This window comes from Acanthochromis polyacanthus, chromosome 7, assembly GCF_021347895.1.
Source record: "Acanthochromis polyacanthus isolate Apoly-LR-REF ecotype Palm Island chromosome 7, KAUST_Apoly_ChrSc, whole genome shotgun sequence".
Taxonomy (NCBI): Eukaryota; Metazoa; Chordata; class Actinopteri; family Pomacentridae; genus Acanthochromis; species Acanthochromis polyacanthus.
Genome location: NC_067119.1, coordinates 22,344,096 through 22,488,274, shown reverse-complemented (window position 1 = coordinate 22,488,274; position 144,179 = coordinate 22,344,096). Strand labels below are relative to the sequence as shown.

The window sequence follows — 144,179 nt, the reverse complement described above, 5'->3', positions numbered from 1 at the left end:
ATTCTGCTACGATGTTCGCTCGGTTCTTGTGAACTTGCGCTTCAAATACTACAACAATATTAGAACACATTTCTATAGAATGACATGCACGCTTCCTGTAGTAAATGTATTCAAACACGGATTTCAACATCATCACTAAACATTGCATGTGGAAAATATTTTGACAGAGTTCAGCAAGAATTTATCAAAGAATCCGGTGACTAAGTGTATACACGTCATTTCTGCATGATGGGTTGTTATTATTAAGTCAAATTCTCTCAACACTAATAAAACTGCACCGCATGTCTTTGGCCTTGAGTTGGCGCACAGCTGAACCAACACGAGCTTTATGGGCTGTAACTGCGTCACCGACACCGCTCACGCGTACTCGGAACATGGATGTGTGATAAAATTGCTAGGCAAATTCATTTTACTGTCAAGAGATGCACAATAGCCTTTTTCTTCTTTATGATTAATGAGCACATGTGGAAACCAACCAACAATCAGTTGGTTCCTGGGAAAAATGTGTCTCAAAAGAGGACATGTCCGGACAAAAGAGGACGTATGGTCACCCTAAACATCCGAACTGACAGGAGGGCAAATGTTAAATTTAGAAACATGAAAGGTTAGAAATTGTCTTCATGCATTCCATCAGTGAGTGTCCTCACAGTGATATATGAATGAGTTTCTGCTGGTGTGCATCAAAAGCACACATGTTAAATACATGCATGACTCACTGGCTCTGTGTCTCAGTTTGCATGTCGGGCTTTTTTCTGTTCAGCCTGTCAGCGCTGTCATGGAGCCTTGCAGAAACTTTCAGTGGGTGTTTTGCCGGCTGCCCCACCTGCAATCCATCTTCTCTTCTCACCCAGCTGCTGATTTGCCATAAGCTACGAGGGGAATTTGCTCAAGGATTTACACTGGGGATTAAACCGGAACTTGACATAAAATACGCCATATATCATTTGAGAAACATTGTGTCCATGTCTGTGGCTGTACAATGCAGTTAATCAACCAGATGTACTGCACATGATGACTTTAAGTACTTTATGTTAAAGTTTGCTAATCGCAAATACATTGGCATGTTGAAAGAAACTTTGCTGAAGTCTACTAACTATCATGCAAGAAGTCAAAATGTGACTAGATTTAGTGGGTTGTGGGACAAAATGTCAAAAATGTACAAAAAAAACCTGAAAAATGTAACTCAGACTACAGAAGAAATTGTCTTTGTTGTAATTTGAGTCAATCCATAAAAGTGGTAACAGAAGCAGCACATCACACAGAAAGACAAAGCTCCGTGTCAGTGGTGGATTTAAAAAGTTATTGGTCAGCGCACTGCCATATATGCTTCACATGCATATAGGAACTCTAAAAATGCCTCCAGAGCAGACTTATCATCATGCAAAGGTAATAAAACTATCGACTCCTTATGACTCAGGATTACATTTTATTTCTTCATGGATCTTCTCACTTGCTCCTGACTGCCAGAATATGTCTTTATTGGACTTCATTATTCATTCACAAAAAGTTTCCAATAGAGGAGCTATCTGTAATTACAGACAGCTATGTGAGTTACAAAGAACACCTAACTGCATGCATATAAGGCCACAGCTCATACTGTGGGACCACTGACCAGGAACAATATGTGCTGTACATTTCATAATTCTATTTATTTGAGTTTCTGTTCCTACACTGGGCCAGCAAGTTTGCACTGATTGCATCATGTTACACCATCGACATTAGCTACTTAAAGTATGCTGTGAAAGTGTGCAGACCGGCGTGGTTCCTCAGCATGACACATGAGTTAGCGCAGGATGTTTGTGTGCCATCAGTCATCATTATTGCATCATACAGTTACTAACTTGCACTCGAAGCAATCAGAGATCTGCGATAAAGGTTTAGAGACTGTGTTAATCATGATATAGTGATAAAGAAATGACACTAATATAGCCAATATACACCAATCAGCCACAGCATTATGACCACTGACAGGGGAAGTGAAAAACATCGATCATCTTGTTATAATGCAGTGTTCTGCTGAGAAGCTTTGAGTTCTGACATTCATCTGGGTGTTTGATATGTATCACCCACCTAAAAATTGCTGGTGAAGCAACCCCCAACCCCCCATTGCGACAGCAGTCTTTGATGCCAGTTGCCACCCTCAGCAGGACAATGCACCCCAACACACCGTAAGGACTGCTCAGGAGTGGCTCGGAAAACACAACAGAGCTAAAGTGTTCGCTTGGGTTCCACACTCCCCAGATCCAAATCTTATTGAGCATCTGTGAGATGTACCAGGATAAGCCTGATCCAGGTAGATCCCACCCTGCAACCCCACAGGACCTACAGAATTCACTGCCACCATCCCGGTGCCACAGGACATCCCCAGAGGTCCTGCGTCCATGCCCCACTGGGTCAGAGGACTGTTAGCAGCATAAAGGGGACCAACACAATATTAGGTAGGTAGTCATTATGTTATGCGTGATCGGCATATATAATATGTATATATATATATAGCTAATATATGCGTATATATGGCTTGCTAAGAGCTGCTCTGTTTGTCGCAGTAGGCAAAATGTTTCACAGTGTTTGGTGCTGTGACACTCAAGTTGACCTGACTGCTTGAGATCATGTGACATTCAGAGAAGTACAGTACATACATTAATGAAACAAAATAAATAATTCACAAGGAAATTACCAGACAGAAGTACTGCAATATGTATGAGAAAACCCCCACGAGAGGCTATTTGAAAGAATTACAAGACATTTTTAAAGGTGTCATTTTGCAGCCCCATTAATGCACATTCAGAGCAGGTTTGCTGAAAGACGAGAGGAGCTGCAGCACAGTATTAACATATGAAATCAAAGTGTTACTGAGCTGAATAATAATATAGACTGGATAAACTGGAGCAGTGCATTTATTTGGTTCAAATGTTTGCAATAATAGTCAAACACCTGAAGAACTGTGGTTTGTGGTGGTTTGTGAGTTGAGTTGAGTTAAATGTAATTCAGAAAACTAACCAGTCATAGTTCAGGGATTTTTACGTATCTTTTATGTACACTACCAGTCAAAGGTTTGGATGCACCTTCTCATTTAATGTTTTTTCTTGATTTTCTAGACAATTTAGATTCTCCCTGAAGACATGAAAACTATGAATAAAAGCATATAGACTTATGTAGTAAACAACAAATTGTGAAATCAATCAAAACATGCTTTATATTTTAGGTTCTTCAAAATAGTCACTCTTTGCTTTGATTACTGCTTTGCATACTCTTGGCATTCTCTTAATGAGCTTCATGAGGTAGTCACCTGAAATGGTCTTCACTTCACATGTGTGCCTTCTTAATGGGGTTGGGACCATCAGCTGTGTTGTGCAGAAGTTATGTTGGTACACAGTTGACGACTGTTAGAATCCATATTATGGCAAGAACCAATCAGCTAAGTAAAGAGAAATGAGAGTCCATCATTACTTTAAGAACTGAAGGTCTGTCAATGACAATGACTCCAAACACACCTAAAGGCTGTTTAAGGACTATTTGACCAAGAAGGAGAGTAATGGAGTGTATTTGGATGACCTGCACTCCACAGTCACCTGACCTAAACCCAGTAGAGGAGGTTTAAGAGGAGATGGACTGCAGAGTGAAGGTAAAAGGACCAACAAGTGCTCAGCATCTCTGGGAACTCTTCAAGAGTGTTAGAAAATCATTTCAGGTGACTACTTCATGAAGCTCACTGAGAGAATGCCAAGAGTGTGCAAAGCTGCCATCAAAGCAAAGCATATATGGTGGTTTAGATTATTTTGAATAATCTAAAATACAAAACATGTATTGACTTATTTCTCACTTTTTTGTTTACTACATAAGTCCATATATGTCCATTCATAGTTTTGATGCCTTCAGTGAGAATCTACAAAATAAATAGTCTAGAAAATCAAGAACAAGCATTAAATGAGAAGGTGTGTCCAAACTTTTGACTGGTATTGTATGTTCAAGATTTGAAAAACAAATCAGGTTCAATACAAATCAAATTTTCACTGTTTCACAGGCCCAATCATTCAGCAGACAGCCAGTCAGTAACATTCATCATAGTCTGTGTCATCGGATGCTATGATACTGCTATTTCCTCTCTGCATGTCACGCATCTTTCTCCTCCCCTTCCACTGTCTGCTTGGAAATGTTTTCCAAATCCGCTTTGCTACAGGAAACAAGAACAACAACGTCTGAGCAGCATGCTGAAAGTTTCAAAGTTTGCCAGATGTCAGTGCAAAAATGCAGTCCTGATTGATTTTATCTCTGAATTATCCATCTGAATGACGGTGCTTGACTTCCTACATGCAAATGTGCCACCAAAACAATTCCTGCATCCCTATTTTTAAGCAGCACCATCACTGATTCCTGAGCTTAGCACGTCCAAAACAACTGTGATTGATTTAAAGAAACAATCCAGGCTGTGCTCCTCCCTATAGCAGAATGATGATGAGGTGCGATCAGACACTGACACAGTGTTGTTGAGATAGACCTGGCTGTGCGAGATACTCCTGCCTTCTCTTTCCAGCTTGGGTTTATATGCAACCAAACTAACCACTTCCTGGAAGCATAGGTCTCTTAAATAGTGTTGAGACTCACATTTGTACTGTGTGACAAAGTGCAGCCTGCTTAAAGTAGTGCATGTTGTGCCTGACTGATTCATGCTTTTACTTGCAGGGCTCGGAGTATGTGTTCACCCGAAGGATCACTCACCACCTGTACAATCCCTAAAGACTTAGCAGATGCTGAAACTAGCACCTCTTATTGATATTAACACATCCCATACATACAACCTTAAGGCCATATCCTTAAACATACAAAACCAACCCTTGGGAGCTTTGACATTCATCAGATTCATTCATGTACCAGACTGCAGATCGTAGAATCAGTGCTTGTTTAATCCTTACCTTCCAATCAAAAAGCTTAGAGACACTACTGCAATGCTACAGTTTCAGTAGGCTCCACAAGTTTCAGTGCCTGTTAGTATTACCAGTTGTTCTTCATTCTTATTTTAATACTTTTAGTTATTCCAGGTCATTTCTGATATCTGTAACTCGGCATTAGACAAGTAAATTAAAACAAAACAAAACTCTATCAGCTTTTTTAGGGCTCCTGTGACAGACTGGCTACCTGTCCAGGGTGTCCCCTGCCCTCACCCCAAGTCAGCTAGGATAGACTCCAGCTCCCCCATGACCTTAATGAGGATTAAGCAGTGTGTAGATAATGGATGGATGGATCTATCAGTTTTTATACATATTGCAATATCAATAGGTATTTTTTAACAGATGTAAAAGTCTAAAAAATTAACCATTTTATTAGAACTTAAAGCAAAAACACTTGTTGATTTCATAATTTTATGAGATTTATCAAATCTTAGGTGAAAACTTCAGATCTTAATTCAATTCAAATTTTGTTCATATATCACAATAATGTCTCGACATGCCAGAAAAACGCTCAGTTTCAGTAATGTTGTCTCAGCTCCCTGTGTTAGTAATGAAGTCATCAAATCAAATCCTAATAGAGTGCAGAATAACTACAAAAAAAAATGTTTTTGCCTGTTTGTCTGCCTGCCTGCTGCTTCTATCAGTTACTTCTGAGTCCTTTTTCTCCACCACTGTAAGCAACTCATTATTTGCTCAATCTGTATTTGTTCATGACAATCTCAAGTTCTGTGAGTTTTATTGTCGGTTTCACTCTACTAATGGATTTCCAATCATCTTCCATCAATCAGTATATGTTTGCTGTAAAGCTTCATATTATGGACTACCAAAAATAAGCTGGGGATCAGAGGAAAATGAATGCAACACGCTGTAGCACTAACAGCCTGTTATTGCTACAGGATTATTAGTGCATATACAATATTTCTAAGACACAATTGAGCTGTGCTAGTGCGGTCAGTGAAACATCAGTCTCACTCAGCTTAATAATGATAATTTATAGAGTTGTCTGATGGTGATGTGATTTTATTGACCAACCTAGTTAGCTCAGCTAATTAAATGTTGTGCACCTATTAGACCAGTAGGGGCCAGAACACATTAATAGTTTCTGCTCGTACTGGGAGAAACATTCTAGGAGATTCAATTAAATTTATGATTATAGGTGTTTATCATCCTGTCATTTACAGTTTAAGTTAGATAGACTGCTTCACCTGACTGTCTTTATTCCACACTCATTTCTTTGGTGCAATTAATCAGAATTTATATTTACTATGCGGCTCTGCATCGGTTGGCACCATCCCTTCACAACAAAACGTCTACAGTTTTAATCCACCATGTGCTTTTTGGATCTCTAATAGAGTTTGCATTTCTATACTTGTCTGCATTTTGTTGCTGCTGGCATTCTGCTTTTCTCCCATAATCCAAAGGCATACAAGTTAGGTGAAATAGAAACTCTAAAATAACAGGTCTGCATGTGAGATTAAATGGGTTTCTGCTTTTTTTCTAGGTTGCATCCCGCCTCTTACCTAATATGAGCTGGGAAACGTGCCAGCACCCATGTGCCCCTTTGTAGGATAAGTGGGCTCAGATGAGAGATAATGTATTTATTATTTTTCCAATCCAGATAAATGAGAAATAGCTGGCGACTTCTGCTAGTCTAACAATTCTGTAACTCTGTGCCTGTTCCAAATCCTGTAGCACACTGTCTGCAGGCAGTCATTAAATGAGCATTATGTGTACCAGTTTCCTGTAAATCAATGAGTCACTAAACAGTAGCTCTCATCAACGTAAATGTGCTGTACCCCTGCTGTAGAGAAGTGAGTCTATTTCGAAAACCACAACTCCTAGTTTCATCACAGTTTCTGGCATGGGTCATGCCAGCTTCTCAGTTTATACGGGAAGTTTTAAAGTGAAAAGAAATGCACAGTATGTGAGTAACCACAACAATTAAAGTAATCTACAGAACAGTCAGTCAATATACAATGAGTCTGTCAGTGAGCAGAGAGAGGCAATGAACTGTTGAATTTTGAGATTACTTTTGCAGGAACATGTTAGTACCATTGAAGAGGGCATGTTTCAGACGTGAGAATTAATTTGTACAAAAGATGTTTTTTTTTTACTTCCCCTCTTTTCTCTGTTCTAGAAGTCTATCAGCTGAATATTCCCTCTGAACATTATCAGAATTAGAATCTCACATGTCCATTTTATCAGCTTTAGATGTTTGAGGAGGCATATGGAACCCCTCAAAAGTAAGTGGAACCAAATGTTTTCTCTGTGATTTTTTTGTAACAGTGGGTCAGTGTTGTACGGTGGCCCAGAAGGCCAAACACAACAGAAAAGTACAACACACGAATGCAAAACTTACAACACAACAGAAAAGTGTGACACACGAATGCAAAACTCACAACTGAAGTGCGCAGCCATAGATATATACAAACACTAGATGGCTCGTGAGCGCTGTCAGCCTATGGGGAGCGACGTCGCCACATGGCGGCCATCTTGGGACAGGGCTGCTCGATCACTCATAACATTAAAGTCAATGGAGCATGGATTTTAAAATCACTGTAGATTGCTCAATTTTCAACCGATTTTACAACAGCTTGGTTTGTTATTAACGTCAGAGATGTACTTGTTTTACTGCTTACATAAGAATAATTAAAACCATTGAATTCATATAATAATGAACACAGATATCAGCTTTTTTCAGCATAAATGGATGTAAATGTAATTTTAATATTTAACATTGCACTTTTTTATTACTATCAGCTTTCTAATGCACAGATAAAAACAAAGCTCAAACAAAATCAATGCACAACAAAAAGAGCTGATGTCTTTTCTTTTCATGAACCTGGTGCCTACATTACCCACAATGCATTTCGACTGCAGGCTAACCAATCCAGGCATAGATGTATACAAACAATAAGTCTAAGGTCTCAATCAAAGTCTCTTAACAAGCAAATAAATACAACCACAACCACAAAGAATGTAATTTCGCCTAAAGATTAGGTTCTCAAAAAATGTTGGTCTCAGGAAAACCTAATAATTGAAAATCAGATTGTGAGTAACACCATCTTCAATGTGAGTAGCCAGGCAGAAAAGACACACAACTATGCCGCATTTTTCAAAACGAAAAGCTGCGATTTCGAAATTGAGCCTGAATCATAGCCACGTTAATAAGGTTTGTAATAAACTAAACCGTTTGTAAATCAATCAAGAATTGAACGAGTTGTGAGTGTTAAAGTGAGGAAATCATCCACCTTACCATTGACGACAGTACAGTGCGCCAGAGCAGTCCCCTGTCCTAAGATGGCCGCCAAGTGACGACGCCGCCGACTCCGTCTCGAGACATCTAGTGTTTGTATATATCTATGTGCGCAGCGGCCAGAAGAACCGGGGGACAATATTTTCTGACGGACTGTTTTGATTGCGAGAGAGTTTAATGAAAGTAGAATGCTGTTGCTCAGTGATTGTTATTAATGTCGTTATGTGTTTTCATAAATCAGCAATGTCCGTCACCATGTTGAAATTGTCATAACGTTCTGTATGTGCTCTGCCGTCCATCGTTTGGTTATTGTGAAACTAGCTCTGCAGTAAGTAGTGCTAACTGCTAGCGTTACGTTGGTAATGCTTGTAATTCAGATGAAGGTAACGTTAAAGCCCGCTGTGTTTAAAGAGGGAAACATTCGTGTGCCGCACTTTTCTGTTGTGTTGTGAGTTTTACATTCGTGTGCTGTTATTATGGTTGATTCCATTCCAAATCTATAAAGGGCTGGAACAATGTCCATAAGGCTTCAGACAGTGGCCCTCTGTCATGATTTTACATTGGAGCAAATATCCAACATATTTATTATGCTGTTACATTTTCAGTTGCCAGCACATGTTGCAGATTATTCTTTAAAGTACTCTTAATACATTTTCATCCATATGTTTCACCTCTTCTCCTAATTTGATACAAGAGATGTACAATAAAGACCCAAGAGTGTAGAAGATGGAGTTGGAAGATGGGAGTTATGCATCCCACTGAGGCCTGTTGAGATCTACTTCTTACAGAAACCATTATGAGGCCTCAGCATGTGTAAAGAATGACTGAGGAGAGACTGACACAGCTCTGACCTCAGTTTCTGCTGAATACTACCATTATGCTACAGACAGGATACCAAGATCCAGGTTCTGTCCCCACCTGCTGAGAAAACACTCCCCTGTTCCCACACCTCAGTCGATGTCAGATCAGTCAAAACTATCCATGTGGTCGACACATAGACTTCCTGCTTGACTAAACCTGAGTTGAGGTGAAGTTTCTTTACAGTTGTGGGGGTCTTTTTGCTATAGAGACATAATTTAAGGTGAGTGAACAGCCAACATTGACTGGCTGTTTTCCATTAAGTGCATATGGAGGTTTTGTTTGAGTGATGAGCTGCAAGCAGAGACTGACAAATACTGGGATCCTGCAGAAATCTATTTTGAAGTATTACAGAACGCTCTGGGGTCAATCCAAAGCAAACTCTAAAATGAATACATGACTGCACATATTTATTAACTGCACAATTTTGCATTAATTCATCAAGCTAAGATGGGAAATTGCACTTGGTGTTCAGTAATTTCATACTTCCATTCCTGTGTGTGACACTTCACTACTGTAATGCTTGTGTGCCTGGTGCCGTGCATTCAAACTTAACCGGGTTCAACATGGATCATATTAAACCCCAACTAGCATAAGGAGGTGCTGAAATGCCTCATTTGGAAAAACTATGACACAAGAAATAAAGAATAAATTAATTAAGCTCAAACTGGGGAAATACAGACTCACTTTTACTGACAGATTTCAAGTATCAGGGTGTATGTTGTTGTACTTGACACACTGAGATATTGATGGCAACCAAAGGCCTATTCAGTGTTTCCAAACTGCGTCAGATGGCTCTGAAAGAAAGATCACCTCTGTGTGGCTACAAACTCTCTGTTACCATAAACCAGACAGATGACAATACCAGGCTCTGGTATCTTGACTTTCCATGTTTCTCTCAGAGGCTTTTTCACCTCTACAGCACCATCAATGATGTATTTAGCACTGAGCCTGTACAGATTTTCCAAGCCTATGTGTTTTTGTTACATTACTGACTGCTGGTGGGAACGGCAGCAAAAAAGATTGGAAACAGCTTGATGTTCAGTAGCAAATGAGTTTTACTGCCCAGTGGGGAATACCGAGCACACGTGGTCCAGTCCAGGGGAGTTATGTTCTGTAAAGAGTAGACCCCACTGAGGAGAATAATCACACTAACATGAAGGCTTTTACTTTCTTTCTGAGGCCAACCTTTACCATTGTGCACGAGGGATAGCTTAATGAATTCCATCAGGCAACTTCTTCCTATAGCCGCCTCAGTTGTCAGTTTGGCGTGCCTCGTTTTCCTCCTGCTACAGCATGCTTTATTATACAAGACAGACAAAAGACTGTTAATATGAACTCTGTGACCACAAAACCGAGCTCCACCCATCTTTCTATACACAAACCACTATGGTTTCACAGTGGTTCTTTGAAGTGAACTGCAGAGGTCTTTGGTACTGTATGTACCAGCAGGATAACTGAAAGAACTTTACTGATCCACACATAGTTGTTCACATTTCTGACTGGTTCCGCAGTGTTTTGTTGTTGTTTTTCTCCATGGGAGCAATAGGTGAGGTTAAATACACAGCTTTGATCTGTGCTGCAGGTAGATATACACACAGGGGTATCCCCAGAATTCCTGTTCATGGTAATCCTATTCTACCCACACATTTGTGTAGAAGCTAAAAGTGTATTGCAAGAGACAAAATGTGATAATGGTGGTACATCAAGAGATCACAGATATTGACAGAAGCCTGACAATTCAAGGCTTTCGAAACAAGCATTGCAATCTTACAAATCAATTCTAAAACTGGCAGATAGCCAGTGAAGGACAACAAGTAGTATTGTAATGTTGTCACTGGTGGCATCATTTTATGTCGTCTACAGTCTTGGGAAGGACTCTGGATGAGGTAAACACCTAGATGACCTTTCCTACGTCTGCAGGGGAAATGACCAACCTGATCCCAGTGGGCTGCCTCAGATGTGTAAAACAGGTTTGTAATACTTCAGTTATCTGAGCATCTAAAGAAAGAATTATGTAAATTTATTGAAAGTGCTCACCTCTCCATATGTGAAAGTTCCACCGAAACAATTCCACCAACACTATTTTGAGGGGGACACAGTTGCTGCACCCTGGGCTTAGCTCTGCTCAATACAGTTGTGATTGGTTTAAAGAAGTACAAACAAGTGAAAAACAGAAAGAGTGCCCCCCCCCACCCCCCACCCCCAGAAGCAGAAGGTCAGAAAAGAAGTGGATTATGCTGCAACAACAGATCAGAAAACGTCTTCTAATAGATAGTTGTCATTGTAGAGATGAAGGGAAACTGTGAGAGAGAGATGGAGGAGACTGCCAGACGGGTAACTTGGAAAAATACAGAGGCACGAAAACATCTAACAACACATGCATGTCTTCTAAATTCTGGGATAGGCACTATTAAAGTATTTGATGGAATAAAAGGATTTCTGTTCAATGTCCTTAATTACAGCTACAGTGTGTTTTAATTTTGGAAACAGTTCCTTCTTTTACCTCCCTTGAGGCATATTGTTCTTTTTTAGCCCCAAAGTTATTATAGCACATGGTCTTTTGTAGTTATTATATTTTACAAGTATAGCATCGATAATCAGCCACCAAATGAAGACTATAGGCCATCTTACTGTGTCTCCCTATTTTTGCCTCTAACTCCCTCTTCATCCTTCCATTCTTCTCATTTCCCTCCTGTCTAGAGGACATGTGGAACTGATTCTCATGTTGCAGTATAGACCCAGAACATGAAGTAGCTAGAGGCAGCTGCACGTCATTGTTAAAATGGCAGCACAGTCATCCAAACTGATTTAGAACAGAGATGCACTAGAACTAGCTGTAAAATGGTTTCAAGGGCAGGACAGGAGTGAATGAAAAGACCGTTGTATTCAAGCCCCTGTGAATCATATGGCCAATTTCCATTTCTCTTTGCACACTTGTATGGGAGGTGAACCTTGTGGCTCATAGTCCTTTTTTTCTTTTTAAATGACACAATTTTATATATTAATATCCAACAAATAGGCACAGGAGGAGGAACAATGAGAGGGAGAGTGTTGTGCTCAGTGGTAGAGAAGAAAGGAGGAGTAAGGTTGGATGGGAAACAGACTGCGAGGAGAAAGAAAGGGAATGGGCATGAACAGAGCAATACACAGTCCTGCAATAAATGAGAGCTGTTACTGTGCCCAGAACATACTAGTATTGTACAGCCATGGCTGAAATCTGAACTTTCTTGGATGGGATTGCAGGAGAAATTCTGGATCATGTTTTTGCTTTATAATTCAATACATTTGGGGAATCTGCTTCCTTCTTGTCAGAAAGAACCCATCTTGAAGTTTGCACAGAGGCCACCATCTGCTTTAAACTGACAACACACACAGTTTAGAACATTTCAGTGGCAGGACATACTTTTTATTTGTTGTATTTTGTAATGAAACAAGGAGGCATTATGCAGTAGATTATGCCACTGCTGTACAACACAGGATAACGGACAAATGCAACCTGTATTGAAGTTTTCATCAAACCCACATGTTGCTTCAGTTCAAATCTATTGGGACTTCAGTGGAAAATGGGAGCAGCTGGGCATCGTTCTACAACACTGTTCCTGAACCCATTTGAGGTTTAGGGGGTGGCTTTTCAGTCAGTTATGGTGCTTTACAAATGTAGGGTGGTCCTAAAACCTCAACCTCCATATCTCACCCTTGCTCCCAGCACTGGGAAAGTTTAAATACACTTTAGGCAGTGTTTACATTCGCCATATGCAGAGAGGGACGGTTTACACATACACCAAAACTGCTAGGGACGTTTACGGGTTGATTTCCAAAACCTGTTCAGTCATTCATTTGGGTGGATGGGTGGGTGGGTGGGGTGTGTTGAGACACCCATGTTGAAGAATTATTCTTTTATTGGATGTTAATACTTCAGAACTGTTTATAAACACTTCATAGTCAGTTATCTTGTGCAACGTACGTCAAAGTCTCGATGAATCATTGACCTTAAGCTATCATACTTAACCTTCGAGTGTGATCACAGTGCAGCAAATACAAGACGGCAGACCATGTGCCTCCTAAGCATTCCCATAAAACCAATAATGAGAGGAAAAGCTATTTGGACTGCTTTTGAAAGTAAGAATGTTTGGTGTTCATTATTTTTTTCCCTCTTCTCGTGATTCTGTTTGTTTTTGGTTTTATGTGATTCAAGACTCTTTTTTTCCCATTCTTTTCTGTCTTTTTTTTGGCTTTATACTTTCTTCTACTTTGTTCCTGAAGTCAGAGAGGTGGTAAATGCTTTTGAGTAATTAGGGCACAGCATGGGAAGCAGGTTGCCTTGAATGGTAGTGTAAGTCAACATGTGGCTCAGAGAGACATTGGGTATGATTAGTCCAACAATTTTGAGGGATTAATAGGGTTCGCAACCGTCACTAGTTCCAAAGGTTGTTTCCTGTCAAACAGGGGTCTGTTCATCTGGATTGAGAATAGAACAAATTCATTCCTCTCCCGTTTCTTCTTTCTTTTCACACTGCTTCCCCTTTACACAAAGGATCCTCTGTGAGAAGAGGTGGTGTGTGGTAGGGGGTTGGTGAAGTGGGCAACGAGCTTGGTTGGGGGAGATGGGAGGAACTGTGCTGCATGGCATTGCACTGTTGGCTAAACATGTACGTAATCCATCCATAACTGCTGCTCCCCAGCAGAGGCATCATTCTGCACAGCCAAGCAGACGGCTAACACAACAGGAAGTCCATTGTGTTTCCTGTGGTTTTACTGAAGCTTTAAAACTCGCAGCATAAAAAAGTAAGGCAAGCTTTCTGTGAGGAAGTAGGTCAGTCACATTATCAGCTATTATTCTCCAATTTTTCCACAGCATACATGGAAGTAGGTTTTTAAGTAAATTACAAACACACACACACACACACACACACACACACAAAAACACAGGTAAGGCACTATACAATAACACTTTAAGCAATTAAAGTGTGACGGCTAAAAGGGACTGTGGGGATATTGGCTGTTTCTGATGAAAAAAAAAACAAAAATAGAGAAACTGCAATTAGTGGAGATTTTTACTTGCCTAATCATTTACAACAGACAGCGATTGGGATCAGAAAACCAGTAATGTCAACATTTACATTGTATGTCAGCATCACTGCCACATGGGACGCCCATCTTTTATTAAAGATCTTAACTGCCAAGTCAACAATGTATCAACTGTCAGATACGCCGCCAAAATGAAGGCAGTTTAAAACAAATGGACCTCAGACTGTGAGTCTTCATGAGAGAATTACTATTATCGTCTTCAAATCTACGTCTACAACACACATTAAATGGTGTCATTTAATCAACAGATTTCATGTTTTTTCTGCACGTGTGCAGTAGTTGCTTCATACTGCATGCTACATAGTAAGTCTAATTTTGCTAGTGGACAAAAGTTAATTGAAGCATGTGAAATTCTGGCTGTTCCTTGACTAAACTGTTTTTAGTAATGGCTTTCTGAGCTACAGTGCCTTGTGAAAGTATTCGGCCCCCTTGAACTTCTCAACCTTTCGCCACATTTCAGGCTTCAAACATAAAGATATAAAATTTTAATTTTTTTGTCAAGAATCAACAACAAGTGGGACACAATCGTGAAGTGGAATGAAATTTATTGAATATTTTAAACTTTTTTAACAAATAAAACCTGAAAAGTGGGGCATGCAATATTATTGGGCCCCCTTGCATTAATACTTTGTAGCGCCACCTTTTGCTGCAATTACAGCTGCAAGTCGCTTGGGGTATGTCTCTATCAGTTTTGCACATCGAGAGACTGAAATTCTTGCCCATTCTTCCTTGCAAAACAGCTCGAGCTCAGTGAGGTTGGATGGAGAGCGTTTGTGAACAGCAGTCTTCAGCTCTGCCCACAGATTCTCCATTGGATTTAGGTCTGGACTTTGACTTGGCCATTCTAACACCTGGATATGTTTATTTGTGAACCATTCCATTGTAGATTTGGCTTTATGTTTTGGATCATTGTCCTGTTGGAAGATAAATCTCCGTCCCAGTCTCAGGTCTTTTACAGACTCCAACAGGTTTTCTTCCAGAATGCTCCTGTATTTGACTCCATTCATCTTCCCATCAATTTTAACCATCTTCCCTGTCCCTGCTGAAGAAAAGCAGGCCCAAACCATGAGGCTGCCACCACCATGTTTGACAGTGGGGATGGTGTGTTCAGGGTGATGAGCCGTGTTGCTTTTACGCCAAACATATCGTTTTGCATTGTGGCCAAAAAGTTGGATTTTGGTTTCATCTGACCAGAGCACCTTCTACCACATGTTTGGTGTGTCTCCCAGGTGGCTTGTGGCAAACTTCAAACGAGACCTTTTATGGATATCTTTGAGAAATGGCTTTCTTCTTGCCACTCTTCCATAAAGGCCAGATTTGTGCAGTGTACGACTGATTGTTGTCCTGTGGACAGACTCTCCCACCTCAGCTGTAGATCTCTGCAGTTCATCCAGAGTGATCATGGGCCTCTTGGCTGCATCTCTGATCAGTCTTCTCCTTGTCCGAGGTGAAAGTTTAGAGGGACGGCCGGGTCTTGGTAGATTTGCAGTGGTCTGATACTTCTTCCATTTCAATATGATTGCTTGCACAGTGCTCCTTGAGATGTTTAAAGCTTGGGAAATCTTTTTGTATCCAAATCCGGCTTTAAACTTCTCCACAACAGTATCTCAGACCTGCCTGGTGTGTTCCTTGGTCTTCATGATGCTCTCTGCACTTTAAACAGAACCCTGAGACTATCACAGAGCAGGTGCATTTATACAGAGACTTGATTACACACAGGTGGATTCTATTTATCATCATCAGTCATTTAGGACAACATTGGATCATTCAGAGATCCTCACTGAACTTCTGGAGTGAGTTTGCTGCACTGAAAGTAAAGGGGCCGAATAATGTTGCACACCCCACTTTTCAGTTTTTTATTTGTTAAAAAAGTATAAAATATCCAATAAATTTCATTCCACTTCACGATTGTGTCCCAATTGTTGTTGATTCTTGACAAAAAATTAAAATTTTATATCTTTATGTTTGAAGCCTGAAATGTGGCGAAAGGTTGAGAAGTTCAAGGGGGCCGAATACTTTCGCAAGGCACTGTACAATGCCCAACAACTTGTGTATTTTTGCAGTTATTTTGTTTGACGTTATTGTTATACACACAATAATAAGTGAGATTTTACTAAACACGAGCAGAGAGTCTTCAACAGAGAACTGCTGGACTGTACTCATCAGCTGTCCCCCTGTGTTTGGTTCACTTTGTAGGTTTTTAATCTCTAATCGAATACAAATGAAGGAACTGTTCGGAGTAATTCCTGGTCTTTGTTAAATACAAAAACAAATCACGCAGTTTTTCTTGAAGCAATTTTTTCCTGCTATGTGTGAGTGTTCTTTAAGTTTGCATTGTTCTTTTTACTTTCCATAAGACCTCACATTAAGCCTCCCACAACATATGGTATCTATAAATTTACTGAACTACCGACTCGGAGGAGAACTATATCATTTTACTTGAAGTCTCACTTACATGTCCAGCTGTGCTGTGAAGTTACTCTCTAAAGTTCAAGATCTACTGGTTAACTGACAGTTTTCTGCTCTTTATATGTTGAGTGTGTGTCCGCGATTCCCTCCTGACATGTTTTAGGCTTATTGTGTTTGGTGCAGTACTTTTAGTTTGGACACCATCTGTTTCCAATCTGCGAATGGCTGGTAAAAGTCCACTTTTTTTCCTGATTGGAAACAGACAGGTCTACAAAACTCCCATGTTGTACTGGTTTATTCACTTTCACAAAGAAGCGTGATAATGGTGCTTAGTTTCAAAGCAAATCTCAACATCATGACAGAGATTTGATTGAAGTTGATTCCTGTCTTTTTTCACAGTGCCAGGTGGCAGGGTGACCCCGCCCGTATCCTTGACCAGAACTCTGGTTGGGACCCTGAAATCTGCATGGATAGTATGACTTTTTATGGCTCATTAGATCAATCATGAATAAAAAGCACATGTGACTGTAATGTTGGCTTCTGAGTTTTTCATTAAACTGCTAAGGATGCAATAATTTGCCATGAATCCACAAAAACTTTTTGTTCCTATACTCCATCCCTTAATATCTGAATTGTCATTTGATGCTAATATTTTCCTTTCAGTTTAAGCTGTTTTCAACCACATTCTGGCATCTCACCTCCATGTGGCTCAATGAGGCATTTTGAAATCCAGTGTCCCTTTTATTTCATCTCCAATTGTAAATCTTTTAAATACAGAAAACTGGGTGATAATGATTGTACAGCAGAAAAAGGAAACTGAGTCAGTACATGTCAAATACCATATTTTCTACAGAAAAGTCTAAGTTTATTCCTTCTTAATCAAATATTTTCTCCTTGAACTGCACATGATTTTTATACGACTCTGAGGCATTTTAACAGGTCTAACATTGAGGAGGAGTAGAATGTACCGGTGAGTAATAATGATGAAAATAACCTGCAGCAGTCAGTAAAGAGGGGGAAATCCAGTAATCATTTCAATGATCACAGGTCACAGGTTTCACTATTAGAGATGCTTTTTTTTTTTTTTTTTGCACTTTTACCGAAAGAAAACTGAAGGCAGATTGGTTTCCCATAAATGATCACTGCTGAATATACTCATTTCTCAGGGCAACTGTATTTTTTTTTACTGTGCCAACATGATCTGTGAACACATCCCAGAAAGCCTGCAGCGAAACATGGAGGTCTTGACAACATATAACCATTGCATCTAGGTTTCCATGGCTTCCTTTTGTTTATCTTTCCATCCATCAGTGTGGATTTTACAGCTCTCCATTCAAAACATTTAAAGTCACATTTTGTGATTGTTTTAAAGGACCATACCAGTGATTTCATAGCTTATGACCCATTTTACCGCACATTTCTGCTAACATGTATTAAAAACATTTCTGGTTCTTACCGAGTTTGATTATTTTGACTACAGCATGAAAAGCTACATTGACAGACTTTGAACTTGCTTGAGATACTCCTTCAAAAGGAAGGCAGAATTTCCCAGTCACACACTATATACTAATTCTTTTGTAAAATATTGTGTGGTTTTGAGTCAGATTTTAATACTCATTGTGATGTAATGTTTGTCTTAAGCAGATTCCAAATCTCCATAAGGTAGAAGTCATTCACTGTCTGGCATGTGAAAAAAACAACATACATACATTTAAAAACCACATTCTAGTAGGAACTATGAGATCAAAGATCTAAGTAAAGAGAGTGTCGTGTATGGTGCAGATTGTAAAACCCTTTCCACTTCTTGAATTCTCTGGACATTATGTACCATCTACTCCCGAAAGAACACTTTGTTCCCAGACTGCAGGGTTACTTATGGTTCCTCGAGTTTCCAAAAGCAGAAAGGGATGCAGAGCTTCAAGTATCAGGCTTCTCTCCTGCGAACTGCCTGTTTGGGCTTCAGGATGCAGACATTCTCTCTACTTGAAAGAATTGACTTAAAACTTTCTTTATAGTTAGGGCTGGCTCAGGTAACCCTGAACCACATCTTAGTTACGCTTCTAAAGCACCTTTCACTCTCCTCTCCTTCTCTCTCTGTACATTTCTCCATACATTTATATGCCAGCATTGCGAGTCACTAACGTTGTGTCTTGTCTATCCACTTCTTTGTGTTTTGTGTGTTCTGTTTTCTCTGCAGGTGTCTGTGGCTCCATGGCTACATGTTTCCGATATGTGACCTGGCTGGCCTCCATAGCATTTATTGTTCCCTTACATGTTGGTTGCCTCATTTTTTAGCTGCCATCCTGTTCTCTCTCCTCTTTACCATCACCACAACTGGTCGAGGCAGATGGCCACCACCCCTGAGCCTGGTTCTGCCGGAGGTTTCTTTCTGTTTAAGGGGAGTTTATTTTCTTTTACTTTTACATTTATTTGCAGCATTTCAAAGGTTTGTTTCACATTTGCTCGACAGTTATATAATTACAAAGCTACTGACAGGGTAGGCAACTCTTATGTACACATTTTCGATGGCAACCTTTTCATAAGATGAGACTGCGTACCTGCATTATTTTTGTGATTGTAAAATGGTATTCTCAGAATTAATAACTGCTTTCAGACCTCTTTTTATAGGTGGGGAAAAAATCCTCAAAGGCAAAACTCAAAAGCTCAAAGCTGCACCAATTAAAAAGTTTATTCAAGCGTTGCACAGACTTTTTGGCTGCCACCCTTCCTTAGTGTGCAAGCTGGCAACAGGTAAGCTGGATAACGTAATCAAACGCCAATATGAGAATTCATATTCCCAAAAAATCCATATCAACAAGGAGCTTGCAACAAAAAATACATCTTACAATCTACATTGATGGCAGCGTGAAGGAAGGGAGGCTACTTGAGACATCAGTGCACTGTAAACAATAAATAGTGTGCTGTCCTCTTTGAGTTTTCAATCACCATGTCTCATTCGCAGTGTTATGACTACCCAGACTCCATTAGCTCACCTCAAACACAGGTCAAAATCCTGCCTCAGCTTCCAATAATACGTCAGAGTGCAGTCAGACCATGGGCCATTTGTGTGGTGAGGCATGACTCACATATATGTATGCTGTCATGAGTCATGTCCTACTGAGGTACTTTAGGTGTGTGTTCTGCATTGGATACAGTATAAATGTCTATGTCTGTGTGTCTGTGCCAACAACTTGTGTAACAGACTCCAGCACACTCTCTCTTGTGAAGTTTTTACAACAGATGACGTTTTAAGAAAAGTTAACACTAATTATTTCCATTACTAGCCACCTTTACCAATCTAGCTGTAGGAGACATGGCTCTAAGAAATGTTTGCAATAAATGTCTCAGCCCATTTCTGCGGCTCCTTAAAGATTCAGATTTTCAGAAGTTAGTCATTTACAAAGGCATGTGTTTTGCATACTGATCCATATTGACAGAGAGAATTTATTTGATCTAGTCTATCAAAAAACTTAATTGTGGTTGCTGACAGTAAAACTAACAGCCATCTTTGAATAGATGATTTTATATTGTGAGCTGACATAACCAGCATGATTGTTCAAGTTGTGTTGCCGTGGAGACTCTCCCACAGCCCTTTGCAGCTGTGGCTAATGTGGAGTCTTACACTCACATGCCCCCCAACCTCCATCCCACCCAACTCCATCCAATCCCCTAGTGAGAGCTTGGCAGCCAAGGGAAGGAACAATGCCAACCATCAGATGGAGACAGGAGAAAAAGGGAACATGAAGTGAAGCAGAGACAAAGGTCTGTTTGTGACGACACCATGCATGTACTCAAACTATTTCCTCATGATGTTCTCTACTGCATATGCATTCATGTATACAATGCAGGTTTTACACGAGGTTACTGAAACTTTGAGGGACTCTCAGGACAGATATAAACTCTGGGAAAGTTTGCGAGGTCTTAACCTGAATCGGTTCACAGGGAGGACTAATTCACAGCCGGAGAGCACTGACAGCAAAATTAAGGAAATTCTCTGGCAATAGAGCAGTTTATAATGCATTAGTGTTCAAGCAACATTTTAATCTAATATTAAATAAACATAGTGGGTGAATAAGTATATTTATTCTGAAATAAAGTGGAGTGCAAGTATAAAGCACTAGAAGCTAAAGTACCTCAAAATTGGACTTCAGTACAGTAAATGCACCCACTTGCATTCCAATATTTGGAAATCCTAAATTAGATTTAAGATAAAAAGAACATCACACTCAGTATATGACACAGCATAAGTCAAGCATAAGTTCTCATCACACTAGAGAGGAAAATTGCAAAGTAATGTTAAAGTCATCCTTTTTGGCAGTCATATGCAAGATATAATAATGTCAAATAACATTTCAGTGGCCTTTGATCTTTCGATCTTCACTTGCTGTGAAGAATCATTTGAATCTTTCGAATTTCCTAAATGCTGCCCTGTGGTTTGTGTGTTTTTGTCCCAAAGCCACCAAAACGGATGACATCTCCCAAACACCTGGACAGAGTTCTACGCTGCTTCTGCCACCCTGGCCACCATTCAGTCATTGCATACAGATGGCACACAGAAGAGCCAGAGAAGCCAAGTGAAGGCTGCCATGTGTGGAGCCGTCTTTAATCATGATGTGTTGACAGAGAATATCCATTACCAAACACGAGATGAAAACTGCTCATTTTGTTCCTCCCTGATCTGATATGGAGGGGATGAGGCTGTGACACACCAGCTGTGTGGCGTCAAAGCTCCTCTGCTCACGTACGTCTCCATTCAGCACAATTGCCTTCCCGTCCCCACCCAGACCTTTAAAAGTCCCAATCACTTCTTTGTTTCATTACCAGGAGCATACAGCGTATTATTCCCACGTCATCTTCAGAAATGCATCCAAGTCTAATCACATGTGGTACTGGTACAGATGATGAGGAACACATGTTTGGCGGTGGTCGATGTGAATGTGTCTAACTTAGGATAACCCGTGCTTGTTCAGCTTTGACCTTTTCCTGTCCAGTGTTATGGGGAGGTTTATAAAAGAGACTCTCGAGGGTCCTGACAGTCACTTTTTGGTTGCTTCACACCATCCTACCCTTCAATGTCTTCAACGGCCGGCACTCAAAGAGCTGCTATACGTTAATATAGCAGAATTGTACCTCCTGGCCAAAGGTTTGGGGCTCAATCTGCAGAGAGCCAGCTGTGAATGTGCTCATGGCCCTGAGACTTGGCTCTGACACAGCAGTCCCACATAGGAGTCTCTGGGCGGGACTCCAAAACCTCTCAGAACTCCCAAAAGTACATACATATACAGATGTATCAGTGTATGCACAATTTTATGCATTTGTATACGTGCAGAAATAGCATTCCTTTTGCATAGCCTTTCTTTTAAATATGTCACATGCTTGGGGTCTGTTTTAGGTGTATGCATTGATAAATGTCAAAAAATTTTTGGCACTGAATTTAAAATGATACAGTTTCTTAGCTACAAAATGTAGAAATTTTAATAATCTATCTATCTATCTATCTTGACAGTACAGTGTGTTTCTGTTCATGTGACTGGTAACGACAGAAATTATGTAACATTTCATCACTCACGTTTCTGAAGAAGAGAACACACAAGTTTTATGCTGAACTGAAATCTCACAATTCCTTCAAATCCTGCAGCTTGTCCAAAACCACAGCTCCATTGTGTTTCTCACATGACCTGCCAAGTTCTTTCAAATGCAATTATGTTGACAACCCAAATATTTACAGTGTTATAACGTGGCTTAGATAGATGCTGATGGAGCCACTACCCATGACAAGCCAAGTAACACTTTTTGTTGAGTGTAGCCAACTGGTTCATTTTACGCCTCTGCCATGCGTACACATTGCAAATGCGGCTGCAGCCTATTCTTGTTTAAATTCTTTTGTCAAGCAAAACTGAATGGGAATACTGTAAGGCAAAAATCATTTCTTTCAAGCACAGTGGCCCCACTACTGTATTCTTACAAATGCCCAGTTGCTGGGAGGTAAGGAAGTGTTCACTTACACAGCTATCTTGCCATCACTAGCACAACGGCTACAGGCAGAATTACCATTAATGTCCTTAGAGTGGTTCCATACACTTCCAAAGTGCAATAGCTGATTGTAGTTCTGTTTTAAGCTCCCTGTCTGTTGTGTATGATTATAATTTCACCCAGTGTACTGGGCCCGTGGCTGTTCTATGTAACAATTGTTTAGAAAGGTCCCTTTTTTCACTCCTACCTTGGATTGGAAGATCCATTCAGGACTGGTGTTACAGTCTAATAGAATATACAACAAAGGCTCAACGTGCACTCCTCTGGCATCTCTGCAGGCCCTGACGGATTGTTACGTGGGACAGAGGGAAGACAGAGACAGAGGAAAAGAACCCAATTTGGGTTACCCCAGCTGTAATAACTGCATTGATGGAGCGGTCCAGAGAAGCATCTGCTGCGTGTTGCTCCATCCGCAGCCTTGCCATATTTCAAAGACCATCGGAACGCCTGAGAAAACAATAAGGCAAGACCACACAAGCCACTCTTTGCCCATGGATGGTTGCAAATCCATGTTCTACTTCCCTCAAGCTGCCTGCTCAGAGCTGCCACTGTCTCTGCTTCCACTACAACATCAGAGAAGACTGAGAGAAAAATGCTCACACAATTTACAGTTACTGAAGGGAGGGTGGGTATTAGCTGATCTGGTCTTTTACTGTCCTAGTTACAGATGTTTATAACAAAAGAAGAAGTGCTAAAGAAAGAAAGAAAGAAAGAAAGAAAGAAAGAAAGAAAGAAAGAAAGAAAGAAAGAAAGAAAGAAAGAAAGAAAGAAAGAAAGAAAGAAAGAAAGAAAGAAAATGTCATAAATAAGGGAGGCAAAGGAGATTTTAAGCAAAGAATGACTTGCAGGCAGACCCACTGTGAGCACTATGCATCATTTTTATAACCCTTTTACATTTAATGGACTTGCATCAAATGTATGTATAAGACAGTTTAATGCAAGTGTGTGTTTGCATCTGTGTGTGAGGACAGAAAAAAATGCTCAGGCCATTCACAGTTCAGAGCTATGCAATAATTACTTTTAACTCTGGAGGCATTCATTTGTTAAAGTTCCTTAATTAAAGCCAAAAAGAGTTTGGAAAACAAGAATAATACGAAATGTGATTTAAAAAATCCCCCAAAAATCAGACAATGTGAAGGTGAACATTTCCATTTTAGGACTGTGTTTTAGTCTTCTACCTCAGATAAATTTGTATCAGATTAGCTGTAATAATATTACCTAAGTTGTTTAATTGTTGCCATATTGCATTCAACACAGGGATCACTGTAGTTCCACTTCTATCTGGTATGCATATCACTGTGGATAATTATCTGCAGGTTACTTGGCTGGAGTTCTGCTGTATCCCTTTTTTTTCCTCAAGGGAGAGGAGGGAGTTTTTTCAGAAATAAAGTGGCAAAGGGGAGCCAGTATGGAGCTAAGCCTGGCTGAGGGCAGGAGGAGTGGTCTCAACCATGCTAGGCTACAATAAAAGGCACTTGTCTGGACCTCTGAGGAGCCCAAACTTTCCAGTAGCACCACAGGCAGCTGCTGCAAAAAGAAACGGAAAGAGGGACAGCTCGATGAATAAAAATTAAAAGAGAAGATAAACCTGCTAGCTAAACTTTCTTTAAATATTTACAGTTTAGATAACTCAGTGCATTTTTATTGTGAAGTTTAATATTTATATTTTTTTATTGAAAAGGGCCCTTTGTGTTAAAAAAAAAAAAAAGAGAAAGAAATAGAGAAAATGATGAGTCTGCTGTGCATCACAATAATCTCCCTGACCCTGGCTGGCAGCACGTACAGCCAAGTGACAAGCCCTCCCTCATCACCACCAGGTAAGATGCAAATGATGGAAAAATGCTTTGAATTTTAAAATTTGTGGCTGATTGTGTGTCAGTGTGCGTGACACTATTATTTTCTATGATTGCATGTGTGTGTATGTACAAGATGAGTAAAGTGGTACCACAGTACAGCCTTGTGTAACGACAGGGTCATTGTAGCAGTAGGTAACAGAGTCGTCTCTGGGGAAACACTCACACAGACACAGTATGACTCACCATAGACTCATTGACCTCGCTGCATACAGACCCCCACAGCATGGACTGACTGGTGAATAAATTACCCTGTCGTTCACAGGGGCACTGCCTGCGCTACTGAATGACAAAAACACTACTAATACCAAATCTAGCAGCTCCAGTTGTGCTCTTAAAATGGGTCACAAGTGTCATATTGGCTGCAACTGGTGTAGTAATTCTTGTCCTTTCAGGGCTTAAATTCTCATCAGAACAGCCAGGAATGCCCCCCTGTGAAATTTAGACCCTTTTTTGTCACATTTTCTTCTGTAATTTTACTCCCTGTCACTTGTAGCAGCAGAAAGAAAATGAAAACTTAGAAAAGGCATCTTATCAGCCAGCACCTGCACTCCTTCAAGAGACTGTTATAATTTCAAATTCACACCTGCCTGCAGGATGACACTATGTGACGGCTGCTGCAACTGCAAGCTATAAAATACTAGAACAGAGCTGCTACTGTGGTGAAAGAAGAAGAGGAAAAGAAGACTAGCCAGAAGCCCTCATGTTATATGTATTGAGTGATATTTAATGTGCTTTCAGCAGCCTTGCAAGCTGACTCAGTAGATGTCAAATTAGGGATGTCTCAGCTCTCTCTCCTTCCAAGAGCAGAGGAAACAGCTCATCTGTGGGGAGCGGGATTTCACTCTGGGAGGATAGTATGCCTTTTGATCCAAACACTGAAATTTCTCTCACAGACCAGTGATGTCACAGGTGTGTGTGTTTGTGTGCGTGCGTGTGAATTTACACTACTTGACTGTTTATAAATGACCTCATTGTCTGCATCACGTGAAAGCATTTGCTCAGCTCCGTCGAGGTCAATCATTGTTCCATACATTGTGCTTTGTTAGCCATATGAGCAGTGTATTCTCTCTGTTCATGGGGCGTTGCCTGTCCTTATACCTACTGACTCACTCTGGTGCTGGGAGCTTTTGGAAATCGGCCATGGTAACAGGCAGCCTGACAAGAGCGAAGTTAAGATTAATGACCCAGAGCCAAATGTATAGAGCCCCATGCTGAACAGCAGCCAAATGACTCTGTCTTTCCCTGTGAGGTAATAGTCTGTTAAGTCTAATGCTTGCTGTGGTTCTTGGTTAGTGAGGCTTGGCCCAGTTGCTAGGGCTGGGTGGGAAAAGGGGCTTGGCTGAAAATGGGCTGAGGCTGGGGGCTGAGTTGAAAACGTGTCTAGGCTGGGAGATGAGATGTTAGTGGGACCGATTTCAATGCCGTTGCATGCGAGTTAATTCAGCCTGAGTGAAGTTTAACAATCGAGTCTGAAGACATGCTGTTGTGCATGTGTGTTGATGTGCAAGCCATGTGAGCGTGCAAACACTAACACTTTGTGTTGTGCTAGTTCTGCATGGAGGAACGCAGGAAAGACTTCACTGGGAATAGTGTGCAGGAGTTGGCCCGCTGTCTTTGTCCCAGCTGCGCTCGTTAATTCTTTCTCCATATTGACACAAGCAGGCCAGCAACAGAAGAGAGCAAAGCTGTGGGATGTTGCAAAGTATCTCATGCCTTGCTGCTCTGTCAGAGGGTGTGGCACACTGTGTATCGGCTGATATAAACATGCACGCCACAGATTTCCATCCTTTCACAGAGGAGGAATTCGAGCCTATTTTTGTTCATTCAGGAACTTAAAGCTCAAATGCTTATGGGGTTTAACAGTATAATTAGACTCTTGTAGTTTGTGATACAGGACACTGAGTAGACTTGGATCGCTGCAATGTTGTTAATTTACAGTTCGGTGTTGCAAAGAAGCAGATGGTTTCAATCATTCTCTAATGCAGCCCTTTACTGAGTGAGAGAGAATTGTGCTTGGTAATAAAATGGCAGTAGGTCCTGGCTGCAGCTGCTGAGCTTTTTTTATTGTCAGACACATGTGTTCATTTACTTCTTTGCTGTGTTTTTATTTCCAACTGCACTTTTCACAAAATTTTCAGATACAAAACACTCAGCATTATTTGACCAACCTTTTTCTTTGTTTTGTTAAATAAGACTCTGCAGCTCCACCTTTGGCCCCAGTGAGTCTGATGTGATTTGAAGTCTGTCAATGACAAGAAAGGTTTCTTTCTATTCCCAAAAAGTACACAAAACAATCTGTTTCTCTATGAGTGCAGTGCATCCCACATGGTCGGGGCCACATTCTCCCATGGGACATGTGTCTGCCGGTAACTGCAGAATCAGGAAGGAGTGTGGAATTACTTTCAGCTCCTACTGTCTCTGAGGCATCATTACCATCAAGGTCGTGCCAGAATGCATATGCCTAGGAGACAGAGTTCTATATGGTATGTTCATGTTCTATAAGGTATTAAGTTAGTATATATACAGTGATTCATTCCAAGCTCATTTCTCAGCATATGCTCCGTGGCATTTACTCAATCCCCTTCTTCCATCTCACATTTCAGGATTAACAAGCCACTTTCAGTGCCTGGTTTTCATCCTTGGACACAACGATGTTTCCACAAGAAAGTATAATGAACTCATTTATTCAATGTACTCCAATTTCCACAGTGAAATTGTAGAAATTTGGAAATCTTTAGCCATGAATATCGGGTGGCATCACATCTGGCGACTTGGTGTTGACGTCACCTCTGCCCCTCACCTTTGCCAGAGCTTTTGATCACCAGTTTAGTCACTCTGGATCTCCCAGGTTTCAATCACACTTCATGCAAGCGCTACCCATGCAGAGAATTTATGAGGCACAGAGAAGCTGTGAGTCATTTCTCACCGACAAAACATTCAAAGTGGAATCTTGTCCAGACTGCACTGCTCTTGAAGACATGAGTAATTAGCTGTGGCAGGAGGGCGTTTCCAAGCTCATAAAATACCTGGCATCTTGCTGACCGCTCAAGAGGCAAGTGAGGCTACTGGGTGCGGTGGTTCGGTAATAGAAGTAGTCATGTGCAGCCGTATAAAAGAGATGAGAAAATAGAATATAAAGTGGCATACGGTGGGACTGAAGGGTAGATTAGGTCTGTCAGCAGTGCGTCTGCTAATTAAATCCTTGTGCAGGAGAGCTCAATACTAATGATCTGAGCGCCACTGAACGAAGTCCAGACATGTGTCTACTGTGAGGTTACATTGGAGGATTAGAACATATCAGGCATGGGTATGATTAGAAGTCAATTTAGTGTCAGTCTTGGGTGTGAATGTGTGTGCGTGGAGGGAAGATTATGGGTTGATCAGAGCAGAAGGCAGCAAGCCAGTACCCCCCTTTATTTCCTGCATTACTCCTGTGGGAAACATTCTCCCTGTTCAAGAGCCAGTGACACAGTATTCCAGTCATGGCTCTGGTGTGGCTGCTCAAAATGAGGCGCCTCAACATGAATGCTGGCATCCGGAGTCAGAAATGAAAGACTGACTGCTCTAGACACAGATCATCCATACTGATTAAAGGGGTAGAAAATAAATCAGACACAGAGCAGCTCCAGACACTCTAAACACTGAACCTGGATTGAGCCAAAAAATGCATGGTTGCTATTATGTCTGAGACTACAGCTAAAACACCAGTTGATTTTTGTCAGTTAAGTAAGAACCATATTATATGACAAGTCTCGTGCATTTCCTCTTACCTCATCATGCTTCCATTTACAAGAACTCCAGTAGCCAGTATGAGGTCTGGACCTTGATAATTATCTCCCTTTCAGACTGACATTTTGAATTAAGCGACATTTTGAACGAAAGCGTTGCTGACATCGTCCCCCAGTGATGTAACTGCAAGACTAATGTTAGAGCAAAGCCTCATTCAACAGCCAATAAATCTGAGGGAATTCTCCGTAGGCAGTGTGGTCAAATCAGTCAAGCAAAATAAGACTTACAATATTTCAGCCAATTACAACTTATTCTTCAGTTACAAGCGGACAATTTTTGTGTCGCGTTGGCTAGGTAAGAGAACCAACAGCCTGCCAGCAGTGACTAGCATTTTAGTGTCAACTAACTAGTGACCAAAATAGTCACCCTCAGCAAACAAATACAATTCTATACCAACTAGCTTACAGATTAGCTAGCTAAGGTGGTCTAGCTAACATGGGTCATTCAGATCAATGTCTTCTTTGATTTGATCAGTCTCCAAAAAACATCTCTGCTTATGAGCAAGGCTAGTCTACCAAGTTAACAGGAAACGCTTGTCAGAACCCTCTGTAAATGACTTTTTAAATACATATTATTCAGATTGTATTATACTTAAATTACAATATGATAACATCTAAAATAATTAGCCCTCCTGCTATTGTTCATACTAGTAATATTTCGCAACCTTTATTACTAATATTTGCAGTTTATGTAATCGACATGCATTTACCAAATACTACAAAAAACTTCATCTCGACACCATTTTGAGGAGAGCTACTTTATTTTTACTTCTACATTTTTCTTACTATATATTACTTTTTTGTTTGTGGTGCCCATCTATTTATTAATGAAGTTTTATTCAACACGTCAAATCCTATGTATTATTGGTCCTGCCCTTATGTATTCATCTTTATCCTCATTTTTTACTTAAACAGTGTCGGAAATCAGAAAATGGCAAAAAGTTAAAGCAAGACCAGTATTAATCAAACTTAACAGCAAGAGGACTTATATTTGGCAGATAATAATGATAACGGTGTGGAAGAATAGTCACAGGCAGTCAGGCTATCTTGTTGTTGCTTACCTTCGTAAACTTATTTATTTTAGAAAATCATTTAGAAAAGTTTTTTACTTTTAGAATAGTTCTGTTAGTCTTAAAGTAGATTTTCTGTTTGTAGGTTATTTTGTTTTTCACAGGCATTTAACAGGTAAACTTATTTTTCTCTAGTAAGCAACCGAAAAAAGTACAATTTATGTTTTATTTATGTTTCTGGACCTCAGTTAAAATGTTGTTCTGACTGCATCCCTGGTTACAAGTTTGTTTAAGGCGTGACATGTGGTGTGTTTATGTGTTGTGTGGGGGGTGGAAGGCAGCAACTGAGGGGTGGAAGTGGATGATGACTGTGTGAGTGGGGTCAGAGGTCCTGTACATCCATTCACATGGTGCTTATTTTTGTCTGGCGCAGGCCACCCCTTGCTGGCTGAGGTCTCCTTAACTAAGCAAGTCTTGTGAGGTCTAAAGATGGAGGTCAGGGAGATGATGGGAACCCACAGTGAGACACCGATGAGCTGCCATTTTAAGTTAAAGGGTGGCCTCGCTTAGACAGGGGAGATGGAAAGGGAGTGCACCGAATAAAAAAGCCAAAGACAAAATGATGATGACAGCAGGATTCTGTATTTTGTTAAGTATATTATCTGCTCACTTTTCGTGTTATTCATTGAGTGCCTGACATACTTAAGTGGAATCAGATGGAGCGGATGAAAGATAAGCACTTCATTTTGAGGGTTAATGCCGAGGAACCAAAGGCTTATAACTGCCAGGCCTGACAACAGCAGGATGGAGACTGAAGAGGACGATTGGCTCCAGGGGTTGAGGACTGGCTGGTGCTATATTTAATAAAGTAAACAGGATACCTCTTGACTCTTCGATAGATTTGTGTCAGAGAATGCTTTGAACTGTAACTGCTTATATGTCTGCACAAATTACAACAATACAAACTGTAGACATGTGCCTAAACATATGATGTGTGCAAAAGTGAGGTAGAGAAATGTTGTTTGGAAATGTTTCCTTTGTTGATGTTTTCTCAAGCAGACCTTTGCTAAATCAGTTTTATGCCAAGCACTATGAAGCAAAGAAAAATCTATCAATGCATAAAAATAGTTCAAAAAAAAAAAAGTTATATGAACATCACATGATGTTTTCCAAGTCCAAGTACCATAAACCTAATCACCATTAAGTCATGGTAAATTATATCATATTTTCTTCTTCTTTTCTAGTCAAGGTTTTTGCTGCCCTTGGCAGCAACATCACGCTGCCCTGCAGGCTCCAGAATTCAGACACCACATCCTTTGGCAACATTGGTATCCGAGTGAGGTGGACCAAAGTGGCTGAAGATGAATCACTGAATGAAGATGTGCTGGTTTCAATGGGATTCCACAAGAAGACCTACGGAAGCTTCGAGGACCGTGTCTTCCTGCAGGAGCTTGACAGTGACGATGCCTCCCTTATAATAACTGAAGTCTCCAAGGAAGACATTGGAAAATACCACTGTGAGATCATCAATGGGGTGGAAGACACAGTGCAGGAGATCATCTTGGAGGTGCAAGGTGGTGTCACTGATGGTAAATCCCATTTTTTTAACGTAATTTCAGCAATGGGCCTCAGAGTGTAAGTTAATATACCAGCTGTGATGGCATTAGTGTATAATCAGCTTCCATTATTTTGTCATTTTCTTGTCCCTGTTAAAGGGGCATAATTACCGATCAACCTCAGCAATGCTATTGTTTCTAGTTATTGAAACCGTCCACATTTCCTTGTCTTGTGGTACAAGGAAAGAAAAAGAACAGACAGCTTGTGATGATTTATCCAAACTGCTGTAATGATTCAGTCATGATCACATTTGAATACTGTTCAGCACCAGTAAGCAGAAACATATTTTCCATCTTTTCCAGTCCATATCCTCAAACATCTGACTTGCATTTGATTTTATAATCACTATATTGTCTTCCTTTTTAAAATGAGGCACACCAAGAGGAAGTCATTTTCATGCAAGCAAGGTTATTCACGTTTATATAAAAACAAAGCAGATTCCTGAAATATTGAAGGGTGACTCACTAAATCAGCACACAGAACACTTTAGTGTCATTTGTCAGTGTTCACTCACCTTTTTGATCATCATGAAATGCATTAGATAATATATTGAGGTAACACTTAGCATAGGGAAGACTTCTAAGGAAGACTTCTCTTCAATTAGGTTGTACTGATGTGCAAATGCACTTTTGAATCATTGTTTTACTACCTCTTGTTAGATACATGCAGTTAAATCATTTTATAGTACTTTGAAGTTTGATGCTGCAGAACATAGCACCTAGTTTCCATAAAATCACTCTTTTTTCTGTGCAGGGCAGCCAAAAAACATAAAATTAATGAGTTAGCAACGTCTGGCCTCTGGAGACCACTGCTAACATGTTGCAAGCCGCTGTACCGAAAAGACTAATAGGCTCACATTCACATACATAACACTAAACATGCTGCACAGCAGCTATACCAGCTTTCTTGGAGAGGCTGCAGTGGACTCCAAGACCACACACACACACACACTCTGGCCTGTACTGCGCTAAATCACCATCATAACTGGAAGAAAAGCAAACTATGCTGGCAAAACTACACAACATGATAACTGTTTTGTTCATGGCCAAAGAAAACATGCAGTAATAAGAGGAAGGATATGAGCCATTTGGAATTACAGATTTTTGGCATAAATAGATCAAAGAATATAAACTGATCTTCATGTAAGACATGAGTAAGCTAACAACAGTTCTTGTAATTTCTGTCTGTGTTAAAAACAGCCATTAAAAATTCACAATGCTCTACTCAGACAAAAGTTAGGTCCATTCTTCCTTGTAGAATTCAGCTCAGCTCTGTGCTTAAGGTGTGTGGTGTGGATAGCTCTCTTGCAGTAATTCCACAGTTGTTAAAGGGGCTAAGCCGATGCTTTAAGCCACTGAGAGCCTCCAACCGGGAATAATAAAAACCGTAATTGATCCGCTTACTAACCGTACTGATGAATGAAAGTCCAACTCATTTTAACTTGCCTGGCAAACAGTGTCATTATTGGTCTCCCCAAAACTCCAAAAGTGCACAAATTCCCATCCACAAGTTTCAGCATTTGGCATTAACAGCGGTCTGCGTTAGCTTTTGCGTTTGTGGTCAAAAACTGATTGGTCCCTTCCTGCTGGAAACCCTGCCTAGACCCAAAGGTTCCTACCTTATATAGGTAAATCGACAAATCAGAGTGTGAAACCCACAGACACCAATATAATTACAGACATTTCAAATCTGCTCCTACAACAGTATATCTATTGGATTAAGGTCTGAGCTTTGACAGGGCCACTACAAAAAGGAGATTTTCTTTCATTCTTAGGCAGGTTTTGTTCAATGTTTAAGGTCATTGTCCTGCTGCATCGCTCAAATTTTATTGAGCTTCTGTTTCTGCCTAGGTAACTTAACAGTTACTGTCAAGACCCAGAAGCAAATCAGCTACAAAACCACTGAACCTCAGTGGTCCTGCCATGGACACTCATGAACCAAGATGGAAACTTGATCCTAGGAGTCCTTTAAATCTTTAGTTGTTATTTGGGGCTTCATTCTGCATTGTACCTACAGAACTATCTTGCTTGGGAGCCTATTATCCAGGTAAAGGAGACACAGTAGCTGCAAGGGGACAATGTAGCCACAAGGGAACAATGTAGCCGCAAGAGGACAATGTAGCCACAAGGGGACAAATGTAGCCGCAAGGGGACACAAGCCAGTGTCTTATTGTGCCGGTCCCAAGCCCGGGTAAATACAGAGGGTTGTGGCAGGAAGCGCAGCCGACGTAAAACTTTGGCCAAATCAAACATGCGAATCAAATGTATGACTTCCATGATGGATCGGTCGAGGCCCGGGTTAACAACGACCGCCATCGGTGCTGTCGACCTACAGGGTGCCGGTGGAAAATGGACAACTGTTGGTCGAAGAAGGAGGGGAGGAAGGTGTGTTCGTAGGAAGAGAGAGAAGAGGAACACCAAGAGTCTAGGACTGAGAGTAGGGACTTTGAATGTTGGAACTATGACAGGAAAAGGTAGAGAGGTTGACATGATGCAGAGGAGGAAGGTGGACATACTGTGTGTCCAGGAGACCAGGTGGAAAGGTAGTAAAGCTAGAAGTTTAGAAGCTGGGTTCAAGTTGTTCTATCATGGTGTAGATAGGAAGAGAAATGGAGTAGGAGTTATCTTGAAAGAGGAGTTTGTTAGGAATGTCCTGGAGGTAAAAAAGAGTGTCAGATCGAGTGATGAGCCTGAAGCTAGAAATCGAAGGTGTGATGTTCAATGTTGTTAGTGGGTATGCTCCACAGGTAGGATGTGAGCTGGAGGAGAAGCAGAAATTCTGGTTGGCCCTTGATGAAGTGATGCAGAGCATCCCGAGAAGTGAGAGAGTTGTCATTGGTGCAGACTTCAATGGACATGTTGGTGCAGGAAACAGAGATGATGAGGAGGTCATGGGCAGGTTTGGTATCCAGGAGAGGAACGCAGAAGGACAGATGGTGGTTGACTTTGCAAAAAGGATGGAAATGGCTGTAGTGAATACTTTTTTCCAGAAGAGGCAGGAACATAGGGTGACCTATAAGAGTGGAGGTAGGAGCACACAGGTAGACTACATCTTGTGTAGACAGTGTAATCTGAATGAGATCAGTGACTGCAAAGTAGTGGTAGGTGAGAGTGTAGCCAGACAGCATAGGATGGTGGTGTGTAGGATGACCCTAGTGGTGAAGAAGATGAAGAGGGCAAAGGCAGAGCAGAGGACCAAATGGTGGAAGCTGAAAAAGGAAGAGTGTTGTAAGACTTTCAGGAAAGAGTTGAGGCAGGCTTTGGATGGTCAGGAGGTGCTTCCAGATGACTGGACAACTACAGCAAATGTGATCAGGGAGACAGGTCAGAGAGTACTTGGTGTGTCATCTGGAAGGAAAGGAGATAAGGAGACTTGGTGGTGGAATGAGGAGGTGCAGGAGTGGATCCAGAGAAAGAGGTTAGCTAAGACGAAGTGGGACACTGAGAGGACTGAAGAGAGTAGACAGGAGTACAGGGAGATGCAGCATAAGGTGAAAGTAGAGGTGGCAAAGGCCAAACAAGGGGCTTACGATGACTTGTATGCTAGGTTGGACAGTAAGGACGGAGAGACTGACCTGTATAGGTTGGCAAGGCAGAGAGAGAGATGGGAAGGACGTGCAGCAGGTTAGGGTGATAAAGGATAAGGATGGAAGTGTGTTGACAGGTGCCAATAGTGTGATGGGAAGATGGAAAGAGTACTTTAAAGAGTTGATGAATGAGGAAAATGAGAGAGAACGAAGAGTAGAAGAGGTGAGTGTTTTGGACCAGGAAGTAGCAAAGATTAGTAAGGATGAAGTGAGGAGGGCATTGAAGAGGATGAAGAGTGGAAAGGCACTTGGTCCTGATGATATACCTGTGGAGGTATGGAAGTGTCTCGGAGAGGTAGCAGTAGAGTTTCTGACTGGGTTGTTCAACAGGATCTTAGATAGTGAGAAGATGCCTGAGGAATGGAGGAGAAGTGTGCTGGTGCCCATCTTTAAGAACAAGGGAGATGTGCAGAGTTGTGGCAACTACAGAGGAATAAAGCTGATGAGCCACACGATGAAGCTATGGGAAAGAGTAGTTGAAGCTAAACTAAGGGCAGAGGTGAACATCTGTGAGCAGCAGTATGGTTTCATGCCAAGAAAGCGTACAACAGATGCAATATTTGCTTTGAGGATGTTGATAGAGAAGTACAGAGAAGGTCAGAAGGAGCTGCATTGGGTCTTTGTAGATCTGGAGAAAGCTTATGACAGGGTGCCCAGAGAGGAACTGTGGTTTTGTATGAGGAAGTCTGGAGTGGCAGAGAAGTATGTTAGAGTGGTGCAGGACATGTATGACAGCCCGATCTCACGAGGATTCGTGAAACTGTCACGTAAATTTTTGTTTCGGTTTCGTGCGCACCAACACGATTTCGTCATGTTTTTCGTGCCGCTCACCACGAAATGCACACCAATGTATTTTAAACGGCGGACTTTTCGTGCCACTCAGAACGTATTTCAAAAGAATGGCTATATTATATTTTTAATGTAAAACCATGGCGAATCCAACGCTATATTTTGCATGACATCGTCCCTAAACATAACCCTAACCATAATCCTAACCATAACCTAACCATAAGCCGGTGCTACACTTACCAATTTGCATAGGAATTTCAAGAATGTCCGGCGGCCGGCGGCCGCAAACGCGATCACACAAGCAGTATACGCCGATGGACAGCTTAGATCGTCATGAATCCGCCGGTATAAACCACTTTCAGATGTGATTACCACAGCGAAAAACATTTCGTGGTGAGCGGCATGAAAAACATGACGAAATCGTGTTGGTGCGCACGAAACCGAAACTAAAACTTACGTGACAGTTTCACGAATCCCCGTGAGACCGGGTTGTGTATGAGGACTGTAAGACAGTGGTGAGGTGTGCTGTAGGAGTAACAGAGGAGTTCAAGGTGGAGGTGGGACTACATCAGGGATCAGCTCTGAGCCCCTTCTTGTTTGCTATGGTGATGGACAGAATGACAGACGAGGTTAGACAGGAGTCTCCATGGACTATGATGTTTGCAGATGACATTGTGATCTGTAGTGAGAGCAGGGAACAGGTGGAGGAGAAGCTAGAGGCATGGAGGTTTGCCCTGGAAAGGAGAGGAATGAAGGTTAGCTGCAGCAAGACGGAGTATCTGTGTGTGAATGAGAGGGACCCAAGTGGAAGAGTGAGGTACAGGGAGAAGACCAATCGCACTTTTTGCACTTTTTGCACTTACTACAGGTTTTTCCTTATGTCTGAATTCTTGCTTGTGTTGTGCGTTGCTTTGGACAAAAGCGTCTGCTAAATGAAATTGTAGAATTGTAGAGAAGAGATCAAGAAGGTGGAGGATTTTAAGTACTTAGGGTCAACAGTCCAGAGCAATGGAGAGTGTGGAAAAGAGGTGAAGAAGCGTGTATAGGCAGGCTGGAACGGCTGGAGAAAAGAGTCAGGTGTGATGCGTGATAGAAGAGTTTCAGCTAAAATGAAAGGAAAGGTTTACAAAACTGTGGTGATACCAGCCATGTTGTTTGGTCTGGAGACAGTGTCCCTGAGGAAAAGACAGGAGGAAGAGCTGGTTCTCTCTGGGAGTGACCAGGATGGATAGGATCAGGAATGAGTACATCAGAGGGACAGCACATGTTAGAGGCTTTGGAGATAAAGTCAGAGAGGCCAGACTGAGATGGTTCAGACATGTCCAGAGGAGAGAGAGTGAATATATTGGTAGAAGGATGCTGAGATTCCCACTGCCAGGCAGGAGGCCTAGAGGAAGACCAAAGAGGAGGTTTATGGATGTGGTTAAAGAGGACATGAAGGTAGTTGGTGTGAGAGAAGAGGATGCAGAAGACAGGGTTAGATGGAGGCAATTGATTCGCTGTGGCGACCCCTGAAGGGAAAAGCCGAAAGGAAAAGAAGAAGAAGAAGAAGGAGACACAGTACTAAATCATGTTAGTTTTAGACAATTTGTGTAACTGTGAATTGATCACTATCTTAACTTTTTGACATTATTTCTTAACCCTTTCCAGCATTGTGTAATAAACAACCCTTCTGTACACAGCAAGCTCAGATGTTTTGTTTTCATTAGCTGAAGTAACTCCAACTTACATCTCCAATTTTTTTTCATTGATTGTACTCCAGGGGTGCAAACTCCTGTTTCCAATTAGCTTTTGCTGATGCTATTAGCCTAGGGGTTGACATGAATTTGTGAGCACACACTGTGAATGATTGCATGGTGTTCATTATAAACAAAAACAATACAATGATTTGAGTATCATTAATTAAAATAAATTGTGCTGTTTCATAATTGTAATGTAGGTGAATATCTAATTATATTTTAAGGTAAATTCAGGGACAAATGAAGACAATATCAAAGGGGTACTTATTTTTTCTTAGCACTGTGTTGAGATGCAAAAGAAAATCATGACCTCTAATGACCCTTCATTATTATCGTTATTGTAATAATTGTATCTCTTTCTTCTCATTCAGGTGTTGTATTCCCGTATTCCCCTCCTGTGGGCCGCTACAACCTGAACTTCCAAGACGCCATGCAGGCCTGTGTAGACCAGGGTGCTGTGGGTGCCACCTTTGACCAGCTGTTTGAGGCCTGGAAGGGTGGTCTGGACTGGTGCAATGCCGGCTGGCTGAGCGATGGCACTGTGCAGTATCCCATCACCAAACCCAGAGCGCCTTGTGGTGGTACCAACAGCAAGCCTGGCCTCAGAAGCTATGGACGTCAAAACAGGATGAGCCGCTACGATGTGTTCTGCTATGCTCCAGCCCTTATGGGTGAGTTTTTAAAAAATGTATGTCATTGCATACATAAAGAGTAACTTCTTCTTTTGACCAACTCTTTTGCTTTATTTCTGCTGTCAGGACGTTTCTATTGGCTGGTCCAGCCCGACAGGCTGACCTTCAACGAGGCTGTGCAGGCATGCTTAAACGACGGTGCAGAGATTGCCAAGGTGGGCCACATGTACTCCGCCTGGAAGGTTGAACGCTACGATCGCTGCGACGCCGGCTGGTTGGCCGATGGAAGTGTCCGCTACCCCATCTCCAGGCCCCGCAACAACTGCAGCCCAACAGAAGCTGCAGTGCGTGTAGTTGGATTCCCTAACAAGAGCCAAAAGTCTTATGGCGTCTACTGCTACAAGGCTGATCAGTGAGGGGAGGCAGATAGAAGCAGGGAAGCCATAACCACCAAAGAGCAGCAACAACCACAACCAGTTAAAACAACAATGAAGCAGATAAGCTTTGGATCTTAACTAGCATGAACTCAATACCTTTCTAAAGCTGTGATAACCCTAAAACAGATACTGTACATCTTATGCCCATATGCAATGAAAAGCAAAATACTTTGTAGCCATTCATTTTTGTTTTTCTCTAGCTGTGCATTCATTGATTTTACACAGGCTGTTGGGTAAAGGGCAACAGTGTTTAAATGACTGATGAGACAGAGACAAGAACTTAATGTTCAACATCATCTAAGTTTAGTTTGTCTTCCACAGAATGTTAAGACGTGTGAGGTTCAAGATTTCGTGCAAAGATGCTCATATGCAGATGATACGTGCTGCTTTAAAATTTCTCTACAAGAAAACAACATGTTATTTTATTTCATCAGTTATCACATCAATTAAAATAATAAATAAATGGATGACAAAAATCATGAACATAACTGTCACTGTTGAGCTACAGATAAATACATATCATACTGCAGTAAGTAATCAGTTGGATCCATCTCTATTACAAGTTGAAGCTCTTTTCTTTAACTTCTGAAAAAGCGGACAGGTTTTTTTTTTTAAGCAGAGGAGTTGTGATCAAATTAACTGCCAAGAAACTGAATGTAAATGCCTTAATCTGTGACCTTTACTGCTGAGAAAGCTCCTATTAGGTCAACTCCCAGTTACAATCTGAAAAAACATTTTTATTATTATAACCTTGAGCAATGTGTTTGTTTGTTCTAACAAAACATTTCATTTTTGAAACCTTTTTCTTTTTAAACTTTATAATAATGGTTTAATGATAGATCTTTATACATCCATGGTGTTTTTATTAAAGCAAAAGTATCAATTTTGTCTAATACTTGCAGCTTTTTTTGTGAAATCTAGTTTTTAGAAAACTTATACTGGCTCATACAAGCAGGATTTCAACTGAATAGTAAATTCCTGAAACAAAACATACCCCTGATGGCAAGAAATATAATATTACAGGAGTCACAGTACAACTATCACATGTTTGGATGCAAATACACCCCGGCAACTGACAGTTTCACACATTTTTCCTGTGGTTATGAGCTGTAATATTTCCACTGGTATTCTTTTTTTTAAAAGAACTGATTAATACTGACGATCACTTAAACTCCTATACCAATTCATTGATAGTCATGCTGTAGCGAGTGCACCTCAATATGTGTCCCTAAATGTTTCCTGTGGACCACAATGGCCATGTTTTTGACATACAGAGCTGGTGATTTAGAAATGTGCCACAACCAGTAGATAGAACAATTTATAGGTATTAGTTACAAAAATATTTTTGAAATTTTGTGTTTTTTCTATGTTATTTTGTGTTTTTTTGTTTTGTTTTTTTACTTTTTCTAACCCTGGGCACTGACATATGGTACTTACTGCAGATTACATGTGGTAATATGGCATCATTTGTAAAAGCAAAACTTAAAAATATCTGTTAAACTCATGTATTTGTTCACATTTGCGCATGAAATACAGATTAAGGTATTTTTGTATCTTATCGCCATGTACCTTTTTCAACAAAGCAGTTTGAAATAAAGAATATGACTTTCAAATGAAGTTTTCAAAGTGTTTCTTCTCACCAACACTTCTATTTCCACTGGAACAAAGTCAGCATGTTTTATGTGGAGATGTGGAAGTTTAAGCAGAGATTAAAACAGTATTGTTCAAGCTGCCAAATCAGGGGCCATGTGCCTGGCATAAACCCATGTCATTGAGAGGACTTAAGATTAGACTCTCCTCACATTTATTTATTCGTTGCCATTTTTTTATTCAGTGCCAGCCTGCCAGCCCACCACTAAGTTAGACAAAGGGAACAGTATCACAGGCTTTAAGAGGCTTGTGGGAATCCATGGGAATGGGGTCAGATTTAGACGGATACAGCAGGGAAATGCCAGACAAATGTAAATGTGTGTGATAGAGAAAAGTCCACTGTTGCATCTGAAAGCAAGAGAATGTAGATCAAGATTGTGAAGAGCACTGTAAGACTTTTTCAGCACAGAGAAAGATAATAATTATGTTCATTATGTACTTAAAGTCTGTACAGAAAACTACACTATTATACAAGTAAAAGTACAAAGTGAGCCTTTCTTTGTCCCTGGTTTGTTTAAGCAGACAATCACTGTCTTTTTCAAGTGTAATTCTGACTATTTCATTTTGTTTGCTTCTGTGGTTTCCACTCAAACGTTGCTCAGACTTTCAACAAGTCATACAATGCTACATACCAAACGCTTGTCAGTCAGATATCTCAATTAAGATATGCATGACGGGAGAATAGCAGGCTAATGAGTGAGTGAAAGGCACTTTTACATCAGACTAGACAAAGTCTGAGGCGCCTATCCAGCCCGACAAGTCAGGAAAAGCCAGGGTGCATTTCCTTTCCAAAATAAACCTTGAAATCCTGTTAAATCCCAGTGAGACCTGGGCTGAGACGTCCTGATTTTCCCAATGATCAGCTTGAGACATCTGCATTTCATGAGGCAAGATTGCAGGTTTTACTCTCGCTGGGACATCCAGGAGCGGCCTTTAATCACAAGTTGAGTCTTCTCTAATGACAGAGTGGGCAGTGACGGTGGAAACCACAACAACCTTAACTTACACAAAGATTACATCGAGCAACTTGATGGTATTACCCAGGTAATGATGCCTTCTGCTATTACACAGTGTCAGTATGAACTTCAAATGACTGCTGCATAAAGAGGCAGACTGGGAATAGTGGTGAAGGGTAATGTGCTCAAAAAGCTTCTGTTTTTGACACCAAGGGAATTCATCTGCTTCCTTTATGCACCAGCATGTAGACGTAAGAAGTGTTTGACATTCAAGAAGAGCACCTTCAGTCATGTTATTGACTAAAAAACTGGAGTGCGGTATACTTATGGAGGTCCACAGTTCTGCAGTATCAGCCATTTCAGCAAAGCCCTCCCCCCCTCTCCCCTCATCCACTTCTTACTCCATATGTTTGCTACAATTCACATTGACACTTCCTATCTGCCCCCCCTAAAAAGAGCGTGTGGAGCATGTCTGATAGGTTTTTCAGAAGAGACTGATGTATGTGCAAGACACAGTAATACTTTGAAAATAGGCCAGTAGTATGACGTTCAGCAGAGTGCAGTTCGCATGAAGCTTAAATTCTTAACTGTACGTTCAGCTTCTGTGGACTGTGTGCTATACGGAGGGAAAAGAAATGCATAAACTCAGGGTTTATGGCTTAGTCTGGTAGCACTACCTGCTGGTGAAACTGCCACACTACTCCCTCCATGCAAGCTTAACTTCACGTAAGAGGATCCAACATTTTGATTCATTCAACAGCCTTACCTGAATTCTCCAAGTTTGGGAAACTTTTCAAATACGCATTCAAAAGCACTGTTAAATTTGCAACTCTTTCAAAGCCCTCAGAGTGCTACAGGAAGCATAAGACGAACTACAGAATATTTAGATCACTTCATCGTATCTGCACATCTTTGAAATCTAAGAGAAGACCACAACATTTGGAGGACAGCATATGAGTCTGAATTAAATGCTTTTAAGTATATAATAACCATATATTTATTTTTATTTCTTTGGTGATTTAAAACAGGAAAAAACAGTTTGATCTTTTTCTAGAAAAAAAATAAATTCACAAACATCCCAGACATTCACATTGTAAAATAAAATTTAAAAAACTGTTATAAATATAAAATGATATTATGTGCACATTAGGGCTAAAAAAACACACACACACAGACATTCACAGGCACAAAAAAAAAACATTTCCCCATTAAAAAAATGTTGGAGAAATATGTTACCATTCACAATGTTTTGTTAATGTTACAGAGCAAAATTATTGCTGACTATTGCTGAAGTGGCCCTCCATGTTCTTTGGTCCACTGTTGTCATTAAAGATGTAAAAAAAATTTAAAAAGTATATTGACGTCTTGCATATTGAGCAATTTTTCGTCCTCAATGCATCCCATTTAGACAGTCTGTGAGTGTGGCTGGTCTCCTGTTGAACATACCATAACAAATATATGAAGAGCACTGCTGAGCCAAGTGACAGCATCATATTTTACCTTTCAGTATGAAACAAGTAAGGAGATCAAGAGCAGCTTGAAAATAAATTATATGCATGTCTGCCTAAACAGCTGTTACGTTCAAGTCTTTTTGAGTGTTTCACAAAATACATTCTCTCAATGTGTGATTTTGATAGACCACAACAACACAAAAGTTCAGTGAAGACGAGCATTAGTTAGAAAACTATCAAAGGCTACAGCACAACGCAGGAGAGCAAGATTCTTTGGTGTGAGATTACAAACAGCATTGCAGTTATTGTAAACACGCTGCAGCAACTACTTGTAAGTTATGCACTGAACATACATGAGCAGAAAATACAGGCTACTTGAGCCACACTTCCCTTCTTTCATTTTAAAATAGTTCGTGGATCAATTTCCATCTGTGGATAAATTCTTTGTCGATAAGTACTTAGAGAGCAATCTTTCATGTTAAATTGTACCATACAAAAGAAATGACATTTTAAAGATTCTCTCTATAGAAATCTCTCTGTAAATATTAAACGCGACATCGATTACTTCCAATGAAAGCAGGAGAGAATGAAAGGTGGTCATTTTGTATTTTGAAAGCTGCCACCACAAAGAAAATCTCCAGCTGATAACTGATTGATTTGCTGAAACTTCAGACTTGGGCAAATTATTCATACGGAATCTGAATTACTACTAAAACCAAAGCTATGAAACCATGTTTCAGTATATGATTGGTGCCTCTGTTGATTAGGATTGAAGACTGGAGAAAGAATCTGTATAAAAGTTTATAGTTCTATGTATGCGATACAATGTTTAAATAGTGTAAACTACAGTATGAGCCCTTTGTGTGATCACCTCCGTTTGTGCTCTGAGAAGCCAAATTTGGATCTCTTGACAAACAATAAACAGTTAAAAGTTTGAGGACTTCATTGTAAATGCATATGCATGCATGCTCACTAAAAGGAAGTCCAGCTTAAAACAGCATGACAACATAAATGAATTCTTTACATAACATAAGCGCTATAATTTCACAACAGTTTTCTTTCTAGGAATAAGGGACACTTGCAGTGATTTTAAATAGCAGAGCTGGTGTACAAAGATTTTAAAGAACAGTAATGAATGTAAAAAATGATGACAGTATTTTTTTCTTTTCCAGTAGCCAGCTGAAAGGTTTCTGAATCCTCATTGGCATTGTTGTGAAACAGTGCCCCTTGATAAGAAAAGTCAACATCTCCATAAAAGGCACTTCATAAGATTCCATCGTTATCCAAAATGCAAGAAAACTGCAGGTTATCCTCTTGGTTTCTTTGATGAGTTTTCTCTTGTGCTTTTTTTCCTGTTCATCTCTCCACACAATCATCAGGCATGCGTTCTTGTCTCTGGGAAGCTCTGCCATGTTTTTTGGTAATCACTGTCTCTTCCGCTTATTTTCAGTTCTGTCTCTCCTTGACCGGTAGCGCTGATGGTGAAAGCGGAAGGCCTCATCTTGCCATTTTTTGAAGTTGTTGATGCTGTAGAGACTATTGTGCTGATGTCTTCTGATAAAGGTCCTTTGATAGCCCGATGCTGTCAGAGAAAAATCATAAATTTGAGTAAAATATGTTCAGACGTCAAGAGCAATAAATATCTGTTGAGAGTAATACTCGACTGTACTTACGGTTCATGCAGGTGATTTTAGGGCTATCCCACTGTCCGTCCCCACGACAGCGGATAGTTGGGACATGCCTCTGAATAAAGCCTGTCCGGCACTGATACCTCACCAGTGAGTTAATCTCATACCTGTCACGCTTTTTACCAAACGTACGAGCATTCTCCACCAAAGGAGGTTCACTACAGGCCACTGAGAAACAGAAGAGAAAGCAGCACTCTCAGATCAGTAACTTTACAGAAACAAAAGATCTCAAATAAATTAAATCATCCTATCCCATAATGAAGACATGGTTTATGCTAACTGAGCAGCCCCTTCATACCTGTGCCCTTTTTGCAGGTGAAGGTGAGGTGATAGTTGCAAGGAACATCATTCCATTGGCCGTCCTCATGCCATATGATCACCACACAGTCCTCACCAGAAGAGAAGAAACTGTCAGGCTGGTTGGGTCTCCAGTTTTCATATTGCTGAAAGAAGAGCAGATGATAAAGAGTGAGACATCATGATTGGTTTCTATGTCTTTTGGAAGATTTTTCTTTAAATGTAAATGTATGTGATTAAACTCAACACTAAATGTCAAATATTTGTATCATTTTAACCCATTTCAAGGGGAGCAATAATGCATTTTGTGTATTTATTCTGCATGTGCTTGTATTTTCCTACCACATCTTCCACAATAGTGATCCCAGAAATAGAGATCAAAAAAGCAGCACTTTTTACCACTGGGATTTTAAATAATGTCCACAAGAGGGGGTAGTTACATCTTTGTACAACTAATACTCAGAAACTGCTCACAGTTCAAGTCTGATGACCTTTCAGACACTGTAAAATTAAAACAGGGCAGAGAAAACAACACGTTTAGAAAACAACGTGTTCAACAACGTGTTCACAAAACAGTCAGTGACATTACAGTGATGGAGATCTCACAGTAATCCACAATATATACAAAATAATAATGGACAAGATTTTTCAAAAATACTTCTAAAACAGAATATGAACATGATCCATGCCTTACATCCCACAATGATATGACCGTATGTATTTGGCATGATTGGTATCCATGACAGTAGTGTGTGTTTAAGGCTGAAGTACTTTGTGATAATGGACAGTTGTGGAAGTTTGTGGTGATATTTCATCACACAGTCTGCATGTCTAGAATTAGCAGGTGTCATATTCTCCACTCAGAGATGGACATTTACACATTTATACAGTATACACACAGCTGTAGCGCTGTGGGGCCATTCAGGCTGGAACTGATGCTACCTGCAGTCTTTCAGCGCATTCTATGTTCAAACAGCTTCTTCAAAGCTATGACCCCCTACTCTTCCAATTATGCCCAGAGGCTCTGCTACTCTGTCATTATGGTTAAGAAACATTCACTGACTTCCTGCACCGCTCACTTCAGGTTTACAAATGGATGACCCATCAACTGCTCAGCAGGCCTGCATCCTCCTCAAAATATTCAAACAACTTTGATCACCCACCTAAACACACGTCCAAAGGCATTTCAGCATGTGTGTTTCAGTGCCCTACTTTAAATATTAATCCATTTTCTTAATGTTTTCCAGTTGTGAATAGTCCACATTCATATTGAAAGAGTCTTGTTTTTTTTATATTTAAATCCACTGGAGGTGACCACCCACCCAGACACCCTGCAGTTTTTTTCCCTCTGCAACTGAACACAGGTGCTGTCCATCTGTGCATCTGCCTGCTTGGTGGCCCTTCCCCCGGGTGGCTGCCTGCTCGCTGGGCCCTCTCATGAGTGTGGGGGACAAAGGGGGATCATGCCTGTCTCCGCTTGCCAAACTCCCCTCTACACAACGTCACTCACACCCTCATCACCCCTCAATCTCTCAGCTGAGCAATGGTCTCCACAGGAGGCCTGTGCTTATCTGTGAACCCCCAGGCTGTCTTTTGCTTCCTCTCTATCTCTAGTCCTGGAGGACTATCTTTGAAGTGAGGACATCAGTCTGTACAACATAGATGCACATAGTAATTAGCTACTTTTCTGTCTTGCGAGAGGGATCTTCAGCAGCAACAACCACTACCGCAAACGTGTACTTGTATGTTGCTTTATAGACACTGCATGTACGAGCAGAACTTTCCTCCCTTGCCTCCTCTCTTACATCTTGCATTGCTGCAGCTATTGGTTTTTGAACACTGGGTTCACAGTCATCTAAAGGATTCACTGGTGCCTTACAACATGTTCTACATCAGATTTATTACCAGAGCAATCACCAGGGTGTAGTGATATGAGGCAGGGGAGAGTACGTCATGTGAAAGTTACCACAGCTCCCTGAGAAGAACGACTCTCCCTAGATGACCTTATCTGTCACCCTGATCACTTCTAAATATTTATACTGTCTGGGTGCCATGTTTGTTGAGACAAAAATAAAGAAAAAGCAAGCTATCTTACCATAGCACTGCCATCAGTCCAGCGGAAGTCACTGTCAAACATCTTATCATTCAGGCCAATCCACTGGTAGTCCTGTCCAAGACCTGCCATGCAGGGTGGAGTGAAACACAGCAGATTGCGTTACTGTTTTGCCTTCTGTCCTTTTAAGGACTGTTCAGTTACAGACAGTGCAAGAGAAAGACAGTTAGCTATAGCCTTTTTAAAGACCTTAATCATTTTCTTGTACAACTACATCAGTGTACTTTATCTGAGAATTTATCCTGTTTCAATACCACCATTTGCGCTACATTTCATAAAGTAGAATTTGAGCATATACCTTTATATATTATTGACTGTAAGTGCAGTCTTTAACTTACGGTTGACAAACTGTTGCTCCTCATGAGACAAGATGCTGGCAAGATGAGCACCCTGTATGCGGCATTCTCTCTCTGCTGTGTCCCAGTTTCTCCTCTGGGGGAAGTACTTGTAACAGTGCCCCTGAAACTTATGCCAGCCATAGTCACAGTTCTCTGTATCTGATGGAAGAGATGGAGTGAGAAGGAATGAGCATACAGGAAACAGAAATATTATCTGCAAAAGATCAATAAACATGAAATGCATTCATATTTTCAAAAACTAAACAAATTTTTAGTGACTGCTTCTGTTTATGAATCTATTTATCTACCTCACCACCTTATCTACAATACAGAATCTACAGTGCTATTACCTCTAACACCTGCTATTATAACTAAATTAGTTGAAAGAGGAACAACATAATGGATTACTTCCTTTAGCCCTCACAACACCGCAATAAGAATGTGAAGGCAAAACAAGAAATGATCCAATTTCGTGCCAGTTTTATTTAGAGGTGTGATTAATATGGTAAAGCAGGTGATTCTGATCAAAGTACTTCATAATTATTTGGAATTATAAAACCAAATTGGAAAATCGGTCAGACATAGGCTAAGGTATGTAGTATGGATCAGTTTCAGGTCAAACCCTGAAAGTTGAGAGGTGAGTATCTTAGTACACTGCTTGGATGTCCCTCCTTCTCCTCCTGAATTCATCCAAAGAGGACACACAAAAATGGAGGTAAAATCCTTCTCTGGGTTGTTCCTCTTCAAATTATTTTTTTTCCCTTTCTCTTGCCAAAAGTTGACAACAGGCAGACAACAGCTGTGTCTGAAAACACAGTCTGGGTGGGATTCAATGAAAAGTGATCCTGACAAAATTTAGGGTGTAGACTCTGGTCAAGAGAAATCAGCCAAGGCATATGATACACTGGATTTAACACACTTTTTTTGAAAGTAGGTTGCAACTGGGAACCTTAAGAAAATAATAGAGCAAAAATTCTTCCACTTTATTCGAGGGATGCATTAAGGATAAGCTTGGTTACCCATCAAGTACTCAGGGACTTCATTATAATTTGTAGTATGATTGTCTTGACCTAGATGTAAATATCAAGAGGGCACTTTAAGTCTAGCATACCTGCAGCAAGTCTGACTTGACAATGTGTCGAGTGTTTGTGTGTTTGGAACTTGTGGTACTAAGCTCTGGGGAGTTCAAAGTATCCCAAGTACTACCAGACATGATAGATCTTCAGGCAACACTAAAAACAGACTGTAAAAAAGGACTGTGGTGACAAGATAAAGGCGGTGTTTATGACTCAGCTTAGCCTGGGAGAAACCTAAGATGATGCACAATGATATACAGATAGGCTGATTATATTTCTGTGACCTGTGCAAAATTTGAGTGACTCATTTCTTCTTGTCAATTACCAGGGACTCCAGAGAACGATTACATTAAGTGTTATAATACAGTACATTATGAAATGAAGGAGTCTTTAATGTTAAAATTGTTAAAGGTATCACATTATGTGAATACAGTTTAAGCTCAGTCGAGATAGTTAAATATATGGTTGAACCAGTTGTGATGCTAACAAATGAAAACTTTATTTCATCTGTAACAGAATACTCACAAAGAAGTTAGGGAGAAAATGAATTAAATTAACTAACTTACCTTCCTCACAGTACAGCCCAGAATAGCTTGGGAGGCACACACATGTGAAGCAAGCCACCCCATCAACACATGTTCCTCCATTGCGGCAGGGGTTTGACTGACACTCATCAATATCTTTATCAGAAACAGACATAATCAAAAAAAGGAAATGAAAAGCAATTTTAGTGTCAATTTAGCCCTTCTTGGGTGGAAGTTATTTCAGTGAAATATGGTAGGAACGTCTTACCTGTTTCACATCTATCACCAGTGTAACCAGGAGCACAGCTACATGCTTGGACACTGCCAGTCTTGAAGCAAGATCCTCCATTCAAACAAATGTTCTCGTTACATGAGTGGATTCCTGTTGAGAAAGCAAAAAAAAAAAAGCAAAAAAAGCACAATTAAGAAATCTATTGATAATTTTAAACATTTAGCTGTACTTCTATATGAGGAAACGTACCAGGAATTTCAACTGTCTCGCCAACAACAGTGTGGCCCAAATCAAGTCCTGTATCAGGAGAGGCAGTTGTTGTGTCCCCTGTTATTGGTGGTTCTCCTTCAAGAGCAGATGAAGGTGCCGTTGAATCATTGTCCAGTTCATCATCTTCTTTCGTAACAGATAATGGTGTGGTGGCTACAGGTGTAACTACCACTAGCTGGCTCTGTGTTTGAACTGGTGATGTTGTGAATTCTGTATCGGTCCTTAGGGGTCTTTCAGTGTGACGAGAAACACCTGTGTTAATTTTGCTCACAACTTCCTCTTCCTCAGTGGTGCTATCAGCACTAGCAGACTCCATCTTTGAAGATGCTGTGGCATTCACCTTGAATACAGTCTGAATTTCATCTGGGGACAGAGCCTGTTGTCCCACACTGTTGATATTTGGTATCTTTGTTGTCATAAACTCACCGGATACACTATCAGAGCTAACAGATACAGTGTCAGAATTGACAGGTCCATTTTCCTCAACCTCATCACCATCCGATTTAGCAATGCTGGCTGTGGTGGTGTATTCTTCTGATCTGCTGGTGCTTTCTGAACCACTCTCAGAGCTAGAGACTGATGCTGTACTGATGGGAGTTAATGCCATGACAGTGATTGCTGCCGCTACAATAGGAGGCTCGGTTGCATTTTCTTCTAAACCACTTTCAGAACTGTTCATGGAATTAAAAGGTGGATTCTCAGATGTTGGAGAAACATCAGGTGGTGTAGTAATGACCACTACATCTCTGCCTGGAATTACATCGGGTTTAGGTTTTGATCCAACTCCATAGGAGTCTGATGATCCATAATCTGGGTAATTATCATAATCGTCAGGTAGAAGGTCAGTGCCCTCGCCGCTCGAGATGTGACTATTGTCCTCTGAAGAATCAGCAGCAGGTACAGTTGAGTCTGTATCTTGGCTTGTTTCATGACTTGGAAGCATGGGGTGAGTTGTGGACAGCAATAGATCCTGAGAAGAAAGATCAGTGTGAGGGCGGTGTGTTAGTGTGATCTCCGACTTGACTTGCTCAAATGACTCCTGGGAGGTTGTTAGGGGTTGTGCAGGAGACACAGTTGTGTCAAATTGGACAGTAACATCAGGCAGTGATGAGGCAGTTTCTGAGAGCACATTTGAAGTGATCTCAGAGGAAATGTGTTCAGCAGGTACTGTGGTGACCAATATTTTTGTCTCTGAGCTTGTAGAGATTTCTGCAGGCCCTATAACGCCAGTGGGCTGATGGGTGCTTGGAAAGTCTGCATCTTGTGTCTCCTCATTTTTAGGATCTGTTGGTCCCGACTCAACAGAAGTTGACGCCTTTGGTGATTCAACCGAGCTGGTCATATCAGTTGATTGTGCTGCATAAGCTTGAGTGATGAAGGTCTCAAGTGACTTCTGACCTGCGGTTTGATCAAGTGTAGATGATTGTGGCTTCTTGGTTTGGGTGCTTGCCATCTGAGACGATGAAGTGCTAGTGATGATGTTCATCTTAACAGTACTGGACAGAGTTGAAACACTTGGAGTGACTGAGTCAAAACTTGAACCATCCTCATCTGTTGAAATTATTGGATTTTTTTCTGTTGATACAGACATTTCCTCACTCTCTGACGATGTCTCATTGTAACTTGAGCCTTCTTGATCTGGTGAGATGTCGGTCTCCAGTAACATCGTGGTTAATTTCTCAGTGGTTGAGTGAGAAGGATCAACAGGAAGTCCAGTTATCCACCCTTTAGAGGCCTCTTGTTCATTAACATTTGAGGTGGAAGCCACCCATGGAGTCTCGGTGCTAAATAGTGAAGACGCAGTTGGAGATGGAGTATTTTTTGCTTGTACTGAAGGTGAAGAAGATCTTTCTTCTGGAGTCTGTTCACTTGAACTCTGTGTTGATGTTTCTACTGAGTTTGAGACTCTGGAAGATGTCTCAACAATTACAGCTTCATCTTCAGGTTTCACAGATTTGTCAGTAGCTAGTTTTGGAGTCATCAACTCAGCCTCAGAAGGCTGTGTGCCTATTCTCATAGGAGGAGAAGTAGACATTTCCTGATTGTCACTGTGTCTGTTCGACCCATGTTCAGCATCAGTTGAAACTTCTTTGGTTATAGATGCTCGACTTGGTGCTTCAGTTGTATCATTAGGATTTAAGTCCTGGCTTGACTCCTCAGTAGGTAACATTGGGCTGGTTGTGGTCAACACAGTTTTCTCAGAGGATATGTCACTGTGGGGATGATGAGTGAATGTAATCTCAGATCTGGTCTGTTGGAACGTCACGTCAGATTGTGTTGTATCTCGTTCTGGGGCAAAAGTGGTGGCAAACTGAACCATGACCTCGAGTTCTGAGGTGCTTTGTAGAGAGGGAACTGTGGACATAAAGGTGGATTCTTCATGTGCTGTGGCTGACATTGCTCCAGTGGTAGAGAATGAAAATGATTCTGAGAATGATAATTTCTCTGTATCTGTGGTTTGACTGTTATCCTTTTGTATGACTGTAGTGGGCTTGTCTGTGCTGAACAGAAAGGATACTGGAGTTTCAACAGTTTCAGATGTCACTGAGTCAGACGGTGCAGTTGTAATATCACCAGTAGCTAGAGTGGCCTGTGGTGACAGTGTGACTTTCTCCTCACTGGATGACTTTATTGTAGAAACCTCTTCTACAGGTGATGATTTTGAAGGCAATGGTGAAGCTGTTGAGGCTAAAGATGAGTCAGTCGCTGAAGTTGCATGTACACTTATTTGTGTAGGAGTGAAGAAGGTGTCACTGACAGTCCCTGAACCCTCTGGTTCTTCTGTTACCTCTGACCCTTGTGTTATTGTAATTGCTGTGACACCTCCAGCTTCTTCTGTCTGTATGGTTGGATAAAATGAAGAAGAAGGAACTATTGAGACAACATCTGCATCAATGATTCTATCAACTATGGTGATAAGCTCAGGAGTAGGATTGCCTTCCTTCATGGGGTCTGTAACTACAGAAAACAGTTCTTCATCTTTTAGCCCCTCTGTGAATATGATGGATGTGCTGGTTGAAAGTTTAGAACCATGCAGGACCATGGTAGGTGTTTGTTCAGTTAGGTCTGTATTGGCTTGGCTGCTACTGGGAGTAATGATCACAACCTGTTGATCAGTAACACTGTGGTATACAATGGTGGGAATTGGAGTGGACATTGATGCAACTTCATCTTGTCTATGTACACTACTGGAGCTCACTGAGGTAAAGTCAACAATAGTGTGATCACTAACTGAAGCTTCAGTTGCATGGGAGGACATCGCTGTATAGGAAGATTGTGTTATGTGCTCTGCCACAGCAACTTCATCTTTTCCAGTGCTTGTCACAGGATGCTCCGTTGCTTCGGAAGTAATGGGGCTTCTTGTATCTAGAGTAATTTCACTCTCTTGTAAAGAAGTCTGCTCATCAGAGGCTGGTGCGACTGAAACAAAGGTTTCAGTTTCACCTGTCACTTCTCCAAATGTGACACTTTGCATCACTGGTGGATCTGAGGTGAACAACTCACTGGTTTGGTTACCAGAACTTTCTCCCTCCGTCAAAGTAAGACAGGGACTTAATGTTGGTTCATCAGTGGTCAACAGGTCTGTGTTGATAAAAGTATGTTCTGTTGTAATAGATAGCCTCTCAGAGCTGTGGAGAGAAGAAGCTGCAGTTACAGTAGATTTTGAAGTATCAGATATTCCACTTTCATATAATGCTGTTGTTGTTTTAGGTTTCTCTGTGCTGAAAAGGGAAGAGACTATATTCCTTGTGTTGTTGGTAGATTCACTTTCATGAGTTGTTGCTGTTGTTGGTTCCATTGTGCTCAGCACAGGAAAATCTGTACCATGCACTTTAGCAAATATGTCAGTGGTATGGTTACCTGAACCACCTTCTTCAGTAAATATTGAGGGAGGAGCACTACTCAAAGTTGGAACTTTTGAAGTAAGTGTTTCAGGAGATTCAGCTGTTGGTTTCTTAGTGCTGTAAAGAGAAGAAGTTGAGGAGGTATCAGGGTTTTGTATAATAATCTTGTGAATTAAATCAGTTTGTTCTGTAGCTGCTAGAGTCGTGGAAATCACAGGAGAACTTGTGACTGGTACAAATGTAGCTGACAGATTGAAGTCTGTGCCTGAACCCTCATCCTCAACTGCAGAATCATCTGGGAAGACTCCACTGCCCTGATCAGCAATGAAACTCTCAGTTGTAGTCATGTGTGGAGATTGGGTTGATGACATCATTTCTTCAGTAGCATGTGTAGTGGTGCTCTTAGTCTCATCTATTTCAGTCTCATCTGTTGCAACCCTAAAATCATCCTGGGGATTTTTACTAGCCTCAGTAGATACCTCTGCACCAGATCCATCTGGACTTGACTCCAAATCATCTTCTTCAGGTAAGCCACTAGAGCTCTCCCCGTCAGGATCAGGAGAGGGTTCCTTTGCAGCAAATGCAGTGACACTGGGAACTGGTATGGGTTGAGAGGTTTCATATGTGTAGGGACTTGTTGTTGAAGTTGTAAATTCTCTACTGCTTGAAGTTGCTTCCTCAGAAAATAGGGATGTAAGTGGTGGACTATGTGTGTTTGTTGATAATGTTGTTAATATCAGAGAGGGCCCTTTAGCCATTGTTTGTGTCTCTATGGAAGTTTCATCTTTATATGCAGACATGTCATCTCCTGAGTACTCTGCTTCAGTGAAATCCCCACTTTCTGAGTCAGACACTGATGACGTCATGAGCTCAGTTGTGGCAGATATTTGCATAGCTTCTGTAGATATGAAGTCAGATGAGGACTGGGTTGATGATTCAACATCGGGCTGTGATGTGGTCTGAATCAAAGCTACCTGGCTTTCATCTGTTGCTGTAGAGAATGTATATTGGCTGTGAGGTTGCCTGGAAGCAGTTGGTGATGCTGATGTTAATTTCTCTGCACTGAAGAGAGAAGAATCCACTGTTACTTGAGATTTTAAGACCTCTGTTAATTCAGTTTCTGGTGATATTGTAAATATTGGCCTCTGTGTGCTAAACATAGAGGACGTGGGAGTATCTCTGCTTGCTGTTGTTTGGACAGAAATCTCAGGAGAGGTAGAAACATCAGCTGAACCCTGTTGATCAGTGAAAAATAAATTCAAGTCAGTGGAAAATGGAGCACTAAAAGGTTTTAAAGTTGTTCTCGAAAAGCTTGGTGAAGACTCAACTAAAGTGAAATCTGTGCTAGCACTATAGTCGAAGTCCTCATCTGGCGGCACTGGAGACGAGGCAAAGAAGGATCCTCTGATGTCACCGGAAGAATCTGTCATGTCAGTGCTAATACCATCATGCTCAATGTATGGAAAAGTCGATGATATAACAGAAGTCACACTTGGAGACACTGTTGAAAGGCTTGTTACTTTCTCATCAGAGACCGAGGATACTGATGGTTCTTCACTACGAGATGTCATTGCAGATTTTTCTGTTTCAAGTGTGTCTGCTGTTCCAAGTGACTGCGCTGTCGGTGCCTCAGTGCTGAACAGAGATGAAGATGTTGGTCTGACAGAAGCAGATGCTGTAAACATGTCTGTGGTTTGGTCTCCGGAACCATCTCCATCTATTGATGTAATGACAGAAGACTGCTCTGTTTTGTCTGTAACAGGAGAAAGTGAAGCCTTTCCTGTTTCATCTGTGGGAGAACTGTCATGTTCCTCAACAGAAACTGTTGCTGGTGTCTCTGTGCTGAATAATGAGGAACCTGTTGGAACTGTGGTGTGTTTCCTGGAAATCTCAGTTGTTAGGTCACCTGAACCCTCTTCATGTATTGTTGACCATGTTGTAATTTCCTCTGGTGCTGTTGAATCATCGTCAGACTTACTTTTGGTCACAGTCTCCTGAGTATCAAGTGACACTGATGTCGGTATTTCAGTACTGGGGAAAGACGAAGCTGCAGTGATGGTTGTTTCAGACACATGGCTTGTTTCAGTCTCAATTGACAGTGTCATTGCTGGTGTAGCTTTTCTGGTGATGGAGGAGACAATGGTTGATGCAATAAGTGATTCGGTGGTATAGTCCAATCTTTGGTCTCCAGAGCTGTCTGTATCAGTTGAAATTAAGAAGGATGTTGATTGAGGTTCCAAAGTTGATCCACTGATGGAAGGAATGGAATCATCAACAGAGGGCTGGCTGCTAAGATCTTCATCCCCAATGTCTACAGCAGACGATGATGTAACGGAGGACAAACTTGGAGACACAGAAATTGATGTAACATCAGAGATTGGAGAGACAGATGGTTGTTCTGAGGGCGAAGTCATCAGAGTCTGATCTGTGACTTCACTTCCTATTGCCATAGGTATATTTGTTCTTGGTGGCTCAGTACTGAATGGAGACACTGTCGAAGAGGATGTCTGAATGAAGATCTTTTCATCTTCTGGAGTGAGAACAGTGCTGTCCTCTGACTTGTCTGTAATTGAAGTCACTGAAGCTCTCTCTGTTTGTTCTGTGAGTGCACTTTCAAGCTCCTCATCTGGCAGTGCTGTCGTCTTCTCAGTGCTAAACAATGATGAAGCTGTAGCAGAGGAAGAGTCTGTGCTGGAGGTCTCAGCTGACTCACCCCGTGAGGACTCTTCATCTGTTGTTGGCAGAGAAGAACTCTCATATGGTGTCACTGATGCGTCATCAGACTTACTGGTGGCAATTGTCTCATTTGTGTCAGGAGTCAATGATGTTGGTTTCTCTGTACTATGGAGGGATGTAACTGATGTTACACCTGTTATCAAGGTATCACTTGTGTCAAATGTATGTGATGCTGTCACTGATGGTGATAATGTACTCAACATTGATGAGACACTAGTTGCTGTGATGCTTGTGCCTTCAGTGGAATCAGCAGTGCTGTCTCCAGAACGCTCTGTATCAGTGGTAATAGGAAATGATTGTGTTTCAGGTTTCAAGGTTGAGCCACTGACGGAAGGAACAGACTTCACCATTGTTGACTGACTGCCAATACCGTCATCCTCAATGTCTGAAATAGTGGATGATGTAACAGAAGTCACACTTGGAGACACTGTTGAAGGGCTTGTTACTTTCTCATCAGAGACCGAGGATACTGATGGTTCTTCACTACGAGATGTCATTGCAGATTTTTCTGTTTCAAGTGTGTCTGCTGTTCCAAGTGACTGCGCTGTCGGTGCCTCAGTGCTGTATAGAGATGAAGATGTCAGTCTGACAGAAGCGGATGTTGTAAACATGTCTGTGGTTTGGTCTCCGGAACCATCTCCATCTATTGTTGTAAAGACAGAAGATTCCTCCGTTTTGCCTGTAACAGGAGATACTGAAGCCTTTCCTGTTTCATCTGTGGGAGAAATGTCATGTTCCTCAACAGAAACTGTTGCTGGTGTCTCTGTGCTGAATAATGAGGAATCTGTGGGAACTGTGGTGTGTTTCCTGGAAATCTCAGTTGTTAGGTCACCTGAACCCTCTTCATGTATTGTTGACCATGTTGTAATTTCCTCTGGTGCTGTTGAATCATCGTCAGACTTACTTTTGGTCACAGTCTCCTGAGTATCAAGTGACACTGATGTCGGTATTTCAGTACTGTAGAAAGACGAAGCTGCAGTGATGGTTGTTTCAGACACATGGCTTGTATCAGTCTCAATTGACAGTGTCATTGCTGGTGTAGCTTTTCTGGTGATGGAGGAGACAATGGTTGATGCAATAAGTGATTCGGTGGTATAGTCCAATCTTTGGTCTCCAGAGCTGTCTGTATCAGTTGAAATTAAGAAGGATGTTGATTGAGGTTCCAAAGTTGATCCACTGATGGAAGGAATGGAATCATCAACAGAGGGCTGGCTGCTAAGATCTTCATCCCCAATGTCTACAGCAGACGATGATGTAACGGAGGACAAACTTGGAGACACAGAAATTGATGTAACATCAGAGATCGGAGAGACAGATGGTTGTTCTGAGGGCGAAGTCATCAGAGTCTGATCTGTGACTTCACTTCCTATTGCCATAGGTATATTTGTTCTTGGTGGCTCAGAACTGAATGGAGACACTGTCGAAGAGGATGTCTGAATGAAGATCTTTTCATCTTCTGGAGTGAGAACAGTGCTGTCCTCTGACTTGTCTGTAATTGAAGTCACTGAAGCTCTCTCTGTTTGTTCTGTGAGTGCACTTTCAAGCTCCTCATCTGGCAGTGCTGTCGTCTTCTCAGTGCTAAACAATGATGAAGCTGTAGCAGAGGAAGAGTCTGTGCTGGAGGTCTCAGCTGACTCACCCCGTGAGGACTCTTCATCTGTTGTTGGCAGAGAAGAACTCTCATATGGTGTCACTGATGCGTCATCAGACTTACTGGTGGCAATTGTCTCATTTGTGTCAGGAGTCAATGATGTTGGTTTCTCTGTACTATGGAGGGATGTAACTGATGTTACACCTGTTATCAAGGTATCACTTGTGTCAAATGTATGTGATGCTGTCACTGATGGTGATAATGTACTCAACATTGATGAGACACTAGTTGCTGTGATGCTTGTGCCTTCAGTGGAATCAGCAGTGCTGTCTCCAGAACGCTCTGTATCAGTGGTAATAGGAAATGATTGTGTTTCAGGTTTCAAGGTTGAGCCACTGACGGAAGGAACAGACTTCACCATTGTTGACTGACTGCCAATACCGTCATCCTCAATGTCTGAAATAGTGGATGATGTAACAGAAGTCACACTTGGAGACACTGTTGAAGGGCTTGTTACTTTCTCATCAGAGACCGAGGATACTGATGGTTCTTCACTACGAGATGTCATTGCAGATTTTTCTGTTTCAAGTGTGTCTGCTGTTCCAAGTGACTGCGCTGTCGGTGCCTCAGTGCTGTATAGAGATGAAGATGTCAGTCTGACAGAAGCGGATGCTGTAAACATGTCTGTGGTTTGGTCTCCGGAACCATCTCCATCTATTGTTGTAAAGACAGAAGATTCCTCCGTTTTGCCTGTAACAGGAGATACTGAAGCCTTTCCTGTTTCATCTGTGGGAGAAATGTCATGTTCCTCAACAGAAACTGTTGCTGGTGTCTCTGTGCTGAATAATGAGGAATCTGTGGGAACTGTGGTGTGTTTCCTGGAAATCTCAGTTGTTAGGTCACCTGAACCCTCTTCATGTATTGTTGACCATGTTGTAATTTCCCCTGGTGCTGTTGAATCATCGTCAGACTTACTTTTGGTCACAGTCTCCTGAGTATCAAGTGACACTGATGTCGGTATTTCAGTAGTGTAGAAAGACGAAGCTGCAGTGATGGTTGTTTCAGACACATGGCTTGTATCAGTCTCAATTGACAGTGTCATTGCTGGTGTAGCTTTTCTGGTGATGGAGGAGACAATGGTTGATGCAATAAGTGATTCGGTGGTACAGTCCAATCTTTGGTCTCCAGAGCTGTCTGTATCAGTTGAAATTAAGAAGGATGTTGATTGAGGTTCCAAAGTTGATCCACTGATGGAAGGAATGGAATCATCAACAGAGGGCTGGCTGCTAAGATCTTCATCCCCAATGTCTACAGCAGACGATGATGTAACGGAGGACAAACTTGGAGACACAGAAATTGATGTAACATCAGAGATTGGAGAGACAGATGGTTGTTCTGAGGGCGAAGTCATCAGAGTCTGATCTGTGACTTCACTTCCTATTGCCATAGGTATATTTGTTCTTGGTGGCTCAGAACTGAATGGAGACACTGTCGAAGAGGATGTCTGAATGAAGATCTTTTCATCTTCTGGAGTGAGAACAGTGCTGTCCTCTGACTTGTCTGTAATTGAAGTCACTGAAGCTCTCTCTGTTTGTTCTGTGAGTGCACTTTCAAGCTCCTCATCTGGCAGTGCTGTCGTCTTCTCAGTGCTAAACAATGATGAAGCTGTAGCAGAGGAAGAGTCTGTGCTGGAGGTCTCAGCTGACTCACCCCGTGAGGACTCTTCATCTGTTGTTGGCAGAGAAGAACTCTCATATGGTGTCACTGATGCGTCATCAGACTTACTGGTGGCAATTGTCTCATTTGTGTCAGGAGTCAATGATGTTGGTTTCTCTGTACTATGGAGGGATGTAACTGATGTTACACCTGTTATCAAGGTATCACTTGTGTCAAATGTATGTGATGCTGTCACTGATGGTGATAATGTACTCAACATTGATGAGACACTAGTTGCTGTGATGCTTGTGCCTTCAGTGGAATCAGCAGGGCTGTCTCCAGAACGCTCTGTATCAGTGGTAATAGGAAATGATTGTGTTTCAGGTTTCAAGGTTGAGCCACTGACGGAAGGAACAGACTCCACCATTGTTGACTGACTGCCAATACCGTCATCCTCAATGTCTGAAATAGTGGATGATGTAACAGAAGTCACACTTGGAGACACTGTTGAAGGGCTTGTTACTTTCTCATCAGAGACCGAGGATACTGATGGTTCTTCACTACGAGATGTCATTGCAGATTTTTCTGTTTCAAGTGTGTCTGCTGTTCCAAGTGACTGCGCTGTCGGTGCCTCAGTGCTGTATAGAGATGAAGATGTCAGTCTGACAGAAGCGGATGCTGTAAACATGTCTGTGGTTTGGTCTCCGGAACCATCTCCATCTATTGTTGTAAAGACAGAAGATTCCTCCGTTTTGCCTGTAACAGGAGATACTGAAGCCTTTCCTGTTTCATCTGTGGGAGAAATGTCATGTTCCTCAACAGAAACTGTTGCTGGTGTCTCTGTGCTGAATAATGAGGAATCTGTGGGAACTGTGGTGTGTTTCCTGGAAATCTCAGTTGTTAGGTCACCTGAACCCTCTTCATGTATTGTTGACCATGTTGTAATTTCCCCTGGTGCTGTTGAATCATCGTCAGACTTACTTTTGGTCACAGTCTCCTGAGTATCAAGTGACACTGATGTCGGTATTTCAGTACTGTAGAAAGACGAAGCTGCAGTGATGGTTGTTTCAGACACATGGCTTGTATCAGTCTCAATTGACAGTGTCATTGCTGGTGTAGCTTTTCTGGTGATGGAGGAGACAATGGTTGATGCAATAAGTGATTCGGTGGTATAGTCCAATCTTTGGTCTCCAGAGCTGTCTGTATCAGTTGAAATTAAGAAGGATGTTGATTGAGGTTCCAAAGTTGATCCACTGATGGAAGGAATGGAATCATCAACAGAGGGCTGGCTGCTAAGATCTTCATCCCCAATGTCTACAGCAGACGATGATGTAACGGAGGACAAACTTGGAGACACAGAAATTGATGTAACATCAGAGATTGGAGAGACAGATGGTTGTTCTGAGGGCGAAGTCATCAGAGTCTGATCTGTGACTTCACTTCCTATTGCCATAGGTATATTTGTTCTTGGTGGCTCAGAACTGAATGGAGACACTGTCGAAGAGGATGTCTGAATGAAGATCTTTTCATCTTCTGGAGTGAGAACAGTGCTGTCCTCTGACTTGTCTGTAATTGAAGTCACTGAAGCTCTCTCTGTTTGTTCTGTGAGTGCACTTTCAAGCTCCTCATCTGGCAGTGCTGTCGTCTTCTCAGTGCTAAACAATGATGAAGCTGTAGCAGAGGAAGAGTCTGTGCTGGAGGTCTCAGCTGACTCACCCCGTGAGGACTCTTCATCTGTTGTTGGCAGAGAAGAACTCTCATATGGTGTCACTGATGCGTCATCAGACTTACTGGTGGCAATTGTCTCATTTGTGTCAGGAGTCAATGATGTTGGTTTCTCTGTACTATGGAGGGATGTAACTGATGTTACACCTGTTATCAAGGTATCACTTGTGTCAAATGTATGTGATGCTGTCACTGATGGTGATAATGTACTCAACATTGATGAGACACTAGTTGCTGTGATGCTTGTGCCTTCAGTGGAATCAGCAGGGCTGTCTCCAGAACGCTCTGTATCAGTGGTAATAGGAAATGATTGTGTTTCAGGTTTCAAGGTTGAGCCACTGACGGAAGGAACAGACTCCACCATTGTTGACTGACTGCCAATACCGTCATCCTCAATGTCTGAAATAGTGGATGATGTAACAGAAGTCACACTTGGAGACACTGTTGAAGGGCTTGTTACTTTCTCATCAGAGACCGAGGATACTGATGGTTCTTCACTACGAGATGTCATTGCAGATTTTTCTGTTTCAAGTGTGTCTGCTGTTCCAAGTGACTGCGCTGTCGGTGCCTCAGTGCTGTATAGAGATGAAGATGTCAGTCTGACAGAAGCGGATGCTGTAAACATGTCTGTGGTTTGGTCTCCGGAACCATCTCCATCTATTGTTGTAAAGACAGAAGATTCCTCCGTTTTGCCTGTAACAGGAGATACTGAAGCCTTTCCTGTTTCATCTGTGGGAGAAATGTCATGTTCCTCAACAGAAACTGTTGCTGGTGTCTCTGTGCTGAATAATGAGGAATCTGTGGGAACTGTGGTGTGTTTCCTGGAAATCTCAGTTGTTAGGTCACCTGAACCCTCTTCATGTATTGTTGACCATGTTGTAATTTCCCCTGGTGCTGTTGAATCATCGTCAGACTTACTTTTGGTCACAGTCTCCTGAGTATCAAGTGACACTGATGTCGGTATTTCAGTACTGTAGAAAGACGAAGCTGCAGTGATGGTTGTTTCAGACACATGGCTTGTATCAGTCTCAATTGACAGTGTCATTGCTGGTGTAGCTTTTCTGGTGATGGAGGAGACAATGGTTGATGCAATAAGTGATTCGGTGGTATAGTCCAATCTTTGGTCTCCAGAGCTGTCTGTATCAGTTGAAATTAAGAAGGATGTTGATTGAGGTTCCAAAGTTGATCCACTGATGGAAGGAATGGAATCATCAACAGAGGGCTGGCTGCTAAGATCTTCATCCCCAATGTCTACAGCAGACGATGATGTAACGGAGGACAAACTTGGAGACACAGAAATTGATGTAACATCAGAGATTGGAGAGACAGATGGTTGTTCTGAGGGCGAAGTCATCAGAGTCTGATCTGTGACTTCACTTCCTATTGCCATAGGTATATTTGTTCTTGGTGGCTCAGAACTGAATGGAGACACTGTCGAAGAGGATGTCTGAATGAAGATCTTTTCATCTTCTGGAGTGAGAACAGTGCTGTCCTCTGACTTGTCTGTAATTGAAGTCACTGAAGCTCTCTCTGTTTGTTCTGTGAGTGCACTTTCAAGCTCCTCATCTGGCAGTGCTGTCGTCTTCTCAGTGCTAAACAATGATGAAGCTGTAGCAGAGGAAGAGTCTGTGCTGGAGGTCTCAGCTGACTCACCCCGTGAGGACTCTTCATCTGTTGTTGGCAGAGAAGAACTCTCATATGGTGTCACTGATGCGTCATCAGACTTACTGGTGGCAATTGTCTCATTTGTGTCAGGAGTCAATGATGTTGGTTTCTCTGTACTATGGAGGGATGTAACTGATGTTACACCTGTTATCAAGGTATCACTTGTGTCAAATGTATGTGATGCTGTCACTGATGGTGATAATGTACTCAACATTGATGAGACACTAGTTGCTGTGATGCTTGTGCCTTCAGTGGAATCAGCAGGGCTGTCTCCAGAACGCTCTGTATCAGTGGTAATAGGAAATGATTGTGTTTCAGGTTTCAAGGTTGAGCCACTGACGGAAGGAACAGACTTCACCATTGTTGACTGACTGCCAATACCGTCATCCTCAATGTCTGAAATAGTGGATGATGTAACAGAAGTCACACTTGGAGACACTGTTGAAGGGCTTGTTACTTTCTCATCAGAGACCGAGGATACTGATGGTTCTTCACTACGAGATGTCATTGCAGATTTTTCTGTTTCAAGTGTGTCTGCTGTTCCAAGTGACTGCGCTGTCGGTGCCTCAGTGCTGTATAGAGATGAAGATGTCAGTCTGACAGAAGCGGATGCTGTAAACATGTCTGTGGTTTGGTCTCCGGAACCATCTCCATCTATTGTTGTAAAGACAGAAGATTCCTCCGTTTTGCCTGTAACAGGAGATACTGAAGCCTTTCCTGTTTCATCTGTGGGAGAAATGTCATGTTCCTCAACAGAAACTGTTGCTGGTGTCTCTGTGCTGAATAATGAGGAATCTGTGGGAACTGTGGTGTGTTTCCTGGAAATCTCAGTTGTTAGGTCACCTGAACCCTCTTCATGTATTGTTGACCATGTTGTAATTTCCTCTGGTGCTGTTGAATCATCGTCAGACTTACTTTTGGTCACAGTCTCCTGAGTATCAAGTGACACTGATGTCGGTATTTCAGTACTGTAGAAAGACGAAGCTGCAGTGATGGTTGTTTCAGACACATGGCTTGTATCAGTCTCAATTGACAGTGTCATTGCTGGTGTAGCTTTTCTGGTGATGGAGGAGACAATGGTTGATGCAATAAGTGATTCGGTGGTATAGTCCAATCTTTGGTCTCCAGAGCTGTCTGTATCAGTTGAAATTAAGAAGGATGTTGATTGAGGTTCCAAAGTTGATCCACTGATGGAAGGAATGGAATCATCAACAGAGGGCTGGCTGCTAAGATCTTCATCCCCAATGTCTACAGCAGTCGATGATGTAACGGAGGACAAACTTGGAGACACAGAAATTGATGTAACATCAGAGATTGGAGAGACAGATGGTTGTTCTGAGGGCGAAGTCATCAGAGTCTGATCTGTGACTTCACTTCCTATTGCCATAGGTATATTTGTTCTTGGTGGCTCAGAACTGAATGGAGACACTGTCGAAGAGGATGTCTGAATGAAGATCTTTTCATCTTCTGGAGTGAGAACAGTGCTGTCCTCTGACTTGTCTGTAATTGAAGTCACTGAAGCTCTCTCTGTTTGTTCTGTGAGTGCACTTTCAAGCTCCTCATCTGGCAGTGCTGTCGTCTTCTCAGTGCTAAACAATGATGAAGCTGTAGCAGAGGAAGAGTCTGTGCTGGAGGTCTCAGCTGACTCACCCCGTGAGGACTCTTCATCTGTTGTTGGCAGAGAAGAACTCTCATATGGTGTCACTGATGCGTCATCAGACTTACTGGTGGCAATTGTCTCATTTGTGTCAGGAGTCAATGATGTTGGTTTCTCTGTACTATGGAGGGATGTAACTGATGTTACACCTGTTATCAAGGTATCACTTGTGTCAAATGTATGTGATGCTGTCACTGATGGTGATAATGTACTCAACATTGATGAGACACTAGTTGCTGTGATGCTTGTGCCTTCAGTGGAATCAGCAGGGCTGTCTCCAGAACGCTCTGTATCAGTGGTAATAGGAAATGATTGTGTTTCAGGTTTCAAGGTTGAGCCACTGACGGAAGGAACAGACTCCACCATTGTTGACTGACTGCCAATACCGTCATCCTCAATGTCTGAAATAGTGGATGATGTAACAGAAGTCACACTTGGAGACACTGTTGAAGGGCTTGTTACTTTCTCATCAGAGACCGAGGATACTGATGGTTCTTCACTACGAGATGTCATTGCAGATTTTTCTGTTTCAAGTGTGTCTGCTGTTCCAAGTGACTGCGCTGTCGGTGCCTCAGTGCTGTATAGAGATGAAGATGTCAGTCTGACAAAAGCGGATGCTGTAAACATGTCTGTGGTTTGGTCTCCGGAACCATCTCCATCTATTGTTGTAAAGACAGAAGATTCCTCCGTTTTGCCTGTAACAGGAGATACTGAAGCCTTTCCCGTTTCATCTGTGGGAGAACTGTCATGTTCGTCAACAGAAACTGTTGCTGGTGTCTCTGTGCTGAATAATGAGGAATCTGTGGGAACTGTGGTGTGTTTCCTGGAAATCTCAGTTGTTAGGTCACCTGAACCCTCTTCATGTATTGTTGACCATGTTGTAATTTCCTCTGGTGCTGTTGAATCATCGTCAGACTTACTTTTGGTCACAGTCTCCTGAGTATCAAGTGACACTGATGTCGGTATTTCAGTACTGTAGAAAGACGAAGCTGCAGTGATGGTTGTTTCAGACACATGGCTTGTATCAGTCTCAATTGACAGTGTCATTGCTGGTGTAGCTTTTCTGGTGATGGAGGAGACAATGGTTGATGCAATAAGTGATTCGGTGGTATAGTCCAATCTTTGGTCTCCAGAGCTGTCTGTATCAGTTGAAATTAAGAAGGATGTTGATTGAGGTTCCAAAGTTGATCCACTGATGGAAGGAATGGAATCATCAACAGAGGGCTGGCTGCTAAGATCTTCATCCCCAATGTCTACAGCAGACGATGATGTAACGGAGGACAAACTTGGAGACACAGAAATTGATGTAACATCAGAGATTGGAGAGACAGATGGTTGTTCTGAGGGCGAAGTCATCAGAGTCTGATCTGTGACTTCACTTCCTATTGCCATAGGTATATTTGTTCTTGGTGGCTCAGAACTGAATGGAGACACTGTCGAAGAGGATGTCTGAATGAAGATCTTTTCATCTTCTGGAGTGAGAACAGTGCTGTCCTCTGACTTGTCTGTAATTGAAGTCACTGAAGCTCTCTCTGTTTGTTCTGTGAGTGCACTTTCAAGCTCCTCATCTGGCAGTGCTGTCGTCTTCTCAGTGCTAAACAATGATGAAGCTGTAGCAGAGGAAGAGTCTGTGCTGGAGGTCTCAGTTGACTCACCCCGTGAGGACTCTTCATCTGTTGTTGGCAGAGAAGAACTCTCATATGGTGTCACTGATGCGTCATCAGACTTACTGGTGGCAATTGTCTCATGTGTGTCAGGAGACAATGATGTTGGTTTCTCTGTACTATGGAGGGATGTAACTGATGTTACACCTGTTATCAAGGTATCACTTGTGTCAAATGTATGTGATGCTGTCACTGATGGTGATAATGTACTCAACATTGATGAGACACTAGTTGCTGTGATGCTTGTGCCTTCAGTGGAATCAGCAGGGCTGTCTCCAGAACGCTCTGTATCAGTGGTAATAGGAAATGATTGTGTTTCAGGTTTCAAGGTTGAGCCACTGACGGAAGGAACAGACTCCACCATTGTTGACTGACTGCCAATACCGTCATCCTCAATGTCTGAAATAGTGGATGATGTAACAGAAGTCACACTTGGAGACACTGTTGAAGGGCTTGTTACTTTCTCATCAGAGACCGAGGATACTGATGGTTCTTCACTACGAGATGTCATTGCAGATTTTTCTGTTTCAAGTGTGTCTGCTGTTCCAAGTGACTGCGCTGTCGGTGCCTCAGTGCTGTATAGAGATGAAGATGTCAGTCTGACAGAAGCGGATGCTGTAAACATGTCTGTGGTTTGGTCTCCTGAATCATCTCCATCTATTGTTGTAATGACAGAAGATTCCTCCGTTTTGTCCGTAACAGGAGATACTGAAGCCTTTCCTGTTTCATCTGTGGGAGAACTGTCATGTTCCTCAACAGGAACTGTTGCTGGTGTCTCTGTGCTGAATAATGAGGAGCCTGTTGGAACTGTTGTGTGTTTGCTGGGGATCTCAGTTGATTCAGTTTGGTTTGCCTGTGTCACTGCTGGTGTATCTTTCCTCGTGACGGAAGAGACATTGGTTGATACATCAAATGATTCTGCAGTATAGTCCAATGATTGACCTTTTGACATCTCTGTTTCAGTTGAAGTAAAGAAGGATGTTGATTCAGGTTCCAAAGTTGATCCACTGATGGAAGGAATGGAATCATCAACAGAGGTCTGGCTGCTAATGTCTTTAGCTTCATTTTGTCCAGCAGTTGAATCTGCAACAGACAACACACTTGGAGACATGGTTATTGAGCTTGATGATGAAGATGGAACAGATGTGGAGTCTGTGATAAATGTCTTAGTTGTCTCTTCATCTGAAGTCTCTTCATGAGTTTGGGTTTCAAGTGATGCTGTCATTGTTGGAATCTCTGTTTTTGTGACCAAAGACACTGTGGTCAATACTGTCAATGTTGTGCTCTCACTACTAAACACAGTTGATGCAGTTGTTGGACGTTCAGAGCTCACCTCTTTTACTAAACGTGGCACTGTGCTGATATCTATGTCTGTGTTGCCACTCGCTACTGGTTCCATTGAAATGAATGTTTCTGTCCGTTCATTGGTTACTTCACTGCCTGTGCTATATGATGGGGGGGAAGTTGGGGCCATACTGATTTCAGAAGTATCTGTCTTTAATGTTATTTCAGACTCTAAAGGCTTTGCTGTTCCTTTCGTAATGTCACTTTTTGATATGTCAGGTGATAATGTATAGTCTTTCGAGCTGACTGTGGTGCCAGCTGTGGTTGAACCATGAGCTTGTCCATATTGTTTTGTTCCTGTAACTGCTTTCTCTGTGCTAAGCATTGAAGGTGGTACTGTAGCTTCTGTTATTTTTGTCCCTGGTGTCTGGCCATCTGCAATCTCTCCAGCAGTGCTAGGATGCAATGTACCTGTCTCTGTAAGATTCACGGAAAAAGACTGTGTTTGAGCAGTGTCAACAGCTACACTTGATAATTTCACAGTTGAAACTGCAGTCGAAAGAGACTCATCAGGTTTAACAGAAGAAGCAGAGGTGGGTACAGACCAGGAAGTTTGATCTGTTGAAGCCTTCATATCTGTGACACTTGTGACAATTTCTTCACTTGAACCCTGTTTCTCTTCAAGCAATTCAGTAATTACTGGCGCACTTTGTGATGAGTACTGACTGAATAATGCAGTAAATGAGGCCACCGTTGTCTTGATAATTTCAATAGCACTGTATAATGGAGAATCAGTTGTTGCAGTGGATTTATAAGAGGAAGTAGTTTTTGTTTCATCCTCTTGTGGAGTGGAGGGTGCAGAAGTTTTATCCATCACACTTATGGCAGGACTAGATGCTTTATCCGCGTCAGCTGTTTGTAATGTGTATGATGTTATTTCACTCTCCTGTGGAACTGGATTTTTTGTAGTTATCAGTGAAGAGCTATGTGATTGTGGGTTGGTTGGAAACATATTTACTGTTTGGACTGTTGAACCCTCTTCACCTGGTCTAGACATTGCATCAGTTGCAACTTTCTCTGTAGGTGAGATAGAAGGTGCTTGACTGACTGTGCTCCCTGCCTGACTTGTGAATCTACTCTCTGAAGTTTCAGCTTGAGTAGGTGCTGCAGATGCTGATGATTCAGTGCTGTCTATATCTACAGCTGGTGTTGACTCAGTCTTGGCTATCTGTTCAGGAGATCCTGAACCACTAAATACTGAAGGAGTCGTTGCGCTGAAGGCAAATTCTTTCGGGGTTTGGATCTCTGTCCCTCCCTTTACATCTTGAGTGGGGCCCTGTGAGTCACTAGTTAATGTTGGTGTTTTCCCATCAGCATCATCAGACAAGGGAGTATACACAGTCTGTAAAGCAGACTGAGTGCTGTCTTCAGCAGCTGGAGTGGCAGATGTGCTTTTTGTTTCCATTGTGGTTTCAGCTTTATCTCTCACTGAGTAAAGTTCAGTTGCAGAGGTAACAGGGGATTTATCTCTAGGTTTCTCGCTCAGAGTTACGTCTGAGTCACTTTTCACATCCGTGGGAGTAGACCCCGACACGCTCACCTCTTCTTGTACAGACATGGTGCTGACAGAGCTATCCGTATGAGGCTTTGTTGTTTGGGTTTCCTCAGTTCCTTTGGTGGTCTCTGTGTCAGCTGGAGTTACTGTAGGAACAAAGTCAGTGGTATCTGTGGCAGCTGGGGAAATGTCAGGTTTCTGTGTAATTTTTGATGAAGCCTCGTCCACAACTGTTGAGGCTGGAGCTGAGGGTATGTCTGTTTGTGCTAGGCCTTTTGTGGTCAGCTCATCCTCAATGTGAGGAGGTGTTGACTCCACTATTGGGATCATACTGGAGCCATATTCATCAACATCTGGGATCTCTGTAGAGGTTGTCAGTGTTGATGTGGGTTCCTCTGTAGATTCAGTGGAGCTATCACCAGGGGCAACGGTCCAACTATAATCGAGCACTGTAGTTATTTCATCACTAGCTCCTAGAGTTGTCACATTAGTCATAATCTCAGTACCTTTAGCTTCTTTCCCTTCCTGGCTCTTTGGCTCCAGGGTGATCTCCTGTTTACCGTTTATAAAGCTGACAGTTGGAGTGATGGTTACAGTGGCAGCGGGGAAAGGGTCACGGTCTCCAGTCTGAAGGCTCGGCTCACCATCGGCTATGGATGGGGTGGGGTGGTCAGGCACAACTGGTATCGGAGGTAACTGAGAATCTTGCAGCTGTTGAGCCTGATCAACTGCAAGAAGAAAAAAGGAAAATAAGAGCAAATTGTGACAATTTGATTGCAAAGCAACTAAACATACAATATGCATACTTATTCAAGAAAGACTAAGAATCACTGTTTGCGTTTCATGTCTAAACTCCTGGGAGTGGTGGGTATGACATACACGTATGCACACTATCACACGCTTTACATGTAGCACATACTGTTTAAAAGATTAATCTAAATGTTAATTTTATCAGGAATTCAGCCCATTCTACACATTAAATTCAGTTTTCTTGTCACAGGAATAAACACTACAGGACTCTGGTGGTACCAGTGGTACTTTTGTCATGTCTAAGAAAATAGCCGTGGTGTGTTCTCAGCTTGGTTTATCATAAAACTTTTTTTAAACAAAAAGCCAGCCTTACAAACAAGAGCATGCAGTTTAAAAGACATGAATGTTGTCTAAACTGAAAAGTAGGATTTAGTTGGAACTTCTCCCAAACTGGAACTAACAGTCAGAATCTCTCCTTTTATTACTCCGCCAAAGAACGCAGCGGAGTTATGTGACAATCAGTGTATGTTTGTCTGTGAATCTGTCTGTCTGTCTGTGTGCAACATTACTCAAAAAAGGACTAATGGATTTGGATGAAATTTTCAGGGATGGTCAGAAATGACACAAGGACCACCTCATTAGATTTCGGCAGTCATGTGGTCGATAGTCTGGATCCACAGATTTGTTAAGGATTTCCCATTGTGAGATACAGCTGCCAGCACAGCATAGCTGTTACCATGACAAGTGAACACTGTCAGTTACCTGCTGACGATCACATGATTGCGATCCTACTACAAATCCACCGTGATTTATTCATCGGAAATCATACAAGGAACAACAGATTAAACTGTGGGGGTGTTTCTGAGTGCCATCAATTCCTGCTGCCCGCTACATATTTAGGTCACGCAATGTAGCAAACCCCAGCCAGATAATGGTGAATCATACTGATGTTTCACAAAGCCTTTATTAACGTTCAGCCGTCAGCCTTATTCTGAGCACAAATTCACCTTTCTCTCCTTCACTCTTTTCGTCAAGAAACACTGTAATAGCTTTTTCCAATTCCAGCAAGATGCTTAGAAGTTTATACACATCCTTTGCGTTAGACAGCAACAGGGTGGAACCAATTTCCTTCCATCTTTACCTGAATTTTGGACTTTAGAAACTGCTTCTTAGATAGAGACTTTCTGTCCCGGTTGAATGGTGTCACAATGAAAGCCCGTAACATTAAAAATATGCCTTCAAAATAAAAGCATGGAGGGAACGGTTATTTTAACACCAGCAAAACAAAGCCTTGCAAGAAGTGATGAACTGATCAACAGACCTTTATAAAAGTAATTTACAAAGGATTCGGTATCCATACATAATGTAGACAAGCAAAACACACACCTGTGCTCAGCACAAGGTCATTTTTTATTGAAGATTTCTTCGGTCGGAAATGATACGTCAACTGAGCAGCCTTGGCGGAGTACTGCGCTCTCTGAGTGCTTTTCTAGTTATCTTTGTTGCAAAATATTTAGCTGTAAGACACTGTAATACTAGATCCAAAAATTTTGCATACCTCTTCAAACAATATAAATATATAATATTTAAACTTCATCACATTCTGCCTTTTAAGTGGCAACACGCTGATCACTGTTAAAGTATATCAGTCAGTTCTGCATTCTCCAATTTATGGATTACTTAGTGTATTTGTGAGACAAAAAGCTGATACATACTGTATCTTAAACAAAGTAATGTGCAGAATATTGCAAGCTTTTAAAAACCTTCACGCAAACATTTATACTAAAAGTATCTGCACACTTGTGAAGCTCAGCATAGGACCTACTCTGCAAATACTATCAAGTTGATTTTTCATCACCGTAACAAAGCATTCACAGTTCTTATGAGTGTTCCATCAACTATTTCTTTTAAACCAACAAAGTACCAAATAAACAAACGTTGCAAAACACGGCAAATAAATCTCTCTCCAACATATTTATAAGCCTTGGCCGAGTTAGTGTCTAAATTTTATCCAAACCATAATTGGATGATTTATATTCGAAATTGTTATGAAAAGAAAACACTATCAGGAGGTCACTTGACCATAGACATGTCCTTCAACAACACTAACAAAGTGTTCATTCATTGATGTACTAAAGATAATCCTAATAATATTTACAAAATAAATTATATGGGATGTAAAATAGTTTTGCTTTCACTGAGAAAAGGACAGCAGATGGATCACAGAAAATAATAACTATAGTATATTAGGTTGTCAGCAACAATTATGGCCTATGACATATATCATTACTGTTAAATGCTTTGTTGAGACATTTGACAATATATTTCAATGCAAATGGGGTGCAGCACATAAATATCATATAACAATCCAAAACAACATATTCCAAATCCACAGCATATTCTAAAATATAAAAAGATGACAGAATTTTAATATTTGTGTCCAATTCCTAAAAGAAATCCAGACATTATGATCATCACAAACTTAAGCTCTATGTACAATTACTAATCTGAATACTGTAAAAGTGTTCATGTTATTGTGCCCACTCCCTGTATATGATCTAAATACAGCTTTCCTGAAGTGATTTCAGATGTCAGCCATCTGCTCCTAATTTTAAGTCTAACACAGAAGCAGCGTTCAGTTCTCGTTTCAGCAGTATTATCATGATCCACCTACACCACGTTGCCTCCGATGGGTTTATGTGTTCAAATAAATAAACGGGATGTTGTCTGGCTGGAAGTGATCCACCTCCTCTAAGGGTTAGTGACTTCAAGCTACTACACAAAACCCACTCATTGAAAAAATAATAGATGCAAATTGTGACCTTTTGATCTCAGAAAATGACTCGAGTCCATGGCTTTCTCTTTGGTACTGACCATCATCATGATATGTGTGTGTGTGTGTGTGTGTGTGTGTGTGGGGGGGGGGGGGGGGGGGGGGGGTTAACTAATATAAACACATAACAGCTCTTCATCTCCATAAATCACCTTCATCTCTGTGACTCATCTGTCCAGCCTCCCTACAAGAGCATGGACTCCTGTTTCATGTTGCTTGTCCATATAAAAAAAGCTTTGAGTTGAGTCATTTCATCCTGTTTTTAACAAATATCATAACAGTTGGCAATAAGAGAGCTGTGGTTAATCCAAAAATTTACAGTGTGGTCCATTTGGGCCTGGGCTGTTTACAAGTGTTTACTGTGAAAGCAAAGAGGAGGAAGTGATTACCCAAGAACAAAAACTTGTAATTCTTTGCTAGACAAACTTTACTCCTTCTTCCTGCGTCTCCATCTGCCCTCTGCCCCTAGCCCCGCCTTTCTCTCTCTGTTTCCCACAAATGATGATTTAAAAAGATTATTGGTTGCAACCAGTGACACCTGCACCAGCACAGCTTTGCAGAGAGACACCTGTTAGAAGTCTAGGTCAGGCCTGGGAACTCAGACAATGGATGCACATGACTGACCCACACACACTCACATACTATCCTTCACTACACAAGAAACACACACACACATGCAGCATTTCTAGTTGATATAATCTTCATGGCAGAGTCAAGCACAAACACAACTGTAAGGGCAACAAACAGGACAAATTTGAGTTCAGCACTTGTGTGCCAGTGCAGTCTATATTCTGTATCCAATTATCCACAACCAGCTTATCTGAGTCTATCATTGTAATCAAGGAAAGCATTTATGGAACTAGTTTAACATTTTGGGAAATACACTTGTTTTCTTTCTGGCAGAGAGTTAAAGCTGCTGTCCGGAGTTTGAATCGCAGCGTCTCCCAAAACACTGTTGGTCCCACCCTCCCTCCCTCTGATTTCGCACCTTTATTTGTGCACGCGCGCAGTACATGAGAGAAGTGCCCGGAGTGCTGCAGCATCTCGCCTGTTTTTGCTGTTTTCCCCTCTTCTACATTTAGTACATTTAGTAAATAATAAAGGAATTACGTTAGAATGCTGTATTGAGTCTAACTTGTCCTAATACCAAAATAACATGAATCTGCTAGGACGAACGAGTAAAGTTTCAATATGTGATTACACTCGTGTATCCCTCTCGATGACGTTGTTTATCAAACTTAGTGCATTTACGCGTGTATATGTGTTACATTGTTTATTTATTTCTATCTAGAGTTCAGAATTGCATGACTCCTCTGACGAAGAGTATGTCCCAGACGCCCCAACATCTTCCTCCAGAGGTCGGGCATCTAAACGAAGCCGTCAGGCGGGCTATGGAGGCCGTGGTCGGGGAGCGACGCGAGCACCCCGAGCCAAAAAACGCCCTGCAGTCTCTTGGCCTGACAAGCCATGGGATTGGTAACTTTTCTGGAAGTTGCTGAGCCCTGATGCTCTCTCCTCCACAAGCAAAACAAATGTGCGCGCGGTTGCGTAGTGCGGAGCTCTCCCACAGCTCTGCATGGGCTTGCTTGCTGTGCGCGTAACTGTTGATTGACAGCATGACAAAGCTGAAGCTCGAACTTGATTGGTCGGCAGCGACCGGCGCTTTTTGGAATAACATGGGGGTCTATGAGAGGAAGGCGGAGCTCAGGAATAAATTTTCATATCGCGTTATACTAACTTTATATTATAGTATCGAACTAGACTAACACATTTAAGCTTTGTTAAAAAATGATACATAAATTGAAAACAAACGGAAACTCCGGACAGCAGCTTTAAGGACGAAAATGTTACATGTATGCAATATACAGCTACAGGTGTGAAAATCCAATTTGTACCTTGTTAACATGTCCATATGGTGTTTATTAATATACCAGAAGACATTTTAGAGTGTTTGATCAGAGTTGTAGGTGAGCTGGTTTGCCTGAGCTGCAATAAGTGGGGAGGGACAAGGTAGGAACTCATAAATACTAAAATAAACAGCAGCGTAGAAATACATCTAATCCATTTTAAGACAGTTAAGGACTATTTCATGGGAAAAACTAATCTTATTTCTAAATATGTAACTTTGATACACAGAGATGAGTTTTTTTTAGGGACTTCAAGCAATGAAAGCTCTTCTGGGAGTAAAGGTAATGACGGAAAACAGTCCGCATCTTTACTATTTTAAGCATTCACATCATCAGATAACTGAATATGGCAGCAACCAGTTTTCTTGAACTGCTGCATGTCCAACATTACTGGAGGTAACAGCAGTCTTAATCAATGAATAAATAAATAACATAGAAACACACAATTTCAATCATTAAATACCTTTAACTATGAACTTTTCTATATTTTTTCTAAGTTTAGCCAACACATTCATTTGGTATAGCCTTATTTTTAATCTGCTTACAATAGCATTGTGTCAGTCTACCAGTGCAACACTTAACAGAGAAATGCATGAATTTCCGAAAATTTCAAAGTATTATAGTTAGAATCAGTTTAGCAAGGCTTTCAAATCCAGTCAGAATGTACTATGGGTGGTTTTGTGAATTGTTGTGTGACATTTCGCCTCACGGCATCAACGTTTCAACATATCATAATATGCCATATAAACACTTGGTAACTAGTAAATTAAATTGTCATCAATTAATCAGAAACAGGTTTTGGGCAACACTAAATACCCAATGACCAATATTTTAATTTTTTTAACACCCTAAAATTATCGTACAGCTTGTTACCATGCAGCCAGAAAACACACATCTCCCCATGCCACAATATTTTCCACAGGCTTTTCCCACATAAACTGGGAGGGTAGAAAAGAGACCTTGAGTGTCTCAGCTGAGCTACATCACATGATGTAGCAGTAGAAGTTGCTATGATCACTCGCTCTGGTCAGGCAGCTTCCAGCTGTCCTGACAGAGAAGGAGACTGTGAGTTAGCAATGACATCACTCTTGAGGTGGTGTCCAGTCTGTGCTGAAAACAGGCATCTGTGCTTACTCAGGTAGACTGCCAACACACCTCTGTTACTGCCAGCCTGGCTGTCAGTAAGTAGATGCATGCATACACAAGGAGAGAAATACTGCAAATGCATAGTTATTTGCACTACAAATACACAAAAGATACACATTTTGTATCTCTTTTACATATAATACTGTGCATGCACAGACGGGCATACAAGCCATGTAATGAATATACACCGTCATCATGAGCACTTGAGTACACTGATTGTGTATAATTTGTACTCCAGATTAGTGCTCTCTAAGGCAGACTTAGCACCTACCACAAAGTTGTGCTCAAAATCAGATTCTGCCAAATAACTAGTTCATTCACTTGCATCCTTTCCAACTCAGCTGATCTCTTTCCTCTACACAAGCTGTTCTTCAGGGACAGGCAATGAGTCATGATGACAATATCTGAAGTTCAGATACAGAGAAAATTTGAGGAATAAAACTGGTGCAGCTGCTGTTTGCCTGTGAGATCATATGCTATTGGCTCTACAAAGCCTCGGGATACCATGAAGTGCAATGCCACTGATGGCCACTAGATGTTGGCAACAAAGAGTCAACCTCTCTCTGAAATATATGCCTAATATTTCTGCTGCTGATAATTTTGAAAATTGGTGCAACGTTTATATGATAAGAAGGCCTTTAGACAACTTTGATGTCTGCTGTATGGCAGCTTGCTCCTTTGCAACTCTCACCAGCTTCTGGACTCCCACTAAATCAGAATTTTGCAGCTTTTCTATAACAGATATTTTTCTCCATTTTATCATTACAATCTTTCCATTGACCTGAAAAGGCCTCAATATGTGCTTTACTGTAACCAAATATCTTCAACATCTGTCTGTATTAATATCCATCCATCCATTCTCTATACACCGCTTTATCCTCACTAGGGTCGCGGGGGGGCTGGAGCCTATCCCAGCTGACTTGGGTGAAGGCAGGGGACACCCTGGACAGGTCACCAGTCTGTCACAGGGCTACATACACAGACAAACAATCACACTCACATTCACACATACGGACAATTTAGAGTTATCAATTAAACTCAGCATATTTTTGTACTGTGGGAGGAAGCCGGAGTACCCGGAGAAAACCCACGCATGCACAGGGAGAACATGCAAACTCCATGCAGAAAGATCCCGGGAAAGCCGGAACGCAAACCGGGGATCTTCTTGCTGCAAGGCGAAAGTGCTAACCACTACTCTACTGTGTAGCCCACCTGTATTAATATACTTAACATAATTTATATACCAACATTTTAGTAATACTTGAAACATGGAACATCACTTCTAAATTTAAAAAAAAACTGTCCAAAGGGTTTTGCTATTGTGATAGAGTAATTACCTCAAACATTCAAATGGTTTATTGATTCTACATTTACCAGTGATTTACACTCTGTTACTCTCAAGGCTTATAGGTCTTAATTTAAATGAAATGCAGCTTTAATAGCAAAGCTTGATGATAATCTTTCTGCTGCTTGATTTTAAAATCTGATATTGACTGATAATGCAAACAACCTCAGTGAATTATGTTTTACACTAAGCTTTAAAATAGCATTTCATTCATGACAATCCTTGTCACATTTTCTCCAAATCTGCCTTTTTGTGTCATTTGTTTGTTTTCTGTCTCTCCTCATATATCCTTCCCACCTCTTTTCTTTGCCTTTGTCAAAATAATTATCAGAACATCTGCTCACCTAAGGCTAAGTAGTCTTTCAGCAGCAGTTCACACTGATAACATAAAAACGTAAACATGAGCTGCAGGGAGCCGGAAAAAAAAACACTAACCTGACTGACTGTTGAAGAACATTTAAGCTGAAAGTTGACCCACCAGGCAAACATGAGTGCTAGCACACTGAACCTGCATGTGTTTTACTGTATATGTAAGAGATCAAGTCACTGAACCAGAACTGAAACTTATTGTTTCACAGTTAAAAATAACAGTACAATCATACAGCAAAAAAGGATAATAGATTCCAAACATCTATTTGATTATACTGCATGTCAATACAATGCCCAAGAAGAGGCCCAATACCCTGACTTTGCTATGCTTACTTTGATCAGTTGACTCCAACCACTGCACATTTACTGTGCATTAACTACAGATCCTCTACAACAGTCAAAGTCAAGCTTTGTCTTCAACACCCTGAACAGCACTGCTGCCCCCAAGCCCCAGCTATTGCACAGCAACATTATTAAAAACCAGTCTATAAATAAGATGCAACAATAATGTACCACACCATTTTTGTAGTCAAATAAAGATAAAATAGGCATGCATTATTCAAATAACCAAATCTGAATGTCAATGAAATTAAATCTGCATTGAATTTAAATATTTCACATGAATATTTAAGGTATTGTTGGTGTCTTACCTGATACATTCTGCATTTGGATGGACTGCTCATCACTGACCACTGCAACTGGAGAAGTGATTGTGCTGGATGCAGTTGAAGCCACTGGAGTGGATGTGAAGAACTCTGTGCCAATCTCTGTTACTGTGTCAGACTCAGTGAGGGTGTCACCACTGTGTTCTGGCACCTGAGTGGTGGACTCATCAAAGATATGAACAGTTGTTAACAATGTCTCATCTTCGACAGAGGTTTCACTATCAATCAGAGCAACAGTAGATGTTGCGGCTGCAGATGTGACCAGTGTCTGTGCATCCTGTGTTTGGGGTGTAGTTTGTGTTGCAGTGCTGGTGGTCTCTGGTGGTTCTGTGGTGGTTATCTCCACCTCACTACCAGACTGGGTGTCACACATAAAGGTGGTATCATCGAAAAGAGGTGTGAGGATTGTTGTTTGATCAGTTATATCAACCATATTAGTGCTGCCTGATGGGCTGGGCGAGAGGTCTTGTTCGGGTGGCTGAGCAGGTGGTGGAGCGTGTAATGCATAATGAGTCTCAATCTCATCATAATAGTTTGGGAAAGGTGGTGTTGACTGAAGCTCAATGGTTGATGTTGATGAAGTTGACTCTGAGGAGCTGAGCTCTTCCTCATGGGTCGATTCTGTTGATTCAGTTGGACTGTCAGTAACATCAGAGGTCATCGCTGTGGTGATCCCTGAATCCACAATAGTTTCCTCTGTCTTCCCCTCGGCAAACATGGGCTCTGTGCTGAGAGAGTCATCTGGTATGGGGACATCAGGTTGTATTGTGCTGATCTCAATCACTGAGTGATCGTCTGTGTCCTCGACAGACACTGTGCTATCAGTGCTGTCTGTTGTGGGCTTTGAGATTGTGTCACCACGATGTGGAACAGTTTCCTCAAAGGTTGTACTCTGATTTAGAAAGTCATTAATGTCAAAGTCTTTTGCAGTTGTAACTTCTGTGTCCTCATGTTCCTCTTTGATAGTAGGTGCAACTGTTGTGATTAACTCTTCTTCTTGGCCAGCTGGAGTAGGCTGAGGTGGAGCCATGCTGGTGGAGAACATAGGGTAGGATGGAGGATTCGTAGCTGGAGAGTCTGGAAATTCTTCTGGATCTGATACTGTGTCAGATGTTGTAGTTAGTATGTTGGTGGTGGTTTCGAGGAAAGGGATGGTAGTAGGACCTGCTGTGCTGGTGGTGATTGCTGCCACGGACACATCCACAAAGGACATCTGGTTGATCACCCATGTCCTTCCTATATAACATATATAAGGACATAATTTTAAAACTCAGAAATGATGAAACAAAAACAATCAGTGAGAAACTATAATTATAATTATTATTATTAATTATCAAGACCATGACCGGTACTTTTATGTGCTGTTATCAGTCTTAAATTCTATTTGAAAATCCATACACATCCACCACATTGCCGGTCCAGTTAGTCAGTGGTTAACTCTGTGTTACACAGACATCATACTGATGTGAGGAAAGATGAAATCATTAAAACAAAGATCCAACAGGCAGTTTGTCAGTCACCTTATTTGAATCATTGTGTTTTACACATAGAAAGACACAATTTTGATGTGTCCATGATGTGTAAAACTGACAAAATCTTTAAAACAGATTACAAGTTTAGTACCTTCTTTGATATGTGTCACTGATCTTCCCTTACAGTCGTGACCCTCCCAAAACTCCCAAAACCCCATAGAGAATGTGTCTGCTCCCCGACCACCTAAATTAAATGAATCAAAAATCAACATGAAATGAATTATTGATGAGAACCTAATAAATGTATAGCTGCAAACAGCGACGAGGGGGCCAAGCACAGCAGGGCACAGTCACCATGGCAGCTCACTCTGACCATGTTGAAAGCACGGTTCTGAACACTGACAGTAAGCGACGACATCACAGTCCGTCATGTCTCATCTTTGGGAACTCCCAAAGTATCGCCTGACACAAAAACGGGAAACACATCAACACACACGAGGTAAAAAGCTTACTGCAGCACCGGCCAGTTGTCAAATGGCACGAATGGCTTCCACATCCTGAGGAAGGCATCCCAAATCCATATATCAGGTTTGATATCAACACATCAAAGCTTTGATAAGATTTGCCCTCACTTTTGGTTTGGTGCCTTCAATGCCAAGTTCAACTGCTGTTAATGACAAATGTTTTTTAAAATAAAAAATTTGACGAATAACTTTTGCTCTGAAAATGGTTGGTGTCAAATTTGGTAAAGATCTGTGAATGTTTGTGGCTACTTTTAAGGCTTGTGATGAAACACAACAATAAATATTTGCCACTTTGTCATGTTAGGTTATTATGTTGCAACCCTGGTATCTCCCAAGAGATCATCAGACATATCTACCAGTTTTAAAGGGCCAGAACATCAAAGGGCATTAGGAAAAGCTTCTGTTTTCCTCATTACAGCGACCTTTCTAAAATCCTTGAAAAGTTGTAGCAAATCAACTTTAGAATCATTGACTCAGAATGGTTTGTATCCACGTCTTCAGTCAGGATTCAGAGTACATTACAGCGCAGATCAAATACTGGTAAAAGTTGCCAACAACTGTCCTATAGCCTCAGACAATAGGCTCACCTCTATACTTGCCTTGCTAGACCCTGGTGCTGCATTTGACACCAATGATGACAATATTTTATTAGAGAGACTGGAAGATGTCATTGGGAATAAAGGTATCCCACTCGATAGGTTTTAAACGTATTTATCAAATAGGTTCCAGTTTGTTCATGCTACAGGGATTCTACGATGCTCACAAAAGTTGGCCTTACAGTTCCTCTGGGTACTGTTCCAGAGCAGACACTTTTCACCTTCTAAAAGTTTCTCTCAGGTTACATTGGGAAACAGGTTTATTTGTGGTTCATAGAGTTTCTAGAAGTAGAATGGGAGTCAAGGCCTTCCCTATCACGCTCTTTTTCGATGGAACCCATGTCAAGTTTGGATTCAAGAGGCAGACATGCCTTCTACTTTTAAGATCAGGCTTGAAATTTTCTTTTGTGATTAAGCTTACAGTTTGTACTGGCTCAGGTAACTTCGGACCATCCCGTCATTATGCTGCTATAGACCAAGGCTACTGGGGAAACTCCATGATGCACTTAGAACCTCTCTTATATTTTCTTCACTTTCACTTCCTGTGCATTTTTATGCCACCATGCCAAGTCATTGACTGTCTTTATCCCATAGTTTGTGTTTTGTCCACTCTGTCGGTATTTCTGACTCTCGACATTTTCCATATTTCTGATCGCAAATCTACCCAGTTTTTACTGTTCTCTTATGTGTCATTTTTAAGGTTCTCTCTGCTATCCTTTAGTCCTCTCACTCCAGCCAATTTTAGTTAGAGTGTTCCTTGTGAATATAAATAAAACCTGTATTTCATTGAAACACTACAGAATTTTCCATTGCACTGCAGATAGAACACGCTATATTTCTCTATGAAGCCAGAAGAAACAAACCAGTTCGTTAAACTACAAGCATGTCTTAAGGACATAAAGGCCTGGATGACCTGTAATTTTCTACATCTAAATTCAGAGAAAACTGAAGTCACTGCATTTGGCCCTAGAAACCTCAGAGACACACATTAAAGCCATGTAATTACTCTGGGTGGCATTACCTAGGAATCCAGTTCCACTGTGAGAAACTTTGGTGTTATTTTTGGCCAAGATGTGTCCTTTAAAGCATACATAAATCAGGTCTCTGGATGGCATACTTTCAATTTCTTTCATTTCTTTTAATATTGTCAAAATGAGACACATTGTGTCTCTAAGCAATGCCAAACAACAAGTCCATGTATATGCTACTTGTAGGTTGGATTACTGCAATTCCTTATTGCTAGGATGTCTCAACTCTCTGAAAAACCTCCAACTAATCCTAAATGGTGCAGCGAAAGCACTGACTGGAACCAGGCTGAGAATTTACCTCCTATTAGCTTCTTGCATCGGTTCTCTGTAAACTCCAGAACAGAAATGAAAATCCTTCCCCTAACAGACAAAGCTCTTAGAGACCAAGCTCTGACCAAGATCCTTCTGAAGGTATCTCTGGTTCTGGAGCTGCATGCTTTAGATCTGTGGCTACTTGTTTACTGTTTGCTGTTTCTTAAATGTTGATCTTTTCTTTTTTCCATTCTCCCCTCATCCCAAGAGGTCAATGCAGATGGTGGCTTTTCCTGAACCTACTTCTGTCTGAAGTTTCTATCTGTTGCTAAGTGTTTCCTCAAGGGGGGATTGTTGGGTTTCTCTCAATAGAGCTCACTGTGTAAAGCATCTTGAAATTACTTGTGGTAAGATTTGGTAAGAGATAAAATAAGTAAACCTGAATTCTGTGAAATTAAACCTTGTATATATGTCAAGCGAGCAGTTTATGAGACGAGCCCAATGAGGCAGCCAAGCAGCTATATGGTCCAGCTGCAGCAGTGTGACATTTACCATTAACATTCACTGAGTTTCCAGAGTTTCCTAGAAAGCTTAGTGTGAAGGACTTCCTCTCTTAAATCGTAATATTCTTTAACTTTAGCTATAACAATAACACATGTAATGTTTCCAAAGAAGTGGACCGAAAGCTACAGAACAAAGTTTTGATATGCAATGGAATGATGGGAAACTAACCAAAGTTATCTGTACCAGTGAGGCCAGTGTTTCTTATGTTTTCTGTGAAAAATCAAGTCCCCTTGAGTGTTTCTTTAAACATTTGCTGATCTGCATAAGAGTCCCTGAGACTGTAACAGAAGAATGAAAGCGCATATAAACTTTAAGGAATCTGGAGTCGTGGTTTTATTAGAGTTGATCTATTTTTATTTTCTACTGTACACAGCAGTTCATCTGAGTGTTAACCTGTATTTTGTCTTGTCATTGTATTAAACACATCCACAGTATTTAGTGTACACTAATGAGCAAGTCCTTTTAACTTCTCTCTGATCCTCCTGAGTGCCCCTCTGTTCTCCTATGCTGTCCCATTTACTCACACCAACAAAAACCAGTGAAACAGCTTTAGAAAGCTTTCCTCAGTGACCCAGACTGAATGTGTGAGGGCAGCTGTTGACTATGACGTACTAGAACCGTTTCTTTATTAAACTATCTCTGATGTAAAGTGTGAGACACATTTTTCCCTAACAGGAAAAACAGGGCTGATCTCAGAGGGAGTGCATTATCTCACCAACGCATTTAAGCTGTCGCTGTTACTGAGGCCTTCAGGCCAATCCAAAGACCAATCAGCGACCAATTATCTGCATCTACCTCCTTTCTCCTTGTCTGTCTAATCTAAGTGATGTAGGTGTACGCTATATATCATTTCTGAGGTATTACGCATAGTGGGAAAACAGGAAAACGGGGGTACTTGAAAAGCACTTACACTGGGGTGTAAATACAACACGACTGAGAGGGCTGACATGGAGCATACAGAGCAGGAGGTGAGGGTGGCCTGTTTGTGTGCACTCTGAACTCCATGGGGACTTATCACCGCGAGAGTTAGCATGGCCCAAGGGCAGTATATGGCCGGGCAGTGGACAGCTTATCTGTCCAACCTCTCATTTGTAAAGATGGAAAGGAAAGGTCGGGGTCACCAAGGATGACTGAATTTAGAAGTCCAGCAGTAGCTTTGTCCATTATCCAAACGTCTGCTCTGATAAGTACAAGTGAGAATGACAGAGGGCAAACTGACAGCGGAAATGAGAGGTGAAAGACGGAAAGGGAGTTAGATAGTGAGTCTAAAAAGGCTGACAGGTGTGGTATTAGTTACTTTTGCCGCTCTTCTAAATGGCAATTATCAACTGTCGTTTGGTGTTGCCCTGGGAATACTGATTAGTTAAGAGCACCCGCATTCTGAGGGATTAGTCTAATTCTGCGAAGTTCCAGGGAACCAGGAAGCGTCACTATTTATAGATGCCTAAGTTTGCTTCATCATGGTTTCTTACTTCTGTGTATATCTAAGCTATCATTAAGTGAAACATTACAGAAAAAACAGCTGATCCGGTTGCTTTAGGATTTGTTAAATATTGAGAGTAGTAAGAGAGCACATCAACTTTTTCAGTTTGTTTCACATAACCATTGAGGTTGTGTGAGGATAAAGCTTAAGGAGTCCTGATTAGTCCAGCTGGAAGTAATAAAGATTTCAAAAAAACCCAAACAGATCCTATCTGTTCTCAAACTCTTTAGCAAGAATTGAAAATTAAACCTCAATTAGAAAAAAATAACTTGCACGTCCACTGCTTTCAAAGTAAACAGATTTTACCACTGTGATTTTACTCTCCTCTTGGCTAATTTTGCTGCCTCCGAAATGGGCGGGAGACTAAAATGAGAGACAGTGAGGTCAACAGGACGCTGTAGTCTGGCACATAACATGCAATGCTCATAAGAAAATCCTCCCTTATGCTTTGCTCATGTTGTTGTCATTGAAGCTGTGCAGCCATAGTGCATGAAACAGACCCAAACTGAACAGAACAATTGACAAAGGATGACACAGGTTGTTAGTCTGGTCCAGACATGGGAAACTGTACAGTGGTGCAAAGAAGCAGAAAATCAAAGGGTGGGGAAGCAGAAGCAAATAAATGTAGGAGATGACATCATAGGGCTTTACAGTCAGAGCGGGTTTTGCAAGAACATGATCTGTACATTCAATCATGTCTGTCTTTTATAAACCAAAACATGCATACACCATATGACTCAGCATTTACAAGCAAGACTATGTTCCATGATATACTACATATACACTAAATAGTAACAACAAATATCTTTGCGGTGACATTTTACCTTTAAAACAGTAAGCCCCAAGCTTCCTTGTTGGTTCTGGGAAGCCGGTCTGGTTTCTGTAGCGATACATGGTCCTGACACCAAGCAGGCCACCTCCACATTTGTTCCTGGGTACCGCAACAGGATGTCGTACGCTGCCATCGGAGAGCCAGCCATAGTCACATCTGTCCAGCCCTTGTCGCCAAGCAGCATGGAGCTGGCCAGGACTTGCCAAGACAGCCTTCCTCTTTTTACATTCTTCACGGGCCTCTTCAAACGTCATCTTCTGGGTCACCGGAGCATAGAAGACTTCACCTGAATCAGAAAGGACAAAATGCAATGAAGACTGGATGCAGAAACACAAAATAAAGGCAGAATGGCGACAAATTATTCATAGTCACAGCAACAGAAAAATAATACTCAAAGTAAGTCTCTTTATTACTAGCAGATGCACAGTCATTCCATCCTTAATTTTAAATTATTTCAAGTGAAAACAGAACCAAACAGTCCTCATTTACAGTAATCTGAGGCTACAGATTTTTAGACCATTTTGACCTTTCAGAAAAGCCAAAACAGCTGACAAAAGTCACAGCTGCACAGGGCAGGGACCCAAAACATCTCCCACCGATCATATTTAGGACAACAGTAGTTCATTCATTATATTAATCTGAGGTGGGATAGCAATGTAGACAATGTGCCTGGCGTGTCAATGAACGTGTCTGTCCTTCAGGACATTAGGTTTTCCCCTCAGTGGCTAAGAGATCTAAACTACACCTTCTGTTTTCCTTGCTTCACATTCTTGTATGGATCTTTTCTCATAAAGGCATAAAGGCACAATGAACAATATGAACATTTGTCTCTGTTTACAGGATAATATAAATGAAAAACTAGGGGAAAGCATGATCTTAATTGAAACCAAACATCATTACAGGAGAGGAGAGCTGACTGGCTACATGTTTTCATTTAGTCTTGGGCGTTAGTAATGTTTTAAATATGTTGGTTTCATCCCATTGATTTACAAGGGTATTGAGATTAGAAGATGCTGTCCACCCAGGAATGTCTTCCCTTTTCAACGCAGACAACAGACATGCCAACCTTTCAACAATCACATTTCAATGTTTGCAGTAGTTTTATTGGACATTTTCTGCTCTTTAAATATCATACTGAAGGACCACAGCAGATTAATGTTGTGGCTCCTTTTTCATCTATATCTCAAATTCCTCTAGACTACATCACAAACACCACATTTTATCTCAGCCTGGATCCTATAGCTCCTAGATTAATATTCATGGTTAAATTATGACATTTGATATTTCCGTTCAACTTAAAACAACAAGTCAAAACGCTTACAACAAGCATGCCTGCTGTCCTAGATCACAGATAAAGGATAATATCAGTGAACATTGTGATGCTAATGAATATACATGGCTTTGTGGGTTGCCACCAGTGTAGAACACATACAAATACAACCACAATCTTCCATGTTCAGTTCCAGAGGAAGACCATTATTGCATCTAATCCCTCTCTCTCCCCTCGTTTCCCACAAGTTCTGTGTTACTCTCTACACTCTAAGACACACAATAATGATTAGGTTGATATATATAGTCTCTGGAGGGTGTGTGTTTGCACATGTCTGTATGTTCATAGTTACTGATGCAACACATCCTGGCAGATACAGATGTTTATGTCTGCTCATAAGACTGATCATTTTAATGTTACAACACTAACGGATGGCTTCAACTTGCAAAGTGTGCCAAATGAATTTAAACCTATATCATGCACACAAACACGGCTGCAATGCACAAATCCCAGAAGAGTGAGCACAGGGGGGTGTCTGTGCAAAAGATGTGACAAGAGGGATGTTAATGCAATAAAACACTCCAAGTGGAGCTCAGTCCATCAGCAATAACATTCTGGATAATGAACAGACAGAAAGAGATTGTTGGCTAAAAAGTAAAGACTTCCCATAAGCAGTGCCAAAGTCATTTAAATCCCCATTATCACATTTTTGCTGTGACTTTTTCAAAAACCACTTTGGTAGAGGATGAATTTCAATTCCCGTCTTAGAGTTATATCATTCAGAGCCTCTCTGTAATCCCAGCTCCCTTTCAACAACATTAAAGATTGTTTAAAATGTATTAAAGGTCACCCACTTGTCAATATTCAAACAAAGCATTTAACTGCATTTCCACAGTAGTTTTATAAGCTGCCAAAGTCATTTGCTTTGTCACTGCAATAATTTGGAGGTTTCCTTAATTCAGCCAGAGTGTGTGTGTGTGTGTGTGTGTGTGTGTGTGTGTGTGTGTGTGTGTGTGTGTGTGTGTGTGTGTGTGTGTGTGTGTGTGTGTGTGTGTGTGTGTGTGTTAGTGCCTCTAAATGACACCTCATAGCTTACCATCAAGCTTGTCTACATAACAGTATACATCATAAGTCTCCGTGGGTTTCCTGGTTCCATATGACCTCACACCAGGTTTGGTAAGAAGGTTGCCATAGCAGCCCTTTCTGGGTTTTATAATGGGATATCTGTATAAACAGAGAAACAAAAGATCCATTATAAGGCACGGGTCACGTTATCTTACATTTGTGCAAAAGCATTTCACCTCACCACCTCAGAATACAGCTACAAAGAAATGATTTTACAGTATACATCTTGAAATGAAGCTAACCTCACTGTCTGGTCAGCAATCCAACCGGCATCACACTGATCGAACCCGTCTTCATAGGCTGCTTTCAGCTGGTCATAAGTAGCAATGGTTGCTCCGACATCTTGACAGGTTTGGACAGCCTCCTGGTAATCCAAAGTGTACCTGTTGGTGCTAGCTCGGTAGTGAAAAACAACACCTGATAACAAACAGCAAAAAGAAAAGAAAAAAAACATTTAAAGATTAAACATAACAGAGTTTATATTGTATAGACTTCTGGAACATGGTGATCTGGAATTCATCAGCATAATTTCAGTGTTGTAAATTATCGCAAATGTCTTGTAAAGCACACTCTATGAGTGAAATAATTGAGTCTCTCAGCTTCTTTGGAAAGGAGGAACTTTGCAATAAACCAAGAGGATAAGCGAAATACTCTACAGTTCACCACAAATGAACAAGATAACTGGCTATGATGCCATGGCCCTGAAATCCCCATATTTGTGGACAGCAAACAGACGCAAAAGATATGATTGATAGTCATAATTAACATTGCAGATAGTTGGAAAAGAGGTTATGCAGATTGTAAACCAGTGAAAACCAAAACTATCTCAGCATGCCCCCACCCATGTTTGCTACATGAGTTATATCTCCCAGAATGCTTGTCTAAGGAGAGCATGTAGAATGCACAAAATGACACTAGGTAAGGATTGATAATCCTGTCCTCCCCCCACTATAATAACACTGTAATTTGAGGGATATGGTGGAATTGCTCAGTGAATGCAAAGTAAAAACATTTGGTAATGCCCACTGAGAGCTCCACCAAGAGAAAAATCTCCACTGACAAGGTGGCACCCAAGATGACATAGATTACTGAGGTTATACTCTAGTTTTCACTGTTCCCATTCAAGTCTCTGGAATGCCATGCATATTTTGGTTCTAATGAATGATTGGGTTAGATGGATGAACACTGGAATTAAGACACTGCAGTACTTGGTATGGACAAGGACCCAGAATCTCATCTGCCTCTTTTTAAGAGTGCGTCACCTCTAAAATAAGAACAACTGAAAACTGTGGTTACCACATATAAGTAGTGGGTAGCTGCTGCTATCAAAGTAAGCAAAAGGACGCCCATAGTTCTCTCATACCATTTACAATTCTATCATCACTTCTGCTACATTTCACTATTATTAAGCCCTTGCAGCAACCCCCCTCTACAATTTTCATGTGTTTTGTCTGATTCAGCATGATGTGGGAAGGATACTGAGAATCTCTTACCTCTGACGTCGAGGTTCACCGTATCCTGGGTGTCTTCTATACCATACATGACCTCACAACGATATGTGCCCGCATCACTGGCTCGTAGCTTGACCATGGTCAGCGAGGCGTCACCGACATCCTCAGGGTGACTGGGCACAGATACACGGTTCCTGTAGCTTGAGCCGATCTTGATGACCCCATTTTGTGCCACCAGCACTGTGGATTCTACCTCCCCCTCTATTTTGGTCCATTTGATCCGCAGGTAGTCGTTGCTATAAATGGCTGTTCCATTGGGACTGATGACAGGTGCTGAGGTTGGGATTGTGGAGAAGAAGCAGGGAAGGTTTACCTTCCCTGAGAGGGACCCAGTGACCGGTCTGATTATTGATAACGTGTTGGAGGCTGAAAGGTATAAAACAGAAGAGTTAAATGCAGCTTCAGCTCATTCTAGCTATATTTCACTATTGCCCTCCTCCTTTAGTTGTTCTTTCATTTAAACACGTGTCGTCTGTTTACTCCTATTCTCATAGATGCACACAGACACTATAAACGACCCGACTCATTTACATTGACAGGGTGTGACAGCTACACCCAGCCTAATAAAAAAACATGCATCATGGTTTGAAAATGGCTCTTGGAAAGTCAAACCTCCTCCCTGTGGGTGTGGGAACACATTTAACACTAAGTGTAGTATGCACAGTATGCTTGTCTGAAGTTAAAGGTAATTAGTTAAACAGTGGAGTCATGGCTGCATCACCTCGTGTTATACCACTGCTTAACCCTGTGTATGTTAGTTTTCCTTTTCAATTAATCCCTCCTTTACCTAGAGAAAGACTAGCTGATCATGACAAGCAGAACCACATATAAAGACGTGAAATGTGTCACTGGGTAATATTATGTATGCCATCTTACATGACCATCAACTGTGTTCTGACATGAAAAGTACTAATGTTACACATTTAGTTCAGTTAAAGTCTGCAAATTAAGTGTTCTATCGCAAACAGTAAAGAATTCAGCTGCTTCCAAATCAGACAACAGTTTTAATTCTGTGAGCGTGACACACAGGATGTCAGACGCATGTGAATGGCAGTAAGCTGAATCACACTTAGCTCAGTGGAGAGGAAGGCCATTTACCTTTTTTTTCCTTTTTTCTTTTTTGCAAATGCTTAGGGGGGCATTCACAGGGAACAATAAGGGGAATGCTCTGGAAGCAGTGGTGGGACAGCCCCAGAGGCTAAAGTCTGAGGCCTTAACAGAGGGGTCTTATTAGGACGTGGGATAAAACCAGCTGTTCGGCTTCCAGACTGGGAGCAGAGTCTAATTGAAAGGTGTTCATCCCCACACAGAGACAGAGCCAAAGGACAAGGGGCCAGAAGAGCCATGGGGGCCAGGGAGCCCGAGACGTCCCCTCAGACTTTGAAAAGGGTCTCACAGGTTTTGCAGGGGAAAGACTGGAATGAGCTTATCACATTGTGCCACTTTAAGAAAGGTCCGAAACCTCAATTTTGATACGTTGTCGAATATGGATGCCATCTGAATGCAACAAGGTCACAAACACATAGAAGTAGAAGAGAAGGAGAAATGGGGAGGAGGAGATGGAGGAAGAAAAAGGAGAGAGAAGGAGGGAGATGAATGGAGGGCGGGAGAGAGGAGTGACTAGAGGGAAAAAAATGAGGAAGAGGCACTAACCAACTCAAAACTTACCTGTTGCGGTTGCAGCTTCACAGAGACAATATAACCACAGGATATGCTTTATATTTAGTATCATCTGTTGGGGGAAATTAAAAAAAAAAGATGCATCAGGAAACAAGTGGTGCAGAGCCTTTATGTTTCATGTTGTTTTTTAATGCATCTACTACAATCAGTTAAGGATATATGTATTTGTTGAGTCATAATAGAGAAGTGTGCTCCTTTATAATGTGCATCCTTACACATACACAAAACACAGTGTAAATATTTAGTCTAAGATGGTTTTGTCCATTGGTGCAGCCAAAATCAGTATTCAAGAGGAATCAATCCAAAATTTTGTCAATGAAAATAAACTTTCATAGATTAAATATACAATAAGATAGAAGGACCATGTCAATACCTGATCTACCACACCACCAGGAGATTTTCTATTGTTTCTATTAGAATTAAGCACCTGAAGGAAAAAAAAAACATTTATTGATCAAGCCTGGTGTAGTCAGTGAACTGGTGGGTGGCAGAGTTGAGAGATAAAACTTCCTGTGGGGTCGGACTGCAGGGTTTCTGGAGACAGGAGGACAGGAGCACGGAGCCCCTCGCCCTCATTTGCACCCCACTGTATAAACACAAGCGGTGGGTCGCAGTGGGAGCTTAAAACTGTTATTCTTTAAAAGGAAAAAAAAATCCCGAGACACTCACTGTCTTAATGACAGCTGGTAATTACCAAACAGCATCATCCCTAGAATATTAAACAGTGGCAGTTCGTGATTGTGAACTAGTCTATCCTGACTCAACAGAGCCACTGTAATGGAAATTAAATTAAATACGAGTATGAGGAGAAGAGAAGAGCATCTCGAAGAAACTGGCATCATTGTGGTTACTGATTTATGCAAAACTATGTTGAAATGTTTGTGGAATAATGTGCACAGGTTGCATGGAGTTGCAGAAGGTTTTCTAGGAAAACGAAAAAAAAATGAGTCATTCAAAGAAAAGTATCACACTGAGCTATAATTGGTTGCAGATTTTTTGTTTTCATGTGTGCAGCTTGGAGACGCTTTCCGCTATTAACCAAAAATGTCTGATTGAGAAATTTCGTTCAAAATGATCTAGTTTTTAGTGCGCTTTTCCTTTTGTTGTTTCCAAAAACACCTGTTGTTTCTGGACGCTCCTCATAAATCAAAACATTTTTAACATGATTACTGTCATTTCCAGCTGTTTTATAAACTAAACTTTATAAACTCTCGCGTAATCGGAGATCCAAAGTTATGATTTTTTTTAGATTCACTTTCCTCAGTAGCGGGACGCAGCAGCTCAGGTTAAATAAGGACAACGCGGCATCACTGGGTGTGTTGGCTCATTTGCAGACTGAGATGATAACTTAAATACACTGATTCGTTTCAATTTAGAGTTATTTATTTCAAACATTTGCCTGAAATCATTGCAAAATACTGAGAAAACAAATCACCATTAATAAAAAATCGATTGATTTCGAGCAACAGTCTCACTTCACACTTCAGCTCAAAAGAAAATAAAGGAAAAATGCTCACCTTTGTGTGTATTTTATTCCATAAAATGCACAAATATCGATGTATGTCCTTAGAATGAGTTAGTCCCAGTGCGTAACATGCGTGCGTAAAAAGTGCCTCGGTAGGTCCACTCCAAATTGGAGCATCAGCACGTCTCTTCCCGGTGTGCTCTGCTCCTCTCCTTGATGCCCCACAGCTGCAGGGTCCCACTGCGGGATGATCCTGGTTCTGAACAGGGCGACAGAAGCCGTGAAGTGCTGGCAAGCAACAAGTTCAATTTTGCCTAACTCACGTTGTTATTTCGTCAGTGTTGGAGAGGAGGGGCCCATCTAAAAAGTGAATGAGACACCTTGTGGAGGAGGGGAAGAAGCTTAATTTGACCATGTGCCCAAGAGGTGCGTCCTCATCCCATCAGTCTGTTCCGACACCACGCAGAGCTTTCAGCAGGTAACGCATCTGGAATTCAAAGGAGAGGGCGCATCTGACTCCGAAATGCTCATTTAAATATAAAGGTAATCAAACATCAAATTAAAAAAAAATCACATTTTGAACCATTTTATATGTGTGATATCGGTTTTTTTTTATCACTTGCTCTGTAGACCAGAATCATCTATCGTTAATGAGGGTCTCACACTGATGCCATGTGAAGAGCGCACCAATCATATCCAAGTGTGCGCAATGGAAACAGGGTGGTGCAGACATGTCTCTGGTTGAATTTGAGTCACAACACACTGTTTGTTCCAACAACACATTTCTGTCGATACAGTGAGGGAGTTTTCCCATCCATCTCCTCCAACCACTTTAGACACTTCAAACAGTCTCATCTCTCATGAGAAGTTTTCTCATGCGCACACAAACAACACCAAGATTGCAGTAATGCTGTTTGTTATTCTTGACACCAGTTTCAACAACAGAGTTTGTAGCATTTGTCAAGGAGAAACTAAGTGTTCATCAGCAGAACAGATGAGCTGAAATGGAAATGGGTTATCTCTGTGCAGCATGCACGACTCCCTGAGTGAACAGTAAGTAGTGATTAACTGGAACCCCTGTGCTTGACTTTTCCACACGGGGGAGAGGATGGACCACAGTTTATCATCTCTTGCCTAATAAATGCCTCTGATTGGCTGCTGCTGGACAGGTAGGAGGGCTCAGCTGAGTGAGTTGTGTGCATGCGTTTGGAAGTCGGTCTTGACAGCAGTGAATAATGTGAATGTGTCTGATGTTGCTTATTAAACTGAAAAGAAAGTCTGTGTTCCCAGTGTGTCATCTCCAATTAATCCATTTTTTATGGATGCCTAAAACCAGATTTTTGCATTGTAAACATGCTCATTTATTTTTCACTGTTGTTTGTGGCATCCCGGGGTAACAGCTTGTCCCTGGATGAAATACTTTGGAATCCGTCCCTTGTGAAAATCCCTTTTAGGGGTTCAGTGTCGTGCATGAGGAATCGTCTGAGACAATGAAACTTTACTCATCTTAAAAGAAAGAGAACTGTAAGATTAAGACCAGAGCTATGTGCAATTTGCAGTTTTTTTGCTTTACAAATAGACATTAAAGAGTGATTTTATAGCAAGACTGCACAGAAAATGTAACTTGCAGCATATCAACGTGGGCATGTCTTTGGTTTCTAAATGAGAGCATCTGAAAGACACATTGCATGAGTTTCTGCATGTGACTTGAAATCGACGTTAACGCCTGCTGTCTGACTCTGTGGACTAATTGTTCGAAATCAGGTGAGAGGCAGAGCAGAGGTGAAAAGCCTCTGGAAGAAAAGGCTGACCCTGAGGCCTGAGGGCCCTTGTAAAAAGTCGTAGGTGTCTTTTCCTACCTAGGTGCATTGTAATCATCTCCAGGCACAACTGTTACCCACAATACATCTTTCCCCTGCAAGGCTGGACCGGTCTGGACAGCCAGACTCTGAGAAAGAGGAGACAAGGGAAGGCTGGAGGTAACAAGCTGTTAATTTGAACTCATTTCTCCATGCAGAACCTGACACTAAGTGTCTAGTGTATAGTACATGCGTACTATAAAAGACAGCAAAAACTGACAAAGTCTGAAAATTAGCAGCTTGACAGAAAAATGTCAATCAGTCATAGACAAAGACAGATTGCCTTCTGATGACACAGCTCAAGTAAGCAGGTTTCAAAACTTTAACACCAACTTCTTACAGAGCTCAAACTGACCTGATTCCGGGTGGAATTTGCCACTTGACCTCAGAATAATTAACGACCACTCAGTGTCTTAGTTATAGGAATCATTTAATCACTTTACTGCTTTAAGTTCTAAAGTGAATCATTGTTAAGATAAAAGTTGCAAGTCATTTCGTGCTGCATTAAAAAGTCCCTTCTTCATGTGGACTCGTAGAAGTCCTGTTGCCTTTCAATGCCTATATATCAATGAGTCAAGGAGCCAGTCAGAGAATGTTTGATCCTGGTGATCCTCTGTGTGGGCCCCACGATGACCCACATATCACAAGACCTACAAAGGTGGTCTACCTCCAGCCCCATGCCACCTCAGACTGCATAAAAGGGGCATTACATTTCTCTGACCATAAGGAGAGCTCTCCTGGAGAAATTGCAGAATTTTTAAAGCCCATAGCTGTACCCATTTAATATATTTAATTAATTGCATATATGTAGTTCTGGGCAAAAGAAATTGTCGAGTATCTACAAGTGGAGAAAATCCATTAAATAAGCAATTACTCGCATAATTAGTTAGCTTCTGTATGAAAAAATAAAATTATTCTTATGAGCACTGCCGGGAAAAAAATTAATTTATGAATGCGTAAAGCAAGTTGTACAATGAAAGAGTCAGACAAAAGCCAAACCTGTGACTTAGAAAGAGGAAAAAGGGAAATGCGCTGTGATTTCCCAAGACATGAGGAAACAAGCTTGTAGCATGTGTTGTGATTGAACCCCTGTTTAGAGTGGAAAATGTGGGAAAATGAAGTTGCCTCTGGACAGACACGAACCTTGATCCTTTGGAGTCAAGTGAGGAGGCCCAGACCACCGAAGCTGATCCCTTTAGCTTCAGAGAGAGGAAAACAAAGGTAAGCAACAGCACAGGAATTGATTTTAATCAAGTTTCATCAGACCAAAATCAGGTCAATGTACTCATGCTTTGCTTGTGTCCTTTTCTTCTTTGACAAGAACTTGTGACACTGTCTGAAGAGAAAAACTAGCTTTGGCAAATATTTCTTATCTTGGGTGTTTGACTTTCTATACAGAAAATTTTCAGAGAATGGCACTAAAACACCGTTTGTGATTCCATCTGCTGAAAGTGGAAAGTTTCTCTGCACTCACAATAAAGTCTAAGTTGAAGTGAGGATTTGTGACATCACAGTTTAGAATCCTTTCCTCATTCATAAGACAAAGAGGGAAACCAGAAACCTGCAACCCACATGTGATGCTGGAAGCATACTATGTGAAGTAATTACATTTTTAAAATGAGAATTTCATATTCACCAATTCTGGATTTTTCACTAAGAGAGGATGCATGATGTGACTGAGAATTTCTAACAAGACGAGAATTTTTGTATAGAAAAAAACATGTCAAATAGCAAATCTGATTCGAAATAGAGTAAATTTAGATGTTTCAAATATGCCTAGAGGATCATTAATAAATAAAAATTTATACAGCTATTTATTGATATTTAGAAGACCAAAAACATAAAAAAGCAATTACCAGCTTGCAGTTGCATGCTTCCACCAATCAGTCAGTTTCAATGGCCGTCCAGAGGCTTATTATATATATATAATGCATAAGTGAGCATCCAAAACTAGCGTCACCATTTCGGTATCTGACCAAATGTAAAAATGTGACCTAGTCTCATGATTTGTTCCAGATTTGTGGAATTAAATAATGCATAGCGAAGGCCATCCTTCACAATGTCACCACTTCATTGTGCTATTCCTCTTCAGATATTTGTGGGAAATTATGTCATAAATAACATATGAATTCTTGAGTTATGGCCAAAAAGCAGTTTTGAGAGGTCACAGTGACCTTTGACCATGCAAATGTCATCAGTTTGTTGATGAGTGAACATTTGTGCCAAATTGAAAGAAAATTCCTCGAGGCGTTCAAGAGAAATTCACACACATGAGAATGGCACAAACGCCTCCAGCACAATAAAAATCCAAACATAACAATAAAAACTTCTCATGGAGAATTTCTGACAGTGAACCCTCAAATTTGGTTATAATCCAACTGTGACAAAACTGTGCACTGAGGTAGGATTTTACAGTTTAAAAATAAACTACTAAATTTGACAGTAAGGTTAGATCAAAAGACAAAACAAGACACTTTGAATAGTAAAATTACAGAAAAAAGATGCACTTCATAAAAGACTTCTCAGCTGTAATTTCTATTTGTTTGTGTGAGATGTCATGTTGGCATTTCGATGTGTGTCAGTGAGAGTCTAACAGGCAATTACCGACTTAGCGGTCCAGAAACTGGCATGAAAACATTGCTGTTTTCTTTGTTGTCAATGAGAAACTGAGGGATGCATCTGCACAAAACTGTAAGATCTTAACCTTGTTAGTCGAGTCTAAATGCTTTAGATGAAACCGACGCACTAAAAATGTTAACTATGACCTACGTTTTAAAAGACACACGACTAGACAGCAGCAACTGGGTTCCCAGCCGGCCACACCCATCCGTCTTTATGACTTCCAAATCCATAAAAATAATTGAAAAGAAAACTATCCAAAGCATCAAAAATGGAGGGTCAAATCAGGCTGAATCACTTGGTAAGACAATGAGGCCTCTCACTAACCCTAAATGTAACACACATGAACACAATTTCTGCAGACATTTGCCAAAATGTTCCCAGTGATTGCAAGATTTCATCACTGGTGATTCAGCCCAACTATTAGCGTCATCAGTGTGTGACAGGTATGAGGAGCAAGTTCTGACGATGAATGTTTGAGAAGCCCAGCGGAGGGGAACTTTATAATTCACTGCATCTGCCACCTTCTATCAAAACCTTTTCTGAAGAAGACGACAAATTCTGAAGAAATTGTGGTGGAACAGGAACAGAGGAAGTGAGTAAAAATGGGGGGTAGAGGTTGATAACCAAACACAGATCTTTCCCACGTCACAGACTTTTTCTGTGAGTTGCAGTTCTGATAATGTAGCACTGTGGAAACCGTTAAACTATCTAAACTTCATTTTTTTTAAATTAGCCTATGCATGACCTCTGGGAACGCCAGTATTTCGAAGTTTGGGAGTCATGGCTGACAGCTCTGCACCAAGGTGATGAAAAACTGTGTGATGACATTTATATGAACATTCATTGAGTCCCTATGGTAAACTTCCCCGGGGAGTCATGCTTCAAACTGTACTTCAACCACAGAAGGAACGGATGTGTGAGACAGTCAGATATTAACTCAGGCAGCAATTAGGCCTACACGAGAGAAGGCAATGTGGACAGCACAGCGATCCTTTGGTCTCTGACCAAGAGGAAGTTAAGATAATAACATAATGCATTCCCAGCCATGAGAGAAAATCAAGTCAGCTGTAGAAAGTCATTTTGGTTTCTTTGGTTTGAATTACTATTTGGTAAAGCTGCAATACAAATGTTTTTTGGTCATACATTAACATGCTTGGGTGGCAAACACGCCATTTCAAATTGGTCAGCAGTTACTGTACGTCACTGCACAGACACAGTAAGTACAGAACTCCATCATACTGAAATGTAAAAACTATACGACAGTGACAGAAGACGAAACATTTTAAATCATCTTAACAAGCCCACATGTGCAACAGATCACCTAATCGTACTTAAAGTGTCATTAAATGGTCAGTAAACTCTATAGTTAAAGCTTAGCCAAATAGTTTCATGTAGAAAATATATAGATATTTATATAGCATGCTTTTTAAGGTTACTAACAGCGACACAATGTGAAAAGAAAGGAAAGTTTCCCTCGAGAACACTGCAGCAGGCTGTCATTACAGCACACTTAATGTTCAACTAGCATCCTCCTCAAACCTGCAGAACATTTGCTTTAATTCAAATAATGAGGCCAATCAGTTCACACCAGCATCTCAAAGAGAAACCACTCGTTACTTGTGATGATCAAAAGGCTGGTTTTATGGCTGTGCTGAAACAAAGTGAGTGCTGGTTGCCACTGGCTATACGAGAGCACTGCAGAACAAAAGTCTGTGACTGGGAGACAACGCAGTGCTGAATGTTGGAATACAGATCTCTGTTGATTTTTGCCTCAGAATAAAACAAGTCTTATGATACGTGGTACATGGCTGCAGCATAATTATTCTGTATATGTAAGCAATGATGTGTCTGAGGCGATTCAACACAATGTTGTTTTTCCAAATCATCAGTTATAATTAATATCAAAACTGAAGTACAACATGACTAGTGGTCTTTATGCTTCACTAGCATTGTGCTAGCAGTCACGTGCATGTATACATACACAGTATAAACAGACCAGCACTTCGGTCTCACGCATAATATTTACACAGTGAACATGAAGAGCAGGAGCTCACTCATTCAAGAGAAGGTTTCCCTGCTGGCCCTAAAATACAGCATATTTCCTCAGGTTCAAAGAGCCTGCCTCATGCTTTACCTGCATGTGTCCTGCCCAACGCAGAAACAAAGCTGTAGTGGCAGCAGGTAATGGAGGAAACATGACTAGCCTAATGAAACTTCTCTAAATTAAAAATAACAAAAAGGTAGCTCCTCTGACAGAAATCAGTACAACAATGTTGCTTCATATGTCAAATACACAAAAAAACGGGCACAAAAAAGTCGCGCACTAATATTTCGGTGAACCACTTTTAGCTTTGAGTATGTCACACATTCACTGTTGCATCTTTTTGATAAGCTTCTGTAAAGTCACAGCATGGAATAAGCCTGTGCCATCAGGGAAGAAAAACTCCACTGATTGAAAGACTTTGTATTTTTTAGTATATTTAAGCAGTCAGCTGACCTCATTCTTTGGGCACATAACGAGGCTGAAGCTGGACCTGACCAACCCCAGATCATAACCCTAACCCCCACAGGCTTGTAGGCACTAGGCATGATGAATGCATCACTTCATCTGCCTCTCTTCTTACTGTGATGCACCCATCATTTTGGAACAGGGTAAATCTGGACTCATCAGACCACATGGCCAACCCTTTCTTCCTCGAAGATGATGGTTCCTCGTTATCCTTCAAGTTTTAGTAATGCATTGGACGGTTCTTAACCCGATTTTACTTTCAGACATATCCTTAGTTTTCTTTTCTTGATGCAAGCACATAATTTAACCCTTCCGAAACACATTAACATAATTTCCACGACCACGGGATATGTCTTCCAAGATGGTTGTTTAGGAAATGAGAAGCTACTCACTGCATCAGCTAGGGTTAAATAAGTTGTTGGCAGCTGTAGCACATTCATAACTGCAGTAATTATCCAATGGAAGACTAGTTAAATCAAGGTGGCCACCTTTTTCTTGTACATGCAGTGTATCTTATAGGTCTAATAATCAAATATCAAAAGGATTACTAAACAGCAACTGGTCGGGGATGTTTGCAGTGTGACTCAACTTTTCATGTTACTCATTTCTCATTATTTGATGATAGAATTTAGCAAAGGACATGTCATCTTCTGAAACGCTGTGCAAGGCCAAATTGTTTCAGACATTACAGCGTAAGGCGGTTTGCAGTGAGAGCACAGCGCAGCCTGCAAACAGACAAAGACGGCTCTGTCCCAGCGCTGTGGCGGGAAAGCAGGAAGACTCCTGTCATTTCCCTGGATGATGGGAATTCTACAGGTGCACTCGGTAAGTGAATGACGATGATAAGTGACTGAACGTTTAATTTCGGCCTGGCACAGCTGTCAGCGTTCTCTCACCAACAGTGTTAACCCTTTCAGCTGCAAAACCACACGTGGCCTATTGATCTGTACTGTGCTTGTTATGAGGCTATGAGCTTGGAGCAGTTTTATTCCAAAATGTTGCCCTTTGTAACAAAAATCTAGAAATAATTTGAAATTCCTCTGTCAATATGAGCTTAACTCAAACCACTGTGACAAAAAGGCTGAAGTTGACAATCTTTTAAAAATAACCTGGACAAAATTTAATTGAATGATGTCAGAAAATACAACATGAAACAAAATCACCCAGGGAATACATTCAAAAATTTAGGGTGACAGGAACGTGTGCTGCTTCATGGTTTGTCACTTTCCCTCATCAATACACAAATTAATCTGGTTTATGATGACTAGCTAGTAAAACCTGACCAATAGATCAGTTCACCAATACTGGCCTATCACATATATCAGTATTGACACATAGAGTCAACATACGCTGATATGACAAGTGTTTCAGGCAGTGTCCTCATGGTAAGTTGAAAAAAGTAATTGCTGGAAACAATGACCTCATATTTTTCACTTTGCTAGTCAATGTAAGACATACTGACTTTAATGAATGGATACATTTCTGTATAGTTATGATGTTTAAATCTGAACACTACAGTTCAAACACCACTGACTGAGCAGTTTTATGCGGAATCATTTCATCAGCTTCTTCGCTCCTTCGATTTCACCCATTTTAAGTTTTCTATTTCATATTGTTGGAGTTATACAAATGTGTTCAGAGGACACAAAGTAGCATTAAAAATGAGTCACGTGTAAATCAATCAACAATGAATTTAAATTTCTGTGGTTAGTGCATATAGATAAAACACGATGAGGCTGTTTGAGTTCATGGCAAGAATCAAGAATGGATGGTTTAGAAAATGCAGAAAAGGCAAAACCAGGGCAATGTCAAATGTTTATTCAAGTCAGTGTGATATTAACATGTTTTGTGGACATTTTGAGAATGTCATATGCATTTCATACATTTGAAAAACAATCATAATATTTCTCCTTCAAATGTTTTAAAAACATTTCCAGAAAATATGTCTAAATCAAACCTCAGCTGGTTGTAAATGTACATTTGTAAATGCAACTAGCAATGCAAGAAACAATGATCAGATTTGTTCAAAAACAAAGTTAAAAATGAATCTTTTTAGAATATTCTACATTAAACCTATAAATGGAACTACTGAAATATTCAGTGTAGTCTCCTGTCTTTCCCCCTTTGTCTCATCGTCCATGGCATGCTGTCATGCACTCATCTGTAAATTACCCTTTGACACTTTCTCTGCTCCCCTCTGCAGAATACTTTATTGCTGGGATGTATAGAGGAGAGTGAGACATTCTTTTAGGGATTACTAAACCAGCAAGAACGTGTTGTGGGATTATCCTGGCGGCCACCCGTGGTTTTCAGCAGACATAAAGGTATCATCAACATGATAAAAGACAGCCAGGAGGTCCAGAAGCCAAAGGTAGAATGGTCAAATAAAGACCCTGAACAGGTCTCCATAGGTTCATTACTGTCAGTGTGAAGACACACTGCGATGACCTCAGGACCTAAAGCTGGTAGCAGAGGTGAAGAAGTGAAGAAGGTGAGAGAAAACATAATCCTATTAACACTCCAGAAATCACGCAGTAGTTTGGGCCTACAGAATAAAAGAGCAGATGAAAACAAGGAAAAAGGGGGGAGGTCAAATTATCTTTTGCAAAATGCTAGTTTAGAAAGTGGAAATGAAAGAGACAGCGTTTAGTTTATTTTCATAATGAAAAGAGTGAGGAAAACATCAGCAAGGCATGATGAATGAGCAGCAACAGAACAGCTTTGGTTCCTTGTTGGTGACACCCTGTTTTCTGGGTGTAGCATGATGTCCCTCAGTAGTTGTTACTTTTTCTTCAGTCTCACACGGGGCTGAGGCTCAGGGGCTTGGCAGACAATTTCAAGCTAAGGGCGAAGTCAAGCTCTTAAGAAATTGCTTCCATATTCCTGGTCCAGATCCTCTACCATGTTCTCCAAGTCGTTAGCAGAAACATCATCGGTTTCTGAGAAAGCACCGAGGGACTCAAGTGTCTATTATCACATGACTGCTAACGCATCTGGGAAAAGTCTTTACGGCAGCACAGAAGGTATTACACAACCTGCAGAGTTTGGGGAAAAGATGGCATCATTAATTGCTCGTGTTTTGATTTATTGACGACAAGAGGCAATCAGAAAGTCTCAGAGAGATTGTCACAGTTAAAGCTTACCAGATGGTGGTAACATTTCATACATTTGCTTTCGGGTCAAAATCTGACATTAAATCTGGGGAAACTTCTGAAACACTGTTGCCTGGTTGTCACTGTTTTGCTGTGTGTATCGCTGTAAGGCAAGGCTGGCCTAAAGTAGCTTGCCACATAGTTAGACGGGGATCGAGAAAACCTGTCTATCAATAAGGCTTTTATTCATGTTTATGATCAGCCACCTATTCCTCAAACAAGAGAGGGGAGACAAGCCAAGAAGAGAGAAGCAAAGTTGAAGAGAACAGACAGGATAAGAGCTGAGAGCTAAAATGTGATTAACAAAAAAGCAAAAACAATATCACATTCAAAGTGAATATTGTACCCTTTGATATGGAGCTGTACCTTGGGAAATACAGTTATATAGTAATATTTCTACATGAGCCAAGAGTGAATTACACCACCGTGTATTCTGACATTGAAGCTTGTCTTATTTGTTTAGAGCGAGAGAAATGAAATCTGATAGAATGCAGAAGTGAGGATGCAAATGAGAGAAGAAGAATTGTATTTATGGGGTTCAAAAGTTAGTGATTTTATTGCTTAGCTGAAGAGAGCAACACTAGACACTGCAGTAATTTTCTGTGTTATTTATTTGCCAGACAACACCCAAGTGTAAGCCGAGGGACGATATTCTGAGATTAACGTCCAAATGAAGTGTCACTACAACAAATGTAGCAGACATTAAATAAATGAAGCATAGTTGAGAAAATACTGTGTATATATAGATATTATGAGTGGTGTGTGTGTGCGTATGTGCATAGAAAAATATACAATATCACTTAAAAATACAATGCAAGTCTGAGCATCCTGCAGTCTGTTGCAGTTCACATGAGAAAACATGCAGCTGTTGAATGTGGAAAGATGTCACAACATTGTACGTTTGAAACAGATGTTCTAGAGGCACCTCTTAAATAGTAAAAATGTATTCTAAATTTTACTTCACCGAATTAAACAGGTATCAAGTTTTAAAAATCTATTGGGTTTGGTTTTTTTGTTTGCTAGTTGCTTTTGGAAAGTGCAATTTCAAAATCCCCAAATATGTCCCTTAGGTGGAGACAGTATCTATTCTTTAGCATCTAGAGACAAGCACCAGTGCTTAGATCAGAGGAAGGACGAGGAGGAGTAATGTATGTCATTAAAAAGTGATCCAATCAGTACTGCAAGATGAATAAAACCTGTTCATTATCCAGAAATGCCCATGTGTAGGTTTTTCTTTCACACCAATCATGACGACAAAAAGATGACTCAGTCATCGTTAACAGAGGAAAAGGAAGGAAAGGGGGCTAAAGATCCAGCAAGTCACCCCACATCTGTTACTGAGGTGGTTTTTCAGGACTTTGAGTACAGAAAATGAAAGAAGTCATGAATGAAATTTGAGGGGAAACAGAAAAATGTTCCAAAAGGCCATAAAAGTCAAAGCTTGAAAAGACTTCCTCGAATTGTTCTAAAACTCTGGTTTGGGGTCACATGGAACAGCTTACTCTTTAACTGAAAAAAGCTGGACAGATTGTGTGTCATGTTGACACTATCTTTATATGGGCTACTTGAAAATCTGCAATATGCATCGTCTAACACCTTTCCATCCAAACCCCTCCAATGATAAGTTCAGCCTTTGAGCCGTTACTTTATGTGAAGAAAGGCTCTACAAAATGTATTAATTCAAAAAATTGCAAATAATCACAGAGAAAAACTGTGATTGCAAATACAGTGCTACATCAATGGCTCTGGATTTCTGACTAACCTGCTGTTTTATTGCTCTTGAGATGACTCTGAACTCAGGGCATGAAGCACCCTCCGCTTCCGTCTCGGTTGTTCGTCCTCCTCATCCAAAAAAGTCGGGTCAATAGAGATGCCCTGCCACTCCAAATTACGACCTGCATACAACAGAAACAGTTCACATGAACACAGAGGCACAAAGAAATGGTTTGAAAACCACCTCTGGTACAGTAGTCTCTCCACATCATTACTGCATACTTCCCACTTGTTTATAATGTGTGATGTCGTATAACGGCTATCATCTGGGCAGAAAAATCCCCCATCTCTACTGTAAATTCAAACATTATTAGACTCAGTACATTTACAATAAACTCCAACTGTTGGACTGCAAGTTCCTCATCGTCCTCTAAACAAACGCCTCTGGGTGCCTGCAAGCTGATGTCTCGTCTTGTTCCAAATTTTTGGGATTACTTCAGTGGTTTCATTACAGAGGCCCAAATTCTTTGTCGCTGAAAGTGATTCTCCATCAGTGTCATTTGTGGCACATTTGTGGCAGTTTCAGAACATATCACTTCAGATAACCTTTGTTAACCCAGAACAGCTCCACACCTTCAGTCCTGTGACCTTTATCGGCCACTGAGATCTAGCATTCCAGAGCCACTCGGATACAACCGTTTATATAGAGAAAGACAAACACACCTGTTTGCCCTTTAACATAGCTGCTAGGTAACATATTCAAATTCAGAGATTTGACAGATTGAGCAATTGTGTTAGATCAAAGAAAAACTCATTAGGAGATAACATGCATGCTAATGCGGTAACAGTAATCACAGTTGAATGAATGAAGCACTTCAATCATTTCTGACTCCTTTCTCTCTCAGACACCCTCTCATCTCTTTAGTGTCACTGCTTTTTCCCCCTCACCCTATTTTTCTTCTCTCCATATCTCTGTTATCTTCAGGTCATCCCATTGTGAGTGATGCTTCCTATGTTGTCACTATCGCATGCTAAACCTGGAGGGAGCGGGTCACAGAGCCTCCAGGTCTGCTTAACATGAAAACACAGGCTGGGGCACAAAGGTCAGCAGGGGCCAAGCATGTCAAAGGGGAAATGGGTAGCCCACTGTGTTTGCAAAGCTTGGCAGGATTTCTAAATGCAAATAAAACATCAGTCTGCTGTGGTTCTGTGTCTGATCTGAGTCAAGATTTGCAAAAGCCAAATGGGTGGGGACTCAAATCAAACACAGCAATGTCAGAGACGTGTTTCACTGCTTGTATGTTTACTGAATGCGCAAACACAGACAACTGCGGTGGCGCATGCTTTGTGTTTCATGTGGTCAGATCATTTTAAAGATGGATGAATTAAGTGGTTGCTGGGGTTACCAGAATATGGCTGCAAAACAACAAGAAGGAGTAACAATACATTAGACATCCGTTAGCATATTAGCAGCCACTGACATGAATATATGGCGTTTTTCCACCACTGTGCTTTTGGCCAAGAGAGCAACGCCCAGAGACTGATTTGTTGGACATCAGTATTAAACACTACAACACACCCATAACGTTAAAAAGCTTTGAATACAGAGATATTAGGGGAACAAATTCATCACAGCACAAAGATAAGTGCCAGGTGATTTCACCGACAAGCTGAAAACACAAGAAAGCAGTTGTAAAAAGCCTTTTGGACTGCATCCATCTTCACTGAGGCCAGGATGGGAGAGAGTGCATGGAGGGGAAGGAGTACGTACAAGTGTGAGAGTGAGAAAAAGTGCAGAAAATGAGAGCCAAACAACACAACCTGCTGAAGTCACCACAACGTCAAAGCATGTTGCAACTGTATTATCCTCTAAGGGTGGTTTGAGTTTGGCTCCGAACACAAACACGGCCATTGAAGGAGCCATCAGTGGGTTATCCCAGCAGATTGCAGCGCTGTAGTACAGGGGGGTATGACTCAGCAGATGTGACATCAGAGGCCTGCTCTGCGTGATGCAGGAAGGGGAAGACCACCTCACTGCCCGCCGTGTTGAAGCAATCACAGCAGAGTTTGCTGAGTGGGTTTATCACTCACTGACAAGTGTTTCCCAGAACCCAGCTACTCCAGGGTATATTCTCCATTTATGTGTGCTTTCAAGTTTACGCTCAAACCCCCTGCTTACATATTCAATTACATTCAACTGTCAAGTTTATTGGACAGTAAAATCAGTTAGAGGAAAGTTAAAACTCAAGAGTTTCACTTAGAGTCTGCATCATGACTGAATCACATCGTGACCTATGACATCACAAAGAGTACCGGGAATGGGAGAAAATTTGCCATGTTTAATACTTGCACACCCTGCTCCACCAAGACATGGTTCATGTGCAAGCAAGTGGATCTTGGAGCACAATGTGTGAATGGTGTGGCAATTTAACGGGGCATTTCGATTAAGATACCCAGTGTGCAAGACAAAAATTTGTTATTTAGAGTACTGACCATTTTTGCAAGTTGCCCCATTTTTTTGCTTTTCAGTCAATGTAGTTTACAAAAAAGACTCTTTCATGTCAAAATGAAAACAGATTTCGATATAATAATATCAATAGATTAAAAATATAAAATATAAATTGAGTGACTGCATAAGTATTGACCCCTGTCAAATCAGTATTTAGCAGATGCACCTTTAGCTGCAATTGCAGCATTGAACCTGTGTCTAAATCAACTTTTCACATCTGAACTCAACTGCAATTTCATCCCATTCTTTTTTTCAAAACTGATCCAGGTCGGTCAAGTTGTGGGGGATCATGAATGAGCAACCCTGTTCAAGACTCAACTGGATAGAGGTCTGAGCACTCACTTGGCCCCTTCAGAACATTCACCTTGTTGTCTTTAAACCATTTCTGTGTAGCTTTGGCTGTATGCTTTGGGTCACAAGATTGCATCAGGTTGACCTTCCTGTATTCCATATACTTTGTGGAATATTCCCCTCCACCTTTACAAGCCACCCAGGATTTGTTGCTGAGAAGCATTCCGTCATCATAATGCTTACATCTTACAATTTTTTTTATTTTTAATTTTAATACCCGTTTCTACCAGATCACTCATTCTGCATAGACTGAGAAAGTTATATTTAAGGGCATTATTGGAAAGAGTGCCTTCATGGACATGGACACATGAACACACCTGTGATGAGGACAGTTGGTTCCTGAGATGGATGGATGCTCTGACTTGTCTCCTTGCTTCTGTCTTGACTCCCTTCTTCACCTTGACTTGCATCATTGTCACTAATAGAAATTAAATAAATTTAAGAGAAGAAGTGTTTCATTATGAAATATTAGTGTGTAAAGGAGAGCGTGACAAAAAGAAAAAAATAATTCAATAAGTGAGCATGCTTGAGAAAATGCAGCTTCTCCTTTTTCTGTGCTGCAAAACCTTTAGGTGACCATCTTCCAGTATTTAATATTACTGACCACAAGAGACACTGGCAAGGCCAGGCATATGAGCAGGAATTATGAGTAAGATCTTCCATCTATACTTTAAAGAAAGAAGTCAGCCACGCTTTGTGTTCTGCAGAGGCCAGAGGTGTGGCAAACACATACGCAGATCTGACTCACTGCATTGACCTGCTTGAAAACAAAACTGTGTGCAGCTAAAACAAACACCAGAATAAGTTAATTTATTTTATGTTTGATCAAAAATTAAATGACCTTTCACACACTTGAGTGCTCCTAGTAACATGTTAATCCCTCATGTCAACTACTTTAGCATTTTTCATTTAATTTACATACATAAGAAGTTGCTGCATTTCATTCTCTTACATTAAAGCAAACTAAACATTTTAGGTTTTCCAAGTACTGTAAGACAAATTGGAACAGTCTCAGGACATCACCTCAGGCTCTAGGCAGTTCAGATGGGCATTTTCACAGTTTTATGATTGTTTTATTTAATTTTAAATTAGTTAAACACACTATGGCTTGTGAATGTTTGACATAAAACCAGTCAGTTACAACAGATAAGCACAAAATCAGAGCAAATCATGCAAAATAAGTCTGCAGACCTCTGTTGGCCCTCATCTCCCTGCTGGTCATCGCTCTGGTGGAGCTGACGAACAGCATCCTGCAGGCTTCTGATCTTTGCCTTCTTCTCATTTAGCACCATGACAAAACGTGAGTACAGCCCTCTCTCTAACACCTCCTTATCCTGAACCTGCTGCTTTAGCCTGGGGAGAAAAACACAAGAGCACATTTGCATGCATACACAGATTAAAAAGCATATAAAACATGTTTGAAAGGCAAGGAGGATTCTTGTTTTCTGCCTTCTGACAATAATTTACTGAGAAAAATGGTTGTGATGCCTAGATCTTGTATGACCCTAATCCTTTTTCTCTGGCAATGCCCCATTCACTGATGAAGCAATCAAGAAGCAGATCAACAATAGCACAAACAATGCACCAGGCATCCATAAAACGAAGGACATACAAATGAATAATTTGAAGTTAGTTCCCAGAAATCACAAGCCCAGCTTGCTGCACTGGGTGGAACCCACAATATTCTCAAATGGGTGACCAGTGATGATGTCATACTGGGGGATTGTGTGTATAAACAGCTGGCAACACAACTTAAAACGCAAATAAAGCTTGCATGCATACAAGACAATCAACAAGTAAATACAATTTCTGAAAGTCTTAAGAAAATTATTCGATTTTGTCAGGGTATTTCCCTTCTCATCCTTACTCTCTAAGTATTCGCTGGTGATCCTGTTTCAGTCTGCGGTTCTCCTCCAACAACTGGGAGTTTTCAGTTTCCAGATTTAAGCTGCGCTTTAGGGACTGGCCAATCATCTCCCGGATGAGCTCTAGAGGGTTGGGAGATGGCTGGAGATCCACTGAACCCAAATGCACCTGAAGCAGAGAGGGAAAGAAGAGGAGCAACAGATGAGGAAAAAATGAGAGGGCAAGATCAAATATGAATTGACTTACATGTTACAAATAGAAGGAAATTTTGTTATGCAGGCTGTCTGGTTTTATAAACAGTTGAGAAGCTCAGAAAAATGGACAACCTCACTATTCAATCTTTCTTCCTCTGCATCAACAGGTAAAGGTAGTTCATTGCTCATGGTCAGCATAACCCCTGGGTTTGAGCATGCCTGACTGACAACAGGAGAGATTTAAGACTAGTCGCCCTTGTATCCCAGTATCTGGGAGAGCCTCTCAGAAGAAGAAGTTTCCTGCAGAAAGCACATTTGCCATCATATTCCTGACAAAGGCGGCAAAGTAAAAGCAATCCACACGCTCACAGGTTTAATCTGATAAACTAAGAGTCTCATCTTGCTTCAAAAATCAGCTCTCAGTGAAAAGTGAGTAAGCATTAGCACCTTCCCTCCATCCCAAAATGTTCAGCAATCCAGAGGTGCAGCAAATATTACACAACATTTTCTTTGAAGCAGGAGGCTTTTTAAAGAGGATGAGGTGTTTTCGTCTGTCTGGGAGAAACACAGGATGAATTCATTGGTCACGAGTAAAGTATGCAAGTGAGAACTAAGTTTCCGCTGTGTTGATTCTAGACGATGGCTCTTTGGAATCGCAGGCAGGCTTGAGATGTAATAAAACATTCCTCATTTGGTTTGCAGCTTGGCACCAAGTCACAGAGCAGGGCTGAGGCGGCGCAGCTGTCGATAGAAAAATGTAGAAATTTCTAACATTTCCTTGATATGTCAAGTTTAGTGAATTCCACTGTAAACTGACAATTTTAAATAAGAAAAACTTAATTTACTGTAAACAGTTGTAATTAAATACAAAATCAACCAAGGCTCAGAAACCTCGTACACTAGGTGTGTGTCAAATCACTGCACTATCTTCCCTTGTTGTCTTGGAGATTCTAACACAGACACACACAGAAGTAGTGCTCATGATGCACTCAAAAACCAGAAGGTCATAGGGTGCTAAATCTTCACTGGGCTGCGTTGAGGTCACAGACCCACTGTAATAAAGCCACCATCTTCAAAAGCTCTCATAAAATACTTGTCATTTTTGTCCTGGGCTGATGCTGTCCTGGCAGGCCACACACCTGTTTCCCCTCTGCTGGTGAACCTGTACATGGTTCACTGGATGAACATTTACCTCCAATTGCTCTTAAGACCTGCATCTTTACAATCTACGTTCTTTGGTATCTTTCCCTCAATTTCCATTCGTTTCTACCTGTCCTTCTCACTTTGTGTCTCACAATGCAACGTTTTCTCAAATGTTAAGAGCAAGAAATATTCTACTTCTATTAATGAAATGTACAGCAATATTACCTCTATTACACCAAATTACTTGCATTACTAAAATGTCAACAAAAGAAACTTCAATCAGCGCCTGACTTTTTATTTAGCACCACCATCTGGAGTTCTAATTTGGCATTTATAAACGAGTACCTGCAAAAGTTTAGGCTATTTCCATCAGCCTCAGCTGTATTTTCTGTTTGGGCACTAAGGTATGATCGGTTTTCCCATCAAATATCAAAAGCGAAAAGGCAAAGAAAATGACAAACTGGTTGAACGCAGCTTCAGACTAAGATAAAGATAGCTTGTTAGTCAGTTAGTCCTTGAAAGGCATCAAGGACTAACTGTGAAAATTGTCATACCTATCTTCCTACCCAAAAAAAGCAGAGCATGCTGTATCAACAACCCTCTCATCCACATCCGCTATATTATACACAGGAACCTTGGTAGTTAACAAACATTGGGCAGCACTAACATGGTCAACATAGTAAATGTTACCATTGCTAAGCATTAGCATTTTAAAGGTAACATCTTGTTACAAGTGTCACAGAGCCATTAGCGTTCTTGTAGACTCTGTAGTCCTCTTGTCTTTTTTACCTTTTAGTGGACAGTAGCAGCAGACAGACAGGAAATGAGGGGGGAAAAAAAGAGTAGGGGAAGGACATGGAGAAAATGGTCTACCTAAGTATTGAATCAGACACTCTTTTGGTATATGTGCCCTCACCACTCAGTTATTGGATCATCATCTTCATTGTTTTTCTTTAGTGACTTAAACTACAAACTATCATTATCTGACCAATCTCTGAAATTAGCAAAAGAAACAAAAAACATCTGATTAGCATGGGTCACCAATATGCTTTTATAGTAGTGTTGCACATCCAGATCATTCTGTAGCACTGACACAGCGCTACGTAGAATGGTCTGACTACACCTACACCTTGCATTCTGATATGGAAAATAGCGAAAATAGCTCTGACATGTTTGCATTTCTATAAATCTATCACAATCATCTTGGGTAGGGCTGAGAACAGAATGCTGTGATGGTGTTCATACCACAAAGCAAATGGGAAATAGTTTTGGTAAAATATTTGCCTGCAGAGTGAAGAGTACTGGCATTAAAATGTTTAATTCAGTCCCAAATCACCGTCAAAAAAAATGTAAATTTAAATATTACTGTAGATATATTCTTAGACAATATAATAGAATAAGAGATTGTTTAAAAAAAATCCTGCACATTTTCTAGAACATCTAAACCTAGTTGTTTCAGTGCCCATGCTGCAGTTCTCAGAGTGATCATACCAAAGAAATCAGTCATTTAACCAAAGCCAGTTTAATGGGATCAGGACAGAGAGGAGACCACCCAGGTTCTAAGAAGGATGAGAGTCCAGAGAACTCATAAAAATCTAGAGTAACATCAGGATGTCACAGTGATCCAGTGCAGGCTTCTATCGTGGAGGGAATTTGTGTGACAATGAGACTTAGAAATCATCAACAAGATGACATAGCTGTGAATCAGTGGTTGTGCAAGATTTCAATAATATGGAACAGTGACACTAATATAGGTAGAGCCCAGAAAGAACAGCTGATGTTGCTGAAGCAAGCAAGCGAACATGTCTATGTACGAGATATACCAACTTGCACACTGAAGTAGGCTACATAAAGGTCTATATACACACATAACAAGATGCACAATTTGTGTGAAGTGATGAATGTGAAAGCTTTGATCTTCCATCAAACCTCCTTTCCACCTTCTCCTCTAGCCCCTTCAGAAGAGGAAAGCCACTTTGCAATAAATCAGCCACGTGACAATGGATAATATGCCGACTTTGAACTCTGACATGCTGAGTACACTAATATTTCCACACTTCCAAGAATGTCATAATGCCCTACCTTTACTCTAGAAGCCTCAAACCATAATAACGACTACGAGTTTGTAAAACTTTGTCACTGAGGTCACTGACACTTTTTTAAGACCATAAATCTACTTGTCCAGCAAGTTAACATAGCATTACCAGTTTAAGACACAAGATACAAGCATCTACACTCCTGGAAGGCCAACCGTTATTTACAGGATTAACACTGAAAATGGAGCTCTACTTGTGTTTATTTATTCAGCTCCCCTTTTTAAAATAACAAAGGTTGTATGTTTCACTGTCTTTACTCTCAGGTTTTCTGGGAAGATCTATTGCAGTAAACACATCGGCAAAAGTTTACTTTTACTGCATGAAAAGAGGAAGGATTGCACTAAAAGAGGTATGAATTTGAGAAGGCACGCAGCGGGCTAATTTCTGTATAGCACTGACAGAATTTGATGAATGGTTTTATGTAATTAAAGTTAATTGTTAAAAGATAGAGAAGAGCTTTCTTTATTTTCTTGAGTTGCTGCTTCTCTCCTGAGACACAAAGATAAAGTTAAAGGTCAATCTGCAGATTGTTGCCAACCTCTGCCACGGTGTGGGAGTTCAGACTGTTTGTCTGTGATGCACAACCCACTCCCACATTTTTGTGTTACTCAACTCAAACAACAATAAAATGAGGAAAACATAAATTGCCTCAATCAACATTAGATGTGTGACTTGAAACACGGTGTTGGGCTCATTTTTGCCAATCAAAAGATCTGTATCAGTGCATCTGTTAGCCTCAAGGGCAGCAACAGAAGGACACGACCACTAAAATAAGATGAGAGGCTTCCTACATCCCCGTTTCATCTTTGGTAGAGTTCATGAGCTTGCAAACCCCGAACAATCGGACATCCTCTTCACCCACGTTTAGCCAAAGATGTGAATGTAAAATCTTCTTCTCAGAACACATTTGTCAAAGATTAAAACGTGGTCCAGTGCGTGTGTGGTCCAACTGTTTATTTGTGCGTGTGTGTCTCCAGACAGTTAGCCAGACCATAAGGTCAAACGTTGATGTAGGTGTGGGGGACAGAGCCAAAAGAACACAGTCCCAGTGAAAATAATACCACAACACACTGTGGGCACAGAGGACACAAAGCCTTCCTTATCACACCATCCAACACACTGCTGGAGACCTAAACCACCATTTAGATCCAAGGATCAGAGGATAATAACCCCTTTAATCAAAAAAAAATATTCTAATAAGTCAAAGAATTCAAATTTCAGTCATATTTGACTTTTTTATTTACTAAAACATTGAAAAGCAGCACAGAGGCAATGCCCTCATACCCTGTTATTTGAAATATAAATAAAATATAATGAGCATGTCAGAGATCAAGCTTTTTTTTAATTTTCTCTCTCAAAATAACTATTGTGTCTAAGGGAACTGGGAAGTGAGTGGGTGAGCGCTGTGTGCATGATGACAAAGAGACAGTATTCAAGGGTGGGCACGGGTGCTCAGTATGGGAAATGTGGGCATCGAAGTAGAGGTCAGCTTGTCCCATCAGCTCCCTCATCCGCTGTGCAGAGGCGTAGAGGCCAGATAAAGTGGAGGAAGTGAGGGGCGACAGCAGCCGGGCCATCCCTGATAACACAAACTTTCACAAAAGCATCGGGCTCAAGAGCAGTTTGTCGGGGGAAAAACTTCCTTCTCACTTAAGTGTCTGCTGAGAACACCAGCTTTAGAGGTGTTTGAGCGAAGCAGGGACACATTACTGAGATTCAGTCAAGTTAATAACAGATAAATGAGAACCTTGAAAATCTACCGTGAGAGGGAACATGCTGGCGGTGACAGCAGGAGGGACGCGTTGGTGGATCAGACGCTTCGGTGACATTAGTATACAAATCTGGCTTCCAGTTGTGCCAACCATTTGCCAGATACTAAAAGCAAAAACTTCAGTACAACTCCAAAGGCTAAACCTGTAACCAATTTGTCTTCATTTTGGCTTTTGGTGTGCCAGTGATTGCCGATTTCAATCGAATTGCGTTTTTCTGGAACCACAACAAAAGCATTTGAGCCACTTTATGGAATTTACCATTTCAAACACCAAAAAATGGATTTAGCAAGCGCTTTTTCAGCTGCATTTTCTCTTTTAGCATTAAATACGGTATTGTAGCGCTGCGACAAGCACCACAAGGGTCACACAAAAGAATGAGACTTCCTGCAATTTCCTCAAATTTGTCACTTTCAGCATAGTTTGTATTTCAGAGCGGCTTCGAAGCAGGGGGATTTGGACTATAATTCTTGACAGTTGTGGTGAGTGAAGCCACAGGATTTTAGATGAGTCCAACTGTATGAATGTGACACTGATTGTTCCGTGTTTTATGTTTGCCAAATAGAACTCGTTTTATAGGTCACAGGGGATTCCAGCTGCACAGCGAGACGCCAGCCACAAATTTCACCGCTGTAGTGCATGTTCTCTGCTCCTGATTGAAACATCCCAAATTCTAAAGTGTGAAATTACAAAATATGTTCTTGTGAGTGTGTTTGTACAATTTCACTCTGAATTTGTCAACATTGTTTAGAAACAGTAATACCATTAAATCATGCGCATGACATTTTGATAAGAGTCAGGTGTTTCCAGATGAAAATGAAATATAAAAATCTACCCAAAAGCATAAACATTACACAGAATAATTCACTAACAGCCGACCTACTTCTTTCCAACAGCCACTAAGCCATGTTTTAGAAACTTATACATGATTAGCTGTTGGCTTGTTTTTCTCTTCCCTGCTGATATGTGAATGGCTTTTCATGGTTTGAGCCATTACATGTTCATTTTGCAGCTTTTCACTTTCCTCACTTTTGCGTCATATACCAAGAACAGTCAAGCCTTTTAAGTAGGAGCAAACCTCTATGGTGAAAATTTAGATGTTCAGTCCATCATGCATATAATTTACTGTAATGAAAGGTTAGAAAAGAACTTAAAACTGCAAGCAAGAGTTAAAGAAAGCATTATAAATGTAGTTATCACCTACTGATTCTGAAAGAGTTGTAAATCTGTTTTTCTTGTTTTATTTATCGTTTTCTCTATATTGTCAAATAATGATGAAAATCGCTCATCACAATTTTGGAGAACTTTAAATGGTTTTGTCCAGCCAGAAGTCCAAAGACAATCAGCTCACAATGACAGAAAACAGGGAAAAGCAGCATCCTGACATTTAGGAGGATAGTTTGGCTAAATAAATTACTAAATTACTTCCCTTTCGGTCTGCTAAATTAACAATCATGGAATCATTTCAGTTCTACTGGAATGTCTCTGTAATTTTACACTTCATCATTTGCATTTTTATGTCATAAAAACACCATAGGTCATACAGTCGAGGCGCTAGTTCTTTTTAAAAATGCACTTTAAATTTAACAAGCAAAGCGCCAATGATGTGGTGTTTTCAAAAAAATAAGCCACCAGAGGAGACTATCGCACAACTGTGTTATCGCCTCACAGTTAAGCCAGGATAAAAAGATAAAAGACTAATCTGAAAACATATACAGTTCAGCTTAGTGCCACAAACATTTCAAAGTCCTTAATTAGCAAAGGCATTAAGTGTCTGTTCTGGCAAGTGGTCGCAGGATTTTTTTTTCACCGATGACAGATTGATACTTAAATAGACATTAAGGAGGAGATAATGTCTGACTGACTCATGTAAAACACCTGCTTAGTAGCACTTTAACAACCAATGCCCAATTACACTCATCATGACAACTTCTCAGGTCACCATATTCATAAAACATTAATGTCAGGTTAGGTTCACCACCTGGTTTGCCGCTACCCTCTTTTCTTCTTCTCCCAAAGGAAACTCGTCTAATTTTTGGTCATTTCTGTCCCCTCAAATTATCTGGCTGCAGAAATATGCTCCACTTTTTTTTCACTTCTGACATGTTTAAAAAAAAAACAAAGGCAAGCAAGAGAGAGCAAAACAGGGGAAACAGGAAAGAAGCAGGTGTTAGACAGCAGTGGTAGTCTGCACTTAATGCAAATAGTCCTCCACGGATTCAAAGATTTGTTTGTCTACCACACACAGCCATGATTGCTGTCAGTAACAATGGAACATGGACTACTTTTTTTTAAAGCACACACTGGGCTGCACAGATTTGGGCCACTGTCAATCATTTTGTGTGGTCCAGTTGCTCCTTTTGGCAACAACTAAAAGAAATAAATAAGAAAACGTCCACCTACACAAAACAGAGAGTTCACATTAAAGTCAAGTACTGTGAAAAAAAGAAGTCAAGTTCTGTTTTTTTAAATAGATCTCAGTGATTTGATCAAATGTACTGAGGCATTTTAATACAGAGCACAACATAAGATGACAATCAGGGAATTTAATAGTGAATTATCTCAACCATGAGTAATATGTTGGATCAATTAATGACACAGCTGGGGATGTCCCTTTAGTACTCTTATGACATCTGTAATAACACCAGGCAGTCTTCATTTTTGCATTAAAACTGAGCTACATTTTGTTACATCTTGCATACCTGCACGTGTTTCTGAATCTGATAAAATGAGAAGAAGATTTGCTTAAAACATCAGTTTTTTATGTCAGAAGTTCATTAGTGAAATGAGGGATGCTGTGACATACAGCACAAGTAGCAGCTGTGTCAAGTATGGCACCTAAAGGCCGACTACCTGGCAGCCTTTCCTTTAACCAGCAGTATGTCTGCTCATGTCTGGACATGGACACATGCACACACAGGCACATTTCTATCCACACCCCACACTAAAAGAAAAAAGAAAGCCAGGGGAAGTTGGAGAAAGAAAGGAAAAAGGGTCTAATCAACTGTTTAACATTGTTAGACGTGGATGGTCCTGTCCATAAATCAGGATTTTACGGTCGCTAGTGTTCGTGACCTCCAGGCCTTCTTCCTCTGGTCTCCTCCACCAGCACAGCGGCCACAGGACAGAAAAATGACCTGCTCCCTGGAGGCAACAGCTCCCTCTCACAGTTTGGAAGAATAACATCAAAATCCACTGAAAGCACTGTGACCTGTACTTCATCAAATATGCCTCTGATGGTGAGCCGTTGTAAAAATAAAAAAAAACTTCCGTTGCACAGCATTTAACAAGTGTTTGTGAGCATTTTCAGTATTTTGTCAGTGACTGTTGCATTCATTTAGCAAGAGATTTGGTTTCATGTGGGAACTGGATTGTTTACGCTCATGCAAGCCAACTCCATCTTCCCATGTAACAAAGTTTTGGTCAACAAGTCTTTTTCCTATTTACAAGCTGTGGCCAATACACCACTACCTCATACCGTTGCTATTGGACGACTGGTAACAAAGTGAATGATTCCTATCTGTGGCCTTTTCCACAGTTCCCTGAAGGCAACCAATCCTTTCTAATTCTGCTATAATGCAAGGAGACTATAAACCTTATCTTTTAAACAGCCCCCTGTAAAAATGACACTTCCTTTCTATTTTGTTGTCTGTCGTTAGGTGCATGTATCCTCAGGGAACAATGACAAGAGGGGAGTTTGTGATGTGAAATTTTAGCTAGCGTTGAAGTACTGAAACAAGAATACCAACTTTCTAAAAAGATCCACAGATAAAATATTAAACAGTTATTAGACCTGTCAAACTGCCCACAAAAACAACTCTTTGTCTTCAGCGTCAATATGTAACTGTGTAACTGTTGTCAGTTGTTTTTTGCATGAGTCACTGATCAGCTGCACTCGGTGATACAGTTTAGACAACAGTGGCAGCAACAAACTCTGACTTGTTTCAGTCTAAAGGTTTCCAAAGACCCAACGCTACAAAGTATAGGAGTACTTCACATGATTACAGAGCAAAAAGTTGGTTTTATAGCAGCACAGTGCAATGTATGAACACCTAAAGAAAAACATACAGGCATTGTTCAGTGCGGAGGTACTTAACGTCTATTTGCTTCTCTCCTACTCCCTGTGCTCACATATACTGTACTTTAATATAGCCATATTACCAGTAAACATGCTCTCATTTACATATTTTCTGTTTTTGCCGTCAGACAATGGAACAATTATGAAATATTAACTCAAACAAGATTCATTAAGAGCTAAAATACAATGCTAAAGTCCTGATTTTATAGCTGTGACGCCATCCAACCAACTTACCAAGAACACAAGTTAAAGACGACAGCTGTCTTGTATTTACATACAATTCAAAGCTGCTATCAGTGTTGAAGCACAATTACACAAGAAGAAGAAAAGGAGTTGCATCAGCTGCTCCATGCTTGTAAAATATCCACCATATCCATGTTAACTTTTAATATGCGCACAGAACAATTTCACTTTGTTAAGTGGTTTAATAGGAACTTAGAGCCACAGCTGACATAAACTATTAGCTCCTTCTTTTTCTATCAATTTTTATCATGTTGAGTTGTCAGTTTGTGTTGCACTTTAATATGTAAGCATTTCTTTGTATTTCATACTGTGCTACATTATACATTGACATAAAGGACACCAAAATAAAATTAACCTTAATTAAATGATCATTTTATGTAGGAAAATCAATAGTTTAGATTACTGTAATAATCAGTAAAATAGGCAGATTAACAAATACAGAAACAGTCAATAGTGGAAGCCTGACATAAACTGTTGTTAGATGGTTCATTATTATATTGTATGCATGTGAATGAGTACACATTGTGCCACTGATGCAAAGCACTGAAAACCAGTTTTAGCAAATATTGCTCATCAGCAGAGCCTTGATGCCTGCTGTTTCGAAACAGCAGTCCAAGTTCTAACTGGTGCTGTACGTCAGCAAGACAGGAAAGTTTAAATATGCAAAATCTTGATGTGCTCCATTTACAGGCAAGGTAAGTTATTACGAGCTGCATTTTTGATACTTCTGCTACCAGCAGGCAAAGCATGTCACTTCCTGTTTAAAGTCCCTCTCCAGTTTTTGATTGAACCCCCTAAAAACCCACCTCCGTGTATCAAAATTACATATTTTGAAATTCGTCTCTATGAAAAGACCCACTTCTTGCCTTAGAATGGCTAAGATGGAACTCAACACTGCAGCCTCCTTTCGAATGTGGAGTCTAGTCTGGATCACTGAGGTCTCTGACTGTTTCTCTACCCACTCTTCTGTCTCTTAATGCAGCTTAAGCACACCAGCTCAACTACAGCTCTGCTCAAATACTGGAAAACTACTCTGCACATTCTTGCAAGTTCTAATATCGGAGAAGTTACAACTTCCCAATTTCCCCCTTCATGCAGTAAAGGCTGGTCCATGTTTTTGACTGTACAGGGGCATCCGTTATATTCTAGGAAATGACTACAAATTCTAGGAATATGTCCTGTACATATATTTCATTAACCATTGCACCACTTTGACAAATAAGTTTACATTAACATAACACCACAGTGCAAGAGAAGCTGAGTTAGGATCAGCTTTTATTAGGCAACCCTGCAATTTTGTGCAAGAGTATTAGAGTACTGAAGGCTTAGATTGCAAATTTATTCAGTATTTGCTTTTGAATACTGGTAGGAGTAATGCTTTGGCATCGTTGATTATTAAAATAAAAATAAAAATCCCGCATAAGCTTTGGCTTACCGAAATGTCCTTACAGATTTTCTGATAGGAGAAACGACAGTGATCTGGAGTGAGGTGGAAAGCGTACACCTCCTTGTCGTCTCCTCTCCTCCCTCCTCCTCTTCTTTCTTCACCTTTCGTTAGCGCTTGAAGAAGATCCTCCACATATCTCTCCCTCGTGACTCCCATGTCATTGGCTTCCCTTGTCACCTCATCCTCTGAAACTGACAAAATAAGGCACCGATCAAACATCCGAACTCCTTTTAAGGACGTTTTTCTCATTTTTTTGCAGAATTTCAAAGGTGTACAGTTGAGAGAAACTGAACAGAGATGAGAGCATGTCGCAGAACTAAACTATAAACATTAATTATGTAGCAACACATGACTGCATGTGAAAGCGGATTTGAAAGGAAGCACAGAGGGAACCCAAGGAGAATGTCATCAGCTGTTCCACAGCTGCTCACGCGGGCTTGAAGGTCCCAATTAACACATCAAACACGGCAACACTGACGAGCCAGAAGCCTGCACATAGCTGTCACAAACCCATCGCTACCTGTCAACTGTGCAGATGGACAGCAGAAGAAAACTAGGGAGCAGTTATGTTCCAGGTGTCCCTCCAGAGAATACGCAGTCATGTATATATGTAACCACAGACACACACACATTCACCACTGACTTGCATATACAAAGGCAAGCCTTGTAGAATTTAATCTGCTTTAAACACCTGTAAGCTGCAGTATGGGAGTGAAGAGGGACGACGAAACAAGGTCACCACTGTCCCTTTAGTTAAAGGACCAACAGTTACAACTTTATGAGACGGGGTCAGCCAGGTGCCTGCAGTTCGAACAGCCTGATGAATGCTATACCTGGTGACAACTCAGTCTAGTCAACGGTCCGAAGATGGGAGACACTGTAAACTTTAAATTGCAGGTCAGTTACAACTGACATGGCCTGAGAATGATTGAATAATTGGACTATTATTTACCTTCTCCAATCCATGCTGAGCTTCCATCTGTGAGAGCTAAGGTGAACCCAGCACCCAGGTCTGCAGCCCAGTCCACTCGCAGGAAGTAGGGGGTTCCTGGATCAGTAGTCAGAGTAATCTGGCAAACTGTACCACTCATGTTTGCGGTATGGCCTTTAGACCTACAGAAATATAGTGATTTAGAACCAGTAGCCATTATGATAAATATTTCCAGCAACGAGCCCTCATTGTGTTCAGGGGATTTGGTAAGTTAGCATTTGTTCCTTGGGCCTCCTTCAAAGATAGTCCTCTAATCAATCCATTGTAATGTTGCAAGGTTGTGTTAACCTTCCAGTTGTATCAATGTGTTTCATTGTTTCAGCTCAGATTTGGTAATAAAAGCTCCTGTGTGTGTCCTCGACGGGGGTCTCTCTGAGTCAGTGGGACCACACGGAGATTAACAGGTTTTGGCAGGTTTTTGTGTGGGAGTGTGGGCTTCCCACCACCAGCAAGGTAATTACATGCTGTTAAAGATAAATGGAGGAATATTACTGAAAAGGACCAGTTGTTTTCTGACACTATTCAGTGTGTACATTTATGCAAATATGCAGTGCATTTACTCTATAGCCTCACACAGCCACACTACTTGTCAAGGATTTGCACAAGACTTCAGCCCAAAGACATTCACTTAAGAACAGATTGAGCTTTTTAAACTCACAAAGCTTTTGGAATGCACAAAACGCAGTTCATTAAAAAATATTCAGTTTTCTATCTTTGTACCTCCCACCTATACAGACATTGGTGGATATTTTAGGAGCAGCATGACATTAATGCTAAAACATCCATAGCCATGCCAGACCACAAGAGGTAAAGCAAAATCTGTGGGATCCAGTTACTTCAAGCTACTTTATGCTGTAACACTAAATCATTGTAAGCAAATACTACGAGTACTGTGAGCACACACGTTTGGTAAGACCACCATGTCCTCAGGTTTATATGTTCACTCACTAACTCACTGCTGCAGGCAAAGTTAAGTCTAGTGCCATAAAACAACTCAGATTTTCGAGATTGTTTTACAAGAAGTTGATCTATAGAATATATCATCCATGTGATTGTTCCCTAATGGTTTATTTAGTTTACCAGCAAAGCACCATCCATCTTCTCAAATTGCTTGAGAAACTTTTACTTGATTATGGATGTCCAGGCCAGAACATGTGATTACCGCTTCCACGTGAAGTGAGAGGTGAGTCGGACAGCTTCCCTACTTAAATACAGGGCAAAGAGAGTGGAGATGGAGGGAAAAGGACAGCTAAATTGGCAGTTAGCCAAGCTGGACATGTCGGAAAAAATGAAAATGAGCGCCTTTGGACACTGTCCTGTAAGTTATGACGTGACAGCAGGTTTCTTTTTTTTCCCCTTCTTATGTATCCTCCAACATGTACGCTGACAGAGCAGGTGGTCAAGGTTATTAACAATGAAACAAGAAGACCTCATACATAAATACACATGCACGCTTTCCACACGCGCATACTAAACGCAAATATGCACAAAGAACTGTGCAACAGATTAAAGTCGACCCTTTGTGCTTCAAGAAGGGGTGTGGCTGGGCAAAGGGGCCAAACAAGATGAGGGAGCTGAAAGCATCAACTTTAACCTCATAAAGTCAGCCCAGCTACTCATTAGTTACTGTAACATCTGTTGTGCAGGGACGATGACCTTGTGGTAATGACAGAAGGACACTTCAATTAAATAAACAGCACTGTCTGTCAGGAATGGAGAGCTGCGCAAAACCATCAAAGCCGATCCTGAACTCTTACTGTTAGCATCTGTTCAGCTACTTGACCAGCGGACACAATCACTGAGATGCTTAAATCATCATCCAAAACTCCCCCACAGCTTTGACACATGGACTTCATCTTCTTCTCTTTCTCATTCTGTATTTTTGCACATCCTTGTCATTGTCTTGTCTTCTGCATTACCTCACATGCAAACTGCAAGATGTGTTTCTGTATAGAGGAAGTATGAGTCAAATGAGACACAAAGAGAGTCACTAATTATGAATCTTGCATATGTAGAACTAAAAAAAATTACTCTAGTAAACTATATTCTTAATGAGCCCTGACAATTAGCCCTATCCTCTCACTGTCCTTTCACTGGACTTTCCCCCTTATGCTTTCTCTAATGCAGTAATTTCAAGCTGAAAGGGAAAAGTCTTTGGAGAGTCCACTGTTTATTTACTCCTGTGTCCTGCTCAGTGATGCCCTATCAATGATAGCAATGGGGGGACAGCCTTTGATTCTTTATTCTTTCCAAGTATTGACCATCTCAAGTCATTTGGTCAATATAAACAGTCACAGCAAACACAATACATACTAGAATAAATCAAGGTGTAGAAAATATATATTTAAAGTTCGAACTGGCTTACACTGTAAGCATGTCTGAGGTACAATTAGTAAAAAGTCACCGCAATCTGACGAATGGAGGCTTCAACCAAGTAACAAAGTAGTTTCCTGTAAAGGATCAATAAAGTATTATTCTCTTCTATTCTATTCTAACTTTGAGACCAGGTTCAAAAAGCTTTTGTAATTTAACCACAGGCACTGTTCGTACTTATATTCTTGATGTTTACAGAGAAGAAATGATTTAGTGGTGATGGGTCTGGGTCAAGTATGACATGGTGTACAAACTAGGTTAAAAAAATGTGTGACAATGTACCGAGAAGCATCCACACTTTACCTGTAGTACAGTATTGAATACTGAACATCACTGGCAAAGTGTCTTTTTAACGAATTACGGGATCAACACAACACAGACTGCTTCAGGGCATTCATCTCTTTAGAGATAACGTGGAGTTCATAATTGTACTTCTAGCCCTAGTTCTGATGACACGTTTAGACCAGTGGGTGGAAAATGAAACTAGAATAGCAGTTTAACAACAAAAGCTCTGCTGGCAGCACAATTTAGCTGAAGAAATTACATGGTCCTGCAAGCCAGCCTATTAGAGACCATGCTCAGACAGTGGATTCAGTGCAGTGCGATAAATTTTCATTGAAATTTTACGGAACTCACACAAGGAATAAATAACACTTTAGTCAGCAACAGTTGTCTCAGAATAAAAACTGCACCGTAATCTTAAATGAACTGGGACAAACCACAGCTCAACATCACACCAGCTTCATCTTTGCATTAAACTGCACATATATTTTAAAAAAATCATCATCTATACAACACGTGGCTAAATATCTCTTCACAAAATACCATTTTCATATCACCAACATGCATATAGGAATAAGTGAGAGTTGTGAAAACCAAAGTCACACACAGAACTCTCAGTGAAGACTAAGGTTGTGTTAAAGTAGAGACCCTTTAATTCCCATCATGCCTTGCAGTTTGCAGAAGTTGGTTGAGGGTCTAAACTGTGCAGAAAACACATGACGACTTACTGCTATCTCCAGAATCACTTTCCCAACTATGAAAATTCACATCATCTAGTTTTACTCCTGTTCTTTCAAAGTTACAGAGAGGAGCTGACCCTCATGTTCTCGATCATTTTAACTGAAAAAGGCTGTACACACTGAGGCTATATCAAGCGCTGATTTGACTGCAGTAATCAGGCATGCATGTACAACGCTACAGCCAGAAATGGACAGTGCAATGTGAACTACAAAACTAAATCAAATAAAGAGGACTGTGAGCCTCTTTAAAGTTTGCCAGAGCAAAGAAAGCAGTCGTCTCTTGCTGTAGGAAACCAGCCTCTCTCTTTGACACAGTTTCTTTTTACAACAAGTTTTCATACACAGTGTTGGAGTAAAATATGCAAAACATTATTTATGTGTGGTTTAAAATCTGACACATTTCTTCTTACATGAAGGGCTCTCTAGGAGTGCCTGGGAAGGAAGGGTCGAGGGGGATTTACGAAACATGGTTTAAATGCAATCAAGATGCTGTCGTGGCTGGTTGGAGGGAGGGGACTTCATTGTGAAAACGCTGAGAGAAAAGTGAACCGCAAATATTTCAGTCTTGCGTCATCAAGAGACAATAGGAACTAGAGATCAAATTTTTCTAGAATTATTCGTGTAATTGTATAATTGCGAAGATTATAAAATATCAAAAAAATAAAGATGTCTGATCAACTCTAGTCAAGAACCTAGCCTAGATTTTTATTAAACAAATCAATTCAAGCAAATGCTCACATTATATATGCTCTAACCTTTAAATATGTTCACATAGTTTTAACATAATGTCAAACTTATTAATTATCTAGCATTAGTCTCAGAGCATTGCATGCTTTATAGTCTCTTTCTTCACCTGTCTTTTTTCCTGCTTACTTCAAATTATTTTATTTTACCCCACCTAATATAATATTATAGCATCAATTCGTGTTTTAAATGTTGTCAAACTACAGCAAATTAAAGTAGTACTAGATTACAGCAGTACTTCATGGTAGAACAGAGTATAGTGCTAGTATTGGTGCAATGGCAGGGCGCCAGTGGTTCTCTCAGTCGGTTTAAATTCACTGCAGTTTCGGTGTAATAAAAGCACGTAACGTACAAATGGTCCTCGGAAAACTTACGGTATTGTACGAGTTAACTACAGCGATGTCCAAACGAAGCACTATTTGCGTGAAACAGAAAACACTGTCGCTTTCTCCCCGTTGACAGCTTCGACAGAGCTTTCAACTTCCAACCCGTGTGTGTTCTCAGCCAATCAGCGACCGAGGTTTTCCAACGCGGCATACGTAATTACGTACACTGTCCTCCTTTACGTTACGTAAGTTCCAGACAGCCGGAAGTGTGATGTGGCTTTGATTCCCTACAAAAATGGTAAGTTTGCCTCTATTAAACGGTGGCTTCTGCTCTTCTACAGCGACTTTCAAGCGTCATCTGTGACATGCATTCGAAATATGGTATGTGTCGCTAACACACTGTGGCTGCATGTGATGCTAGCATTTGGTATGTAGTAGGACGTGTAGTAAATGCTAACAACCAAGCTACTGTTGGTTAGCTACGAGAGGCTAAAAGTTTAACAAATCTAGCCATCATACCATGTTTGGGTTATAAAATACCGTCACATATAACACTTACATCGTCACGTAAGTTGTTCTTAGGGGTTAACGTGAGTCGTTTGATAATAAAGACAGTATATCACTGATTATTAAATACGATAAGCGCTAGTATGTGTGCCACGTAGCTACACCACAATAAGCATGAATGTGTGTGTGTGGGTGAGTTACATAGTGTGGAGTTACATTACCAAGTTGTTCATGCGCATACCAGTTACTGTAATATTTTAAATATTAGCTTATAAGCGAGCAATTAAGTTAATTGTTTCCTTAAAACTTTATTTCACTGAAATTTCAAAGACGAGCATTCATTAGCTTTGTTTCCACACAACATGTAACAGCAAACACTGCAAGAGAAGATAAAAAGTGAGCTGCAGATATTATGTGGCATCTTAACATTCAAAAGCATGACATAAAATACCAGTGGCTATCATTTATTTGTTTGCCCTCTATTAAATTGTCGTATTGTAGTTCTAAATGCCATAAGCAGGACTGCTAGTAGTGCTAGTTAGGAGAAATACAAATATTGAGTGAACAAATGTAGGAATACGACTGAAATATATAAAAGAAAGTATTTTCATAACCATGTTGAATACCCACATGTTACAATCTTACAATGTAGGTCTGTCACTATGTCAGTATTAATTTAAATGGACAATGGATTTTGCCAGTTAAAGATGCAAATGAGATCAGCATATGCTGCTACATGAACTGAGTAGGAGTTTCTTCAAAAAGCATGACATTGCTACTTGGAAGGTAGCCTTGGAGTGCCGTATGGGTTCAAGAACTAAAAATGAATATCCAAGTTGTTGTTTCAGTCCATGAGTGTAGATGTCTCTGTTTGTCAAGTATCCATATGCTTTTTAAGAGGCACAGTTCACAAAGCTGCACCCCGGTGTAACTTTGTAAATTTAATGAAGGTGCTATGATTTCATTGTCATCCTCACAATTACTATAATAACTGGTGCATCAACAGGACCATGCAGGTGCTGAAATGCTAAAAAGTTCTGCTTTTTTATACACTTAAAACAAATATACCAAGTGTGTGTGTCATGAAATCTTGTCCTACAGTTTGTTAAAGCTTATAAATACGCTGCATAGCTCGAAGACAGACAGAGGAGTCTTTGCTCGCCATTTGATGCATGGAAGGAGATTTGGATTATGCTCAAGCTGCAATTTCGGCATGCAGTTGATCTTGTAAATTAGTATACATACACATGTCAACGAGGTCCTCCTCCTCAGACAAACACGAGTTTATTTTTGAATGAAAGTTATGGAAAACATACTGTTTGTCCCTCAGTTTGGTGTTGAGTCTTTGACACTCTTGTTATTGTAAAGGGGCCTGCACAGCCAGCCCACGTCTTTATCACAGCACCGGAATGAACAGCTGGTACAACAACATTCCTCAATATAAGTAGAGCAACATCGGTGTTACAGAAAATTCAGTGTTTTTAACTGTTGGACATATTGCTGGTAAAACCTGAAGCGACTTCATCTGTACTAAATATTTCATTCTCCTTCATCTTCCAGTCGGCCATTTTCAACTTCCAGTCACTGTTAACGGTGATTCTCCTCCTGATCTGTACCTGTGCCTACATCAGAGCGCTGGCTCCCAGCCTGCTGGACAAGAACAAGACCGGGTATGAGCAGCTGTTGTTTGAGATGCTTCACAGTGCAGATGCTGCCACTGAAGTCTCCACTGTGGTTAATGTCTCTGCCTTTTTGGACAAGACACTACTGAATATCAAACTGTATTACCAAAACAGAGGTTCCCACAGTGGGGAAAGATGCAGTGTTACGGCAGCAAAGGGGATAGTTCAGTCACATAGGGAACATCAACAAAATAACAAAAAAAAATCAAGTTAAGTGTTGTTGATGGGTTCTGGTTATGGTCATTGCCAGCCGACGTACTGTGGTGTTCTATCAGCACTGGATGTTTTTTTTTCTTTTTTAAAAAGTCTTTCTCTTTATTTCTGTATGTAATTTTTTTTTTTTTTTTTTTTTTTTTTTTTAGATTTTTAGGGGCTTTTTTAGCCTTTATTATGGTAGACAGTAGAGAAAGAGACAGGAAACATGGGGAGAAGAGTGGGGGAAGGACATGCAGCAAATGGGCATTGGTCAGACACAAACTCATGGCCGCTACATCAGGGACTATAGCCCCTGTTTATGTTTACCAGCCCCTTTATCTAATTATTAGCATGATATGATGTACATTCAGTTGAATATTGTGATTCAGTAAATTGTATACAGTTGTCTTGCAAAATATGCAAGATCAGAATTTGACAGTACATTTAGACCTGCAGTTCAGTGTTACTGTTACTAATACGTACACGGCGAAAATAAGTCGTCACTTGCATAGAAGCAGGCAAAAAGAAAAATTGGCCATGAAACCAAGAGCTCAGCGTAAGATTCAGAGGCAGAATATGGCCGATGATTACATGACATCCTAATGTTAAGGCTCATCGGATTTTAGTCTGCGCTGGCCACAGTGTAGTGCTACATCAGTCACTGACAGGGCAATTGTAAGGCACACACATTTTGTGTTTTTTAGGTGCTATGTTTTCTGTTCCATGCTACTAGATTCCAAGTAGTTTACTTCTGTATTTCTTCTATATACTAGTTTATCAACTACAAATTCTCTGTGACACACTTAATCCGCTATATGAGCCCAAAAGAAATAAAAATCCATCCCTGTGCAACTCACTGGAGCTGATATGGACATTTGCTTATTTTTGTAGTTCATTTGAAGCCCCTCGTTGGGGCGAGTAAAGTAGCAGAAGGCCTAATTTTCATCATTGCAAAGTCATTATTATTCTTGGATGTACAAACGGTACGATTCATTTCTAATAAATCTGTCACAGCCTGGGAACAGCCTCACACGGTCACACACACACATCACTGGAGCAGGGAGGGACCACCTCTTCAGACAAACACATGAGACTGCGAGCGGCAGATGGGATGATTTAATAGTTTTCCATCTTGATTGATTTGTTGACGAAGGCATGAGCTGCTATTTGGGTTGTTTTGATGCCACACATGCAAATAGTTCTAGAATCTTAGGGGAGTACCATTCCCAGTCAGATTTGTGTTTTCTACAGAAAAATACGGTTCACTAAACAAATGCCTTGCCTAAATTATAGAAAATAAAACTTCAGTACAAAGGCCATTTTTAGCCAGTAAAGGAAAATGTTGCAATGGGATGCTGACACCATCTGGTCAGTATGAAAGTTTAAAAAATGGACTTTAAACACGCACAGATGCACTTGCAGACACAGACAGTCAAACAGACTCATCAGAAAAGTGAAGGCCTGGAATGCAACATTTGCTTCAGCTGTCACTAGAGATAATAAGACTCCCTGCTGTCGCTCTTTCTTGCACTTTGCTCTACACAATCCTTACATGGAAACAGAAATGTGATGGGTGCCTTGGTTCTGTAGAAAAGAGATCACAGATTAGAAGTTGAAGACTCACTAGTAGTTGCTTTGCCACAGTCTCTCTTTACCTTTTTTTAAAATGTCAGCCTTTTTCTTTAATACACTAATTAACCTTTACTGACCATTAAACTAAACTAAGGCACTGCTTGTATTTTTTTTTTTCCTTTTAGGCTCCTAGGAATTTTCTGGAAGTGTGCCAGAATAGGTAAGCCATTAATTGCCCCATATCTTTGAAAATGAACTCCGAGTAGTCCTCATAGCTATGAACTCAACATCTTGTCTTTCGTCCAGGTGAGCGGAAGAGTCCCTGGGTGGCTTGCTGCTGCGTCATCATGGCTTTTAGTATACTGTTTCTACAGTAGCACTCCAAAGAAAAACCCCAGATGGAAACATCGGAGAGATGAACAGACAATGAGGCATGGACAGTACGATCCTAGAAGCACAAGAGGACCTCCAGTGCTCGTCACTTAGATAATGTAAAAACGGAGACCTGTCATCACATACCTTAGCCACAGAGGCACAAAATGTGTGACTGTGTAGGAGAAGGGGGGGAACTGATAGCCCCAGAGTGTGTCTGAAGCCCTCCACAGACTTCCAGGTCTGTACTTGTGTTTGCTTATGTGGAATGTTTACTGTGAATCTGTGTGTGTGAGCGTGAATGATGGTGGGAGAGGGGCTGCTTTGTGGGATCAAATGATTCGTAGTGTGTCTAAACATTTCAAGCATTTTTTTCACTTTGAGTTTGTCACAATAGCATCAGCTCGTTTAAAATTCTCCGCAAAGAGGACCCTCATTAATGTTCAAGCTGTTAAAGGAGTTACACGGCGACTTATATTTGTAACGTCAGTCCTGTGTTTGTTGTATCTCATATTCGACAGCAGACAAAACGGTATTGTAGCTCTTCATGCGTCTAGTTGTCCTACACATTTGCCTGAAAGAGCTTCTGATCTTTGTAAAGTCAGTCAGATTGCCGCTATTTATTAAAGAGCTGATCTGAGGCAAAATTTTTGTTTTTTGTAAATTAAATTCAACCTTTCTGACTCGCGTTTTCTGTTGACACCTGCATATGCCTGTTGTGACAATGCCACACTGTGTCAAAAATGACTTCAGACAAGCAAAATACATACTGATGATGAATCTTTTGTCATTCTTCTCTCCTTAACAACCTATTTGTGCATATTACACATGAGTTAGAAAGTCTCATGAGTAGTTGTAGGTTTAAGTGGATTGTTCTTGGAGTGGGATAGACAGTGGGGAGGTCACAATAACCTCGTCTATAACCTTGCAGTCAACACTCATCGCACCGCAAACAGCTGTCTGCTGACTGTATCACATAACGTGACATCACCAGAGATCTGTCTCTGTAGATGAATAAAGCTCATAAGAATTGACTCCAGGGTTTTCAGTCATACCAAGAAAGCCTTAAAAGGAATCCCTTGAAGTACTGGACAAAGTTCAGGAGACTGTGGTCTGTGTGTATATGTATCCACAATGTTTGTTTTGGGAAAGTTATTGCCATGTGTAATTGCTGATTTTAGACAAATGCACTCAGTTTGTTTTTCTTTTAGTTTTGGACAACTTTGACAGCAGAAAAGCAGAAATAGTTGTCACATAACACTTAATTTCAAAACATGGCATTTGACCTTACACATTATCAGCCACAAAATGTTACCAATTTATCAAATCTTCACTGCAAACTTGTATTATTTAAGCACTAGTAAATGTGTTGAGGAGAAGAAGCAAGTACTAAGTTACAGCGGATTATAAAAACAATCACGCCCACATCTTCTATCTCCTGTGTGGTGCAGAGGGTCAGACTAAAGGAGGACACTTGTTGACACACTCACCTTTGATACTCTGGTCACTGGTGAGTGTCCAGATCCTGACGCCCCCACACTGACTCCCTGTCAGGGAACGTAGATCCGATATTGGTGTGCATCCATTTTGGCACTCCCTGGCTGGAGATAAAGCATCAAGCGAAGCCTGCCAGTAAACTTGTGATTATCAGGCAGTGAAGCAGACACCGGAGACACAGAGGAGCAGGAAGCTCTCAGTGACGTGCTTCTATCTTGGGGAGCAGAGATACTGGTGGGGTGGAGGAACATTGCCGGGTCAATGAACCGAGTTAATGTCTTGGGTGATCATGAACGGAAAATGATATGGAGGACCTAATGTGCCGGCTTCAGCTGATGATGGCATCCACTACCCTCAGTCCCATTACATCCAGGAAAGATTGGGAAAATTTTTCTACAGAACATTGACAAAGCAAACTTGTGGTTGACATTTGCACAAATCTCGGGCTAATGAGGGTAATTTAGAGGTGAAATCAAACTATAAAAGTGTCTGTTCTTTTCGTTTCATTTTAAAGTAATTATTCCTAATTTCGCATAAAATGATCACGAGGACAATCTGGCAGAAACGCAGTGAACGGATGCCTACAACAGCTTCTGGACTGAAGTAGTTTAATTCCTGTCCTGATTTTTGTGTTTGAATTGGCTGATTAAAATAGAATTTGCCAAATTGCTGAGGACGCAAGAAAACAGACCATTATTTTAAATGTGTCAAATGTATCTTTCAAATCTTTTATTCCTTATTAATCCCGCAGCAGGGGAGTCTGCAACAGCGGGGAAATTTGCCAGTGTCATCTGTTGAGGATCATTACCTTCACCTTCAAAGTTTTTGTTGCTTTCTCAGTTCCCACCAGCCACTGGCAAAACTACCAACTGAACTAACTGTGTTGAACAAAGTGGAACAAGCTGGTTTTCATGGACAGTTACCATGGCGTCACGTAGAGCAGCTGTATCTGCCACTTTTTGTGTAAAAAAAATAACCCTCAAGATGATAATCGAGTAGTGTTTTAGCTCATGATTTGATGTGTATATTTCATATGTATATTAGAACTACAAAGGCAACGCTAACAGGCCTAATTGTTGAGTGAAAACCAGGACCAATAAATTTAAAATGTGACTTCCATACGGTAGCTATCAAAAATAACAGTCTTCTGAAACAGCATTTAGACCCCCCTTTACAGACAATATAATCAATTCAAATGAAAAAAATTAATTAACTATTTTAGTCTAAAAATAACATTGTGTGACCTCAGTTTTCCAAAAATCCTAGTCATGTTATTCTTTCATTTTGTAAACGAACTTGTTGACCCCTTTTCAAACTGTTATTTTTCATAAATGAAGCCCACTTAATGAAAGGATGTGCTTCATTATTTTACATTCATAATTATTCCTGATAGGGAGTCGAGAGTCATGTTGATCTCTCTGAGTGGTACAAGACTGAGCTCATTCAGTCCTACTTTTGTTTGTTTTAACATTGTGTCAAGATCAAATGCTTCTGAATTTTAATCTGCATTTGCAAAAATTTCCCTCAGCAGATGGTCCAAGTGCAGCTCCGCACTGTATGACATAATGATATCCATGATAAGTCACATCGTAAGCATTTATGTCCTACATCATCTCTCACACAGCTCCAGCAGAGGAGCATTCAATGCATATTACTCTAATTTTCGTGTCTCCTTCTTCCTTTGATCACGCTGGAGAGTTTCTTGCAGCCGTTTTGAGGACTTCAAAGGCAATCAGGCTATTAAAACCTCCAGCATCGCCTGCTGAGCGACCCAGAAGTGTCCAAACACACCCTGACCCTTAAAATTTTCAGTGGAGCCTGTTTGAATCACTGCGCTGACTGCTGTTAAAGGGAATTAAAGACGAAGACAAGGAAGAGGCAAGTGAGAATGAGAGCCAGATAATGACAGGGAGACGGTATAAGGGGAGGGAAGCGTGCATGAGTAGAGTGGATTAGTCTTTATTATACCACTGATGTATCTCTGTGATCAACCTCCCCATGACCCCATATTTTCCTGCTTGATTCTTTATTTATTTAAAAGCTTGAGGCTTCTTCTTCTACTGATACTTCGGAGTGAGTTCTCTCTTGTGGCTGCAAACCCAAACTCCATTTCAGACACAGAGGCTCACAAAGGGTGTGTTATCATAGATTAAAAAAAGCCTGACATCACATTCATACTGTAAAGCCTTTGTTCTGTCCTCACTTCCTCATTAGAAACATGCAAACTTTGTTTTCTGCCCTTTGAGGGAACAAACGACAAGAATAATGTCGTCGGCTGAAAGACATCAATATCCTCGATGTAGGGCAAGTCTGGGTCAGCGGGCGGCCTGATGACAGTGTGTGTGAATGGCACCACAACGGACTCTAGATATTTCAAACATACTTTATTCATTATTTTATGTAGTGTCATTCTGAGACCCGTTTCTTCTGGGTCATTCTAACTCCTTCCACATGTATTCTTTTACCAGAAATTTTATGGCAACAAGAGAAATTTTTAAACTTACTCCTGTTAGACAGCTCCCTGCGGCCACAGTAGCCGAGGCGCTGCGTGTCTCCTTTGAAGGTGCCATTCACAGTTTGTTCATAGGACATCTCAGTGCTGCTCATTAACCCGAGGCGGGAGAAGGCTCTGCATACCAAGGCACTTCCACAAAAGCCAAGGTCTGTGCCAGCGGAGAGAAGTTACTGTGATCTGGATGAAGGTGAACATTCAGACACTGATGTTAGACTTCATACTCAGCCAAGGGAACTAATGGGAAATTGAACCTTATAGTCCTGATATGACAGTTTGTGTCTTTATTTTTGATGAAAGTGCTTGGGTTATCAGGCGTGCTGTTTCATTTGTGTGGGATTTTGGCACACTGAAATAGCCATATTGAAGGCTGTTATTTAAACGCGCCTTTTTCTTGCAAAGACAGGTGGGTACTCAGATAAGTTATTTTGCCCTTTCACAAATTTTGTTAAATCATTGGTTCAAAAAAAAAGACTACTGTCATTATTTGATTTTCTGTTCTTCTTAAATAACTACTGTATGTTAGCCTAGCCGCGCTAGACAACCCACGGCAACAAATTTAATTCTCTGCCAGGGTGGGTCTAGTTACCCTCCATAAGGCTCTAGGCTGGATTGTCCTAAAACTGGCCGGACAAATCACCATGAAGCGTAGAGTCAGAAGGCGGGCGTAACTAAGTGACGACAGAGGTGCGACGATTCTGACAGAAACAACCGGAAACAACTAGCCTTGCCGCGCTAGACAACACACGGCAACGAATTTAATTCTCTGCCAGGGTCGACAACAAAAACGACAACAGTCGTTGAGCTCCATTAGCACCGACTCTAAATAATCTTTCTGTTAACATGTCTGTAATATACTTGAGCTTCACCCGTTGACTGTATAAATAAGGCTTCACCGAACTACCATCCTCTGATTTCCAGCGCTCTGGGAGCCTATTCGTTGCGCTGATTGGTTGTATACCTACCCAATTGCTGCAGAGTGATTTGAAAGGCAACCTTTTAGCCCGCCTCCCTCCCTGTCAAGCGTGCCTAGACCCTTGTGTCTTCAGAAACATGGGTCTAGCGTGGCTAGGCTAACTGTATGTGGCTCTTCACAGCCATGTAAAGGAATAACACCATAGTACTAACCAGAAAAATAAATAGCAAAGAATGTAATAGCATGTCAGTTGCTGTGCACAGTAAGATTAAATGATTTAGCTAAGTGAGATTCACACATGCCAGGACTTACAAAGGTATTTGCAAGTTTGCTTTTCTATCACAGTAAAGCTGAGTAGTCAAATGTGGGCACTAAAAGTTAATCAGTTATTTATTGGTGTTCATGTCAATGCTTCCAAAGCATCAACTGCAATTTATTAGGTGGAATAAAGAAATTAAATAGAATGATGAAAGGAGCAAGAGAATGGCAAAAACAGAAGGAAAAACATGCTGTGTGTGTCTAAGTGGGTCACATTCTCTTCAAACACAGAAAATGCTGTTTTGATGACCTCAGGTTTTCAGACGTAGTCAATACTGGGTAAGTACTTACTCATTGCTATCGCCGAGTCTGTACCTGTCTTCACACACAGTCACAGTTGTCATGAGCAAACATACATTTGTCTCAGATTCTGTGTAAGTGTTGCAATCTGAAGAATTTGTTTAGAGTCACTGTTTTCTTATCAGCTGGTGATGTGAGTGATTTTGCAATGCAGGTATATTCAAAACCACAAAAAAAAAACAGTTTGGGCCTCTGAGGAAGTCCTAGTCATAGATAGAGAGATTACAGAGACGCTGCACTCACATTTTAGGTCAATATTTTAATGCTGACTCTTCAATTTATTGATTTATTAAGGTTACCAGATGTCCTTCTCTCACCGGGTGTCTCAGCTCAATCCATGTAAACTTAAAATGGAAAACAGGACTAGCTAAACAATATGCAATATATTCTTGGAAGGGACATAATTACACATAAGATGCAAGTACAGACAGAAAAACACATTTAATCTATTTGTGAATTAAGACAAAAAACAAAGACATTCTGTGCAGTCAGATTTGCACATGTACATCAGATTTTATACAGCATTTATTTTCTCCTTTACAAAACTGTATGAAAACATAAACTACGTTTCTGTGTCCCTTTAACTTGTGTGAATCTGTAGTTCTGATTAGTTTCAGTTCCTCTATCACTTCCAGGAAGACCAAGGAGTTTTTCCATTTTGGCACTTGAGATGTTCACTTGAGTCCAGCAGGCAGGTTTCCAGATATGAGCTGGGACTTGAGCTCTTCTACTTCATCTCTCAGAGCTGCCATAGGAACTGTGCAGTAGAACAACACGCATACAGTAACAGCTTGCACTTGAAGGGCTGAGCGGAGCCTGCTGATGAAGGAACAACAGCAGACAGAGCCGAATCAGTCGCTGAATGAAACGTGAGAGCTCTGATTCACTCAGTGCATTTTCACTTACAGTATTCAGGTCTGAGGTCAGGCAGCACATACATCCAGACTCTTTTATACACCCACCTCTAGGAAACTAACCATCATTCTTTTCCAAAGCGCTAATAGAGACTTATTTTCTATCAAACAAGGGTGAAAAATTGACCGTAAACTGTAAACACCATACTTGAATCCACTTCATTGATTATCTTGCTCTGGAGCTGTGGGGAGTCACATCAGGTCAGAGCTTTTTGTTTGCTTGTTTTACATGAATAGGCTCATTCAAGAGATGTGAGTCTGTTGAAATTTGTAAGATCAAAAGGTTTTTGCAAGTTAGCATTCTTTTTACCTTTTACCTTTATGGCAGTTTGAGACAAATGTTTCCAGGTTACAAGCTGTCCTGTTACAGTCATTCTGCGTAGAGAATGGTCGAATTTAACAGTTAATCTCTATTAAATTCCAATACATTTTCAGATTAAAGCATGAGTGGCAATGCAGGTCTATGTCAAGAAGAAATTATATTATGATAATTTACTTGTCATAATTTTCCAAACACTTAATAAATCCTGACCTGAACACTACCAGAAATCCTCAGAGGGTTCTATGACATAAAGATTGGGGATCCCGCACTGCCATGTGGACGACAGCTGGATATCATATGCATTGTACAATTAAACTTCTCCTTGTTCCACAAGAAGAGTCTCGGTAAACATCTTTGATTTATCATGACTCTCCCACATAAGCATAACTCACTTTATTGGTCTATAATTGTCTTTGCAGGGGCATTTCCCCTCAGTCTTCTACTGCTTTGACTTTGAATGACTTGTAGTGTTTCATCTTCTTAATTGGTTTTCGTAAAAACATAGGCAGTGCAATAATATTTTGGGGTTAGACTGTCGTCCTACACTAATGCTGGAGTAACGCAGAGGGCCCACAGTCAGAGACATCACCAGGCGCGTCCTGGCACAGCACCCCGTAATGACAGCAGAGCTCCTCACAGAGCTGTGGGCACATCTGGCCAAAGCAAACACGCCAGCTCGCTTGAAGTCATTAGTTTGAAAATTCTGTCACATGCCCATCTCAGACTCAAACTCATGGGTGTAACCTCAAATTGAGAAGTAATGCCATGAATAATCTCCAGCTGTATCAGAGGCTGCACCCAACGCCGCTGCATGTCTGCAAGGATTTACCATCTTCATAAGTGAGAGGAACTCTGCAACAGAGAATGGTGTGTTTCCAATTAGCCTACAAGTGTATCATTTGTTTTATTTATTGGCCTGCCACATTTTGGAGCACAAGTTGGATTTACAGTAAATTTTCTTTGGCTGAACGATGGAAAACAGCAGTGATGCAACAACGCAGTGACGTTGTACGGGGCCACAAACATTTTCACACTCAGCTGACCACAGGATTTGGTGTTGTGAAATAAAAACTGTTTTCTGTTGAGAAACAACAGTACTGATTAGTTGAAGCTGTTTGTTTTGTGTGAAATAATATATTATCGGTTATTTGCAGTTAAAATCAACATCAGAATGAGTTGTTGAAAACCGTGCAGCGCTAATAAAACTGACGTGGTGAAAACATGAACATTTTTGCTGTTGGGTTGAATTCTCTGCAAACACTCCCTTCTCATACTGCTGTGTCACCTGAGCTACACTAGAGCAGCTAGACTACGTCATGGCTTCCTGTCTTAATATTCACATAAGCACAATAACTGGAGCTGCAGCGTGAAATTCAGAAGGGTCGGAGGATCTTGAGTCAGAGGAGAAACTTAAAGGGCGGCTCACCACCATCACCACTTGCGAGTCACTGACTGGATGTGAAATGAGAAAAAAAATGTAATATCACAAACCATCAACGCTCAGCTTAGCATACTTTGTGAATTAGTAAAACTGAAATGAAAGCTCTAGGTTTCGGTAATTCAAGGCAGAAGCTGCAGGCGAGTTGTGGGTTGCATACAGAGAACATATGCTGTGGCACATTGACTGTGATTTTACTTGAACTTTTCCAGAAGAGAAAGGCAGACTGCCATTTGGACGCTGTTTACTGGATCTGGCTCACAGCTTTTTTTTCTTTCCAAGCATCATTACTTCTTATTCACAATCAGAACATTGCAATACTGTATATTTATTTGGACCCTCAACACACACAATACACTAAAAGATCTACAGTTGGGATGCCCTGAATCCATAAATGAAGATGTCGCTCACGTGTCGACAGCTTTATTTCCTCAAACTGTTTACCTGTTAAGAAAAACAATATCTATAAAATAAATCTTGTCCATGGGATTTTTTTAACACATGCTTGTCAGATCGCACAAGCAAGAGGATGAGCTATCATCCAAAGTGTAAACTGTGTTCCTTTTTATTTATTTATTTTCTTAACATGATCATCTGACGCACGCGGCGCTGAGTGACCTCGCCTCACTCCACAAACAAACTCGGCGACTGGATGACTTCAGGAAGCATCGCATCAATCACACATACGAGGGTCGTGACACCGATTTTCAAATATTACTTCGAGCTGAAGCCCTTTCCAGTTGCAAACGTGTCTTTACTGAAGCAGACGGGGAGGAAACAGAGCAGCGACACACAGGAAGTTAGGGAGTTTCAAAGAGAATACTGGGGAAATACAAGACTTTTGGGCGTAAGTGTAAGAAACATGATGAAATTCTGATTATTTATACTCGTCATATTTAGATAAACATGCTTTTACTCTACTACTTTGGGGACAGTTTCAACTAATTTTCATTTATTCGGGTATTCTTATTGAAATCAACACCTCCTGTGTAACAGAGACATGAGGAAACATCACAAGACAAACAAAAGTGCGTAACATCCAAAAACCAAATCCAGCTATAACAAAAGCACATACAGAATTAGTAACAGTCACAGAAATCACTACACAGGCTCAGATTTAAAGGTTTAAAACTGACCAGTGAGACGAGATATTCAAGTTTCTGTAAATCCTTTTATTTTAATGCTGTAAAGTGATGGAAAAACGGTTCTCATGTTCAGAAGTGACTCGAGGGACAAATAGAGTTAAACTGGCCTGAAATCTGCTGCAGTGAGTGGAGGTTTTCAATTTGACAAGAGAAGTGATATATTGAGGCAGTTAAGCACAGATATAACGGTTGACTGGAAATCCCTTTTTTCTATTCTCGAGACAGAGGCATGTTTTAATAAGCAATTCACTTTTATCTGCAGTTTCTGTGCCAATTGCTGTGTTGTTCTGACAAGGAAATTCTAGTGAAGACTGAGACTATTCTTAGATTTAAGCTGTCAGACACATTCAGTGCACTTCAAGATAAGACAAATTGAGCATGTCTGTCTTACTGTGGGATCATAGATAAAGTAATTCTATAGAGATGATATGATGTTATGGAGATGTTTCCCAAAAATTTCACTTCACCGCCTCTCATGGTGCACTCGGTGTGAAAGATGTTCGATTCCACAATCTTGGCAGCTTCATTTGTTTTTGTCTTTGATTCTTGTTGCTCTGTTGAGTCTCCTAATCACCATTAATTTTTTTTCTGCCCATGGGTGTGACCTCGTGTGACGCAATGACCAAAACGAGGTTTAAACTGCTCAGTGAGGAGGAAAATCCACAGCAGAACGGTTGATCACAACAAACCACAGTGGTCTCCCAGATAAATACGTCAAGACTGTGTTTTGTGTTTATGCTCTAAAGCGAGCAGTTAATATTTAGGAGTATCGTGGAGCTAAAACTGTATGTGCTGTTGTGAAGGAGAGAAAAATGTTTTTGCCCAGATAAGACAAGCTTTTCAGATGTGGGAACTGAGAGAGGTACAAAGGCTGCTCTGTCCCCTCCTGGTCTCTCAGACATGACTCAGGCTGAGTGAGGGCGCTGATGTCTCCCAGCTCTTAGCTATGACGCCACAACAGCAGCAGTAAAGAAACAGATATGTGTCTTTACGTTAGTCATATTCAAAACCTTTCAACACATCTGCTTGTGGTTGCAAATGACAACATTTCTGTGCTTGCACTGAGTGTGAGTGTACGTATTTGCATGTAGGTGAGCATACATACAGAAAATGCTCAAAATGAGGAGAATGATCCATATGAATTGATAACAGATATAAGAAACAACCACACTGGGAACCCCGTGGTTCACTGACTCACAGTATAACTTTTGGGAAATTACTTTAAAAGCCATGTGCATGAAATACAGCCCATAATGTCATTTGTCTCTTGAGGAAGTGTTGCTTGACAGTTTGAAACTGTGCCACATGTTGATATATTATTCACTCTCTTAACCGCTCCTATGTCTAAATCTTTGCGCTCGAAATCGCTGGTGAAAATAATCACCTACAGTTTACAGAGAGCTCGGGGAATAGTTTGTGTCCAGCCCAAACACTTGCAAAGGGTGATCGTTCCCTCTCTTTGAAATATATTCCTTTTCCTTTTTCTGTTTGCAGAAGCCATGAGAATGTTTAGGTTCCAATTCACAATTTGGTTCATTAGTCATTTCCTTTTAAAGAACAGGGTCCTCTTCATCTTAAGGCCCTCACCCTTAACAGACTTGCTGCATGCAAACGTTTTTCATTAAAGTTCATGTCATTGTGTTAGTGCAACACCATTTTTTAAAAAAAATAATGCACCTAACTCTTTTATTTGGACATCAAATGTAGCAGATGTGGTCAAACTAGGTATCAATTGAAGTGGTAAGGGCCTAGAGATGAGACTTCAGGGGGGTGGTTGCGGCCGTGCAGCAGGATTACAGACATTTGTAGGCTTTAGAGTACCTCTCACACACACACACATGCATCACCCCACGTACCCCCTTGTTCTGTGACCTGTAGTGTGCATCAAGGGCTGGTAACAAGGTCCATATGTGGTCACTTCCTCCCTCTCCTGCCCTAATGTGAAGAGGCTGTATTAACAAGACTACAGAATCCATTGATTAACCTTCCAGAGGAAGAAGAAAGACACTAACAGAGAGGGGAAAAAAAGACTTACAAGCTTCCTTGTGCAATAACTTTTTTTGACATGAAGAGAGAGAAGAGAGAACTGTGCATCATGAAGCAGACCTGGAAACATTTTGCTTCCCATCATAGATCATGCGATTGGTCACTGATGATCCCAAATCAAGTCTGTAAAAGTAACAGTACACGTAAACATCCAACAATGATGCAACTGAGATTTTTATGGTTTTTAAGAGTGATAAGAGAATGGGATGTCCTGAGGATTACAGATACCTGGCACCTCATCGTGGGATCTTTTTAAGTCGGGGGTTAGGTGAGGGATTTTTTTTTTTTTTATCTGTAGTCGTTCTGTCAGTGGTCTTGGCATGCACACCCAACTGAAAAATGCCTTTTCATTCTGCCAAGTGTGTGAAATATACGAGGCTCAAATGACAAAGAAAGCCAATCCGAAGCTGAGTCTGAATTTGTTGTGGATCAACTTGTTCCTGGCGGTGCAGTGCTTAACCTTGATTGTTGCAGAATCATTCAGGAGTGCAGTCAAGCTCCCATGAGCCGAATTTCCTCTTGAGACATGAATGCGCCTTACAAAAGATGTCAAACAAAAGCTAAAAGCGCCATACTGTTTGCATCACACGGGCCCTGTGAGGAGAAATGAGTTTGTCATCAAGTTGAATGTGTTACTTCTGAAACTGAAGGGAAATATTTGACGTACCTGTCAGGCTATTAGTAAGACTTTGTGGTAGTGCGTGCATCCACAGATGATTTTGAACTTAAGAACCAACATAAGCCTGTGTAATTTAGACAAAACCATGTTAAGTCAGTAATGAAACATGCAGTTGGTGTGGATTTAGAGCGACTTCAACAAGAGCGTTGACATTGTGTTGCTTAGAGTTTGTTGTGGATGATGCGAGTTGCAAAAAGTGAAATGAATGAATTGTTTGTTACTCACAGCACTGATACCTAATAATCTTGCACTACCCACAATCCATTTGCTGATATTTTTCCCATCCAGGCCATTTGGATCTAATTAAAGACAACATGTAAACAGTTCATTTAATCTGGGAGACTCCGACGCAAACAGATGATTTACTGCTAATAATAAAATCACAGCAGAGTATTAAGCTGAAGGGGAATAAGCCAATGATGGACACTCTACATCAACTGCCATCCATTCAGAACATTAATTACATCTCAGACCAGTTGTGATGCTCAGTTTCCCACGAATGCATACAAAAGGCTGTGTGAATTATTGACGTGTAAGTGGATTAGTGACACATTCTTCAAAACAATTGTTGTGTTTGTTTATTACCGTGTGAAAAGTCTTCCGGTCATTCTCTGTACTCAGCAGACAAAACACTTTTGCACAATACCCGAATGTGCCATATTTTGTGGTCTGCGATGCGTCATTGTGGAAATCTGTCTCTGGGTGTTATGTCACATGACGACAAAATAACAACAGCCAAGAGCTTCGCCATGGGTGGATGGTAAAGTGGGATTCCCTCAGTAACATACATCTTCTTGAAGGAAACTTTCCACCATAGCCAGACAGTTCACATAGGGACAATAATTGATAACTCTCAGACTAATAATTATCATCCCGAAAGTTCAAATTAAACAGCTGCCCTCACTACAGTCCACAGACACTTCATTTTCTCTCTTATTTATAAGATAAGTGTCTGCTAAAGGATGATGGGCGTGATCTACATATTAATTCACAGGCTGCTTTTAGGACAAAGAGAAGGAGAAAAAAAATCTTTGAATCTTTGAAGAAGATTTGATTTTCTCTTTGAAAATGAGCAGAAAGTAACGTAATTGAAGAAAGACCTTTACAAATTGTATGTTCCTTCCCTGATCATGAGGAGTTTAAATGGTACTTGTGAACAATCACAGAGTAATGTGTTGAAAATGTGTCAATATCATACATTTTTCTCTCCTTTTTTCCATCCTCACCAGTTACATGCAGCTTCATGTTTTGTGCAGGGGAAATCAAATGGATCAGGAACTGCTTCCAAGGTGGCATAAAGCCATCAGAATCAAACAGAGGTGTCTGTAGAAACAATAATAGCTATAAAATTGTAGTTTTTAGCTGCAGTGATAGAGAGAAGTCCAGGCTGTAGAAGCATGCAAAAGTGAAATCTAATATTTAACATAGATATTAAACTTCTCTTATGCATAATGCAGAATTAGAGTCGCCTAACTTACCTCAACATCATTCAGAAGAGAGTATTTGTGTTTTTTCATTCAGCATTTTAAATGGCAGCCAATGAAACCTCAGAAAGTGATGAATAATTATAATAATTAGGATGTTTAATTTAACTGAGACCAGAAATGGCAGAGGCCCAGAAAGTGTGTCCAGACCAGAACCAAGGCCTCAGTGACCAGGTCATTCTGTCCTGGTCCAACACAGGGAGGCAAAATGAGGAACACATGGTCTGACAACCAAGTCAGATCTTAGCTCGGTGAATGAGACTAACAATTTTTATTCCACTGCTCTGTTAGGAGAACTTTGTTCACGCAGGAAGTATAAAACATGATGCAGAGTATAGTTTAGATTGTGTACTGTCTTCTTCCTCCATCTAGTGGTCAAAAGTAAATTAAGTTCTTCAGCTGCTTTATTTGATCTGTAAGATAACCTGTTGCCTACCTTGAGGCATTTTTCATGTCTGATGTTGTTATTGTTGGGTTGTTTACTTTCATAGCTGCATATACACTAGCATGTATGTAAAGAGATATTCATAAACAGCTGGCTGCTTTAGAGCAAACACAAAGAGCTCAGATTGTAAAATCACGCTCTTTTCTCTTCATTTATTTAATGTTCACAGTCATTACCAGATTCATTTTAAAATAGATCTTAAGACTCTTGGCCTGTAATTTTTACATCTACAACACTACACTATTCTTACTCATCACTAAAATGTTGCATCTATCATTTTGGGCATAGATGATCTCAGCTATACCATAATTAAATATAGCAAAATATCAGCTTCATTATTTCTCAATAAAAAGAAAAAAGTTTTTTCTATCCTTACTCTAACTTTGCCAAAGTGCTGAGTAGTTACTTCTCTGTATCCACCACTAGAGGGCAGTGTGCCACTATTGCCTAAAGGGAGGGGACAATCAGGTGAGTGTTTTTCAAGGTCAGTGTTACACATCACACTGATTGTTTGAACAGGTAGCAGTGTTCTGGACATGTACAGTAAGACAGCACACCACCGCTCCATGATGAGGCAGCACTACATGAGGCAGAGGACCTCCATTATAAGTGATGCAGTTGTCTCCCAGATGTGTGATACTGCAGTCCGGCCAAAGTCACAGTCATCCTGAAACAGCTAGTTAGTCAGATACAATCACGGCACATCAGCTTCCCCAATTAGGTCAAAGAGCCTCATTAAATAAGCCAAAGATTTACTCACTAACAAATCCACCACACTGCATGTGATTTGCTTTCTTAATTCCAATCACATCGGCTGAGACTAAAGGGTGCCGTTGGCAGTGGAAGGAGAGATCATTTTTAATAAGCTGACAGACGCACATAAGCCGTGCAGCCGCGATGTCAGGGAAGAGTTTGGTCTGTCTTCAGCTGCAGTGGCTTGCACCATTCGCTCGCACATGCAGAGAAACCATCTCTGAACTCATCCACTAGAAAAGGATCTGAGCTGTGGAGGAGCTGAGTTAGCCGCACAGACACACACACACACACACACACACACACACACACACACTGAACGGCTGAGCCCCCATTGGTCGACGTCTCTCCACCCCACCGCGAGAGTCTCTGAGGGGTCTGCTGCAGTACTCTGCTCCAGGGGCCTGGAAACGCTGGAGTGAACCATTTTTTTCCCCTTACTTCTATTTTTGGGCTGGATATTGAAGGTCCACAGCCTCCCTCATTTTCCACTGTTTTTCTACATACTGGTTCCCAGTGTACGCTGCTCGCACAGCCTCAGTCCCTCCTCTGCAGATAGGAACAGCAGTAAGGCCTGTAGCTCTGAGAGGCAATATGATACCACTGAGACAACAAGAATCTGTGCAATAAGCTAGTGAGGAAGGACGCATAAATCGTGCCTCTGCAGCAGGGCCCAGGGGCAGCAACCCAGTGCTCAGCCAGCCATGTAGACTCAGGCCACAGCTAAAAGAATTCGGAAAGGACCCCTCCTGCAGCCCATCCCCCTCATACAAAGAGACGTGATTTAACTGGTCTTCTCAGAGAACCAAGGAAACCATGAGCTTTGTTGTTTTAAGCCAAACTGAATGATCTTGGTGCACATTTTCTGCTCTCAGCTGTAATAAAACTGTCTTAATAGGATGTGTGTGTGATTAATAACACTGCATCAGTCAACAAGATGAATACACTGTAGCACACAATGCTTTAAATTTACAGTAACATAAGTCATAGAGAGGACAAGAGGAAGAAAAACATTCTAGAAAAATATTGTGGATCAGCTTAAACTTGTCTAAAATTACATATAAAAAAGGTTATTTAGAGCTCTCTTGTTTGGAAGAATTCACAAAATAAAAGTTTGGAATAATAGCTCTGTTATTATTATTATTATCATTATTATTATTATTATTATGCTATTTACTAAAAAAATGCAGCTATAATTACAGGTCAGTAGCAAAGCTGTTGGTCGAAAATGTGCA

General features: G+C 40.8%; 4 protein-coding genes across 8 annotated transcripts; 2 read left to right on the top strand and 2 right to left on the bottom strand.

The window, feature by feature from the left end:
- Positions 1 to 24,074: 24,074 nt before the first annotated feature.
- LOC110950374 (hyaluronan and proteoglycan link protein 1) lies at positions 24,075 to 39,663 on the top strand. Its single transcript, XM_022192935.2, has 4 exons — positions 24,075 to 24,413; positions 30,495 to 30,839; positions 37,353 to 37,652; positions 37,740 to 39,663. Exons 1-4 carry the CDS (start codon positions 24,323 to 24,325, stop codon positions 38,027 to 38,029), a joined length of 1,026 nt encoding a protein of 341 aa, XP_022048627.2. The 5' UTR covers positions 24,075 to 24,322; the 3' UTR covers positions 38,030 to 39,663.
- Positions 39,664 to 41,637: 1,974 nt separating this feature from the next.
- On the bottom strand, positions 41,638 to 89,427 carry LOC110950597 (versican core protein). The gene is made up of 15 exons (XM_051950410.1): positions 89,364 to 89,427; positions 87,678 to 88,061; positions 86,427 to 86,601; positions 86,156 to 86,283; positions 83,782 to 84,075; positions 77,024 to 78,274; positions 64,369 to 68,751; positions 48,625 to 57,720; positions 48,412 to 48,525; positions 48,186 to 48,299; positions 46,544 to 46,702; positions 46,188 to 46,270; positions 44,094 to 44,238; positions 43,781 to 43,963; positions 41,638 to 43,689 (listed from the first exon to the last, which is right to left on the bottom strand). The coding sequence occupies exons 1-15, from the start codon at positions 89,425 to 89,427 to the stop codon at positions 43,532 to 43,534; spliced, it is 16,731 nt and encodes a 5,576-aa protein (XP_051806370.1). The 3' UTR covers positions 41,638 to 43,531.
- Positions 89,428 to 90,736: 1,309 nt separating this feature from the next.
- LOC110950383 (DNA repair protein XRCC4) lies at positions 90,737 to 124,019 on the bottom strand. 4 transcript variants are annotated; one of them, XR_007942888.1, is made up of 9 exons: positions 123,896 to 124,019; positions 119,344 to 119,504; positions 118,380 to 118,582; positions 107,423 to 107,589; positions 106,747 to 106,908; positions 105,873 to 105,973; positions 102,745 to 102,877; positions 93,843 to 93,898; positions 90,737 to 91,327 (listed from the first exon to the last, which is right to left on the bottom strand). XR_007942888.1 is itself a non-coding variant. In XM_022192947.2 (8 exons), exons 2-7 carry the CDS (start codon positions 119,480 to 119,482, stop codon positions 102,753 to 102,755), a joined length of 897 nt encoding a protein of 298 aa, XP_022048639.2. In that variant the 5' UTR covers positions 119,483 to 119,504; positions 123,896 to 124,019; the 3' UTR covers positions 99,634 to 100,865; positions 102,745 to 102,752. The 4 variants fall into 4 exon arrangements, 3 of the variants coding, with proteins under 3 accessions (XP_022048639.2, XP_022048647.2, XP_022048655.2); XM_022192947.2 differs by lacking the exons at positions 90,737 to 91,327; positions 93,843 to 93,898 and adding an exon at positions 99,634 to 100,865; XM_022192955.2 differs by lacking the exons at positions 90,737 to 91,327; positions 93,843 to 93,898 and adding an exon at positions 99,634 to 100,292.
- Positions 124,020 to 124,036: 17 nt separating this feature from the next.
- tmem167a (transmembrane protein 167A) lies at positions 124,037 to 129,209 on the top strand. 2 transcript variants are annotated; one of them, XM_022192974.2, is made up of 4 exons: positions 124,037 to 124,145; positions 125,915 to 126,024; positions 127,989 to 128,023; positions 128,110 to 129,209. In XM_022192974.2, exons 1-4 carry the CDS (start codon positions 124,143 to 124,145, stop codon positions 128,178 to 128,180), a joined length of 219 nt encoding a protein of 72 aa, XP_022048666.1. In that variant the 5' UTR covers positions 124,037 to 124,142; the 3' UTR covers positions 128,181 to 129,209. The 2 variants fall into 2 exon arrangements, with proteins under 2 accessions (XP_022048666.1, XP_022048673.1); XM_022192981.2 differs by having other exon boundaries at positions 124,102 to 124,228.
- Positions 129,210 to 144,179: the final 14,970 nt, after the last annotated feature.

Excerpts from the sequence above, each read along its gene's own strand:
- LOC110950374 (XM_022192935.2), top strand. The coding sequence starts at position 24,323 with ATGATGAGTCTGCTGTGCATCACAATAATCTCCCTGACCCTGGCTGGC. Across the intron at positions 24,414-30,494 it reads CCCTCCCTCATCACCACCAG|TCAAGGTTTTTGCTGCCCTT; the intron begins GTAAGATGCAAA and ends CTTCTTTTCTAG. Across the intron at positions 30,840-37,352 it reads GCAAGGTGGTGTCACTGATG|GTGTTGTATTCCCGTATTCC; the intron begins GTAAATCCCATT and ends CTTCTCATTCAG.
- LOC110950597 (XM_051950410.1), bottom strand. The coding sequence starts at position 89,427 with ATGATACTAAATATAAAGCATATCCTGTGGTTATATTGTCTCTGTGAA. Across the intron at positions 88,062-89,363 it reads TGAAGCTGCAACCGCAACAG|CCTCCAACACGTTATCAATA; the intron begins GTAAGTTTTGAG and ends TATACCTTTCAG. Across the intron at positions 86,284-86,426 it reads ATTGCTGACCAGACAGTGAG|ATATCCCATTATAAAACCCA; the intron begins GTTAGCTTCATT and ends CTGTTTATACAG.
- LOC110950383 (XM_022192947.2), bottom strand. The coding sequence starts at position 119,482 with ATGAGTGGTACAGTTTGCCAGATTACTCTGACTACTGATCCAGGAACC. Across the intron at positions 118,583-119,343 it reads CTCAGCATGGATTGGAGAAG|TTTCAGAGGATGAGGTGACA; the intron begins GTAAATAATAGT and ends TTATTTTGTCAG. Across the intron at positions 105,974-106,746 it reads GGAGATGAGGGCCAACAGAG|TGACAATGATGCAAGTCAAG; the intron begins GTCTGCAGACTT and ends AATTTCTATTAG.
- tmem167a (XM_022192974.2), top strand. Across the intron at positions 126,025-127,988 it reads CTGGACAAGAACAAGACCGG|GCTCCTAGGAATTTTCTGGA; the intron begins GTATGAGCAGCT and ends TTTTCCTTTTAG. Across the intron at positions 128,024-128,109 it reads CTGGAAGTGTGCCAGAATAG|GTGAGCGGAAGAGTCCCTGG; the intron begins GTAAGCCATTAA and ends TCTTTCGTCCAG.